General features: G+C 40.2%; 2 protein-coding genes and 1 pseudogene across 3 annotated transcripts; 1 reads left to right on the top strand and 2 right to left on the bottom strand.

The window, feature by feature from the left end:
- Positions 1–16,675: 16,675 nt before the first annotated feature.
- Positions 16,676–17,465, bottom strand: LOC139445797 (uncharacterized; annotated as a pseudogene).
- Positions 17,466–42,275: 24,810 nt separating this feature from the next.
- On the top strand, positions 42,276–104,559 carry LOC139446713 (SRSF protein kinase 1-like). 2 transcript variants are annotated; one of them, XM_071228007.1, is made up of 15 exons: positions 42,276–42,332; positions 42,423–42,501; positions 61,884–61,990; positions 71,499–71,607; positions 83,028–83,115; positions 83,808–83,895; positions 84,659–84,765; positions 85,162–85,324; positions 86,232–86,377; positions 87,509–87,782; positions 89,984–90,394; positions 91,019–91,113; positions 96,056–96,163; positions 96,725–96,887; positions 97,517–104,559. In XM_071228007.1, the coding sequence occupies exons 1-15, from the start codon at positions 42,308–42,310 to the stop codon at positions 97,699–97,701; spliced, it is 2,148 nt and encodes a 715-aa protein (XP_071084108.1). In that variant the 5' UTR covers positions 42,276–42,307; the 3' UTR covers positions 97,702–104,559. The 2 variants fall into 2 exon arrangements, with proteins under 2 accessions (XP_071084108.1, XP_071084109.1); XM_071228008.1 differs by lacking the exons at positions 42,276–42,332; positions 42,423–42,501 and adding an exon at positions 50,847–50,936.
- A 3,834-nt stretch (positions 104,560–108,393) lies between these two features.
- LOC139446024 (glutathione S-transferase 1-like) lies at positions 108,394–115,307 on the bottom strand. The gene is made up of 5 exons (XM_071227288.1): positions 115,075–115,307; positions 113,199–113,291; positions 110,561–110,676; positions 109,975–110,085; positions 108,394–108,984 (listed from the first exon to the last, which is right to left on the bottom strand). Exons 1-5 carry the CDS (start codon positions 115,205–115,207, stop codon positions 108,811–108,813), a joined length of 627 nt encoding a protein of 208 aa, XP_071083389.1. The 5' UTR covers positions 115,208–115,307; the 3' UTR covers positions 108,394–108,810.
- Positions 115,308–134,240: the final 18,933 nt, after the last annotated feature.

Genomic DNA, 134,240 nt, shown 5'->3' with positions numbered 1-134,240 from the left:
AATAAAACAGACGGTTAGTGTTCTGAGTTTGTCATACATAACCCTAAGAAGTGTTAATACAGTGAATGAGATCAATGTTTCATGTTTTGATATGGTCACGCATTAAGTGGATCAAGTGTTAATACAGTAACATAGATACCTATTGGTCTTCTTTTGTCTTTTGCTCACTGTCTAAACTCTAAATACCTTGAATAAGACTGATGATTAGTGTTTTGAGTTGGTCATACATAACCCTATGAAGTATAAATACAGTGAATAAAACAGATGGTTAGTGTTCTGAGTTGGTCATACATAACCCTATGAAGTGTAAATACAGTGAATAAAACAGATGGTTAGCGTCTTGAGTTGGTTACACATAACCCTATGAAGTGTAAATACAGTGAATAAAATAGACGGTAAGTGTTATGAGTTGGTCATACATAACCCTATGATGTGTAAATACAGTGAATAAAACAGATGGTTAGTGTTCTAGGTTGGTCATACATAACCCTATGAAGTGTAAATACATTGAATGAGATCAATGTTTCATGTTTTGATATGGTCATGCATTAACTGGATCAAGTGTTAATACAGTAACATAGATACCTAGTGGTCTTGTTTTGTCTTTTACTAGCTGTCTTAACCCTAAATACGTTGAATAAGAGTGATGATTAGTGTTTTGAGTTGGTTATACATAACCCTATGAAGTGTAAATACAGTGAATAGAGCAGACGGTTAGTGTTCTGAGTTTGTCATACATAACCCTAAGAAGTGTTAATACAGTGAATGAGATCAATGTTTCATGTTTTGATATGGTCATGCATTAACTGGATCAAGTGTTAATACAGTAACATAGATACCTAGTGGTCTTGTTTTGTCTTTTACTAGCTGTCTTAACCCTAAATAGGTTGAATAAGAGTGATGATTAGTGTTTTGAGTTGGTTATACATAATCCTATGAAGTGTAAATACAGTGAATAAAATAGACGGTAAGTGTTTTGAGTTTGTCATACATAACCCTATGAAGTGTAAATACAGTGAATAAAACAGATGGTTAGCGTCTTGAGTTGGTCATACATAACCCTATGAAGTGTAAATACAGTGAATAAGACTGATGATTAGTGTTTTGAGTTGGTTACACATAACCCTATGAAGTGTGAATAAAACATACGGTTAGTGTTCTGAGTTGGTCATACATAACCCTATGAAGTGTAAATACAGTGAATAAGACTGATGATTAGTTTTTTGAGTTGGTTACACATAACCCTATGAAGTGTAAATACAGTGATTAAGACTGATGGTTAGTGTTTTGAGTTGGTCATACATAACCCTATGAAGTGTAAATACAGTGAATAAAACAGATGGTTAGTGTTCTGAGTTGGTCATACATAACCCTATGAAGTGTAAATACAGTGAATAAGACTGATGATCAGTGTTTTGAGTTGGTTACACATAACCCTATGAAGTGTAAATACAGTAAATAAAACAGACGGTTAGTGTTCTGAGTTGGTCATACATAACCCTAAGAAGTGTTAATACAGTGAATGAGATCAATGTTTCATGTTTTGATATGGTCACGCATTAAGTGGATCAAGTGTTAATACAGTAACATAGATACCTATTGGTCTTGTTTTGTCTTTTGCTCACTGTCTAAACTCTAAATACCTTGAATAAGACTGGTGATTAGTGTTTTGAGTTGGTCATACATAACCCTATGAAGTATAAATACAGTGAATAAAACAGATGATTAGTGTTTTGAGTTGGTTACACATAACCCTATGAAGTGTAAATACAGTGAATAAGACTGATGATTAGTGTTATGAGTTGGTCATACATAACCCTATGAAGTGTAAATACAGTGAATAAGACTGATGATCAGTGTTTTGAGTTGGTTACACATAACCCTATGAAGTGTAAATACAGTAAATAAAACAGACGGTTAGTGTTCTGAGTTGGTCATACATAACCCTAAGAAGTGTTAATACAGTGAATGAGATCAATGTTTCATGTTTTGATATGGTCACGCATTAAGTGGATCAAGTGTTAATACAGTAACATAGATACCTAGTGGTCTTGTTTTGTCTTTTGCTCACTGTCTAAACTCTAAATACCTTGAATAAGACTGATGATTAGTGTTTTGAGTTGGTCATACATAACCCTATGAAGTATAAATACAGTGAATAAAACAGATGGTTATTGTTCTGAGTTGGTCATACATAACCCTATGAAGTGTAAATACAGTGAATAAAACAGATGGTTAGCGTCTTGAGTTGGTTACACATAACCCTATGAAGTGTAAATACAGTGAATAAAATAGACGGTAAGTGTTATGAGTTGGTCATACATAACCCTATGAAGTGTAAATACAGTGAATAAGACTGATGATTTGTGTTTTTTAGTTGGTCACACATAACCCTATGAAGTGTGAATAAAACAGATGGTTAGTGTTCTGAGTTGGTCATACATAACCCTATGATGTGTAAATACAGTGAATAAAACAGATGGTTAGTGTTCTAGGTTGGTCATACATAACCCTATGAAGTGTAAATACAGTGAATGAGATCAATGTTTCATGTTTTGATATGGTCATGCATTAACTGGATCAAGTGTTAATACAGTAACATAGATACCTAGTGGTCTTGTTTTGTCTTTTACTAGCTGTCTTAACCCTAAATACGTTGAATAAGAGTGATGATTAGTGTTTTGAGTTGGTTATACATAACCCTATGAAGTGTAAATACAGTGAATAGAGCAGACGGTTAGTGTTCTGAGTTGGTCATACATAACCCTAAGAAGTGTTAATACAGTGAATGAGATCAATGTTTCATGTTTTGATATGGTCATGCATTAACTGGATCAAGTGTTAATACAGTAACATAGATACCTAGTGGTCTTGTTTTGTCTTTTACTAGCTGTCTTAACCCTAAATAGGTTGAATAAGAGTGATGATTAGTGTTTTGAGTTGGTTATACATAATCCTATGAAGTGTAAATACAGTGAATAAAATAGACGGTTAGTGTTTTGAGTTGGTTACACATAACCCTATGAAGTGTAAATACAGTGAATAAAACAGACGGTAAGTGTCTTGAGTTGGTCATACATAACCCTATGAAGTGTAAATACAGTGAATGAGGTCAATGTTTCATGTTTTGATATGGTCAAGCATTGACTGGATCAAGTGTTATACAGTTACATAGATACCTAGTGGTTTTGTACAGTTTTAAAAATACCTTATTTTTAGATCGGACCAGCCAGGTATTTTAACTTATGGATCACCTCAGTGTAAAGTTGCCTAGTTGACTTTTGAAGATTAGCACTTAAATTATAATGTTGGTCGTGTAAGAGGGGTTTCATTTTCAATATGGCTGCAACAGAAAAAAAATGTTGTCACATTGAAAACCCCATTTTGGAGCATTACATAGCATTTCCTCATTTATGTGTGAGGAGTTTGGTGCATAGTGAGTGCAAGTAGGTATTATTTCAGTGATATTTAGAATTTGTGAACAAATATTGCACAGAATCACACATTTATTTCATGATCATATTGTAATCTTGTGTATATTTGAATTTATATCCTTTTCTGTGTTTACTGGTACAGTATGTAAATGGTTACATGAAACCATTTGAACACAATTAACTCTTAGAGACATTGTTTTTATATTAATCACAATAAAGGATGTGATATTATGTTTTAAAAACCCTTAATGTTAAACATAGAATTAAAAGTTGAAACATTTTAGTAATGAGTGTGTAGTCCTCTTCAATTGAATGTTTTGTCATTTTGCCTTGTAATACATAGGTCTTTCCACAAACACCCAACAATTGACTGATGAAGGGTTGAGCTTATCCCTTTCACAAGTTATTTCGCAGTTGAAGTTTGTGTTTCTCCTGCCTGAAAATCAAGTGGGCTTGTGTTGTAGTGTGTTTCCCATTGTCTGTCTGTCAGTCCATCATTTACATTTTTGACATCTCTTCTAAAACAAAGAGGCCTATGGAGCTGAAATTTTGTATGAATTGTCCCATCTATGATGTCTCTGTACAGTACACACACAATTCCCATCCGACTTTAAACATGGTTGCTATTATGTCTTCATAATTCAGAGCTTTGTGGCTTTTTTGTGTATTCCCGAAATTCAGTCTGTTCATGTGGATGACAATCTGCCACAACAAGGACTACAACATGCAATCTCTTTATTACCTCTCTGAATGAAGGGCTTAAGACAGGTGAACCGTGAGTGAACTTTCACCTTCCAATCTAAATTTTGGATGCATAGGTTCTTGAGCTGGTAAAAAGTCAGCTTTCTTACATAATAGGCTTGATTTCTTTTCTGCCTCCAATTGGAAATTTTGATCTTAGGAAAAGAGAGCTGCCACAGTACACAATATGCCATGGCTCCTAGAAACGAGACAATGTATCTCATATCTGAAATAAGAAAATAAGGTGGCTTTCTCTGATGCCATTTAGAATTATCCGTTTAAATTCGTGTTGGAGATATAGAGAATCTCACGCAAGTGTCTTTTGATATCAAATATATCAACACGAGTTGATAAAAGTGGAAAAATTCCGAGGCTTGCCGAGGATTTTTGACACTTTTATCAACGAGTGTTGATATATTTGATATCAAAAGACACGAGGGTGAGATTTTATTTATCATCCAACATCATTCTTTCAACTTTTTCAATTTGTAGACAGTAATTAGCAGTGTCTTCAGTGTAAAAAGTACTGCAAACAGCTTCAGTAGCAGAGCCATTAGTGATGTCATTTGATTGTGACGTCATGGTAACCAGTGACGTCACAATGATTTGCAAATCATTGTGATGTAATTTCATTGCAGCAATATCTACAGTGTAGATATCTCCTGTGGGAGCCAGTTTTGGATTATAAACTGAAATCTGATATGCTTGTCTCATACCAAGAATTTAGATGCCTTGATGCTTGTTGTTCATCTGACGTGATGGTCCATGGAGTTGTCCTTAGTTCTTTATGCTGAGGTTGGTATTACTGTAAAAGATTTGATTTGAATGAGCCATGTGTCATTAATTTAAGTAGACTACATTTGATAGGATTCAATTTGCTATTGTTTTTATCAAATGTACACCATTGTTGCAATATACATACAATGTAATATATTTGTTTGACTCAGATAAGTGGTGAACCAAGTCATGTGTGATACGCGATAAGCATTTTCAAGATTGTTTATCTAATTATGTAATTAATTCTGTGAGATGATTTGATCACAACTTGTAAAAGTTAACATTTTGGATATGATCTAATTGTTTTAAAATCATTTTATAATACCTCCATGTCAGAATGATGAGATCTGATTGGTCCACATGATCTTGATAAAATAGTGCATAACCCGCCTTGGAGGCAAATAAATTACTCAGCGGGGGAAATAAATATCTTATACCCCGCCACAAGCAAGTCAGGTTGCACATGGATTTCTGAGAGGCAGAATAAATCCCTTTTTCCCCTCTCAAAGCAAAAAGCCGCAAGTCAATGAGAGTCATGTGACATAGCGCAAGCTAACGTCAGCTGTGTTCTATCAATTTTGAATTTGTTTGAATTCATGTCGGTAAGATAAATTCTTTGCCTTTAAGAGGTTATTTTTTTTACATGTTATCTCTTGTACATATACATCACATACAAGATGAAGTATGTAAGGATATAGATAATTACATGAGTTTTTGTGTCCTCATTTTACAAACTGACTAATTCCTGTAGCTCATAGGTTGTTTTATACATTACCTTTCTTATCTGAGAGTATGTGGAATGATGGGGATAACCTGATCTCAAGTGGACACATCAGCTCAAATCTTAGAATCTACATATTGGTGATCTTTTATATATTTTTATCTGTTAACAGATTTTCAATATTTTCTCAAGGAGCTAGTTGATAGTTTTAGAAAATGATTGTATGTTGTGTAGCAAATAGTTATTTCTGTATACTCATCACAAAAAGCAGGCAACACAAATTCACTTGAATATCTGTTTAGGAAACGTAAATATGGGTCTCAATTACAGATATATTGATGATGGCCAAGGTCATTCATAACCACAGGATCAGCTTGGATTGGGACTCTGTGAATGCTCATGTGAGAAGCAAGGTCATATTCTAGGATTACAGTAAACAAGAGGAAGACCACTTTGTTCATTGAATGTACAATTAACCTCGACCAAGAAATGTTTCAATGATGCTCCTAGCACTATAAATATTTTTCCTGATCAGTATTTTTTTCTCTGCATCTCTGAGTTTTAACCCACCTTTTATGGATATGGTTATATTCAAATGAGTGAATAATGCTCCTCTAGGAGATTGTTATTTGGGGTGGGGGGTGTATGAAAGTACAATACAAATAATATCATTTAAACAGGTACATGTGCCCACAATTTGGTGACCCCCACCTGTGAAGGCTGCTTTGCATGAACATTTCAGGCCATGTATTTGGTCTTCAACATCCTCTTCTTCTGTGTTTCAGTCCATATGCTAAGGAATTTAAAACTTTTACACAGAGTAATGACAGTCTTAGGTCCAGTAACACTTTGTGGAACATACCCATGCATTACTAAAATTGAACCATTTTTTAATTTATGCCTATGTTGTGAAGAGTATACATATATATGGATATGTTTCTGTATTTTAGTCTTATATAGCCTATATTTGCAATAGATATTCCTAAATAATCTCTTTGTTACATTGATAAAATGGGTCAACCCTTCATATTGTTGCCTCTACATAGGAAATTTCATATTAAAAAACTGAATATGAATATTATTATGTTTTGATTTTTAAACATCTCGGCCAATGTTCAGCTTCCTTACTCATATTTATTTCAGCTTCAGGGGTTAATAAACACACGTCTAGCAATAAATGTTTACAAATATTTCTTCTAAATGTGGTCTTGAAGTTAAATTGCATAGTTTTGAATTCTAAATTATAGCCCAAATTCAAGTACAATCTATAACACTGGTTCATATTTAGCATGTCAGTTATCAACTGCTTGCTTTGCTCAGTCATTTGCATATGGCGGAGATGAGCTGACACTTGATGTGATGAACTTGACTTCAATACAGGAACTAAACTAGATAAAACATTCCTGAAATTTAGAACATGTTTTTTTGTCGCAATTTTAATAATTCAAATATTGCTTCTAGAGGGTCAGATAAGAGGTATAACTGTATGAATCAAGCACAGAAGTTTACATGGTTAGTCACCTTAGGGTAGACTAAAAAAATATAGTCCCAGAAATAAAGTTATTATATTTATAAATATGTCTAAAAATATAAATTCAAATCCAAAAGGAGCACAGAAAAATGCTCATTTTCAGGAGAGACTTGCCAAATCATTGTAGACTTACTTCATTGTTTAATTTATTCTCTAGGGTCTGGGAAACAGACCAGCCTTTGCGTAATTTAGAAGAAAATATATTAGCCAACACATTTTTTATTCTTGACAGCAGAATATACTGAACAACAAAAATTCCTGTGCCAGGGGATGAAATTCATGTTGTTTTGTTGAAGAGAATTCTAAACAAGTCGAGCAATATGAGGCCGGGCGTTGTCATGTTGAAAGGTAATGCCTGGGTGATGACGACGCAACAACGGTAGAACAACGCCTGATGATCTCTTCATGGTGGCACTGTCCATTGAGATTTCCCTCTACCACTATCAAACGGGTCCTCAGTCTTGCTGTAATCCCACCCCATACCATAATGCTGCCGCCCCCTAACCAATCTTCTTCCATGACACAATGGTTGACGTAATGTTCATCTCGATGTCGGTACACTCGAATCAGTCCATCGCTGTGGCTGAGGTGAAACAAGACTGTGCCTGGCCGTCTAGCGTAGTGTGCTGTCTGCACCACTGTAGACCTGCTTGACGGTGGTTTCCTGTCAAAATGGGACCTCTGGCAGGTCTTCTGGCGACAATCACTGCACATCTGTAGCAGCGACGTATGGTTTGTGAAGATATTCGTCGAAGGCCAGGGATGCTTCTTGCAGTCACTGTTGCTGGCTGGAATCGATTTCGTAGGTGTGTTGTTCGAATCCAGTTGTCTTGTCGATTATTGGTTACGAGTGGCCTGCCATTCCAAGGATGGTCTCTGACTGCATTCGTCCGTTGCCAATCTTGCCATAAACACCAAATGGTGTTTCTGTGGACGTTAAATTGTCTTGCAACATCACATTGACTCGATCCTGCATACCAATGGCTCGCAGACGCTCATTTTTGGACAGGCGTGGCATTTTGTAATGTTTCGTAATGTTGAGTGGTTGTTGTCAGCACCATGATAAACAATGCATATGGAATCCCGTTAACGCACATGTTTTATATCCATTCTTGGGTAGTTAAATGCATGGGGTTTGCAGAAAAGTCAACTTTTGCATGGAATGCATGCTTTTCTGTAGCAGTTGCGTTTTTGTGACTTGATTCCATACATGTACTACAATATTGAAAACCAAACTTTACTTGTTTGAAAAATACTGGTGTCACATGAACTTTTGTTGTTCAGTATATATACACATGGAAATAAGTAAAACAACACACGTATATTCTCAGAGCAACTTTAATGAACTGGTGCATGAAAGGTGCAAACAATTACCATACCAAATATATAATTTAGTGAAAAGAAAGGGTTGAGAAGAAACATAGCCAAGATTACCATGAAATAATGTATTTTATTTGAAGATGTTACAGATTTGGTAAACGACTTAATATCATCGAAAACATTACGACTGTCACTGTTGTTGCCCAGACGTAACTGTCTGTACCATACACAGATCTGGTTCATGGAACTGAATTGTCCTGTTAGTCAAAATATATACTTTCCATAAGTATCTTGTGTAACCTCTCTGAACACGAACAAGTGCTTCAAGACGCCTCCCCATTCTTTGGATCAGTCTCTGGATTTGAATTTTGTGGAATTCTGTTCCATTCCTTGTGCAAAGCAGTAGTCAATTCATTGAGAATATGGACAGGCGGGTCTCTTTGTCGAACACGACGTCCTAAAATGTTCCGCAGATGTTCAATGGGATTGAGATCTGGACTCAAGGCTGGTCATGGAATGGTCTCAACCGCATTCTGTTGCAAGAACTGAGTGATAGCGCGTGCTGGCCTGGCATTGTCCTCCATGTAGATGTGTCTTGTGGCTAGAAGATGAGTATCAAAATGGGGGACAACAGCCCTCTCAAGGATCTCCTGTTGATACTGAGGCCCATTGAGGTTACCAAGAATGGTGATGAGGTCCATCTTGCAACCCCATACCATGACTGACCCTCCCACAGAGGGAACCGTATCCTTGATGTCGCGGGGAACCGTCTCCTTAATATTGCGGGGAACTATGGCTGTGTTCCTTTGTCTCCAAAGACGTGTACGATCATCCACCATATGCAATAAGAACCGACTCTAATCTGAAAAGTGAATCCTCTCTTCTTCTTGTCTTACAGGGTCTGAAAGGTCTTGGGCGATCTTTCACATTACTGGTAGCCATATGTTTGTTCAAGAATCTTGAAATGATGGAAGGATTGTGCCCAAGTTGACGTCCTATTTGTCTGAGGGACATTCCTGCATGTCTAATGCCAATAATTTGCCACCTTGTAGCCTATGACAATTTATGACGTACCACGATAAGGGTACTGAATTTGCAATACAAATTGAAAGGAGAGAGTGCGACAGGTTATGATTTCAAAATTGATTTCAACAATACGGCCAGTTTGACATTGCCTGTGCATTACATATCTCCACAAAAAGTCATGCTATACAGCTAGATGCAATATGTCACTATTTTCAATCAGACAAAATGCTGTTTATAGGTCTATGAATTAGGTGTTGCATATTTAATTTCCATGTGTGTACAGTCACTGCACATAACTTGGAAAATATAATATCAGTTTGGATGATATCTCGAATTGCATTGAGTAGCCTTGAAACGGGTAAAATCAGACTCTGCACGGATATTTCATTGAAGTGATAACTCACACATAGATATGATTGTGACAAATAACCGCCATCTTGCACGTTTTGGCATCTGGACCCGTGGCTTTCCTTTCACGTTATAATCTGTCTCTAAAACTAGTATGTCTTGGGGCGGAATCAGACGGGCTGGGAGAACTGATCTTCATGTTTGTTTGTTTGTTTGTTTGTTTGTTTAACGACGCACTCATTAAAATGCCAGCTTCATGACGGCGATCTCCATGTGTTTGTGAGGGGCACGATGACAGGTTTGCGTTACAGGGATGAGATCTTGGATGTGTACGTGAGACCGTATGGTGGTGCAGTTAGTCCTGACTTCATCATCATGGGTGACAATGCACGTCCCATGGTCCCGAGTGGTTGATGCTTACCTTGAGCAAGAGACAATCATCCGTATGGAGTGGCCAGCTCGTTCACCTGACCTCAACCTCAACGTCATACCTTTTGAACATGTTTCAAGTGTCCATTTCACGTCGGAAGTGCTCTCATCCAAGAGTGGAACAATCTTCCCTTGGCATCCATCCAGATGCTTTTTGGAAGCATGAGACGATGGTGCCAGGCTGTCATCGCATCTTGTGGATCACATACCCGCTATAGACAGTTGACTTGTTCTGTGATTTGGAGATTTGTTGGTTGCGGCCATGATCACCTTTTCTTATGGCAGTCTTCGTATTACTACGGATTAGGTGTTACTTTGTCATTTTCTTCCAACACATCCCAAATCATTTCCTTTCAATTAAACATTTATCTGCACTATTTTGTCAATGGTTATTTGTATTTGTCATTGGGAATACGATGGCATGCATCAACCAAGTCAGCAAGCCTGACCACCCGATCCAATTACTCGCCTCTTATGACAAGCACAGGTTACTGAAAACCGGTTCTAACTCGGATCTTCTCGGGGCGCAAAGTGTCGTGAAAGAATACCTCTTAGTTTTAGAGATATAGGGCGGACAAACATACCACCAGGAACGGAGGAAAAAATATGAATTCTAAAAATCCCTAAATAGGTAAAGTTGGTTGGTTGGTTAGTTTTATGTTTTACGCCGCACTCAGCAATATTCCAGCTATATGATGGCGGTCTGTAAATAATCGAGTCTGGACCAGACAATCCAGTGATTAATATCAGGAGTATCGATCCACGCAATTGGGATCGATGACATGCGTCAACGAAGTCAGCGAGTCTGACCACCCGATCCCGTTAGTCGCCTTTTAGAAATAGCAAAAGAGACCAGCTGACAACCTGTCCTTTGTGTGTGCAAAGTGTAATGAACAGAATGCCTTTTAGTTTTGTCCTGACAAACTCACCACTATGAACAGAGTCACACTTGTTGCCGTGGAAACGGAAAAAAACAAAAATGCTAAAAATCCCTAATGAGAGTGCCTGGCAGGTGACTGAAAGGTGTTAAATCTTTCTTCTCACTGACCTCAGTTGTCTAGTCTTTTTCTTTTGCACATAGTCTTTTTCTCGCCCACTGTCATAGTAATTCATTTTATACCGCAACTTCTGTATTGTTGCACAATAAGGTGTTCCTATGTTTTTCTTTCTTTCTGTTTTTTTTCTTGCATTTAGACGGTTCCCCCTCAGTTGTAGTTGAAAATGTAAAACCTTGAACTCGGGGAAAATGGCTTTCCCTCGATTGCGGTTTGACAAAACTGAGGAGTAGTGTTTGACGCAAAAGGAACAGCTCCCAGACGTTAGGAAACCACCACCTTTGTCAGCTGCGGTTAGATTTTAATCATGATATTTTCGAACAACCATCGATCTTGTTCACCTAAAAACAAAGTTTCCTGCTTTTAAGATCATTTCGACCAAACACCCCTTGCATCCCTATGGCGACGACCCTAACAATCAGTCCATGCACCCGAATCTCATGCAGCCTGCTGTACATGATCTGATCACCTGACACCCTCTGCCTCATCATTCTCTTTCTCTAAGTCTCCAATGAAGGGGGCACGGGTGGCCCAGTTATCTAAGGCACAGCCATTCACTGTGCAGAGTTGCTTCCCTTGGGCACGCCAGAAACCTAGATTTGTCAGCAGAAACGTCCGGCCAGCAAGAAGTGTTGTATTTTTTACCAATGGATCCGCAAGGCCCATAGTATAATGCAGATTGGATATTAACCTTTGTCACGTAATGTACATGATTAGATGTTAAATCTTGTTACATATTCCTCAATATAAAGACATGTTTTAAGAATACAGAAACAGCATGGATCATATCAGGATTTTCAGAGTCTTTAAAAATACCTTGCAACATTGGGAAAAATTTATACCTTAAATGTGAATAGGTTTCACATATAAGTAAGACATGGTATTCATCTTCTACTTTTCCGGATGAACAGTTTGTACAAATAGAGCTCACAATATCACCGTCTTTAGACCTGCGACATACATTTACATGAAAATTGTGCAATGAAATTCTAAGTTTACAATAAGCTCCTAAACAAGTTAAATAGCTTTCAGCTTGTGACAATGAATTTACTTTGCTGTAATTGCGAAGATGAGGTGATTCAGAAATACTTTGGTGCCACTGTTGACAAAATATATCCTTTAGTCTTTGCTTAAATGAATATCAAAATTACTGTGGATCTACCACATCTTGGGAAATCCAGACATAGAAAAGCCACAAACAATTAAATGACTTGGAACACATCTAAGAAACCCAAACGTACGACTAAGGCTAGCGTTCATCCAAACAGAAAGTCAGTTGTCAAGAAACCAAAGTCAGACACAATCACATCCGCATGAGTCGAGGAGGAGGCAGTCTAAGACAGCGTTTGCACAGTGAGATTCCCACCATTTCTTCACAACTGACTATCACAAGCAATCCACCGAAACTTAGAAATTCTAGTCAACAAATACGTTGGACAGACGTATGGTTATTGCGATCGGACCAGTCTATCCCTTTTTGTCCAACTGCAGAACTTCATCGTTGTCAATTCATGTCGCAGGACTTCACTAAGTCATTCTCAGGATGGAGCCTCCAAGGGACGCCATTCGAAGGAACATTCTTCTCCAGGTTGCGGTGGCGAGATCGTTCTTCTAAGAGTCGTCATTCAAAGGATTGATAATCCAAGAATCAACATTCGGATTGTTCTCCTCAATATTGATCACCACGGGAGCAGACTTCTACATCGAATCATTCCCCCAAGCAGAAGGGAGATCATTTTGATGAAACTTATTCCGACTCTACGGACCATCATCACTAAATGGATCGAGCGTTATATACACAAAGAAAAATGTTAAGCACACCCGAATGTATTTCATTATTGTATGGCCCCAATATTTGTAACAGTCGTAAAAGATATAATTACGGGAAGAATTATGTTTTCTGGAAATGTTGTAAACAGTCATGCGTGACGAAAGCTCACGGGCCATGCATAGTATGCCCGTGCACTATGATACCCTCGAGTATCTCTAAAAGCAGTATATCCAAACGTTAAAATTGCTTTCTTAAGCTTGGTTTTAAACAGTTATCCCATAACATTGTGTGACCATGGCATGAATGCGATTATCAAACGCCACAAGATGGCAAATAATCGGCATGCATAACGCAGGAATGTCTTGTAATGCCATTGTCGGAATTTGGGGTTTCATCACTCTATCGGAAGCCGTTTAGTCGAGAAAGATGTACAGAACATTTCCCAGATCCGGAAGACCTAGTGTGACGACACCCTCTTCGTCTCATACGCCGAGAACCCTTTTTAACAAGTTCTCATATGAAACAGCTGTGGTTGCCCAATCGTCGTTTCAGCACCAAAACCGCCAGGAACCGACTGAAAGCGGCAGGACTGGGGGCAAGACAAGTCATAAAGCATCCCTTGTTCAGAGATCACCACAAGGCTGCTCGTTCAGCATGGTGTATTGCACGACAGAACTGGAATCTGAAAACTTGGAGACGAGACTTTGGGGGCACCGGAACACGGCCTACACCCCCAGGAACATTACACTGACTGTTGCATACGGCGGGGGATCGGTAATTGTTTGGGGTATATCTCTCATGATTGCAGGTTGGATTTGGTCACCATAAGGGGCAACTTAACAGGGGCTCAGTACATCCGAGACGTTTTGAGGCCAGTCGTTCATCCTCTTGCTACTCGACCTCAGTAAGTGGATGACAATGCCAGGCCTCATCGTTCGCATGCAGTCGTGGATTACATGAGGGCCAATGCAATAACGACTCTACCTTGGCCAGCAATGAGCCCAGATTTGAACCCCCTTGAATATGTTTAGGATATTCTGGGGAGATCCTCCTGTACGTGATTTACGCCATTTGGAAGCAGCATTGCATCAGAAGTGGTTGTCAACAGATCTAACGTCTGACTGTAGGCATGAGACGTAGGGTGGAATGCGTCATCCGGGCACGGTTATACCCACTACTGATCTGTTTCACGTGTCATGTTAAGTAGAGACTTGAAGGAACATTTTCACATGAAACATCCAACGTAACTCGTTTACTTAATCCTGCAGCTCCATACGTTTTTGTAGGTATTGTTTGAGGTAAAAAATAGTACCTGTGTTACCATGATGATTTTGACGTAAATTTCAATACCATGATGTTTTTGTCAGTAAATTTCAATCACAACTCACCAATATCTTCTTTATTTGTTGTCAAATGTTTGTTCTATCCTCTGACATTGGTATCGCCCAGCTCCTTTGGTCAGTTATCCCATGCCATGATTTTTGCCATTTGTCATGGTTCAGAAATAGGGTGTGCTTAACTTTTTTCTTTGTGTATAATAACTCACTCAATCACTCTCTTTAGCATGGCAACTGCTTCCTTGAAAGGACCGTAGCTACCATGTCATCTCATTTTCACGAAGTGCAAGAATGGAATTATTTGTCCGTACTTGGGCCGAAACAATTACAAATTATGATTATTGATTATTTACAGACCGCCGTCATATAACTGGACTATTGCTGAGTGCGGCGTTAAACAACAAACAAACAAACTAATTTTGGTGTCTATTCATGTAATCAATATGTTTCAGTCAACTGTACAAAGAATATAACTGACGCGTGAAGATCCGGATTAGAATTGATCTTTGGCAACCCATGCTTGCTTTAAGAGGCGACTAACGGGATCGGGTGGTTAGGCTGAAAGATGAATTGAAACTACCAAAAGAAACAATTTGACAGCAAGCCTTGCTATCTGAGAACCACTTAACAGTCTGATTAGACAGAACCTCTCTGAAAACGTTCAAAGATAATTCAACAGCTTTCAACTCCCGCCAAGTTGAACTCTTGCCCACTTGATCCTCGTCCCATAAACACTGAAATACCCGGTCAGAATTCTGTATATAAGCAGCGCAGCCCTTGGAACTAGCATCTGAGAAAACGGTCAAAACTGGGACAAAAGTTTCATAAAATCTTCTGCTGTTAAAAGTGTAAACATTATCTCTCCAGAATATAATTTCAAAAACACACAGGGGGTCAACTAGACTTTGCTTTCTGTCCCAACTTGAAGCTCTTTGTATTACTGAATACATGCGTCTAGTCAAAAGTCTGCAAACATCCCTAAAAACTGGTGAAAGAAATAATTTGTCCTGTTAAACTAGCCAGGTTACGTGCTGTGAATTGCGGTAAACCTGCCAAGAATCCTGCACATGTGTTTCTCAATTTCTCTAATCTCCTAGAAGGAATAGATATCACACCTGCATCAAGATTCCAATTCAGCCCGAGTCTTGTGGGTTCCCAAACTGACTTCTGATCGTTACAAACAAAGCCTGCTCTGCACAAAGAAGATTTAACAAAACCAGATCGCTCCTTGCCTAAGCCTTCAGACTAAGCAAACCCAAATCCATCATCTAAGTAAACTACAACATCTACAGAATGTTTTCTCCAGTATCTTACTAATGGCCTAAAACACTTAGTAAATATATAAGGGGCCGAGGTTAGACCAAAATGTAAAACTGTGAAACAATAAAAACGCTGTACACCTTTAACTGACCAAGAAAAGCCTAAAAACGTGTGTTGACTAGGGTGAATATCTATGTGGTGATACCCAGACTTAAGATCAAACTTGTACATGTATCCACAAGGTCTAATGAAATCCAAAGCAATCTTGTAATCCTCAAAGACTATTTTTTCTTTCCAAACATATTTGTTTACTACTCTTAGGTCTAAAATCAACCTTTTCTTACCAGAGCTTTGAATGGAAACTGATAGGGGGTTCACAACCTGAGGTGAGTCTACGACTTCAACAATACAGTTGTTTAACAGGAGATCCTGGATAGCCTCAGAGACAAAGTCGCTATGTTTTACAGCAGAAGCGTTGTTCTTACTACAAGACTAGGGAGGTGACTCCACAAAGGGGATGATGTAACCTTCTGCAATAGTTCTAATGATGAATTCTGGAGCTTCTATATCCTTCCAAAATGAGATGTGCCTTTTAAGATTTTCCTAAATGTTATGCTTACACGCTGACGTGTCAGTTCTGTCAGGATAACTAGGTACAGGTACCAAGTAGTACTAATACCTCTGGTTTCAGGTTTGACTTTGTCTAGGGGTGAAACATCAAGCTGTGACCTATTACTAGGCTGCAGCTGTTTTTATATTGAATGGGAGACCTGTGGCAAATGCATGTTAGTTTTTCTTTTAATACTTCTGCTTGAGGTCTGATTCCCTGAAACATATGTAATACAATCTCAATCAAGGTAGTAACGCATTAGCCACTCAAATATATATGTCATATCTCAAAAGTAGTTTTGATTTACCTGAATAATCACTGCTTTTTGCAGGCCTCTGTAGGCTGAAGTCCTTGTGGTGGGTTGAGATTACTTGACTGTGATGACCTCTGGGCGGCTGCAAGGGGACATGTGGCTCTCCACGAAGGCTCCACGAAGTAGCATTGTTGGTTTGAAAGTGGTGTTTTCCTGGGTTGAAAACGAAAGGGCTGGTTCTGCTGAACCTGAGAGGCCTGTTTAGGTAATTCGCTGTTAGGATTGGGGAAAGTTGCAGAAGGATAAGGACTATAACCTCTACCACGAGAATTGAAGTAGGGCGCTTTCTGCGCTGTGCCTTACTTTCTGCTCTCTCGAAACGTCTCTCTTCATCCGAGTTTGAAGCCAACTCATCCCCTTCCAACTCCGAGACTACTGCCTAACCGGCTTGAGATCTGTCTGCAAGTCTAATGTGCTTGTTTCTTTTACTGATGTTAGAGCTAATTTCTCTCAAGACATGCACACAATCGACTGTGTTATCCCGATTGAGAAATCGAATAGCAGAGTCAACATGATCCAAAATACCAATGTTAAACTTATATTATAACTGATTCCCTTTGAATCTAAACTGTGGAGGGTCAAAGTCTTTTCTAGTACCTTAATAACAGAGAACGACCTCTGCTCAGTTTCATCAATAATTTCACTTTTGAAAGTTTTCAACTTACAGTCCATATATTGCTTAAAAAGTTGAAACGTTTCGTACCCTTCAACATAATCCTGTGCTTTGTTAGGTTGACCAGGCATGTGTAGTTCTTCAACGGAGTCAAGATTTTCCTGCTGTGGTGAATCCATTCCGAACAAAGAAGACAACAGCTCGCCTGTGTGACGCGAAGGCCTCGAGTGGTATTTCATACACCTTGCCCTCTCCTCTGCACCTTAAGCACGTGACGCCACCACTTTCACGTGCACAGCCGTCTTCAAATCACATTCCCCATAGTAAATACATTCTGAGTGGGGTATTCATGTTAAACTGCGGCATGGTATCTCAGTGGGCTAGCACCATAACATCGGTATTAGTCTGGACATGTACAAGGAGCCACACACACACACACATGCATGCACGTCGCTATAATCAACAATCTTAAACGTGTCGTTAAACCCTATTTCACCCCACCATGTGTCTCTGTCTCTGTACAGGCTATTGACATATAACACGATGTGGCTGAAATATTGCCGATGTGACGTTAAATATTAACTTGTTCACTCCAAAGTCACCAGGATGGGGTGTTTATGCCTGACGATTAGAAGGAATATTGCATGCTCACACTCTGCCTTCTGAGGACTCATGTGGTTTTGAATTTAGTCATCAAAAGCTAGTACTCTTTGAATAATATTTACACACTATAATTTTACTATCCACACAGCTCAGCCAAAGCTGTGGGGTTGGAATGCCAAGTTTTAATCATACGAACGACTGTGAAATGTTCTCGATGAAACCTGGACTAGTTTATGTCAACATGCATACTCAATATTTGAAGAGAGTCAGTCAATGTAAGTACGACACTTTGGGTATTTTAATATTGTAATCAGGGGTTGCAATAGGAGGTACTTTAGTGATTGCGGTCGTGTTTACCAATAGTTGTGTCAACTTTGAATTCGTGAACTCGTGCGTATAGTCACACACTTCTTTGAGTACATTAAAAAAATATTAATAATAATAATGGTGAGCAAACCCTGCCCCACCGGTGGCACCCGTCACAAACACATGCAACGGCAAGTCAGTTGTTAAACCTGAAAAAACACGGGAACATACGGTACAAGTCACAATAGGGAATTGCATCGGGCATATGGAGCATGGAGGACAATAACCTAACATACAGGCAAATGTCTCTTCCCTTACAATACAATACCTTTCATGGGGTCATTATCACCTGTGTATACATTTGTCCATTAAAGGATATTAATGTTGCAACACAAATAAATAAAACGCATAAACATATTTTTTTTATTCATGCCTAAGATGTCCATAACAGCATATATTAGACCTTTATACCTATGATCAAGGTTGTAGATGTATTGATGTTTTGTAACATCATATACAAACCATCAGGTTCCTTGTTTGTTTGTTTGTTTGTTGTTTAACGCCGCATGCAGCAATATTCCGGCTACATGACGGCGGTCTGTAAATAATCTGGACAAGACAATCCAGTGATTGATGTCATGAGCAATTGTAATACGATGACATGCATCAACCAAGTCAGCGAGCCTGACCACCCGATCCCGTTAGTCGCCTCTTACAACAAGCATAGTTGCCTTTTATGCAAGCATGGGTTGCTGAAGACCTATTCTACCCCGGATCTCCACGGGTCCTATAACCAGGGTATTTCCTGCTTATACTAACCTTAAAGTCGAGTCGGGGCGGTAAGATAGTCTCGGGGTTAAAGCATTCGATCGTCACGCCGAAGGCCCGGCTTCAATTCCCCATCTAGGTACAATGTGTTCAGCTCATTTCTGGTGTCCCACGCCTTGATATTGCGGGAATATTGCAAAAACATTGCTTAGTCGCCTCTTACGACAAGAATGGGTAGCTGAAGACCTATTCTATCCCGGATCTTCACGGGTCTATTATCATCACTATTCATTCAATCTGCTTGGGGGCGGGCGGGTAGCCTAGTGGTTAAAGCGTTCGCTCGTCACGCCAAAACCCGAGTTCGATTCACGACATGGGTACAATGTGTGAAGCCAATATCTGGTGTTCCCCGCAATACTATTGCGGGAATATTGCCAAAAGCGGCGTAAATGAAATACTACACTCACTCACTCAATCTGCTCGATGAGTGTCTTGAACTGATCTTAGACCTGCTTGTGTTGTCAGTCTAGATCTGAGGAGGTCATGTTAAGACGATGTCCTCTTGGCCGTGTAGACACAGTATACTGACTCCTAGCCGACCAGTCCTTGTTTTACCCTCTTTATGCCGAGCGCCAGACAGGGTAACAACGAGTACCATCTTTTAACGTCTTTTGGTATGACGCTGCCGGGGATCGAACCCCGGACATTCCGCTAACCGGTCGGAAGCTCTACCACTAGACCACGGAGGTGGTCAAGGATTTGAGAATAGGATAAAGTTGAAACGAGAGTTTGCTGAGACTATACCTGAAGATACCAATAGTATCTGCCACTAGTCATCCTTGAAACAATTCCCCCCTTACTGAATTAGTAAAATGGCTCTGGATCAATTTGTAGCAAAGTCATGAGTACCTCCGGCTTTGACAAACAAAGATTACAGTAGTCATACTAATCATAATAACTTCAAAAATACATTGTTCAATAGATATCATAGCCCATTTGCTTCCACGTCACCGTCAGGCACGCCAAGCTTGGTGTAGACAGCATCTGGGGTTCAGAAGACAAGACAGGGACAGTATACTGTTCAAAGATAAGTCCAGGTTTCATCTGCACAGTTCTGATGGTCGTGCAAGGGCCTACAGGGGACCAGTAGAGTGTTTTAGCGACGTATGCATTACTCAACGTCGTCAGTTTGGGTATGGAGTGGCATCACAACTCACGGGACAACACAGCTCATCATTGTTAATTGCAATTTGAATGGCGTACGTTACCGGGAAGACATCGTTCGGGATCATGTTCTATCCTTTGCGCAAATGCAAGAACGTAACGTCACGTCGCAGCACGTGTTACACGTGTTGTAACAGACTTTTTGAGGCGGCATAACGTAAAATGATTGCTGTACTGTCATGGCCGGTGTAGGAGGCTCAAATGACTCCCCCGTCGCAGGCTCAGATAACTCCCCAGGCTCAAATGACTCCCCTTAGGCCCCAACGACTCCCCCGTCGTAGGCTCAGATAACTCCCCTTTGGCCCCAACGACTCCCCCGTCGTAGGCTCAGATAACTCCTCAGATGACTCCCCTTAGGCCCCAACGACTCCCCCGTCGCAGGCTCAGATAACTCCCCAGGCTCAAACGACTCCCCCGTCGCAGTCTCAGATAACTCCCCAGGCTCAGATGACGCCCCTTAGGCCCCAACGACTCCCCCGTCGCAGGCTCAGATAACTCCCCAGGCTCAAACGACTCCCTCGTCGTAGGCACAGATAACTCCCCAGGCTCAGATGACTCCCCTTAAGCCCCAACGACTCCCCCGTCGCAGGCTCAGATAACTCCCCAGGCTCAAACGACTCCCCCGTCGTAGGCTCAGATAACACCCCAGGCTCAGATGACTCCCCTTTAGCCCCAACGACTCCCCCGTCGCAGGCTCAGATAACTCCCCAGGCTCAAACGACTCCCCCGTCGTAGGCTCAGATGACTCCCCAGGCTCAGATGACTCCCCCGTCGTAGGCTCAGGTAACTCCCCAGGCTCAGATGACTCCCCTTAGGCCCCAACGACTCCCCCGTCGCAGGCTCAGATAACTCCCCAGGCTCAAACGACTCCCCCGTCGTAGGCTCAGATAACTCCCCAGGCTCAGATGACTCCCCTTTAGCCCCAACGACTCCCCCGTCGCAGGCTCAGATAACTCCCCAGGCTCAAATGACTCCCCCGTCGTAGGCTCAGATAACTCCCCAGGCTCAGATGACTCCCCTTAGGCCCCAACGACTCCCCCGTCGTAGGCTCAGATAACTCCCCAGGCTCAGATGACTCCCTTTAGGCCCCAACGACTCCCCCGTCGTAGGCTCAGATAACTCCCCTTTGGCCCCAACGACTCCCCCGTCGCAGGCTCAGATAACTCCCCAGGCTCAAATGACTCCCCTTAGGCCCCAACGACTCCCCCGTCGTAGGCTCAGATAACTCCCCTTTGGCCCCAACGACTCCCCCGTCGTAGGCTCAGATAACTCCCCAGGCTCAGATGACTCCCCTTAGGCCCCAACGACTCCCCCGTCGCAGGCTCAGATGACTCCCCAGGCTCAAACGACTCCCCCGTCGTAGGCTCAGATAACTCCCCAGGCTCAGATGACTCCCCTTTCGGCCCCAACGACTCCCCCGTCGTAGGCTGAGATAACTCCCCAGGCTGAGATAACTCCCCAGGCCCAGATGACTCCCCTTAGGCCCCAACGACTCCCCCGTCGTAGGCTCAGATAACTCCCCTTTGGCCCCAACGACTCCCCCGTCGCAGGCTCAGATAACTCCCCAGGCTCAAATGACTCCCCTTTGGCCCCAACGACTCCCCCGTCGTAGGCTGAGATAACTCCCCAGGCTGAGATAACTCCCGAGGCCCAGATGACTCCCCTTAGGCCCCAACGACTCCCCCGTCGTAGGCTCAGATAACTCCCCAGGCTTAGATGACTCCCCCTTTTGTTTTGAAGAATACAAATGTTTTGACACTAATTGGGCAACAGTCTGTGAATGTCGTACACACATAATATGTTTTCGATGATACAGCACATTTTTTTCGATGATTGCATCCCCATTTTTTTTCCGATTGAGAAATTACCAGATTTTTTGGAAATTATCAAGTCATTTCGTTTAGACTTTTTGAATACACATCAGCAACTTTATTTTCTGACATAATGGCTGATGTTGACGCTTTAATTTACTGCAATATTTGTTTAACTCAGAACAGATTTGTATTCATTATTCTGTTTGATTTACTAACTTTGTCTGGACCAGACAATCCAGTGATTGACTTCATGAGCATCGATCTACGCAATTGGGATCGATGACATGCATCAACAAAGTCCGCCAGGCTGACCACCCGATCCCTGTAGTGAGTGAGTGAGTATGGTTTTACGCCTCTTCAAGCAATATTCCAGCAATATCACGGCGGGGACACCAGGGAATCGAACCCGGGTCTTCGGCGTGACGAGCGAACGCTTTAACCACTAGGCTACCCGATCGCCCCCGATCGCGTTAGTCGCCTCTTACGGCAAGCATTGGTTGTTGAAGGCTTATTTTACGCGGTTCTTCAAGGGCGCTTGTCATAGGAGTGAGTGAGTTCAAATTTAACGTCGCATCGGCATTATTTCAGCCATTTTCCGACGAGAATTTTTTTTATGTTTATTTAATTGAGCCAAGAATACAAAATTATATTTAAAAACAAATTTGTCAAATATCTGTAATCATTATTTACAACTGTTTTAAAACACGGGCTATAAGCCATCAGCAACCAAAGCTAGGCCTCCTCGCTAGGAATCATGGGGACTCACGGCGCCTAAGCTGCTATTCACAAGAGGCGACTATAACAGGATTGGCATGTTATCGTATACCAGTGAGTGAGTATGGCTTAACGCCGCGTTTAGCAATATTCCAACCATATTGCGAACGCTTTAACCACTAGGCTACCCCACCGCTCCATCGTATACCTGCTGGGGAACCATGAAGGAAGCAGAGGTACCGTAAGTCTCCCTGGTCCCTGGTATGGTGGCCTTAGCTTTGTTACTGACGATATATAGTCCCATTGTTATATTGTATCACCACCTCATAGTGAGATAATATTAAAGTTACACAACTAGTATTCACAAGTCAATCTGTGATACATTGCTTGTTATTATACTGTCCTTCAGTGACAGTGTTTAAAGAAACATGTATGAGGTGAGGTGAAATGGGGTTTAATGTCGCGTTCAAGATTATTGCACTTATATAGCGACGTGTGTGTGTGTGTGTGTGTGTGTGCGTGCGTGCGTGCGTGCGTGCGTGCGTGCGTGTGAGTGTGTGGCTGCTTGTACACGTCCGGATTAAGCCCACTGAGATACCAAACGCAGTTTAACATGAATACCCCACTCAGACTCAGCCTACTGACTCCAAGCTGACAAGTCCTTGTTTAAGCCCCTTAAGCCCCTGCCGAGCGCCAGACAGGGTAACAACAAGTAATTACTTTAAACGTCTTTTGGTATGACGCCGCCGCTGATCGAACCCACGAGCTTCCGCTCTCTCTATCCACTAAACCACGGAGGCGGTCTTTTTGTAAGTGCTATTTTACGCTACTTCAAAAGATGCATTTAATCCATAAAAGATGGAGCCGAACAATATTATTTTTTTGTAACAACTAAGTCAAAGTTATTTAACTTCAGTTCTTTGCAAATTATTGTATGTTTGGTTCCAGAGAGCCATCCTCACCACTATTCCCCAAAAGAAACCCACACATTTAGAATATCAAATGACAGACCCTGAGGCTGCAGGCCAATCGGGAAAGCCGATAATGATAATATCGTGATTCCAAGGATCATTATAACACTGTTGATGTGAACTAGGGACATGACATGAAGACAATAATAGTACCCGATCTATACTGACGTGTTGTCGTCACTGCTTGTACTGTGTGTTGGTGGTCAGACATCGCAATGTACGTTTTGTCTCGCTGTACACGGAGGGGATCTGGTCGAATTTGGAATCAAATTGTAAGTGAAACAAATCTTGATGGACTTATGTATGAGTGAACCATGGTATATGTTTATCTCACTCATCCCTAATTTTAGACTATTTCTAACAAGACTTTATCAGTCACTTCATTTCCTTATGCCATAGTGTTCATTCGGTGGAGGGGTCACGGGTGGCCCAGTCATCTAAGGCGCCGCGATTGGCTGTGCAGAGTTGTGTCCTTTGGGCACACCAGAAACCTATGATTGTGAGTTTGAATCCTGGTTGGCCCCAATTATGTTTCTAGGTTTGTCAGCACCATACCCGTGCTCGTGGGTTTTATCTAAGTGGTAAACGTCTGAGACCTGCATCACTTCGGGCTTTCCTCCCACATTAAGCTGACACGCCACGATATAACTGGAATAATGTTAAAAGCGGCGTTAGACCCAACTCACTCACTCACCTCACTCATTCAGTGGAAATGTTGAATATATTGTTAATATGTTTTGTGCACATTGATCTTCGTATCCATTATTGTAAAATGAATTGGCGTTGCATTACGATTGGTTGAAATAAGTTGTTTAATTGGTTTGAGTCACCTGTATGTTTTACTGAGTATGAACACAGTTATCTTTTTTTAAATACAAAATAATACAAAACGTCGCAGTCGGCATGCAAAAATGGATAACGCATTTTCATATGTTTCGTTTGATTAATATTTATCAGAACAACGTTTGTTTGTTTGTAATTCCTCTACTTTGTGCTGTGACGTAAAGTTTACACTTAGACACTCCCAGTGGCTTGCCAGATGGGTTCAGTTGTTACAAGACCCGTGAAGATCTGGGGTAGAATAGAGTCTTCAGCAACCTATGCTTCCCGTAACAGGCGACTATGCTTGTCGTAAGGGGCGACTAACGGGATCGGGTGGTCAGGCTCGCTGACTTGGTTGATGCATATCACCGTATCCCAATTGTGTAGATCGATGTTCATGATGTCAATCACTGGCTTCTCTGGTCGAGGCTCGATTATTTGCAGACCGCCGTCATATAGCTGGAATATGGTTGAGTGCGGCGTTAAACAACAAACCAAACCAAACCTTTGTCGACATATATTTCAAGGTTATTAATCTGTTCTCAAAGCTACATGGCTGAAATATTGCTGATGATATGGAAATGTCTTAATCTCTCATTTGTATAAGTCATCCATTGTATCATATAATCCTAACATTCCATGGTGACGTCATATGGGTGTCGCTGTTCACGTGGAAGGCGAGAGTTACTGAGTTTCCGGGTTTTTTAAAAAGTTTCCGATGGCTTCTATTGTGCCTGAAGAAATTGGATTGTCAATCAGAAGTTTAAATCCGATCACAGCGGAATGACATATATACGAAAAAAACCGGGAGCATTTTGTTAAATTTTGATTGGTTTACAGTTTAAAGTACATTGGGGATCTACTCTGTTTTCATTGGATTAGCGATATTTCTCTCGGAATATAATTTGTAAGAAACGCGTCCTATCTTTTAGAATGTTATTGTAAGGCAAGTCGTTTGATCTCGAACTAAATTTCTATAAATGTCATGACCACCGCCAGCCTACTGTGAACTAGTTTCAAATTCTGATATAAATGTATGTTACGAAATGTCATTTGTGACCCATTTTGACATCAGTATTCCTTTGAAATTATCGATGTCGATGCAAATTGAAATTATTGATTGATTGGTTGTTGCACTCGGCAATATTCCAGCTAAAACGGTTGTCATTCAAGTATTGTCATAAGAAATCTTCATCAAAATCTTTCAGCCAGCTTCTATTTATCTATTTTATTGCACAGTTCATATTCATATGCCACAGTCCATTAAAATAATTAAATCGGCATCAGTCCGGACTAGTACAAGCAGCCACACACACACGTGCATGCACGTCGCTATATAAGTGCAATAATCTTGGACATATGCTCACACTGCGCCACATTGTGCCACTCTGTGCCATATAGTTTATAACTGATTGTTCAATTTCGTCAAAATTATCCTTTGTTGCATATTCAGAACCTTCCGGTAGTATGCACATAGTGCCTAAGAAAACATGTTGTTCCTTGTCAAATAGAGTTTTACATAGTTTTATCAGTAGAATGTAATCGCAGCCAACTTCCATTTCTATAGCTACTCCTATTCCCCTTGATCGCCCCAGGGCACCTGTCCTGTGTGAATTCTTCTATTTCTGCATGATCTAAATAACCAGTCTTGTGAAAGCCAACAATGTCTTTCTTATCAGTTAGATCAACAAATTCGTGGTATTCTAATCCTTTTCTTTGGCCACTTATTGAATAATAATACATGGAGGTGACTTGCGTTTGGTTCAATATTACATGTTGCATTATCACCGTTGTCATCATCTTGTTACGAATTCCTTTACAGTTGTATATGAAGCTTTGTAGTCTTTGCTGGTACACTGCCAGATGATGTGATCGTCTATATTACTCTGATATTTGATATATGAAACCCTGTGCGACTAACTATTAACCGCCCCTGGTGGTGGGAAGATGTGACGTCTGTGTGCACATTTGCCATTATGGAATGGTAGAAATCTCAATGCTTCTCCCAGTTTTATAGCAAGTAGATGCCGACCCATCCCCAACCCCGCTTGTTAACCTTATTGTGCATTGACTAGAATAAACAATAAACTTAAGGCATATAATGTTTTCTACTTAATTCACAGAATATTCGAATGGAATGAAGCCGAGTCAGTCAAATTTAACAGAGTGGGAGGAAGCTGGGACAAAACTGAAAAAGTGACATTTATTTCTGATACCATCAGACCGACGTTCGTGAATCCATGAAACTCTACTCCATGGAAGGAGGGCTCTCGTTGTTCCACAGACTTGTGATGACAAAGAGGAAACAGAAAACACAATGTAAACATTAAGCACCAAAGTTCCTGAGTAACCACACTGATTTTTACTGTTACCTATTGGGAATTCCTTGCTTGGACAACACCCGTGCCTGATTCATACCTTCATTCAACTCTTGTACAAATATTATTCAGCATAACATCCAATGTCTTAAAACAAATTAATTGAAAAAACACACTTGTATTGTGAATGCCACAATATTATCATACTATAGGAAAGACAATAAATCAAACGAATTTTTAAAGAAATAGAATTATGAAAACGTATTAATCCAGATGTCAAAGCTATTTATTTTATAACTGTCTATAATCGTACTGCCTAATAATGGATACATCATTTTTAATGCTCTAATACAAGTTTTGATTAAAATTTGTAATAATCGTCGACGTTGCAAACGGGGACGTGTTGTGGATTCTGGTTTTGCATTATTTGTTTATTAGATGTAAAGGATAACGAGAAATTAAAATCCAACTTTTCGAATTTGCAAAACAAAAACATGACAACCTATTACAGTGTGCCGTCCTACAAGTTAGTTGTGTGTTTGGGGTAATATAGCAACCACTACAATGAATTCTACATTGCTTGAACCATCATGGCTAAATCAACCATCAATATATGTATTACTTTTTGTCTCTGTTGGTATTGTCGTGGTAAATTTAATTACACTTGTGGTATTCATGAAATCGCACATAGCTCTCACAATGAAACTTTTGTGTGGCCATCTATCCGCTGTACATGTGATCCAAGGGGTACTGATAATAGTAGCCAGCCTCCCATCTGGATTTCTAACTCATTTCCCTTACGGTGACACCTGGGTTCAAATTTTCGGGCTTTTGCACATTGTCCTGTTTTTCCTTACCACGCACAATGTGATGTTTATCGTAGTTGACCGCTACCTTCTTGTGTGTCATCATGATGAGTACAAAGTGTGGGTAACTCCTGCCAGAGTCATCTCCATCCTCACCTGCAGCTGGCTGCTCTGGGTCACCACAACAGCGCTGATGTTCATATCAACACCCAAGGTGTTTTATTACGAACCTCGACTTCTGACGTGTTTGCCTCTGTTGGAGTCTTCAGCCTTTTCCCTGCATATGCTACTGGGTCCAGTGTTGACAACGTGTGTCGTAGTTTTCTGCTACATAAGGCTCATACAGTCAGTCATGAGATTCAACATCATTGGAACAGAGCAAGACGGAAGAAGTCAGATGAACTGGCGGAATGTAAAGAACTTCAGGCCAGCCACTAGAAAACGGAAATCTGCTGTTTTCGTTTCATTCCTTCTCTTCCTCTATGTTGTTCCCATGGTACCACGTTTCGCTTTTATGCTACTATTTGAGGGGAACACGAATATGTTACAGGAAAGCCAGTGGCTTGTGGTTGTGAAACATGTTTTTGGTATTGTACATGTTTCCTTATGTATGTTAGGATATCAACCATTTAGAAAAGCTTTTAAAAATATATTTTGTAAGAGGTACAGACATAAACATCAAAACAGAAACGGATCGTAAACGTTATTGAAGTACAACCACGTCCCAAAAATTCCGGACGTGCCCCAGACTGAAAACATCCAATATGAATTTACAAAAAAATAAAAGAACTTGAGGTATATTTTTTCTCTGATGTGTTCCGAAATTCTGAAAACCTCTGGAACAATGTTTCAATTTTTGATATATTTGTTTTGCTTAGTTTTGTGGGTGATCTTTTTTTAATGTTATTTGATGCGTTATTTACATAGATACTGCTCCAGTCTAGAAATGCACATGTTCAAAGATTTTGTGAATCTATGTGGCCTGGTCGAGAGCTCGGAAATCCGGTTTTACATGAAAAAAACAAGTAGAAACTTACTTTGTCCACACCTAAAGGTATTTTTAGAATACCATTATCGTTCAGCGTACGATGAGTTCAACATATTCAATCATTGTCTACATGGTCTTTGAAGTTCTCCATATTGCAAAACACTTACTATAGGCTAAGAGCATTAGACAAAAAATAACAATCGGGGAAAAAATAGTAGAAAGCTGATTTTTTTCTGGAGACCTTCAGAAAGTCACACTGATGACACCAGCACAAAGTTCTCCAAGTTCCTTCTGGTGGTATTTTCCAAATAGCCGCCATTAGTTTGGAAATGGCCCGTGTTAGTGGAATAACAGGCATCACAATCGCCACACCAATGTATTCCAATGTCAAGTAAAGCACAACAGGTGGGTTCTGGTTGATAACTGCAATTAATACTGCCCAAACACAGCATTCACCTGTTTGTACATGCAATCACAGGATGGGTTATTGTGTCAGCACCCTACAGTCAAGGGAAGAAGAAGGCTTTTGCATCGTTTGGTTGTGTAAACGATAGTGGCTGTTTGAGTGTCTTCAATCGTAAAAGGCAACTATGCTTGTCGTAAGAGGCGACTAACTGGATTGGGTGGTCAGGTTCGCAGACTGATGCATGTCATCGATCCCAATTGTGTGGATCGATGCTCATGATATTAATCACTGGATTGTCTGGTCCAGACTCGATTATTTACAGACCGCCATCATATAGCTGGGATATTGCTGAGTGCGGCGTTAAACAACAAACCAACCAATTCATCGATCTGATAGATCACAGTAGTTGAGATGTTCCTTCTAAAGCTGTATGGAACTGTGGGATCACCGTCACTGGACAAACTTCGAAACCAGATGTACTTCAAATCAATTCATCGAGCAACCTTATCTTCATCTGGATTCAAGATGGAATCCCTCCTCAAACATCAGTAGCTGCCAAATTCCAAAGTAATGGGGCATACCCTGCTGTACAACAATGGTAGGGGAATGAAGTATCACCCACGGAGTTGGGGTGGCACCACAGAGAGGAACTCCCTGCTTGTTCCCATGCAGACTGGCAGACCTGTTGCTCCTCTGAAAGTCATTAAGATGTTATTTTGTGCCTGCATTTGAGCCTGCAATTTATGCCTGCAATTGTACCATGTCATTAAATATAACTGGTTCAATATATTTATATGTATTGTAAACTGTATTTAGATTTATATGGTAATACCATGTACAAATTCTGCCTACATTAAACACTGTAACTGCGGCATAAATCTGTCATCAATTCACTTTTATTCTTCTTTTCTACTGGTGACAGCGTTGCGTTCACACTATTTTTATAAGTTTTGTGTTTGTTTTGTTTGTTTAACGCCGCACTCCGGAATATTCCAGCTATATGACGGCGGTCAGTGATTGATATCATGATCAATGCTACATGATATTTTATTTGGGTTTTGAATGTTAATCTTCATGTGAATATTCCTTGCCTCTTTTGCCAGAAGGCGGTGGCCAATCTGGTGATGTTGACCTCTGAGTTCTGCATATCATGAGCCGAACCAGTCCAGCATTTTATTTGGTAGACAAATATAGCTATATTCATGCCGTATTTACTGGTGTATATGACCCCTGTATCCACTGTGTTTGCATTCTGGATATCCGCTGCAGTGAAACACTGTCCTAATTGACACTCCATGGTGTGTGGGTAGCGGGGTGCCGAATCAAACTTCCTACATCATGTCGCTTACCAGTTCTGGTTCAATTAGAAATGACAAAAATGGCGTTCAGTGGCTGATCATCTTTCATATCATGAAGATGTTTCATTTTCAAAACAACAAGAGGGGGCACGGGTGGCCCAGTCGTCTAATCCATTTTGAATAACAAATATTAGATAATGTCTTGTTATATGGAATCTTGAACACAGAGGGGCTACGATTTGCTGTGCAGATTTGCGTCCCTTGGGCATGCCAGAAACCTATGATTGTGGGTTCGAATCCTGGTTCGCCCCGATTATGTTTCTAGGTTTGTCAGCACCATACCCGTGCTCGTGGGTTTCACCGAATAGGTAAACGTCTGAGACCTGCATCACTTCGGGCTTTCCTCCCACATTAGGCTGACACGCCGTGATATAACTGGAATACTGTTAAAAGCGGCGCTAAACCCAACTCACTCACTTAATTATTAAAAAAGCTTGAATGGATTGATTTTCTGAAAGAAGAGGACGTAAAATACAACTTCTAGTTTCAAATGGTTTACTTTACCCCCAGGAACATTCCTTCTCGGTTAAAAGGGGTGTTAGAGTTATGGTAACAGCTAAACATTTTCAAATCTCAGACAGAAGCCTTATAGCGAATACAACAAATCGAACGTACCCAGGATAATCTTCCGCCGAGAAAACAGCCTAAGTTGTTGATGTAATATTTCCCCCATGACTGCCCTATTTATTCGGCTCACCTTAACCCTTTAGGACATCTCTTCCAGCTTAGGAATCCATATTGAAACTTGCCACTTGTTCACGTGACTATCACATTAAACAATACAATTATGTTTCTAGGTTTGTCAGCACCATACCCGTGGTCGTGGGTTTCGACGAAGTGGTAAAACGTCTGAGACCTGCATCACTTCTGGCTTTCCTCCCACATTAAGCTGACATGCCGCGATATAACTAGAATACTTTTAAAAGCGGCGTTGAACTCACTCACTCAAAACAACAAGAATCTTGGGCAAGGTTTATACATGTAGTCATTGAATCTACAAAGGGAGTGCACTCAAAATCAATCATTTTGTAATAAAAAGATTATTTAGTCAATCTGTGATGAGGTGAAGAACATTTCAGGTCAATCAGCTTCATTTTGCAAATATGTCACTGTTTCAGTGCACAAAACACTCAACGCTAGTAGAGGCATTGTTAGTGACAGAACCCGCTGCCTGGCGCACATGTCTGAGCAGGGGAACTGAGTTGCTGATCTTCCTGATCAACATGTCACTTCTGCAAAGTGCTTCATTGTCAAGAATCAGAATGGTAGAATTGAACACGGCAACGCCTACCTGTTTACATGTGCGTTGTCTCCTGTGCACAAATCGATAAACGCTGGTTATTTCAATATTGAAATGCATCAGTATAATTCTCACCACTATGTTTCACCTCCAGGTGATAAAGCCCTGGAGGCTCTTCTATTTTGGTCAACGATATCGTCGTCCTTATGTTAAAACACAGGGGTAGGGTGGGTACCTCTTTCGGCAGATATTCAATGTTCCTAATTTTCTGGCGTTGACGTTTTGAATTCGCATTGTCGTGACCACCATAAGAAGCAGATTGCGTTCTGTTGGTCTTCGTCCTCGACGTCCAGCAATTCGTCCTCCACTGACACTAGGTCATTGAGAAGCTCGTTTGCTGTGGTTCATCAATATTGGAATAAGCGTGTGTGGTCGTCAGTTCTGTTCTCATATGAGATCAGATTCAATCTCTCCTTCCAAGATGATTTTTGATGATTTGAAGCTGAAGGTTATAATGTTGTTATGGAATAGTATACAGTTCGAACAACAATCTTATAAAGGTTGCCACTGACGTCCGATTGTATAGTTTAATGTGATAGTCGCGTGAACAAGTGGCAAGTTTCAATATGGATTCCCAAGCTTGAAGAGATGCCCTAAAGGGTTAAGGTGAGCCCAATGAATAGGGCGGTCATGGGGGAAATATTACATCAACAACTTAGGCTGTTTTCTCAGCGGAGGAGTTTCCTGGGTATGTTCGATCTGTTGTATTCGCTATAAGGCTTCTGTCTGAAATCTGAAAATGTTTAGCTGTTACCATAACTCTAACACCCCTTTTAACCGAGAAGGAATGTCCCTGGCGTTAAAGTAAACCATTTAAAACTAGAAGTTGTATTTTACGTCCTCTTCTTTCAGAAAATCAATCCATTCAATCGTTTTTAATAATTAAGTGAGTGAGTGAGTTGGGTTTAGCGCCGCTTTTAACAGTATTCCAGTTATATCGCGGCGTGTCAGCTTAATGTGGGAGGAAAGTCCGAAGTGATACAGGTCTCAGACGTTTACCACTTCGGTGAAACCCACGAGCACGGGTATGGTGCTGACAAACCTAGAAACATAATCGGGGCAAACCGGGATTCGAATCCATAATCACAGGTTTCTGGCATGCCCACGGGAAGCAACTCTGCACAGCGAATCGCTAATAATAATTAAGGGAGCAGTTAAAATTTCGATATAAGACAAGAAATAATTCTCTACTTTGTGGGTTGACAACTAATAAGAAACAGATGGGTAATGGAAATATTTTTGTACGAATGCCCCTGGCCCAAACACGCGTTTAGATTACAATGGGCAGCAAAAAACAAAACGTCAACACCAGAGAAAAACCGGTACCAGTTATCTGCCGGTGAAAATTATATGAATGTATCACGATATATAATTGTATACTAGTACAATGGGCTGACCACTTCGACAACTGACAGTGTGTCTTTTACGCATAAGATGAAGAAATCCTCAGGAAATCGTGTTATTAAAACAGTAGTTACAGTTGGTAATGATCTTTTAAATGTGTTCATTATCATGAGTACAGAAATGCTATGGACGATATTCTTTCTTGTTTTCGTAGTATAAGGACCAAGGAACGCAAAATGATATTCATCATCAATTCCATATTTACAAACTGGGCATAATCTAGGAATAAAGATTGCACTGCAGTACAAGGAAATATCCCACTCTGGTACAAAGAAAGTTTGCACTGTGGTACATTTAAAGATTTTACTCGGTACAAGACAAGATTGCACTATGATACAAGACAAGATTGCACTATGGTTCAAGGAAAGACTGCAGTAAGGTACAAGAAAGGACTTAACTATGGTACAAGGAAAGACTTCACTATGGTTCAAGGAAAGACTTCACTGTGGTACAAGGAAAGAGTTCACTGTGGTACAAGGAAAGACTTCACTGTGGTACAAGGAAAGACTTCACTATGGTACAAGGAAAGACTGCACTATGGTACAAGGAAAGACTTCACTGTGGTACAAGGAAAGACTTCACTATGGTTCAAGGAAAGACTTCACTATGGTACAAGGAAAGACTTCACTATGGTACAAGGAAAGACTTCACTGTGGTACAAGGAAAGACTGCACTATGGTACAAGGAAAGACTTCACTGTGGTACAAGGAAAGACTTCACTGTGGTACAAGGAAAGACTTCACTGTGGTACAAGGCAAGACTTCACTGTGGTACAAGGAAAGACTTCACTATGGTACAAGGAAAGACTTCACTATGGTTCAAGGAAAGACTTCACTATGGTACAAGGAAAGACTTCACTATGGTACAAGGAAAGACTTCACTGTGGTACAAGGAAAGACTGCACTATGGTACAAGGAAAGACTTCACTGTGGTACAAGGAAAGACTTCACTGTGGTACAAGGAAAGACTTCACTGTGGTACAAGGCAAGACTTCACTGTGGTACAAGGAAAGACTTCACTATGGTACAAGGAAAGACTTCACTGTGGTACAAGGAAAGACTGCACTATGGTACAAGGAAAGACTGCAGTAAGGTACAAGGAAAGACTGCAGTAAGGTACAAGAAAGGACTTAACTATGGTACAAGGAAAGACTTCACTATGGTTCAAGGAAAGACTTCACTGTGGTACAAGGAAAGAGTTCACTGTGGTACAAGGAAAGACTTCACTGTGGTACAAGGAAAGACTTCACTATGGTACAAGGAAAGACTGCACTATGGTACTAGGAAAGACTTCACTGTGGTACAAGGAAAGACTTCACTATGGTTCAAGGAAAGACTTCACTATGGTACAAGGAAAGACTTCACTATGGTACAAGGAAAGACTTCACTGTGGTACAAGGAAAGACTGCACTATGGTACAAGGAAAGACTTCACTGTGGTACAAGGAAAGACTTCACTGTGGTACAAGGAAAGACTTCACTGTGGTACAAGGCAAGACTTCACTGTGGTACAAGGAAAGACTTCACTATGGTACAAGGAAAGACTTCACTATGGTTCAAGGAAAGACTTCACTATGGTACAAGGAAAGACTTCACTATGGTACAAGGAAAGACTTCACTGTGGTACAAGGAAAGACTGCACTATGGTACAAGGAAAGACTTCACTGTGGTACAAGGAAAGACTTCACTGTGGTACAAGGAAAGACTTCACTGTGGTACAAGGCAAGACTTCACTGTGGTACAAGGAAAGACTTCACTATGGTACAAGGAAAGACTTCACTGTGGTACAAGGAAAGACTGCACTATGGTACAAGGAAAGACTTCATTATGGTTCAAGGAAAGACTGCAGTAAGGTACAAGAAAGGACTTAACTATGGTTCAAGGAAAGACTTCACTGTGGTACAAGGAAAGACTTCACTGTGTAAGGAAAGACTTCACTGTGGTACAAGGAAAGACTTCACTATGGTACAAGGAAAGACTTCACCATGGTACAAGGAAAGACTTCACCATGGTACAAGGAAAGACTGCACTATGGTACAAGGAAAGACTGCAGTAAGGTACAAGGAAAGACTTCACTATGGTTCAAGGAAAGACTTCACTGTGGTACAAGGAAAGACTTCACTGTGTAAGGAAAGACTTCACTGTGGTACAAGGAAAGACTTCACTATGGTACAAGGAAAGACTTCACCATGGTACAAGGAAAGACTGCACTATGGTACAAGGAAAGACTGCAGTAAGGTACAAGGAAAGACTGCAGTAAGGTACAAGAAAAGACTTTACTGTGGTACAAGAAAAGACTGTGCTATATGGAACTATGCAGAACATTAGTTAGTTTGTTTAACGCCGCAATATTCCAGCTATATGACGGCGGGCTCTAAATAATCGAGTCTGGACAAGACAATCCTGTGATCCTGTATGTAAATAATATCACAATATACTAGCTCCGAGCCGACCCTTCCTTGTTTTAGCCCCTTAATGCCGAGCGCCAGGCAGGGTAAGAACAAGTACCATCTTTTAACGTCTTTTGGAATGACGCGGCCGGGGATCGAACCCATGACCCTTCGTTCTCTGAACAGACGCTCTATCCATTAGACCACGGAGGTGGTCACAAAAATAGTACATAAACCAGTGTTCATTTCTTCTCCAAAGATTGAACAATCAATAACATTAAACGAAGAAGATGCCAAGATGGAGGTCCTGTAGATCCATCGTATTCTTTGATGTGTAGGAAGACATTGTAGCCCTAGTTGCCGAGGCATAAGGTATGGTGACAGGTATGATTGCAGGAAAATAACAAAACTTCATCGTGTTCTTCACATATGGCTGCTATCTGATGGGGCTGACCTGGTGATTGTTCACAGTAACGCCATTTTACCGATGCTTGAAAATTGGCCAGAAATGTGCGGTGGGGGAAGGGAGGTAACTCTTCTGTCCTTGTTGCTGTCTGTTCCCCTCTCTGCGTGTGTGGATGTCGACAAACATTTTATCGATGGTATTTAAGCTATTCGGTATAAGCAAGTAAACGAACAGAAAAGAAAAACACTAATATCATCGTTAATAGCTATATGTCAGTTGCCTGGACACTAATATCGGCAAAATTGACCAATTATTAATATGAATGGGATGCGTCGAAAAGAATAACACATTCACTGTTTGGAGGGTAAGGCAGGCATACAATAACACGTTATGTAATTAAGAGAACAAGCCCGTCTTGAGTAAATGTCAAGCAGCAATCAGGAACTCGAGAAGTCTTCAAATCCTGCTCAGAACTGGTCTTTCTTAGGATTCGCCGAATTTGGAGCCCAGACGTCCACGACAGGCATTTTATAAAACTATACATTTCTTTCTTCACTTTGATTAAACTAACTAAATAAAAAATTCTCACATTTGCTACTCAAACTAGGTGACTTGATGTGAATTTGTGTTTAAAGTCGCGTCCAAGAGTATTGCACTTATATAGCGACGTACATGCACGTGTGTGTGTGGCTGCTTGTACTAGTCCGGACTGATGCCGATTTGTAGTGCTAGCTCACTGAGATACCATGCCGCGGTTTTACATGAATACCCCACTAAGACAGTGTACTGACTCCTAGCCGACAAATCCCCTTTATTGTCGAGCGCCAGACAGGGTGAGAACAAGTACCATCTTTGAACGTCTTTTGGTATGACGCGGCCGGGGATTGAACCACCGACCTTCCGCTCAGCGGGCGGACGTTCTACCACTAAACCACGGAGGCGGTCTACTCTATGAGGGAGGAAAGCCTGAGGGAGGAAAGCCCGAGGTGATGCAGGTCTCAGACGTTTACCACTTCGGTGAAACCCACAGGCACGGGTATGTTGCTGACAAACCTAGAAACATAATCGGGGCGAAGCGGGATTCGAACCCACAATCATAGGTTTCTGGCATGCCCAAGGGACGCAATTCTGCACAGCAAATCGCGGCGCCTTAGACGACTGAGCCACCCGTGCCCCGGTACAAGCATAAACGGGATGGTCAGTTAAATCTGTTTCATCAGTAAACTTTAGCGTTTGGAGCAGCCCACCTTTGTGGAAGGAAGCGTAACACAGTCACTGCACTAAAACAGCACATGCTGAAGCTATTATTCCCTTTTGGCATTTGACACTGTTGGGCGAGCGTTTGTTTGTTGTTTAACGCCGCAATCATCAATATTCCAGCTATATGACGGCGGTCTGTAAATAATCGAGTCCGGACAAGACAATCCTGTGATTGACACCATGAGCATCGATCCACGCAATTGGGATACGATGACAAGCATCAACCAAGTCAGCGAGCCTGACCACCCATCCCGTTAGACGCCTTTTACGACAAGCATAGTCACCTTTTACGGCAAGCATGGGTTGCTGAAGACCCGTACTACCCAGGACCTTCACGGGTCGCATGAGTGAGTGAGGGTGGAGCAGGTGAAGTGGGTTTGAATTGTATTCCACTTATATCATGGTGGTTGGTGAACAATTTGCCAGTTTGCTGGAAGACTTAGTGGTTGTGGTACAATGCTCTGTTGGCTATATATAGTCTGTTTTAACTGAGTAATAATCCCTCAATCCGAGTGTGACAGTCAATCAGCCCGTTGGCGGCTGCAAGATGACAAGTGGACATGACACGAAACGATGAACTACTAAATGTTTATTTCTGTATAAATTACCACCAAAGACAATAAATAGATCTTAATTGTGCACACACCCCCCACCCCCCCCCCCCCCCCCCCCCCCCCACCCCCCGGCTTTTCAAAAAAGCTGTATCCGCCCATGGGCTGCCCAGCAACACTCAACCCCACAACGGCATCGGGGACACGGGTGGATCGTCTAAGGCGCCGCGATTCGCTGTGCAGAGTTGCGTCCCTTGGGCACGCCATAAACCTATGATTGTGGGTTCGAATCCCGCTTCGCCCCGATTATGTTTCTAGGTTTGTCAGTACCAAACCGCTGCTCGTGGGTTTCACCGAAGTGCTAAACGTCTGAGACCTGCATCACTTCGGGCTTTCCTCCCGAATTAAGCTGACACGCCGTGATATAACTGGAATACTGTTAAAAGCGGCGTTACACCCAACTCACTCACTCACCCCCACAACGACATCGTGTAAAAAAACCCTGTAGAGGACCTTACACTATATTTGAATATGGTGATGCCGTCACTCACCTTGTTGGTGATCCACAATGAATATTTGTATTATGTATTATGTAACACGTTTTATGAACAGTGATAAATGTTTATGCTTATATAAATATGTTAATGTATTATGTTTTATGTACAGTGACAAATGCCTAGTGTATCAATTGCATTGCACCATGATTAGCAATAATATGTTTTATACTATTTGCATAAACACATTTTCTGATTATATTTTTAAAAAGTTACCAATCCAAATTCACTTGTAAACAGTGTGATTACTGAACCTGTGATAAAAAAAGTCTGGAACTGACCAAACCTCAATCCCACATTGTTTTAGGGATTATCACGGCTCACTGGCAAAGTGGAAAAACGCATTATGGCTTAAAGTGGGAGGAAAGTCCGAAGTGATGCAGGTCTTAGACGTTTACCACTTTGTTGAAGCCTACGAGCACGGGTATGGTGCTGACAAACCGAGAAATATAATTGGGGCGAACCGGGGTTCGAACACACAATCATAGATTTCTGGCGTGCCCAAGGGACATAACTCTGCATAGCGAATTGCGGCTCTTAAGACGACTAGGTATTAGTAGAGCTAACCTGAAAAACAGGTTTTGGATTCCACTAGGCCAAATCGGTTACGAACATATAACATGACCCGTGGGACTGTGTCAATTTAATAACGTACTGTTCATGAACGCACTTTAGATACCGTTTAATAACCAGTGTACAGCGACACACGCTTGAATTCATCAAGGCATTGCTCGGGAGTTTGATTACAAATTGTATTGCAAAATGAACAAGGTATTTCAATATATTTACTCCATGCCACAGCTGAGCATGACAACCAGATATATGCAGTATACAAACATTGTGGGCTGTTATCCGCGTGAATGTATCTCACACTATTCAGATGAAGGTGCAGAAAGTTTCCGTACGTCATTTTAAGAAAAAATGTCGAATTGAAAATGCATTTATTTTACGTAATGTTAAAAAAGAAACGTGGTGCCAGGATCAATATTGTTCAGATTAGTGGAATTTGAACATGTTTCCGATACATTTCTTCAACGGATTGAAACTGCATATATGATTGCAGCATTAAATTTATCGATGCGATAAAATCATTTAATATAGCTAACTAGCTTTACTATATCACCCTTCATAAAATGATTTTTGAAGTCTCCAAATTAAGGTTGGAATGCACTTTTTACTGAAGTTACTTGTTCAGATCTGGACAAATATGACCTGTTTACAAGTGTCTACATATTTACAAGATAAATCTACTGTATAGGTTGACAATGTTTCAAAAACATTGTATCCAAGTGATGTCCCGCTTCAAATGACCCCTAGTGAGGTGTTTTGAATATCGTAACTGCTTACTGGGCAGTTTAAATGACACGGCCACAGCTTTCTGGGGTGCCCAAGGGACGCAACTCCAGGGACGACCGCTTTATTCTACTTTAAACATTGAACCGCTTTAGTTTCTAAAATGATTGTAATATTCCCCATGCCTGGAGCGAGAATCGGGGGGTTAAAAAGTACCCAGTACCCGATACCCAGAGTGACAATCGGGTGGTTAAAAAGTACCCAGAACCCGATACCTTGACTGACAACCGGGTAGTTACAAAGTACCCAGTATCCAATACCTAGAGCGAGAATCGGGTGGTTACAACGTACCGAGTGCCCAATAAGTGGAGCGACAATCGGTTTGTTTCCAAGTACCCAGTACGGCCATGCCTGGAGCGAGAATTGGGTGGTTACAAAGTACCCAATACCTGGGGCGACAATCTGGAGGTAACAAAGTACCAACTATCCAATACCTGGAGCGAGAATCGGGTGGTTACAAAGTACCCAATACCTGGAGCGAAAATCTGGAGGTAACAAGGTACTAACTATTCAATACCTGGAGTGAGAATTGGGTGGTTACGAAGTACCCAATACCTGGAGCGACAATCGGATTTCAACAAGTACCAGATACCCGGAGATAGAATCAGTGGGTAACATTACCCAATACCTGGAGTGAGAATCGGGTGGTTACAAGGTACCCTGTACCCCATACCCGAAGCGAGTATCGGATATCGATCGGTGCCCATGCTACCAACCACTGGTCACACTGTCCCAGGTCCTGATATAGCTGGAATATTGCTTATTGCGGCGTAAAGCGGCATTATCGCACTCACACGATATGGCCATGCACATTTGTGGTGAAAGGGTTAACGTCTAATTGATCGGTCTCATGTATCGAGTTAGGTCTCTCATATCTAACCTATTCCAGTGTAGAACAAAATCCCATGTATCCCTATCGTAGTAAGGACAGACTTACCTGAGAATCGGGTGGTGATAAATTCTACCTGGCCGTTTGTGTATCTCCGTCGTACCCTTCTTCTACCAACCACTGCTATTTTCTGGCCCTTGTTTCGTTACTTACAATCATGTAACATTGCTGACTGAGAATACTCTTTTAATGGCTTCTTCAAAAAAACAGTTTAACCATTTTTCAGCAAGATTTTCGATTGTGTCGTTACATTGCAGTGTTGTTTTATAACAGATCATTGTCAGGATTAGTAATACTTTCATGCTGATAGCTTTGCAGTGTGTCTCGATATTTGACAGTACATCAAGGCACTGTGTCAGCTATCGATATCGGTTTCTCGTTCTACCGTGTAAGGATGTCGTTCATCATGTACAATGTATGTTCTCTTGAGTATCATCATACCAATGCGTATTGTGGAATCGTATTCCCTAAAGGCCGTACCTTTCTCTGGTAAATAGTAGCCCATAGGTTTATGTTATGTTATATAGCGGTCTATAGCTTTCTGTGATAAAGGATCCCATATAGCTTTCTGTTGTTTAGGATTCCAAGGCTTTCTGTCATATACCATCCCATATGGTTATCTTTTATAGCATCCTATACAGCATTGTTATATGGCTTCCCAAAGATTTGTTGAACAGCATCCCAAATAGCTTGCCGTTACATAGCTTTGTTACATATCATACCATATACCTTTGTTATATAGCATACCATAAGTCTCTGTTATAGAGCATCCCATGAAGCTTTCTGTTACATGTGATCCATAGCATTCTGTTATAAAGCATCCCTCAAACTGTTATGATTACATTAATTAAACAAACCCAAATCTATTTTCTTTCAAAATTAATTGTAGGTGAATACAGAAATCAAAATCCCCTTATTTTCCATTTGTACACGCCATGATTATTTAACTTAATCGGCTGGAGATTAAAAACGTATGCCATTTCAAATTTCATTAACATTTGAAACAAACGTATTTGTTATAAATATCACAGCTGCTTGATACCATATCCTCTTATTATTTCTCGGACATGGCAATACCTGAAGTTTGTATCGATATACGCCATTATAAACAATACTTTTTCTCAAATATGATGTCATGGCACAGTCACGCATACAAACAAAGAAAATGCAATGTTTTTATATATCAATTTATAATTCATATCTAAAGCTTGGCGTAAAAAGGTTCTAAAAGCGTTTTGTCGATAATACGCGAAACTTGTGTCTGGTTATCTTCCAAATAGAACACCCACTCGAGAAAATGACGAATCTGTGACGTCACACTGAATAATAAAATGTAACGTCATAGTTCATAGTTACGTAGAGTAACGGACAGTGCTTGTTTTGTGACGTCATTCGTTTTATCGCGAGACAGGCGAGAGTTATGTCGACCATCACATTAGCCAGTTTAGATTTCCTGGCTTATTCCGCATGTGTTGGTTAACTTGGGAAACGCCAGTGTTCGTGACTTTGGAAAAATTGTTTAGAAACCAGGAGGAATCTTTTGAACCTTCAGCATCTTGGTGTGTTCGCAGTAAGAAAGTCGAAATTACCATATTTCGCTATGTTCAAAGGTACCTGCATCGTTTTACCACTGTGCATGCGGTTGGTTATGTTGTCGTTTCACCTCCATTATTTTGAATTTGGCGCTGCAATGTAATGCGCTACCCCGCTTCAGCACTGTTCATTGCTCGGGCTTGTGTCCGGAAGTCATATCCCACAATGCCACTGTCATATATCACGCATGCGTACCGGGTCTCCAAATGTATCTGAGAGAAGACGATGAGCTCGAAAATTCCTAGAAAAGGTTCGGTATTTTCACCCAACATAAAGTTGTCTTGATGATTTCATGACTTATCAGTTAAGTAGTAACCGCATATTTCATATGTCGTTTCAGCTTTGGCCATTCAGGCGCGGAAGAAGCGCTCAAAAGCTAAACCGCGTTTTAAAAACGACGACAAGTCAAAGAGAGCCTCGTAAGTAAAACATTGGTTTATTCGCTTCTGAATCACTCGGGAAACAATCCTTCTGATTTCCTGTCAGGTTGTGGTTCCGAATATTTCTGATTCGAGTACATGTCTCTGTCTGATTTCGTGACCATTCAGGTCGATTGTTTTTGTTCCATCTTTGCTAGACATGTCGCTAATGATTCATTCTTGAACACGTGTGGATCATGCCTAGTGACAGGTCCACGCTCCATTCACAAGCGAAACGCCGTCGTTAGATTCCATTCACAGCCCCATACTTAATTAGTACACCAGCAACTGTTTAGTTCCCTGGTCGATTCAGCCCCCATTTTGAAATCAGCTTATTATTGCTGGCCACCCATGTCTGGGGATTGTTTTTGTTCTTGGCAACATAACGTGAACATCTTGTTGTCACCGTGAACAGACTGAAGTCTGTGTTTACACATCTGTTTTAATTACCAAATTGTGTGTAACGGTTGGGAAGGCCATGCTATTTCAATCAAAATAGTGGATTTACATTGCGAGATTTAATTCTTAATTGGTATTGATTTTGTGGGTTGGAGCTAAATATGTGAAATGACACCTCACTTACACTGAATACTACTGGAGCCATTCTTCCCACAGGACAAACTCAGGCTTTATTCCATTGTACATGTTGCAGTTGAGTGACTCTTATCACTCATACAGTATGAATTGGGATGTGTTTCCTATGTGGTACTGTTTTGAAAATCTGGCTTAATATCAATGTGCCTGTGGATGTATTTTTTCTAACTGAGTTGGGGAGACAGTCATACATATATTTGACATGGATATTGTACTGTTTTTGTGTATGGTTCGACCACATCAATCAGGTTTTTAGCATGTTTAGTAGTCTGTCATATGTACGCTGAGCCAAATATATCCAATACAGTCCATGCAAGTCTATAATAGTCTCTGGGTTCCTTTATATTATATGTTAGTAAGAGAATTTAACAACTTGTTTTTCCTATAAAATATGCTCATTTCAGATACTAGATGTTAGTCTACATGTTTAGATTAAATAACATTTTTTTATCAGTCAGTACAGAGTCTTCCAAAAGCATTCTTGAACCTGTAACTGAATTATGCATTTATTCTACACAATGTAAATGAGGTTATTCTTGTTATGTTCACAGTATTTAAGACTAAAAGATAACTCATGCTCATGATTCCCTGTTTTCATACCTAAGGTGAAACCATGGATGTCGAAGTTTACTTTGCATGTAGAAGTTTTTGCATATTTAAAAATCACTTTTACAAGTTTTAGCTTTCATTTTTAATCAATATGAGCAGTGTCTAGACTGTCTTTCTTCAGAATGCTAATGTTATTTGTAAGCCGACACAAGGTTCCCTTTCTGATGGGATGGGTGATTATACATGATCATATGATGTACCCTGATGTGTAAGCAAGATATGGGTGTTGTCATTGAGATACTATTTATGTAAGGTTGAATGGAAACAATTAAGGGCATTACTCCTGTTTTTTGTGTGCTAAGTTTAAATTGTTTTCAGAGAACGCTTAGGAAAGCATGAGGGTGTCGTTCCCATATATTTTCTGATCACAGTCATATGCATGCATGAAAGTGATTGTCAGCTGTTATGTTTTTGTCTCTAATTATTTATTTCTAATTTTCGCCTTCATGTGAATGTGGAGAGCTCATTACCTTTGAGGACATGAATATTATTTTGTTATTTTTATCATTTTTATCATTTTGATCTGATAAATTCTTTGTTCAAGCAACCAGGAGCAATGTTTTGTTGAGAAGAAGAGGAAAAGTAGTCTGGTTCATTACATCACATTTGGTGTTACTTTTTGAATTCTTTGAAAGGCATTCTTACGATGCAACCTGCACCCATGTAAAGGCATCCCTTTGGATGTAGAAGTATTTTTGATGATTTACCCATATAACAGGATAGTCCACTAGTCAGAGACTAGTTGTTTTCTCCCCAAATCCAGTTATTTTGCATGAGCCACTAGTCTGAAATGAGCTGCAGACTAGTTGGATGTAACCAATAGGTACACACCTCTGCGTAATGACTTATTGGTGAGTGATTAGAAAAACATCTATGTAGACTTATGTCTTTCCCCATCTTCCTCCAAATATTATAATGATTCAAGCAGTTGTTTCCAAATTTTCATAGGAGTCAAACACAACATTCCAAGCAGCATGTGCAACATCAGCCTCTAGATAATAAACATAAACTAGTTGTTCTGAATGGATAATAACAACCATGCTATATTGTGAATATTTTATGCTATCATTTCTGTTCTGTATTTCAATAAGCATGATAAGTGACATCTTTTTTGGTGGGGGGAGTTTCATCTGCACCAAATATTAGTAATATTGCCAATATTGGGTGATTTGATCTCGACTAAGTATGTTTGTGAATCAGGACTTAAAGCTCTTATTTTATTGAGATTGAAAAAAAGGACAATTTCTTGTGCATACTCAAGTCCTGTTAGTGTTCTAACTTGTTTGGTCCTGTTTTTGTCAGCGCCATACCCATTGGATTCACTAATGTTGACACATTCCCAGGTCTGTCTTTTTTTGCGTCACTCTTCGCTTGACGATTTTAATGATTCGTACATGCTTTCTTGCATCCCATCGGACTTACAACGTAAATATTTGTGTCCATTCTCAATTACCACTAGTTCGTTTCTCAAGTCTAGTAAAATGTCTTTGGGTTTAGTAAACTCTGCTAATAAGAGTCCATATATGCTGTAGTATATACACATAAAGATCTTCAGGGAATGATGATGAAGATTGAAGAAGAATCAAAAGTTTTGGCACGTGCTGCAAAAGTAGGAGAACTAGTGAATATATTTTGTTATATCAAATCGACTGGATACCACAGGGATATATATAGTCTTACCCAGGGACCAATGTACAGCACCAAGTGTGCAGCAAATATCAGTAAAAATTCCCATATTTGAATTAAAACCTTTCCAGTTGATATTGTTGTGTGACTAATGTTATGGCTTTTGGAGGTGACTTGTAAACAACTCTTCTGAATTTTTTTTTTTCAAGGGCACTAAATTTGGAATGCCATAAATATTTGTACCGTGGACAATGATACCATGAAGATCAAGGTTAGAATAGGTCTTCAGCAACCCATTCTTATCGTAGGAAGCAACTAGTGGGATCGGTGGTCAGTCTCATGACATGTCGTCTTGTGCCTATTGTGTTAGTCAATACTTATTATGTCAATCACTGGATTGTTTGGTCCAGACTTGATTATTTACAGATTGTCATCATATAGCTGGAATACTGCTGAGTGCGACATTAAACAAAAAAGAGAAGAAACAAAGACAATGATAACCAAAGTTGTTTATTTCACATTTTGTCAAAGTATTTTACGCAAGGTGATAAGTTGAATCATATGTTATTTGCATGGGTTGATGCTCATGTCAATCACTGGATTGTCTTGTCCAGAATCGATTATTTACAGACCGTCTTCAATTAGCTCCAGGGTGGAACAGGTTTTCAGCAACCCATGCTTGTAAGAAGCGACTAGCGGGACCGGGTGGTCAGACTCACTGTCTTGGTTGATGCATGTCATCATATCCCAATTGCATAGATCGATGCACATGGTGTCAATCACTGGATTGTCTGGTCCGGACTCGATTATTTACAGACCACCGTCATATAGCTGGACTATTACTGAGTGCGGCGTTAAACAATAAACAAACAAAGAAGTTTTCAACATGTTCAAGACTCTGGCTTCGGACAAGTGGTTAAGATCAAGGATGGTGAAAACTATTTTGGTCCTGAAGTTTACCTGCTCAATGAGAGTACATGTGTTTGTTATGGTTTTCTTTGGTAAACAATACCAATTTCAGAAATGATGTTTTTATTGTAGACAACAGATCTTGTGGAAACAGATTTACTGAAGTGATGTTTTGGGGGGATATATTATCATGTTTTGGAATTGTCCCTTTTTGTATTCATCAGACTATTTGTAAAATATTGGATGTTTCATCTTAAGCAGGGGCTGTCAGGTAGTCCAGTGGTTAAAGCGTTCGCCTGTCAGGCCTAAGACCCGGGTTCGATTCCCGACATGGGTACAATGTGTGAAGCCCATTTATGGTGTCCCCCGCTGTGATATTGCTGGAATATTGCTAAAAGTGGCGTAAAACCCAAGTCACTCACTCATCTTAAGCATGCCTACTACATGTATTTGCAAAATGGCTTAATGTTGAGTATGGTTTTTGGTGGTGAGCAGCGGTGTTATTGCCAGGGGATTAATGTGTTAGCTCGCCACGCTGAAGACCCAGGTTCGATTTCCCCAGCCCATTTCTGTTGTCCCCCACAGTGATATTGCTGGAATATTGATAAAAGCACATTAAAGCCATATTCACTCACTGTTGGTGATGATGGGGTAGCCGGGTGGTTTGAAAGCTTCACTAGACACAGGGTTTGAACCCCCTCGTGGGAAGTGTATGGAAACCTTTTTAGGTGTCATTACTATAACACTGCAGGAATATTGACAAGTTGTGTGAAACCTTACTGACCCAACATTAACTGAGACCTCATTTGTAGTTACATTACTAAGACTTTAAACAAAGTATGGACCCCCTGCTCACTTGTTTGTAGTTTGAAGTGATGCTTAGTTTCTTAGATTTGCCCGGTATGATGCCTGTGATGCTAGTATGTGAACCTAACATTGTGTTGATATAAGGAAATTGTACAGAATATTCAAGAGGTTGTCCTGTCAAAAGTAGTTTAAGGAAATGATGCTCTGTTTAGTCTTTGATCATGTTGATAAACAAAATGAACAGCAGTGAAACCAACTACAGCTTTCCAACATTATTTTCTATGTCATTGATGCTAAATCTGACTGTACTTTATTATGAAATATTGGAACAAATGAAGTTGCTCTATTGTATCTTGTTAATTTATTTAATATTTCTTCTGCAAGAGTGTTCCATCTGAATAGGTATTGATTCATATAATGAAAAAGGGTTAGCAGGGATAGAACACATAGACATTATTACTTTCAAGTCTGCTGCAAGGACTTCAGAGATGTTTACTTTAGGTGTGTCCTTTGGAATTTAAGTGTTTGATAATATCCTTATCAATTTCTGAATTATTTTGACATTCATATGGTATTTTCATTTTCCATGTCCAGTTTATTTGTGTGGAACATTTATACTTAGCTTCATCATGTTCATATGATAAACAGTCACAGGTTATTTTGGTTGAAAAGTATCATTTCTAAGTGTGGCTTCATCTCCTTGAGGCACAGGTCCCCATTCCACAAATCGATCATAGCGCTAAGTTGATCCCATACTTTAACATAGACTTATGACAAGGGATCTTATTTTAATGGTGGTTGTAAGATTTCAATCGTAATCATAAAACCCTGGTTGGATTTTCAAAGCACTATTGAAAATTTGACATTTTCTCTTAATTGTTGACTTTTGTAAATTAATCATGACATCAGTATAAGGTAACCAACTTATCACCAGCTATGATTGATCATCAGAACATCACTTCTACTAAGAGGGCAGGTGTGATCTAAGATATCATCATTTGTAGTGTAGTTGTATTACTGAACAATGCATAACCAAGACAGCATTTGTCAGTTTCATTCCCAGATTCACCCTGATTTTCGTTCTTGTTCTGTAAGCACCACATCCATGCCAGTAGGTTTCACAAGTTGGTAGACCCTTTGAAAATCTGGGTTAGTATTGGTCGTCATTGTATCCTAATTGCATGGATCTATGCTCATAAGTCATAATATCAATTACAGGGTTGTCCAGTCCAGACACCATATTGCTGCATCATATAGCTGGAATAATTCATTAAACATTAAACAACAAACACAAGTTGTAAGAGGTTCCAACCTGCATCACTTTATTCTTTCCTGCCACATAAGACAGTGTTCAATTTGACTGCTAACTCAATATCATACAGGTATTCTGTGATTGTGGGTTTGAATCCCAGATTCCCCTGAAGAGGATTCATGGTTCGTCAGCACCTTACTGGTGATCACAGGCATGGAAGTCAACCAAGAACTTCTACTTGCCCGAATATTGATCAGTAACATATAGCAACATCCCCGACAGTTTCGCCAAAGTGATAAATGTCAGATCTTCATCTGCATCACTTCAGGATTTCCTTCCAAAATGAGAAGACATGCCATGATATAAGCGGAACACTGTTCAAAGTGGTCTTAAACCAGCTCGCTCAAACAGCAAAGATAATTTTCTATTAATGGCACATTATGAAATTATGATGAATACAAGCAACTTAAGAAATTGTCTTAAACTTGCAAGACTACTACAGTAATAGTAATAGGGATGGAAATTAAAACTAGTTTGGGCCGGTTTTGTTAAATTTTAATATATCCTAAAGGCTAGTTGATTTTCAAATGTAGTTTTGGCGGTATTTGCTGTATTATCACTATTTTGGCTAGTAGATGTTCTTGGTTAATTTCCACCCCTCCTAGTGATACTATGGAGACAACCTCTACCAAAACTGACTTGGCCAACTAAAACTCAACCAGACTTAACAACTGACTGAATTATCTGAGGAACTGTCAGATGTGATGAAGTAGTTTATGAAAAGTATCTTTATCTGACTTGTCAGATTTGTACAGTGCTCACTTGTATACACCATTACAATCAGAAATTTTGTTTTACCCTTCATAGAAACATCAGTTGCAACATCAGTTGCAGACACCAAGAGTCTGCAATTGATTTCTAAGGGGGAAAAAACCCCTATAACAGTGTTTAATGAGTGAAATGAAAGGTATTTCTGAAAAATAGTGTTGTACATTTCCTGGATGCATTGATTTCCTTGTCAGTATGATATTTAGACATTTACATAAAAAGTAATTTGTAGCTGAACATGAACATAATCATGAATGTCATCCTCAAGGCAGTTGCCTGCATTCGTCTTTCTCCAGGGCATCAGATCAGGTTGGTGTTTCTCAATTATCTCAGTAAGTGATGACTGAAATGGGGTGAGGTTGGCCACAGTCAAATTGCTGCTGAATGTGGATCAAAGTGCTTGGCTGGGTCATTGTCACCGCTAAGTGCCTGTGTGTCACTTGTAAAGAGTAAAGATTGATCTTACTATTGATGCATTGCAATTGTCTATGGCCCAATCGCTGACAAATTGAATATCATAATTGACATCGATGTCATGCTGCACTATCGATAATATTGATAATGTAATACAATGAATATACTGCCAATCCCTTACTTTTCAATTCATTGGGACCCAAAATACTCCTTGCTATGCTGGAACATGTGGGGTGGATCTCAACAACAACAACAACAAACATAATAAAAAGAAAAGTTGGTGTGAATGTGTGATGAAGATGTGGATTTGTTTTAGAGGCCCTGTTACTTCGTGTATATTTAAATCTATTTCTTGTCATGCTTCTGACATTGTCTGAGGAGTCAGGCTGTTTCATACTACATGTACTACACATTGTATATATTCCAGATAGACAGTCATTAGCTTTTGTAAATTAACTTGCTTGTGGTTGATAATTGTGCTGATTATTACAGGTTGTTAGTCAATCGAAATGTCATTTGTTGTAGTAATACTTGGTGATTAGGAAGTATTTACATAATTTCTGGTGATGGTAAAGATGAACTGGTTTTACCTACAATTCTGAAGCTGTATTTTTTCAATTCTTTGATAGCTCTGGAATGATACAGTGTTTTCCACTTCAAATATAAGATGTAAATTTTAAAACATGTTGCCCAATTGTCATGATTATGCATCATGTGCATTTTACACAGAAGTATGTTTTTCTCTGCTATGTACATGACTTCAGTTTAACAGTTATTTTTATGTGCAAGTTTCATTTTCTATCATTGTTATTTTAAGTTTATCAACATTTATGAATATTTTTTCAAAAGTTATGGTTTTGATGGCACACAAAATGCTAAATGGGTGATTTGCAATTTTATCTTCAGTAACAAAATAATTCAGTATTTGATAATGTTGTTAAGAGCATTAGCATAATTTATGGAGTTCCTTCTTAACCATCACAAGAACCTCAAACCATGTGTTTGTAAAAAAATATATCTCCTGTACATATCCATTACTTCTGACTGTCAGCATCGATTGATTGTCTGAATCCACAAAAACAAATCTCCCACAATTCCTTAACCTCATTCGAACTGTCATGGAATATCCCATACTAACTAACAAGTTTACTGTGGTGGCAGTGCCTTTCCCTGATTGCCATTACAAAGGGACAGCACTCTGAGCAGCTTATGTGATTGTGCTATAAATAGTAGGTGAGCGAGGCAGCTCCCATCATGTAATTACCCCCTATCTGCCAGGCCTGGCAGTAAACTGTTAAACAGGCAGCCTGCCTTGAGTTGTTGCCTGCATTGACTACTGTGAAAGAAGATGGGAGGAGTACAAGATGCTTGGACATCCTACTGGTTTCCGGAGAAGGTTAGTTACCCCAGGGTGTCTCCTACCTCCTATTTCATTAGAGTTGAAGTTTGATCCCACTTCTCTTATGCTTGTGTTCCATGCAAACTATTTTATCTTTTGTTTTAATCTGAAAATGAGGGAAGACAACTGATTTCTACCAGCAAAGAAGGCACAAGTTTTCTAATGGATTTTACTTTTCACATTTCCAGAATTCCATGCATTAAGTAGACATGAACTTAATATCGAATTCAGTTTTATGTGCCTTAGTTGTTTGGTATTGTGTATCTTGACTGGTACATATTGATTAGTTCTTGATAGCTTCTTTTCTGTGGATCGGTGTTGTTCATGTAATAGATTGTGTGTAATGTAAGAGACTGTGCTCGGGGTGTTTAATATGATTTGCAAAATAGAGCTTGCCTTTTTAATGTCACCAATTATAATTTAGCTACCAATCAATATTTGTACAGTTAATAATAATGAGACACTTAGTGTTAATCAAAGACAATTTTTGAAGTTTCTTTTTCTAGAGTGTTTGGCTTTCAAATTTCTCCTTATTTTGTAAATAACATTGCACGTTTTATTACTAAGCTGAAAGTCGAGAGGTTGTTTTTCAGCTTAGAGATAAAAGATGTGCCCTCAGGTCAAAATAAGAGAAAGCCCTAAACTGGATCTCTGGGCGGTAGAAATCTCCTTAAATTCCTGCACTGACATGATATAGATAAAGTATATATAATGTTGCAGGCGAATGATAATCATACGTGCATTTTCATGAACTACATTTAATGTTAATTGTGTGATTGAAACTTCATGGCAAAGTTCACAAGGAAGTCAAAACTTGAATGCTAACTTGACCTACTTTATGTCAGTAGGAATAATGTTGCCATTGTCCTTGGTTAATGTATTGGGTGTCATTGTCATTTTGAGTGTTTTAAATAACTTTCTGATTGACATTTTCCTGCAAATATTTCACTTGGTTTATCATTATTATGCAATTGTGTGAATTGTATTTGATATTGAAGTACTTTATGAAAAAAAATTACATTATGGCAGAAATATAAGGGTTCTTTTATTAATTATTTCGTTTACAGTTTTCTTCCTTTTTCTATTTTTTAACATGTTTAATAATCTCTTATTTTGCTGAAGACAAATGGCACCAGGACACTTACATTTTTTTAGTATCTTTTGATTGGACATTCTCTGATGACATGAACAAATATGAAAACAAACAATCATTGTCCCAGAAATAAACAGATCTGAACCCTGTTTTATCTTAGTAAATTATTTCTCTTTTGTGATGGGTGAAATAAGGGAAAATTGAAATAGAAGACTAGTTGGGATTTCTTTTTCAATAAAAAGTCAAATTGTTACGTCATTTCCCATACTGACCTATTTTTGATTGTAATTTCATTATGGGTGGTAAAGAAATTGGTAAACACACATTGAGGGGAGGAGTGAGTTATTGTTTATGGTTTTGGGCCACTTTTTGCAATATTCCAGCAATATCATGGCAGGGGACACCAGAAATTGGCTTCGCACATTTTACCATTTTCATATGTGAAAACAAGCCTGTGTCTTCATGACGAGCAGATGCTTTAACCATTGAACTACTCCACCACCTAAAAAAAGCACTTTTAATGTTTGTTTCCTTTCCACAAACGACATTTGTTGGTTTATAAACAAATTCATAGGCTGATACATAATAAAAGGGCCTTTGAGTAAAATTATAAGTCCCTAGAATATTGAGGAGAATCATGTGCATGTTCAGGACGTTTTTTATTGTGGACATTCAGTTTGAGAATTGTCAGAAGTGAAAAAAATGAAATATGTGAGAAATAGACTTATGATGCAGGTGGTATTAATTTCCAATCTGTAGACATGGTAGAGATTTCTCATTTGAAAGTTGCAGATAAGAGGAAATCATTAGGTATCGGGTAAAGCCAGATGAGATTATCGACTTATACCTTCCTCATGCATGAATTTTTGGTTTTACATATTGTTTTTTCTGACATTCCTGTACTTGCAGATATTTGTGTGTATTCTTGAAATAGTCTGAAATGGCCTTGTGTTAAATTCTCAATACGTCTGGGTCACAAAAGCAAACTCCAGTGATAACATTATCAGCTTTGCAAAGTGCTTGCAACTTGTTTTATAAGATATTTAGGATTATGTGAACCTTTTCATTGGTTCAGCATTTTTTTTAGGGGTGGTGGAGAAAAGATGAATTAACATAAGATTACTCTGCTGTTGCATATATTTTCCTTATTATTATCCTTGGACTATTTATCTTATCTTAACTTTCTGCAACCTTTCTTGTGGGGGGTGGAGGGGGGAAGCAGTCGTGCACCACAACTTGCTGTGCAGACTTTGCACCTCTTGAGCAAGCCAGATACATATGTTGTGGCTTTGGATCCAAGTTCGCCTCGATTTGTTTCTAGGTTTGTTTCCGGACTTTCCTACCACCATAAGCTGACATGCCATGATATACTGGAATACTGTTCAAATCGGCGTTAAAACTAATTCACTCTCTAACTCTTGTGTCAAATTATGAGTAACACCGTTATGAAATTAATGGATGTTGCTGCAAATGACTGTGACTGCAATACTTTGGTTACCAGTGAGCATGGTAAGTATGAGTAGGTTATATTTTGTTTGAAAACAGATGCAAAGGTTTGCAATGAAGTCACTATGGAATACAGCAAAGTCACCTGATAACCTATTGATGACGTCATCTGCACCCAAGATAACCGCTAGCTCAGAGAACATGCTGGAAAATATAGGTTTTTATCATGTTTAGTTGAAATTGAGGATATAATGAATAAAATATTCATGTCCGAATTTTGCAAAATTCATGAATCTCTGAGAATAAACTTTGAAGTTTAGAAAGAACACTGTAGAATGTTAGTTATTGACCTAAGAAATATCTGTGTTCAAGAGTGAGTGAGTGAGTGAGTTAGGTATAACACCGCTTTTAACATTATTCCAGTTATATATAACTTAACGGGGGAGGAAAGCCCGAAATGATGCAGGTCTCAGACGTTTACCAACTTCGGTGAAACCCACGAGCACGGGCATGGTGCCGACAAACCTTGAAATATAAGGGGGCGAACCAGGATTAGAACCCACATTCATAGGTTTCTGGCATGCCAAAGGGACGCAACTCTGTACAGCAAATTATGGCCCCTCTGTGTTCAAGATCTCATATGAAAGACATTATCTAATATTTGTTATTCAAAATGGATTACTAGAGGGCTGTCACAGCTGATACTCATTTTGTACCTGTGACAGTAGAAGCTTTTACGACCTGTGAAGATCCGGGATAGAATAGGTCGTCAGCAACCCATGCTTGCCGTAAAAGGCGACTATGTTTTTCGTAAGAGGCGACTAACTGGGTCGACTTGGTTGATGCATGTCATCGTATACCAATGCTCATGCTATCAATCACTGGATTGTCTGGTCCAGACATGATTATATACAGAGCACTGTTATTTTGCTGGAATATTGCTGAGTGTGGCGTTAAGCAACAAACAGAGAAACAAAACCTCCCTGATTGTTTGACAGCACCATACTAGTGCTTGTGAGTTTCACCAAAGTGATAATTGTATCAAACACTTAAGGCTTTTACGACTAGTATTGGCGGGGGAAAATACTCTAAAAGAAGGAAAGAATGTAAATATTTCTGCAACTAGTTACCTTGGCTCCTATTAGCATGATGAGAGAAATGTTTCTTTAATTATGATTCAGAAGAAAGCTGATGTTTCATCAGCATGCAAGATAAAATTAGTTGAGTGGGAAGCGAGGTTGAAGAAGTGCTTACCTATCAGCTTTCAATTTCATGGAAAATACTTCTGAGCATTTCTCCCAGGCTGATCTCAACAAGTAGAGCACTTGAGCAAGTTTCAAGTATATATTTGAACATTCATTCCTAGTATCTGTTTACTTTCCCATGCAATGTGCATCACAATACCAGCTCAGTCAAGTGACATAGGATATGTGCAAGATATATATAGCACGAATCAATAGTGATGAAGACCACCCAATGTTAAGGGAACAGGTATTGTGTCAGCAATAAGCTACGGTGTGTCATAAAGGTATGGCGCTACTGTTCAACCAGTGTTCTAGCCAGTGTGAGGAACACATTTGATTTTGGTTGAACAGTAAGTCTGGCTGGTCAGTGAAATCCTGGAGGTTAAACAACCCCTGGAATGTTCATTAGGTGGTGAGGATGCCGTAGGCAGCTGCCTCTGCTGATATTACTGCCACATGCCATTCAGCTGAGAGGCAGATCTCTACCAATATTTCATTGCAAATTAATTAATATTTCAGTTTGGAGGGCATACATCACATTTACACCCTTTAGTCATCCAATAAACCAGTTTATGGTAGGAAAAAGTATATGAATTCAGACAAAATTATAAAACCCACATCTCAGATTTTTGTTAAAAAAATTATCAAAGCCATAAAGAGTCAAGAAATAAATTGATGGAAAATGAAAATTGCATGCTGATAAATATCTGTTGGCAGGACAAGAATTCCTCAAACCATGATGACTGCATTAATTTGTAATGTTGCATGTGATTGCCTTAATACGTCGTTATCAATTTTGCTTTGAAGTAAGTGATTCAGTAATGATGTTCCCCACATACTTTGTCATATCGTCATGACATGTATTTTGGAACCTGGCCATTTCTATTCTTATCAAGGGAGGTACATGTACCTATGTGATGCTGTGGAAGAATATTCTATCCTTGGTAAATGCCCACTGGATATAAAGAGTATGGGTTATTGGTAATAATTAAACTTCAGTGAAGCCCTGCAGTACCTGGAGTGTTATCCTAATGGCAGTAAGAATGCGTTCTTGAGGACTGCAAGGTCAGCTTAGGACTGATTTCTCCTTCGAAATAGTTCAAATCAATATGGACTTAACGCAATAGGAAGTAATTGCGGCCTTCTATTTTCGGCATTTGGTAAATAGTTATTTTGACCTTCTTACCACCAGGTATATTAAATTTTGTCTGAAAATTACTTCTGCTGAAATGTGTTAGTAAAGCTTTCCCGAATAGGTGTTGCCTAAGACATTTGCAAATGTTTATCATTGAAAATTTAGTTTCGGGATAAAATGAGTGTTTGGAGTCGAGATCAATTTTGCTGAAGAATAGATTGAGTGTCCATGGGAAGGCTTCCCATGCTTGAGAGAAGACTGAGAGTTCAATGAAGGTTTCTGATTTCAGTGTAACCTATTTTTTGTAACAGACCAGAGGCAAACTAGAACTGACAAGCCTCGGACATTCCAGTTAGCTATATGAATTTGGCTTTATGTTTCTGGTGCCTTGACGGTTTTAGAAACTGTTAACGTGGTTGTTTCTTGAAGAAATATACTTTTTATTATTTTAAAATATGATAACAGATGCTGATCATGGTTAATCTTGATTCCAAGTGTTTATACCAAACACTTTTGAAGAAAATCCAAAGTAATTATCATGATTATCCAACAGAAAAAAATATCCATGATAGCAGTTGTATACACAGACATGAGCTCCAATGTTGTGGTGTACGTGTGTTTCCAAGCATTTCCCATCTGACTACTTGATACCACAGCAGCCGCAGAGGCCCAGTTGATCAGTGATAAATATACAGTAGGTCTACTTTTTGTCCTCACTCAAGGTTGCTGAGAATGCTGGCAGCACCAAACCATGTATGCTGTGTGATGTAAGCAAAAAGGTTTGTAGCACATTGGCGAGAATTTACTGGATATTGGTACTGGGCTAGTTAGCATCTCCCGCTAATGATGCTGATGTCCTCTGCCATCTCCACACCATGGCCACAGGCATTGCTGACATTCTTGTCTGGGTCCTCCTACACAGGATGGCCAGATCTTGTGTCCATAGTCTCAACTCACCCCAGCCTTCACAACAAAGGTAGGGCCTCATGATAAAACCTTGCCTTACCTACCTGTATTTAGTGTGAATTTAGCCTTGCACAGATGCCCTGCAGATGTTTACAGATTTAGTTTTACTTAAATAAACAGTTCAGTTTACCATTAGCTTTGTGTGTTTCAAGGAAGGAATTCTGATTCTCCTTCCTTGCATGTTCCTAGCTTTTGACATTGTATGCGTTTTCAATTATCATGATTATTGTCATTGTCTTCAGGACTTGGGGTGTTGTGTAAGTCACATCATCAACGGTTTTATGGTATCCTTGATTTGAAGCTACATTTAATGATGGAAGAGATACGTATTACACAAAGGCTTTAATTTTGAAACCGACACATGCAGAAGGTATTGTGCAGCTGTCTTGGTTAGAATTCTTTGGCAAGGGAAGCGTTTCTGTGAATGCTGACATATCTGTGAGATCCTTATTCTGGTTGTGCCTTCTTTGAGATCAATGGGTTGAAGATTGACTTCCCTCATAATGATGGGATTTATTTAAAACTGGCATTAGTAAAGCAATTGAGAAAGAATTAATGCAAACAAGTGTCACATTTTTTCTGTGGCTTTGTTGATCAGTTGAGAGTTATTTTCTCCGAGTGATTTCTCAAGTTGGTTTTGTGGAGTTCTGTCATGAGTGATGCATAGTGCTTTTTTCTGTTATGGGTCATGTCCTTCCTAATCTTCTGCAATTAGCCTTGAGTTAACATGCCAGGCGAAAAAAGGGCCATTTCTTTCACACACACATTTTATGTTAGGTTACAGGGTTATGTTTGTTTTGCAGCGTATGGTAAATACCAGCTATTCAAAGCAAAATAAGATTTAAAAAATATAATTAGATGTACAAAATGTAAGCATGTCTCAATATTTGTGTTCTTGATGTATTGATTCAGTTCTTCAGTGATTGGTTCTTTCTATGAAGACTATATTGTTTTTCTTTGTGGATTTATTTTCTGGCTGGATCAGCAACAGCAACTGTTAAATGATATTCTGAGATTGAGATTGTTGTCATGATACCTGTTGTAATGTTGTACCTCCTGAAACTCTCAGAATTTGACACATCCTGGTGCTACAAAAGTGGATCTTTGTCCCCCCACCTTAAATCTATAGGGCTTCTTAGCTACAGTTGAGAAGAGTGTGATTATTATTGGGGAGTATGAGTCAAAGGTCATGATAGTGAGCGAGTTGTCAGTGTAGTAGCTGTAGTGGCCAGCCCACACCTGTCTCTACACTGCAGGCATTAGTGCCTCATTGCAAACACCTGTCTCAACTTGTCAGGGATACTGGAAGGAATATTATGAATTCCTGTCTGGCCACTTTGAGCTGCCCCCTGTGACTGCCTACACAGGCAGGCTCATCAGGTGGGTGAACTTGGGTATAACAGGGTTCAACGTTTATGCGGGCCCAGTAGACATATTCCAGTAATTATTAATCAGGGCTAGTAGTGTGATCAAGGTGGTGATTTTCGCATGTGAAAAAAATGAATTATTGGTGGAATGTTTGTGAAATCAATTTTTGAATTGTATGTGAAGCATTTTTAAATTCTGATTTATTTTTGTCTCACATCTTTTCTATAGGACCAAAAGTGTTTCTGTGTCTTTTTTTCATTTTTTTAAATTATATTCAGAGATGGGGCTGTTGTTCACAAACTTAGCTCAAAAGCAGATAAAATTAAAGACATTTTGATTACTAGGCAATTATACACCATTTCTACACTTAGTTTCTGTAAATAACCTAATGTTAACAAAATACAGAGTGTCAATTTTTTGGTTTTATAAGGGATCGCATTTAAAGGTTACTTACAGATTGGTCTTGATGTAGGTTAGGAGGCGCTTATTGGATCAGTGTTAGATTTTCATCCACATATTTTGATGTGAGGAGGTTTTCAATTTGAAGTATTTTGTGAATTAGGTCTTGTGGGACCCACGTAACATAAACATGATATATGGTGTATATCATGATGTTTAGAACAAAGTGAACAGTGATTTTTTGGTCGGAAGGTAATTGGGAGACAAAACAATGTATGGTGGTGTGTTCAGTGGGCAGACAGACAGGGATGAAAAGCTAATAATTCATTTACTATGGCCTTGCCCATGGTCTGCATCTGGGCAGAGGGTTGTCTGAATCCTCAGTTGCCATTCATCAGTAGTGTGCTGCGAGTGTTTGTCCTCGTGATGGTGTGTTTGCCTCAGCTCCACACACAGAGCAACTGAAACAGGGTGGTGGCATTATGATTCTAGACATGTCTCAGTCAGGTAGACTCATGATGAAGACCGTTGTGGCAAACAGTTCTTTAATTGAATATCATTGTCTTTCATAGACATGATAGACACTCAGCTGTCACCTACAGGTCGCCTTGCCCTTACCGACTGGCTGTATTGTGGTTTGTGTGGTGGTGCATATTATGCATGTGTTGGTTATTGAATATCTGTATGTAGTAACAGTTAATTGATGATCAGAATGTTTTATTAGTATGAAATATCTCAAGATGGAAGATAATGGATTTACACAATTAAGCCCATTTGTATTTTTAGCTGTTTCAATAATAACATTTTGCCATGTTATCTCTTCATCTGTTCATTACCAGATTAAGAATGGAAGACTGGGCAAGATTTAGAGTTATTCCTGGTAAATGAGGACATTTTTTTTGTCCTTAGAACATGTATGATACATCAAAGAAACTCAATATGATTTAGTTGAAGGTTTGGTGAGCGCTTAAACACACAGCTACGTGAAGTAATATGCATGTATATCCACATTGTCAGATCACTGAAAGTTTGCTTGCTAATCGATCTTAGTCCTCTGGCACCCAGTCTCCGAGTCACAACATTGAATTATCTAAAGGTCTTGGTATTTGAGCAACAAGATTACATTTAAAATTTATTTGAAGATACTGTTGTCAGGCAACTGGCCATGGTTGAAGATATCAGCTTGTTTGTGCTGTGAAAGGTTTTATTCAGAATGAAGGTATTGGAGATAATCAGACTGCAGATTTCACATTGAGTTGTGTTTATGATCATGTGTCTGTCAAAGTATTCCACCTCTGTATCATGATGGGAGGTATGAATTCTACTGGACACCTATGCCCTATGCTTGTGTGATGCTACTAATCTTGCCGCTCACAGTATTCATATTTGAAAAATAGGCCCATAAACATGATAAAGCTCAAATTAAGCCCCCAAAATGACTGCTTGCATTTGTATGGTTTGATATGATTAAACCACAAAATTGAATATCAAAGCAATACATAAACGTAGAAAATTGGATGTCTGAACACGGAAGCGGTACTCAAAATCAGAAGTTCCATAATGGCGAGCAACAATCTCAGCAGTGACATCCATTGGTGTCACATTTCATCAGACACATAGTTATGTTATTTAGGGTGGTTGCCCAAAATGGCATCTGAAATACTTTTGCTAAGGAAGGAGCTTGTGCACATCCCTTTGTCGGTAAATAGAGAGTCTCACCCGAGTGTCTTTTGATATCAAATATATCAACATGAGTTGATAAAAGTGGGAAAACTCTGAGGCTTGCCGAGGCTTTTTTTCCACTTTTATCAACTTTAATCATCCAACATCATTCTTCCAATTTTTCAGTTTGTAGAAAGTAATAAGCAGTGTCTTAAGTGTAAAAAGTACTGCTAACAGCTTCAGTAGCAGAGCCATTAGTGATGTCATTTGATTGTGACGTCATGGTAACCAATGACGTCACAATGTTCTGCAAAGCATTGTGATGCAATTTCATTGCAGCAAGGGGGCATGGGTGGCCCAGTCGTCTAAGGCGCCGCCATTCGCTGTGCAGAGTTGCGTCCCTTAGGCACGCCAGAAACCTATGATTGTGGGTTCGAATCCCGGTTCGCCCCGATTATGTTTCTAGGCTTGTCAGCACCATACCGTGCTCGTGGGTTTCACTGAAGTGGTAAATGTCTGAGACCTGCATCACTTTGGGCTTTCCTCCCACATTAAGCTGACACGCCGTGATATAACTGGAATAATGTTAAAAGTGGCGTTAAACCCAACTCACTCACTCATTGCAGCGATATCTACAGTATAGTGCATGTGCATGGTATTTGCGGCTATACTTTGATTGTGTTGAGGTGTCGGCAAGCTTGAATATTACCAACTGTGAAATAAGATAGTCATAATCTTGAGTCAACTAGACTCATGCAAGCAGAATGGAGAAAGTATATCTTGAAACATTATATATTGTGATGCATGGATGACTATCTGGTAGTAATGGGATGATCACCGATTCTTCAGTGGGTCAGGATTTTTTGACATATCAATACAGGTATCAATCCGTTGCACACTATGCGAGAAATATTGATTCTTAGCTTAATTATTTGCTTTAATTGCAGTTACATCAAACACTAATTAGTAGTGAAACATAAATATTTATATCCATTGCACCATGTTTGACACTGCCAACTATAAATCATCAGTGTGCCAAGTATCTGGCCATCTTGTCAATGGAAAAGATGGCTTACTTGCCACAGATGCGAGTATTGTGATACGTATCGGATCGTGAGCAAGGTATCTTGATGTCTATCTGATCACACAGTTGGTGTATCATCCAGACCCTACTATCTGGGGCATTTCCTCAGTTGCTATTGACACAATACACCATTGCATTACTGTTATAACCAATACAATGGTATTGTGATGCATGTGTTCCTGTTCCTTTCCGTACATAATGTCCTTTAATTTCTTGACATTATTCAGTAGAAGTTACTGGGGAATTCAAGGAAGAAATTTCTTATCCAGATGTATGAACATAATTCCGTTAGAAACTGGCATCTGTACCAACAACTTTTATTGTGGATACAACATGTTCAACCAAACAGAAAAAATAATGATTAAAAGAATTATTTGTCTTTCTTTTGCGTCTTTGCATACTATCGATTTTGCTTGGCATTCATCTTTACCATTGTTATTTCAATTCAGTATCTTTATGACCACCGAGTCCTTGACAGTTGGGTTTCATCAATAGTTGGATGAAGCATTACACCCTATCACCCTCTCACTAACTGTTTGTGTTGCAGGTCTGATCCCTCCCAGAAATGTGAGACATATGGGGAGGAAGAAGAAGAGGAGGAGATCCTGGGATCTGATGATGATGAACAGGAAGACCCTCATGACTATGTCAAAGGTAAATGTTTTTGCCATCCGAAACTGACAAAATCATCTAATCAGATGTCCAACCGTGCATTAGTTAGGTAAAAAGGAAACTTTCTGAAAGCGCTTGACTTGCCTGAAGTTGTACTTGAATGTCATGGTGGTGAAAAGTAATCGTGTAGGCTTTACATCTTCATGTATATATATATATATATATATATATATATATATATATATATATATATATATACAAATATTTCTCCCCTACAACACAAATATTGATTCCATGACTACAGTGATATAAGATGACTTTTAACAGACTGTCATTCGACAAGCTTGAGGCGAACTCAAGGCTTAGGAAAATACATGCTTGGTGATTCTGAAGTTAGTATTTTCAACTGGTTGTCAGTCTTTTGTTTCTGGACAAATATTGATTCAGTATTGTTTATGATGTATTCTGCTGCATCATATCACTGACTTGAGATCAGGTTGTTTACAGGGGAAGGGTAATATGTGTCACATGTATTGTGGTCTATACAGAACTCATGCAGCGATAGAAACTAACAGTTTCAGTCCACTAGTCCTATTATAATAATGATAAATAGCAAAACCTTTAAAAATGGCAAATTTCTACTAGTCCTTAGGATACCTTTACTATTGGGCAGTTTGGCAAGGACTATAGGACTAGTGCCAATTTCTAACCCTGTCATGTATTTGAATCTTTTTTAAGTGATGAAGAAGATGGATCGGGTGGTTGAGTCAGTGACTTTGCGGATTGCGTGTCAATGTTGGTTGTTGCTCATGCTTTCAGTCACTGGTTTTCCTGGTCAATACTTGATTATGTTCAGGTTGTTGTGACTGGGCTTGGTTATAGTGGACTGGTGCAGAAAACAAATGTTAATTTGAATCACCAAGTTGCCCCCTGGAAATAACAAATTTTAGAACTGTGATAAACTTTGAAATATTGGTATAAAAATAATGGATATGTTCTAGTGTCTAGCCTGTTCCTTTCTTACATATGCAAGTTTTAACTTCTGACATGATCAAAACCAGAATTCTGTTTAAAATAAGTGAGAAAAGGCCAAAGTATTTGAATTTCAAAAGAAATGTGACTGAACAAGTCTGTTTCCAGGATGATATTTTCCCATCTGTTTGCACTATCTTGTCTACATAGCCACGAAAAATCAGCTTGGGTCAGACTCCTCATGTTCAAATATTAGAAAAACACTTCCTGAAGTCTCTTTGAAACATTTTAGCCTTTGATGTCCATTTAGTGTTATTTTAAGCATGTTCAGACCCAATGTGCAAATGGCAGCTTGAACAATGTCTAATTGTCACAGCTGATAACTTCCTTAATGGTTTCTAAAAGGCTTGATTTGTTTCTTTTGTTTATCAAATTCCGCAAATTATGTGGGACAAAAATGGCCCCTATCAAGTAATAAAAGTTTCAAAACCCTTTCCATATCCTAAAGAAATCTCTGCCAAAAACAGAGTCGATTGTACGATTCCCAACTATATCATGAGCATGTGTTCATGAATCACTATCAAATGTTGATGATACCAGGTGTTTCCGAAGGGTGAGCGTATCCTGCCCAACTAGTGGCACCTGTCACAAACACATGCAAAGGCAAATCCATTGTTCACCTGAAAAAACATGGTGACATATGGTACAAGTTATCATAGGAAATTGCAACTGACATCATTTTTGTCACTGATGCGTCAAATTTGGAAATGTCCCCCACATGTCTAACTTTACTGAGGAATAACTTTGATCTAACAACTTCTGAAGAAGAGTTGTTTGGCACTCTAAATCTTGGTACAAGGTGCATGCTCGATTGTACCATAAAAGTTGTAAAATGTAGACACTACGGGCTGGAGCTGCAGAAATATTGCTCAACATAAAGGGAAAATTGACTATTGGAAAGTTGAAATCATCCCTCTTGTCATACAATCTTGTGGAGAGTGTTTTGTCCCTCTGAATCTTTGTACATAGATCTAAATTTGAAACAGGTGAAGCGGTCTCACGGGTCTCCTTTATTTCTACTTCAGGTGGGTCAATCAGTGAATTTGATGGTTATTGAACGATATCAGATCATCGATATACCTGAAGCTTAAGTTAAACTTCTTGGCAAAATAAACCTTTGTCTTTGCTAGAGGTGTAACGATACGGGAGGGTCGCGATACGATACGTATCGCGATACAGGGGTCGTGATACGATACGTATTAGGGCTGAAACGATATCCCGAGACACCGATGCATCGCGATTCACTCCATACGATACGGTGTGCGATTTGTGAGGTGCTGTATCTCGATTTTTCACGATACGTTTTTGTCAAAGACGTATATATGTACGTCTTTGTTTTTGTACATAAACTTTTATCACAGATACGCTTTAAATGTGTTTAAACTGTTTCAACACCATAGGCATTATTTCCCCAGGCACCGGCCGTAGGCCGGTTAATTGGCCAAGCCTTAGTCACGTCAAAATAGTATATATTTTTATGGACCTACCTGTCATACCATTCATTTATTAAATCTATCACATCTCACAATGTCTGAAATACGAATTCTATTTCAATTTATCATTTTTTATCGATAGATTAAAAAATTATTCACTATTTCCCGCAATGTTAGTGGAAATATAATTGTCGGACGCACACTTCGACAACGGGTGCACATCGAACATGTCAAACAGCAAAACAAAGATGTTTCAAGCAAATCTTTAAATATATTATACAAAGTTATAAATAAAATCTTCAAAATATATCTAAAAGTGGTCAAACTTACAGCTAAGTTATTATTTCCATCTTTTCATGCAATCGCGTGTAATGTTAGTCAAATGACATCTCGGCTTTCGGCACCTGGAATTCTCGGCTCAGACACGATGTTCAATGCCAAAATATATGCATGAACAATCTTTGTCACAGCTTGTAACCTTGTATGATACATCCGAGAAGCTCCATATTTTTGATATAGATCGCGATTTCCTGCTTAAAACGTTCAGAATAACACGATTTAACCAAAATATTTCGTAAAAATCTGAAATTCATCGTACAAGAGGATTTGTAATTTGATTGCCTGCCTCAGGTCACGTGCTCAAATTTGACCAATCATGAACCTTGTAGCAGATTTCGGCAAGAAAGCGTCATTAGGAACCATTTTTTATCCAATGAAATCTTATGTTATACCTACGAAAAGACTCCAGGCAATGATACGAGCGTGTAGATGAAACAACAAGCTTTCTAACGATGTGTCATATATGTCAGTCTTCGACGAACGTGTTATTCATACGAAGCTTTCGAAAACGGAGGTATTTCTTGGTGTTACTTAGCGGACAGCCGCTGTTATCTGGAAATGGGTGAAATCAGAAACTATTCATAATTCTTTTTAAAATAATTTTCCAATTACGTAAATGAAAATAAAAAAGAAATAAGTAGATCTAGATCTTTTGAAATCTTATATTTGCCCCAAATCGTCAAATTTTCGCTTCCTTGGTCCTTAATCTGGACGTTATGAATGTGTTAGCTTACATTTTGTATATTTACAACGAACTTAGTTAAGTTGTCAATGCATTATTTAAATAATGTTATAAACATATTTTCTTGAGTATAATGCGCAAGCCCCTCTAGCGGGTTCAATATTTTGGAAAATGTTTTTTTGGTATATTATGCGCAGAAAAAATTTACACCGTACCCCTTCAGCGAAGTCCGGCCAACGAACGGGTGATGAGAAACTTTGTCAGTACAAATTCAAAATTTGAGATAAAAAATCACCAGACATGTTGATTTACCGTTTAAATTGTATTTTTTGTTCACCAAGGCATTGTTTTATATCCAGGGATTAAGATGACCTTGTGTATTTTCTCGTAAACTAAGCCGGACACAGCAATCAGCTTGTACATGTACACACGTTTTCTTGGAATCTACCGGTGATTTGGTCAAGACACAATGATATAACTTTACAGTATTTTAATGCAAGGATCGGCAAAAGTTGTATCTGAAACTATTATTTTATCAGGAATGATATATTCCAATATATTGTTAATTTAAATGCAGCTTTTACTAAACATATTTAGAATAATAATAACCCTAAGCGAAGCAGCTGATCGCTATTGCCGGGTATTATTTTTTACATGGAACCAGTCTGACCAGTCAACGTCAAGGCTCCCGTGCATGTGATCGCGTGATCGTGAGAATTACGTGTTGACATAGAATCGTCCAACAAAAACAAATCTGACTTTTAACGAATCAAAGTATGGCATTTATGATATATGTATCCATTCTCTGTCAACTAAAGTTCGTTTCAAGGCGTCATTAGCGGTAATCTCACCGTGGTTGCTGTTAATAACGGTGAGTTGTGCGATCTTCCGATCGCTTCACACACGATTTCGCCGATATTAATTAAAACAATATTAAAAGGAATTTTGAATAATATTAATGAAATAAGTTACAAACATGAGTCCAGATATACAAAGAACACTTTTTATAGCCAGACAGTGTTATTACATGAATAATTTGCGAACTTCAGTATGGATTTGTTGACATGGTATTTCCGGTGTTACGTGCTCACGATAATGTCTTTCCATGGGGGAAAACATCAAAACTCATTAATTCGTGTATAATGCGCAACCCCTTCCACACAGCTGTGTTTTTTGGAGAAAAAAAGTGTGCAGTATACTCAAAAAAATACGGTAGGTAAAACTGTGTTATGAATATATTGTATGTATCGCGATACATGCTTTACAAATCGATGCATCGTATCGTGGGCTGTGCAACGGGATACAATACTGTATCGCCGTATCGTTACACCACTAGTCTTTGCCAATCAGAGCAGAAATTCTGATTCATATCCATAAAGAAATATATCAGCAAGAAGGGGAGCACAATAGGTGCCCATGGTGATGCCTGCTTCTTGCCTGAAATGTCTTGCCCCAAAGTTACCCTCAAAACCTCATCTTTTGTTTGGAAAAGATACAAAGGTTCAGAACCTCCTTTATCTATGGGATTTCAGCTTAAATCAGTTCTGTGTTTGAAATATTTCTAGAGAAATATAAAGTTTTGTACCAGTGAACATAGCCCTAAAAAGGGCCTTTGTGCCTGTTGTATGTCTTTCCTGTCATGGTATTTCCTCTTCAATTATAAATATAGTCTGCAACTAGAGCCTTTATAATTTTTTTCGAATTGTTCATGGTATTCATTAAGGTGAAATGATTTATTGTTGCACTGATGCATCACAAAACTGAACAGTATAGTACATGAAATATTGCTTTCATAATCCTTGAAAGAATTTGGTTTGCAGTTAATTAATTGTCAACAAAAAGAATATTGGAACTGTTAGAATCCTTCCTTGGTTGTGCTTTCCAACCTCATGGCAGCAGTGTTGGCAAACTTGTTAAAACAGAGTAATACATTATTTGTTTTAGAAACAACCCAAACATTTTGTTAGTCATTTATAGTTGATCCATTCAAGTTGACAACATGAGTCGCAGTTATTATCATGATTTGTGAAATGCAAGGTGTGTGTAATTACTTTCTTCCTAATCAGATTTAAAATCAAATTTCTTCCGACATGACCTACAGCAGGCTGACTTCAGTTACACATTTCAGGCAAGATAAAAGTGGAATAATCTTTGCATTTAACGTGCTCGTCTGACAATTTGCACCAACAAAGGAAGGCAATTTCAGTTGCCCCTACGTCTATTTTGCAATCTTTCCTTAGGGTAGGTAGACAAATCTAATAATTGTCTACAGCTCCCTGATCAATTTCTGCATCGCATGTAGTGTGTGTATGTTGAAGACAGTGAAGGGTCTCGCATCTATGAAGCTTGTGTGTTCATATTTCTCAATACAGACAAATCACTGCTCACCTTTGCCACTCCCATGCCACTCTCACACCACTGAGACAAAATGTCTGGCTAGAAACTATGATATTCTCAAAGGTAAAAGAAACCATGTTATTTATGATATTGTGATTTTGATATTGTGAAATTGCTTTTAAGTTTTTGTTGGAATTTGCCAACTACACAGAGAATATATCAGATTTTAATTCTTCTATGGATTTTTGTGCAAATGGCCCTGTGTTATCCTATGTGCAAATGCCATGAAAAGGTCAATGGTTGAGGTCAAGATATGCAAAAAAATAACATTTAGAAAAAAATCATGCCTGTAGTTACACTTTTTCAAAAACTATTCATGCCATGTCATTGATCTTGGTATATACTTTCTTTAGGATGGGTTCGTGACATGTCTGGCAATGGCCAATGTCTTCTTTGAGGTAATATGAAATATGGTTGATTCAATCATTGCCAGTCCCTGCATTTTCACTTGTATGATCCTGAGACATGGATAATTGTTGGATCTTAAGAAGTTGACCTGACTTAGGCCAAGGCCTAAAAAGTAATGTTTTTAGACTGAAGTTACATGGCATGATAATATTTGGGGAGCATTGAGGAAATTCCTGTGAAGGGATGCATGCATCTGCTGCATGCCTTGTTCTCCCTGATTGGACCCATGAAGATCCGGGTAGAATAGGTAGGATAGGCAACCCATGCTTGCTATAAAAGTTGACTATGCTTGTCGTAAGAGGCGATTAACTTGATTGGGTGGTCAGGCTCCCTGACTTTGTCGGTAGATGTCATCGTGTCCCAATTGCGTGGATTGATGCTTGTGATATCAATCACTGGATTGTCTGGTCCAGACTCGATTATTTACAGACCGCTGTCATACAGCTGGAAAACAAACAAACTAACAAAACCTCCCTGATTGTTTGACAGTACCATACGGATGCTTGTGGGTTTCACCAAAGTGATAATTGTCTGAAACACTTCAGGCTTTACTCCCACATCAAGCTGAAATTATACCCAACTCACTTATTGATATTTCTCAAGCTGTTGTTTTATGTAACTTAGGAATTTTTTTATTATGAGACGTTTCATCTCCTTGTTGATGGGATTTGCTTATTGTTGATTTTGTTTTGTACTTTTGGAACACTTCTACATTATTGTTAATGTCTTCTGGTTACTCTGTTCAATAGAGCCCACTTAACCACATACCGCGACAGTGCCAACTTATATTTTTCAATTCAACAATGTTCATATTTTCTTCTGTTTCATTTTTGAAGAGTCTAAACATCAAGACAATTTTTCCATTTGCGTAGTTTTCATTTGTGTACATCACATGCTGTCATCGAAGCCATGCGGAGATGTAGCGATAGGTCACTTTGATGTATAAATATATATTGTTATGCACCTCACAGTCGCAATTTTAGTAGCATATGTATGTAATTATCCAAAACAATATGTAAAGTGTCAGTTTGTTCTGATTTCATTGTTTTGTTTTAAAATGAGAGAAATGTCCGGTCACACGATATGCAAATTAGCCTGTGGCAGTGGTGCTATGTAAAAAGTTATGTTACCTCTAAAAACAATGATTAATTAAAAACTGGATGTAATTTTTAGGATACTTGCATATACATGTATGTTCAGAAAATTTTATCAATTACATTCAGGTAGGGAGTTGTAGTATTTTCATTCAAAAGCTGGATATATAAATTGTTGAACCGGTGACCTGTCATGACCAGCACCATAGCTGACATAACGACAAACACGTTTTGATCAAAAATATTCCAAGTTAATTTTACAAATGAGTAGCTAAAACAAAGAAGTGGTAATAAACATTAAATATATCATCATCACAGAAAATAAATTTAAGTGACATCAGATAATATTTGAAAATCACACTTTTATATTTCAACTTTACCTGCTGATTACCGGGACCGGACATAGATATGAAAGTTAATACGTGCATGCATGCACACAGTATTATTTGTAAGATCATTTTCTGCGTTCACCAAACCATGAAATTTACGATCTTTTAATTCTGTGTTTTTTTCACCATAATTCTGTTCTAATAAGCGTCAAATACTGTAGATAGGTAATTGAAAAAAAATTCCAGCAACTCAACCCAACTATTATTATGTAGTTCACCAAATCTCACAAATATCAGATCTTAGCGCTCCCTACCGTTACACCAAAGCTTGTGCAGCTGTAGCGAGCAACAAGGTTGGTTTGTGATGAGATGGATAGTTCACTGGAACAGAATGTTCTTGCAACATAAGTCATGGCATGTCTTCTGTCAGTTACTTCTGGTATTACTGTGATATTGCTAAATGTGGCGTATAACCCTCGTAAAACCATACTCACTCACTCATCCTCGATATATCGGGTGATTTTTAAATACCCAGCATGCATCTGGGGCCCCAAGATGGCTGCGTTTTTATTGACTGAGTAAACATTATGTTGTACCAGCATTTTGTTTTGTTCCATTTCCAACTTCAGTTCATACATTTATGTATCAGATTACTTCTGAATTCAAAATTTAGAATTATGACATATATATCGTGATACGTATCGCAATACAGCCTTGTGCATCACAAAATATTTGGAAACACTTTAAACCTCCAATCCCATCCATAGTATTGCATCGGTTTCTGAAAGAAGCTGTTCATCCCTGCCATGGTGGTATGTCATCAATAAATGCTCACAGAATTCTAATCCGAATAAAGAAATAAAATTCACATTAAATATTATTTACCAAAATAAGGTGACCCGCTGACCCATGTGTCTCTTAATTGAGCCATCCATAGGCGGACCTTTGAGGGGGGTGGGGGACAGACAGACATACACACACACACACGCCAAATGTAGTATGCTGTAGGCTGACAGAGGATTTTGATAGTTGGGACTCCTCCCTTTTAGACATGTTTCATCTGCCCTTGCCATCTATATTTTCTGCTGTATCTTTGGGTAATTAATTTTAGAACTGTCCCATCAATAGGATGGCTGTCCATGTGACAAGTTACAGTTGGTGTTTTTGTGTTCTACACAAAAAAAAAGGTTCCTTCCTTCAGACCCTTCTGCCAACATGGGCATGGGCATGTTATGTAAGTCCCAAGTGTTTTCAGTTTTTGTTCTGCTTGATTTAGTGTTGTTGGCAAGAGTGCCAGAGAGGCATGCAGCGTTCAAGTGCTTTAGTAAGTTCAGCTTTACCATGGAAAGACACAGATACACAGTTCTGAGAAATATTGGTCCCCTGGTGACAGTGGCCCTATAAGTCTGGTCTGCCATTTTCTCAGGTGGCCCAGTCATCTCAGACATAACAACTCACAGCACAGAGTTGTGTCCCTTAGGCATGGCAGAATCCTGTGATCAGGGTTTCAATCACATATTTGCGCTAATTATGATTTTTGGTTTGTCAGAACCAGACTTGTGATTGTGGGCTTCGCCAAACTTGTAAATGTTTCAGACCTGCATCACTTGTGGTTTTCTTCACACGATGAGATGCCAGGCTGTGTGATATGACTGAGATACTGTTTAAAGCGGTGTTAAGCATGTTGAGCCCAACTCACTAACTCAAAGGCAGTATTAACATTTGAAGATCTGCCAGGAAAACTGGGGAAGCCTGGATTTAGGCGACCAAGCACCTCCTTGTCTGTACAGTCTGTATGGAACTGTCTTCATGTTGTGTGTCTTGTATGTGTTGTAGGTGGCTACCACCCTGTCAAGATTGGAGACATGTTCAACAGCCGGTACCATGTTGTCAGGAAACTTGGATGGGGACATTTTTCAACAGTCTGGCTCAGCTGGGATATGCAGTGAGTATATTCTTAAACCTTTCCTTAGATTCCAACTGTATCTGCACAGACACACCCTGTTTGTTTGCAGTATTTAAATTTTAACAAAGGGTATTAGACTGTGTCAATGGCAGAAGGATAATTGTTCTAATTTTTCTATCACATTGCGAGGTAAGTTTTGCATTTCAAACATGTCTCATTGCTACTTGTGTTGAAGACAGCACCATGATTTCATGTAGATGTTTTTCCTTTAGAAATTAGTTGTAAATAGTCTGGTTTGAATAAGGGAATTATATAATAGATTACCTTTGGCTAAGTTTTTAGGTACCTTTCTATGGAAGAGACAAGTCCAAATTGACTCTCCAGGTACCCGACACCACCACCCCCCCCCCCCCCCCCCCCCCCCACCACCCCTCCCCCCCCACCCCATTTCCTGACCCTAACTGGATAACCGCTGAAGGTCCGATTGGGAATTGTTTTACTAGAGTCCTAGCCAAGAGTATTTAGATACATGTATAAAATGATCCGATCATGCATACACTGCAGTTGACTGAAGCTTTGTCTTTATTCAAACCTATAAAAGTCAGAAGAAATGTGAACATTAGCGACTTGTACCATGGAGGTTTTTTTTGTCATTAAGCAATATATCATGTGACTAACAATGCGTTCCGGTAGTCTTGTGACTACCCTGATCCTGTACTCTCTACCCACCCAACCCAAGTTACCCTTTTCAGCCCTAGTACCTTCCCTTGGCCTAATGTAGGGATCTTGGGAAGAAATTAGCCATATATGATCTCTTCCGATATAATCATTAATTATGCATTTGGACAAAAATTACAACTCATCTCTTTATTCCAGTGGAAATTGTGGGTCACTTTGGTGATCTTTCCGCCATGCTGAGATATCTCCCTTGTTATCAGGGTACTAAATGTCACACCATCAGAATAGCTGACGGTCAAGCTAGAACTGACATTTTGGTATACTCAGAAGCTCCAGTTCATGACCTTACTGGGATAGCACTGTTTGTATATTTTGTGCTGATGATTTATTTGTTCTACACTATTTTCAGTTTAGGGCTAGGAAGGAGATCTTGACTGTACCATATTGACTGTAGTAAGCACTATGGGTGCTGGGAAACTTACTTAGGAGGTGCTTATTGAAACCATTAATGAGTTTGTTGATATGCTATTTTTGGTGTCAGCATGCCAATGGTTATGTGTTCACTTTGGGGGGAAAAGTCAAAACTTGATAATCCTGTATGTATAATATGCATCCGTTCTACACAGCCTTGTGTTTTGTTAAAAATGGTCGTACACACAAGAAAATACAGACTTATGAAAATTACTTAAGTCAATTATTCTTCTGAATTGCAGGTCCAGTAAATTGATTGCAATAACTGTTTTGGAAAGGTTTTTCATGTAATAAAGTAGTATCATTTTGTGCATTTGTTGTATTAATTCCATTAATGAATTTTAAGCAATGTTAAAAGAATTAACTGTTGCCGCCATTTATTACTACTTGGCTGTTAATAAGGAAATTAACCAAGGCCAGTCACGACATCTGCATGGGAGAAAGTGTGAAGTCTTGTTCAGCACTAATGAATGTACACTCCTAAAGTGCCTTCCCAAGGCTATTTTCGTGAAAGGCATGATTCAGAAAATGTGGGGTAAGATTTGTGGCTACAAATCTTTCCCGTTCTGGCAAGAAAAGTGACTTTGGATAATCTTGCTTTAAAACATTGTACATCTTCTGTATGATTGATGTAAAGTTTTAAGAACACCAGTTGTATACCTACGCCCATGCATACTTATTTCTCAGGGATTCAAAAGGTGACAACTGTTCGTTTACCTGGTCCAGTGTACACAAAGAGTTACCAGATAAACAAGACACTACTCTGCAGTGAACTAGCTTTCACATGAAATACCGACTTTGAAACAGCCTGCACTAACCCCATGACTTTCTTCTGGGGCAGGATTCAGACATTTTTTGGAGGTGCTTAATTAGCAGATCATCCCTAAAGTCTTAATGCTGGTTGTTTGTTGAAGACCATTGCAAATATTTCTTCCTTCTGTCGGGTTACAACCTGAGGTGCAGTGCAATGTTGCTAAGTTTAAGACCTGGGTGGTGATGGTTCATTTATTACTGTACTCTACTCCCCACAGCACTTCTGCAATGAATACACCTTTACCTCGGTTTCATGTAATTGGGCGTTGACAGTTAGCACTTCATTTTCACTTCAGGAGTAGCCAGTGATTGACAGTTTGTGTTAATTTGGAATGTGGTGAACACGTTTTTATGTCCATTGGAGAGGTGCAGTGCAAAGTTTGATTTCAATATTTGTATTTTCTGAAAAAATACACACCCTTTATTCATTTTTTTTATACTTAAAATATTTTTACTTCAACATTTCCGTGACCTTTTTTGAAAGAACAACTCCATGGATTCTTTTCAGATATAGGGAACAGTTTCCTTACTAACAGAAGATGTGCAGTGCAAAGTTATGTTTTACTTCAACATTTGTGCGACCTACAACTTAAAAACTAGTTCATGGATTTTCCAATAGGGGTTACTGTTTCTATACTAATAGGAGAGGTGCAGTGCAAAGTTTGATTTTGATAAGTTGTTTTTGTGAGAAAATATTGCTTTTTTTCATGTTTTGAACTTAGGAATATGTTGGAGTCAAAGTCACTTTTTGTCTTGTTATCAACAGTTACGGTTTTAAACGACCTTACATTTTGATATAATAAAGGGATGCTTGTGTTTACAATGTAGGTGTGTAAAGTTGTGTTTGTTTCAAGGAGAATATTACTGTCGTGCTGTTTTGATGTTTGCCTTCATTATGACGATTGATTGCATGAACTGCAGGGTCATTTAGTTGATTAAACTGGTTTGGTAGCCCAGTAGTGTTACTCAACATAAAGGACATTGAGGAAAGTTTTATTTTTCAGTTGCAATACATGCAATATAGCTAATACTAATAGTCTTCAACATGTTCTTCGTTAGCGATCGATATCTTTTACCATAACAATATTAATTTAAGCAATTCAGCTATGCAGTTGTTCCCCAAGTTCTTCCATAAACATACGCACATCATAGAGAAAGAAATATCAGCTTGAACCAGTAATTTGAAACAAAGACTCACGCACATACTCAAATTTACAAGCTGGGCTTCACAGCAGTGCATTAATTATGAACAATTTGCACAAGTGTGGCAGCCACTACACACAGCTGGATTAAACACTGGCCGGGTAGAACCAAGCCAGTGATGATGCTGCTGGGTCTTGACGGCTGCTTAGCAGCAGCAGCAGCAGCACCAGCCATCCATCCATCACTACCCCACTCTCCTCCATCTGAATCAGGTCACTTCCTGGTCCATTCCTATCACATGAAGCTGTGCACAAGTTAAGACCCTGAATGGTGAAAAAACATAAACCCAGAATGTCTTTACGTGGCAGTAATTCGAGTTGAAAAAAGAAGAAGAAAAACACACAGACAGAGGCCAATGTTTTATAAGAGGAGAATGTTGTTTGCAGCATCTTTGATGGTGAGCAGATGTTAGATCCTGATTGATCTTGTGCTCAGCCCTGGCATGTGAGGCTTCAGATTTGTGTTTGTGTGGCTGTCCAACATGTAGCCTTTGCTCCCAAGTGCAGAAATTTTGTCATACTATTCCTTAATATAATCATGTTATTCATAGTAGGATTAAATGTCATATTCAGGAAGCTACTTACATTATAATCTGAGGTTTCAAAGTAACGGAATTTGGTCCCAATATCCTTATCATAATATCATAATATTTCTTAACCTGAGAAAAAATCTTATTTTTTTGAGTTGACAAGTCTTTCATGTATAGTTAACTTGAAAAACATGGGTGAGGAAAGTCAAATTGTATTCGCATTTGGTTTCATTTTTAGCTCCACTTGATATGGTCACATTCCCAACCTGAACTCATTGAACATATGATTTTTTAAAGTGTTTACATGAGTGTATAGATAGTGGCATCTCAAATATTTCATTAATTGTAAAAGGTGGCACGTGGTCCTGTGGACAGCACACAGGTCACAAATCAGGTGGAGTTAAGCAACTCCTGACTCCTGATAGTTTCTAGGGCTTCGGTTTTGCCCCACACTGAAGAACAAGTAGCAGGGGGTATGGGTGGCCTAGTCGTCTAAGGCATCGCAATTTGCTGTGCAGAATTGCGTCCCTTGGACACGCCAGAAACCTATGATTGTGGGTTCGAATCCCGGTTCGCCCCGATTATGTTTCTAGGCTTGTCAGCACCATACCCGTGCTCGTGGGTTTCAGCGAAGTGGTAATCGTCTTGAAACCTGCATCACTTCGGGCTTTCCTCCCACAACACTTCAGGCTTTCCTCACACATTAAGCTGACACGCTGCGATATAACTGGAATACTGTTAAAAGCAGCGTTAACCAACCTCACTCACTCACTCACTGACAAATAGCACATGGGTTGTCTCATCAGAGGCAAGTGACTTTGTTCAAAATGTGCATCTGTTCATTCAGCAGAGAATGGGTACCTGGTAGAATGAGAGGACAGTTAACCTTCTAGCACCTCATAAACAGCTTGGGTTGTATACTCCTCAGGGAGATGAGAATGATAAGCGCGTGCTCACTAATCCATTGACTGGGGTAAAATTGTTAAGGCTTTGAGCATACACCTTTTGTATGGAGTCAAGCGAAATATAAGTACTCATTATGATTATTATTATTACTATTATTATAACGTGTCCCTTTGCAAAAGAAGTAGTTGTCACAATACATGGATTGTTTCTGAATATTGCAATACAGGTACTCGTTACAAGGCCTACCAATCTGGTATTTTAAAACTCATGACACCAGTAAAAGAACAGTTTGTCTTCTTCATTACAAAATCTTAATCTTTACTACATGTTTGTCATTTATATATCATGTGTGTGATTACACTAGCACTTCTATGATTATTGTGTATTTAGAATAGAGACGGTTTAACACATTTAAGGTCCTACCTGACTATTAGTGTGTATATAGAGAATCTCAACACGAGTTGATAAAAGTGGAAAAATTCCGAGGCTTGCCAAGGATTTTTGCCACTTTTATCAAAGAGTGTTGATAGATTTGATATCAAAAGACACGAGGGTGAGGTTTTATTTATCATCTAACATCATCCTTCCAACTTCTCCAATTTGTAGACAGTAATTAGCAGTGTCTTCAGTGTAAAAAGTACTGCTAACAGCTTCAGTAGCAGAGCCATTAGTGATGTCATTTGATTGTGACGTCATGGTAACCAGTGACGTCAGAATGTTCTGCAAAGCATTGTGATGTAATTTCATTGCAGTGATATCTACAGTATAGATATTGCTTGATCTCATCCAAGCGATATCTCCTGTGGGAGCCAGTTTTGGATGATAAGAAAGGATTAATTAAACTGATTGTGTAGGCAATACATTAAGCGAAGCCGTATATCACTGAGTATCATTTGCCTTAGCTACTGTGGTCTAGTGGATAGAACGTCTGCTCGGAGAGCCGCATCATACCACGTCATGCCGTGTCACAGACATTAACCCTTAGACTGCGTGTCGCGACAATTCTGCAGGCCAAAGGTTAACAGATGGTACTTGTTGTTTGCCCGCCTGCTGCTCGGCAATAAGGGAATAATACAGACTGGTAGGCTTGGGGTCGGTATGCTGTGTCTGAGTGGGGTATCCATGTTAAACTGTTGCATTGTATCTGGTGGACTAGCACTATCAAAACTAGTCCTGACTGGATGCAAACAGACACACACAAACCCATGAGGTACGTAAGTGCAATAAGCTTGAATGCCATTTTGAACCCCATTTCACCTAACCCCACCTCATGAAGCCACAGGAGGGAGTGAATGTTTAGTCGTGTTGTGACGGTGTATTATGATAAGGCTATGTGTTAATTACAGCAGTAGCACGCTTGAAGGATGAGTCATTCTACATGTGCCAACAACTACTGGTAAATGTCAGCCCGCTCTAATTGTGTTGAAATTTCCCCTTGGTCAGTTGTCAGTTCAGCAAGTTAACTCCCTTACCTTGGGAAGTTTGATCAATATTTATTAGAACTAACAGAATTATTCAGTTGTAACTGTAGTACAATAAGCATCATGTAATGTATGACTGGCAATGAGTGATGTCATTTCTGTCCACAAATGTGAGAGTTACAATGTTGATAAACAGTATGTGTTTTCAGAATTGTGGGGTTTTACTGAGTGCTTGATGAAATCTGACATTCAAAATTTCCAGCTAATGCTGTTGGTTCAATATGAAATTTCATTTGTTTTCTTTTGATTTGCAAGACAGCACATGTTAAGTACATTGTTTATCAAAATACCTTCTGATATACTTGTTGACATGGTTTGCAAAGCCTGTGCTTAGGCGCCTACACCATAGTCCTGATAAACATATTGATAGATTGACAATAACATCTTCTATTTGTTATAGCAAGTAAATTTGTGTTGAGTACATTGTTACTAAAGTACTCATGGAAATGAAAAACCCCACTGTTTTGCTGGATTTAATAATCGACACAGAGCATTTACGTAGATGTAAATACGAAATAACAAAACAACTGGAAAAGTACTAGTCTGGATTTGCAAGTTTTATCTCAGTGCTCAATACAAAATGTACTTTACAGGAGGTAATTTGTAGGCACTTTCAACATTCAAACATAAAACTAAGTCCAAATTGACATAGCAGAAACAGGCTATAGGCATTATGCAAATTAGCCCGGAAAAAAGTTATAAACAATAAAAATAACAGCTATGTTTATGTACATATTAATAATGACATGTAAGTTGTTGTTTGATAAGGGAATATGTTACTATTACGTTCTGATATTTTGACGATGACTCACTTTCCCACAATGCCACTCACAAGTCACTAACCACTGACAAATCACATGCACGTGGGTTTCAAGCACCTGTTTTCACCTGTCGTCAAGGTGTCATGGACATTCACCTTGATCTACTAACACCTGGTTATGCTGTTTCACAATAGTCTGTTTTGTTCATATTTTTACACACTTTTACGTGTAAAAAGACATAAAAACCTTTGATACGCTGTATTTGTGCCAAGGCCCAATTGGTACTAATTGAGTTGTTTGAATATTTATATATAAGCATTTATTTAAAATCTGAGATCGAAAAAACAGGTTTTTTTCATTTCAGTGAGTACTTTAAGAGGTCATGAGTATAAATATTGCACAATCATGCAGCTTCAGTGCATCCCTGTTTATTGGTACCACATGGGAACCAGATAGGTCTCAGCATTCTATTGCTTGCCCCATGGGGGTTCCGGTTTAGAATTGTCCCCCAGCAAACTATGCTGGTTGTAAGAGGACTTATTGCTAAAATGGATAGAATTATCATTAAACCGCCCGCATGTTATCAGAAATGAGCGGGCCACTGTAACTTGATAATGCCCTCATATTGCCTGATGACGGGCCATTATCACGTCCGTTGTTAGGTGACATCATAGGATAGAGATAGGTGACGTCACGTTCAATAGTGACGTTATCTGGTTTGTTCTATGTTTCCGTATTTGTAAAAGTGAGTCAGTGACATTCGTGTTGATTGCAGTAAATGTTTAAAAACCGATATTGTTGTTTCTTTTTATTTGATAATAAATTCCATCCATTTTAGCTATAATATAAGGGTAACACTATTTTTCAGGGCATTATCATTTGCAGAAGCCCTCGGTCTTTTCATCTGCCCTCCTTCGTGGGGCAGTTAATGGAAAACCCCGGACTTCTGCAAATGATTATGCCCTGAAAAATAGTGTTACCCTTATATTAAAGGATCGGATGGTCAGCTTGGTGCCTCAGTTGATGACGTATCATCGTACCTCGATGGCATGGGGCAGTGCTCATGATACCAACCACACAGTTTCATTATTTACTGTCTCGCGTGGTATAGTTGGAATATTGCTGACAGCAGCATTTAAGAACATTCGCTGGCTCACAGTTTATGGTGTGTGTGTAATGTGTCTGCAATAACTGGCTTCTCAAGAGGCTTTGTTGTTGAGTAGGAAAAGTGTTTTCACTATAACTTGATACAGTGGGGAAATGGATGACATTAAAAGGGATCCCTGTCCCATCCCTGATGTTAGAGACTGAATATGTATGTGGTCGATAGGTCAAGATATCCTTGTCCAAAACCTCAATCGGGTGGTCAGGCTCGCTGACTTGGTTCATGCATGTCATCAAACCCAATTGCGTGGATCGATGCTCATGATATCAATCACTGGATTGTCTGGTCCAAACTCTATTATTTACAGACCGTCGTCATATAGCTGGAATATTGCCCGGTGCAGCGTTAAACCAAACCAAAACCTCAATACCCAAGGAAGCTGTAGATCATTACACTAAATTAAGTACACTTGGATATGTTTTCTGGAATAATATTGACATACTGTAAGCAGTCTCTGAAGAATCATTATATATTTCCATCCAGATTCCATCTGAACAATAATTGGGACTTTAGTTTTCCCCCCTGCACACTGAGGGGATCTGCTGACCAGGTATTCATTATCCTACTTATCCAGTTTCTGTCAGTGGCTGGCTGTATACCAGAAATTAACTGATAATCAAGGGCTTCTCTTGACACAATAACCGGCCCCCTCAATCACCATTCTGGACTGGGTTGGTCCACAAACCAAGTACTCCTGGCTTGTTGATTGATATTTTATGTGGCACAAATCAATCTTTTAGATGGTTTGTTGATCACATTATGAAGCCTTAATGCTGTGTATAGCCTGTTGGAGTGTGTGCAGCTTGGCTGAAAACGACTATCAGTCTAGGTATCTTTTGCAATCAAGTGGAAAAGCTGCATGTGAAAAAGGGGCTGAATGCCTTCCTGTGTTGTTGTCCAGGGACTGAGTGTTCATGTCTCCAACACATTACTTTCATAAGGCTTGTCTTCCCAGCAGGACTTGTTCCAGCTTGCACTATGTCATCGTAACACTGTCCGCAACATTGTTTCATTATTAGCAGTGGCTGCTAGTCAGGAAATGCCATGTTGTAAAAAGTAACGCTGTCAGGATTCTTTTCCTTTTCCTTTTTAAGTTTTGGCAAACAAGTACCATGGAGAGGAGGGTTTACAAGTTGGTAGTTAGTAAATTTTGGGGCTTTTAGCATGTTTAGTCAGTAGTCATTATATTTTTCGGCCTAGTGAAAAAGTTGAACAGGTTTTCCACATCATATTTCGTCGGTAAAACATTGCATATTTTATTTTTATCTTTTATGATTTAAATTTGACACATCTCATGTTTACAATGTTTTATAAGTTGTTTATGCAAAACAATAAGCCTCATCAGGACCCTCCGCAATGTTTGAAATAAGCACCTGCCCATAGGTCAATGGCAGGTAGATCTTGTGTCGGGCTCATAGTTTCCAATTTGAATGGGTCCCTATGGTATACAGTAAATTTATGTGTCGATTTATATGTCAAATAAACTGCAGTTTTTTAAATGAGAGCCTGACAAGTTTAGTCAGGGCCTGCTGCTTTTGAAGTCTGTGGGTCCTGATAGCAGCCTGGCTATTTATGTTATTTCAAACACTGACCCTCAGCACAGCTACATTTATTCTTTGGGTTTGGGTTTTAGTTGGAATGGTTTTTCGTCTGTTTGTGTTGACATATGGTTTAATGCACATTTCAGGAAGTCATGGTAAGATTTATATATGGTTCCTCGCCACTTCTTGTACAGTGCAGCTTTCTGTTACACCCCAGTGTCAGTGGGATATCTACAGGGTTAGACACAGCCACAAACCATTAGTTCTGGCACTTGTGAACTTCTCAAAATCAGGGTTACACACCGATTCTAGCCATTAGATATGTGACAAGTGAATGTCTCAATGGCAGGGTTAAACACAGCCACAAGCCTTAGTCCTGTGACTAGTAACTATCTTAAAGAACATTATAATGTCCATTTAAGTACATCTGATGGAACTATAGGTAAAAAAATATTATTGTTATAGAGAAATAATTTCAACGATAACAGGGTTTAAGTCAGAGAAATCACAATATCTTGTAATTATTGAGTTCATATGCCCTGCTTTCCATTTTCAGGTATTTAACTGGACAGTTAGATCTTATGCAGCTATTTTTAATGTATTCTGCCTTCTGTAATCCCAATCAAACCAAGCTTCCAATATTACACTGATGCACGGTGATACACACTAGACATGACACAGAATGCAAGACTCGTGTGTTGAAATACACTGCAGTATTAACAGTTGTGTATGCATAGTTTCAGATTGGATTGTACCGTCAGTCATTGATAGGTATTTTGTTAATATGTCATAAGCAAGGAGAGATGATTTGTTTACAGTTAATTTACAGAATCTGTCACACCTAAGAAATCAAAAGAGGACCCCAAAAAATGTTTATTCTGTTGAATGTAATATTCTTGGAAATGTGTTAAAACAATGTGTGTAATGTCACTGATATGTTTCTAAAGATTGATTTAATCAATAGTTTAATCCATTAGATAGCAGACTATGCCAGTCTATTCCAACAGTTGTTAACAAGCTTGTGATCTTCACACAATTCTTGACACAAACAGTTTCATGGCTGACAAGGTTTATGTTTCAAGTTGATTTTGTATGAAGTTAGGCTCTGATAGAGTTAATGCCTTTGTATCGTGGGAGTCATGATACATCTCTTGTGAATGTTTTACTGTGTCAGCCCTGATATATACCATCACAGAAGTCTGTCATTTGATATTGTGTGCAGCTTAAATGCTATTTAGGATATTCAGATCATGGTATGTGTGTTCTAATGTTCTAGGGCTTGTTTGTGGACAGACATCTTGAACATGTTTCGTTATGCATCCCATAACCTGTGTGATTGTGGGTATACGAGAGGGCTAGCACTATAAAACCTCAATTAGTCAGGACATACAACACATGCATGCCTGTAGCCTTCAAATATAGTTCGATATGTTTTATGTTTCACGTTTCACATTTCTAATGACGATGATGATGGCCATCATGATGATGATGATGTTGATGGTGGTGGTGGTGGTGGTGATGATGAGGATGATGATGATGATGATGATGATGATGGTCATGATTGTGATGATGATGATGGCCATGATGATGATGATGATGGCCAGGATGATGGTCATGATTGTGATGATGCTGCTGATGATGATGATGGCCATGATTGCGGTGGTGATGATGATGATGATGATGGCCATGGTGATGATGATGATGGTGGTGGTGATGATGATGATGATGGCCATGGTGATGATGATGATGATGGTGGTGATGATGGTCATGATTGTGAAGATGATGATGATGATGGCCATGATTGCGGTGATGATGATGATGATGGCCACGGTGATGATGATGATGATGGTGGTGGTGATGGCCATGATTGTGATTGATAATGATTTATAATTATTGTTTTGTTCTTTCCAGACAGAAGAGGTTTGTGGCCCTGAAGGTCGTCAAAAGTGCTCAGCATTATACAGAGACAGCCCTGGATGAAATTAAGTTATTAAAATGTGTAAGTGTGTACAGAAGCTGTTTATACATTTCTACATTGTCTGCTACCGTGAGATTGATGTAATGTTGGTGATTTGCAACTGGAAATTGCTAATTTACAAACCTGAATAGTGATGTCAGTACACCATCTACAAAGCCAGATGTTTTTCCAGGGACACCTTTAAGGTTAACATCAGACAAACTTATTCACATTGGTGGGTAACTGCCAATTTGGACCCTCTGTCACTTTCTAACTTGTTTTATTTATTGTTTCCATGTGGGTATTTGAAGTCAGAGTTAGCCAACAATATTTCATTTCTTTCGCAAGGGGAAAAATGGGGGATTGGTTGGTCAGAATGGCTATAATGCCTGAATTATACTTGGATGAATGACGGGGAACTGACACTTAGCTTTGATCTTGATGATAGTGAATAGTATTGCTGATGATTATGTCTTGCAACTTGCAACTTGCAACTTACAACTTACACTCTTCTCACCCTGGTTCATGCTGGTTCACAGAAGTACATACGTGTATGTTATCCAATCAGTATAAGCAGTTTATAATTATGTGAAATTGTTAAGCTTTATCTTTGAAAATCACCTTTGTTATATTTCTGTACTGGGGTCTTTCCATATTGAGATTCCTGACAAAATAATAATTGTTTTTCATGAAATTGGTTTCTGTTGGTTGATTTGTTGATTTCTTTGCCTCAGGTTCGCAACAGTGACGAGAATGATCCCTACAGAAAGAAGACAGTACAGTTATTGGATGATTTTAAGATAACAGGGGTGAATGGGACACGTATCCTTTGAATGACCAACAACAAACTGCCAATATGGTTCTTCTTTCTGTAGTCATTCCTTTGGACTGTGTGAAGAACATGCATGATAAATGTCACTGGTTAATAACAAACGAAGGGGGCACGGGTGGCCCAGTCGTCTAAGGCGCCGCGATTCGCTGTGCAGAGTTGCGTCCCTTGGGCACGCCAGAAACCAATGATTGTGGGTTCGAATCCCGGTTCGCCCCAATTATGTTTCTAGGTTTGTCAGCACCATACCCGTGCTCGTGGGTTTCACCGAAGTGGTATACTTCTAAGACCTGCATGACTTCAGGCTTTCCTCCCACATTAAGCTGACACGCCGCGATATAACTGGAATAATGTTAAAAGCGGCGTTAAACCCAACTCACTCACTCACTAATAATAAACAATGTTAAAAGATGCTACTCCTTGTTGTCCTGTCTCCGCATTAATGGGACAAAACGAGGACTTTCTCACACATGCGCACATGCACGTGCACACGATGTGTCGCTGTATAAGTGCATTAATCTTGTACGCGATCTTGATGCATAAAGGGATTACATGTAAAAAATGAATTGGGAAAAAATTGGTTATCAAGGCTTAAATTTAAATACAAATATTTGGACAGAAATGTTAGGGATTGGGAGGTTTTTACAAGCTGAATGTATCAATGGAGATTAAATGGTTTTCTTTCTATTTGTGACTTTACGATCAATATGAATGCTTTGACATTTAAGATAAAATTTGATCCTTAACCCATGACAGATGTATGTATGGTGTTTGAGGTGTTGGGCTATAACTTGTTGAAGCTTATCATTCGATCCAGCTATCAGGGGATACCCCTCGCCAATGTCAGATGTATAATAAAACAGGTAAGTAGTGTAGGGGAGACAACTCTAGCATTGGTATCTCTTTTAGAATTGCTTTTATCTGTTAATCAATAATTTGTGACTGATGAAAGTCAATAAATTGTCTTTGATGGGCCCTACTTGGATATAAGTTTCACTTCGGGTTTAGCTGTAGAATCAATTTAGACAAATGGATTTATTTTTTTATAAGTTGGAAAGGAGTTTGAATGCATTTCAATAAATTGTTTTAATCTCTGAACCTGAAACTGGCTTGATAAGTGCCCAATATTCTTTGTCATCATATATCTAAGTTGATATTTAGCCACCAGAGTTCGGACTTTTAAAGTTGTTCAGATAAGGTCATATCATTTTAGTTTTCTTCCCATTCCTCCTCCATATATAACATGGGACTGTTTGCAGGTGCTGCAAGGGCTGCACTACCTTCATGCCAAGTGCAAGATCATCCACACCGATATCAAACCTGAGAACATTCTCATGTGTGTTGATGAAACCCACATCCGGAAGCTAGCAGCTGATGCTTTTGAGTGGCAAAAGCTAGGTCTCAAACTACCAGGCTCTGCAGGTGGGTCACTAATGCAGACTGGCTGCCAGATGTATTTGTAGGAAGGGATTAGCTTTCTGCTTAATGGGAAAAAAGAAAAGTGTCAAATAGCAGAAGGATGTTCGTTTGGATTTCCATTAGTGCTCACATCTGCATTAAGTGCAAATATTTAATGACTCATGCAAATTATGACATTGATAAATAGTTGTCCTGTTGATTTCACTTCTATTTGCTTGGTGAAGCTGTCATTATTGCATGATCTAGAAATAGTCTCTTATATTTTGATCATTGTTGCAGCAGGTATGTGTTCAGTGTCAAAAAGAATAAGGCAGTTTCTTGGAGGGATGTCACTATTCATCACAAATTTACCCTTGACAAAATGACATAATGTCTACCCATGTGTTATGATCCTGTAGGGTTCTGGGTTGGAGTCTCCTGCACCCTATGCCTGTATGAGGTGACTTGATGGACTTGATGGATTGGGTGGTCATACTTGTGATCTGGTTAATAATAAGTCATTCCTTTTTCCTTGTATCCATCCGGAATCAGTATACTGTGTCTGAGTGGGATATTCACACAAACACACACACGTACATGCACGCCGCTATATAAGTGCAATAAACTTGGACGCGACGTTAAACCCCATTTCACCTCACCTCACCTCACCTTGGATCCATCACTAGATTTTCTGGTCCAGACTCCATTATTTTCAAGCCACCCTCATACAGCTGGAATATTGCTTAGTGCGGCATTTCACAACAAACAAACAAGTACTACTATTTGGAATAGTCAATAAGATATAATCTGGAACATCTCAAACCATGCTGACAATGCACAGTTGGTGGAAATACTTGACCTAACTTGGGTTACTTGGTCATTGGAATTGGCACAGTGTTTTCTCTCAAGCACAATGTTCATGTTTTTTTAGTGAGCACAGCCCCAAAAGAAAAGCCCATGGATCCAAGTAAGATGTCAAAGAACAAAAAGAAGAAGCTGAAAAAGAAGATGAAGAAACAACAACAGCTGCTGGAGATGCAGATGCAACAAATACAGGAATTAGAAGCAGCACCGCAGGTAACAGCTTTGCCCCAACCTTACAAAGGGACAGACACAATAGGACTTGTATGACTAACACGTAGGTGGTATTGGATGGCTGATCAGAGCGTTCTTTGACTGACCACTGTTGTAACTCTTCATCAATGACGTATGAGCTGGAACACTTCAGTAGCTTCATAAGGCCCTTGAGGTTTCCATGAACAAAGCAATACTTTGGCTATGCTGTTACTCACATAGCCACCCTTAAAGATCCAGCTTAGAATTGTTTTTCAGCAATCCATGCTTGTAGTATGAAGCAACTATGCTTTTCATAAGAGGCCATTAACGGGTTCGGATGGTGGGACTTGTGGACATGGTTGATATGTCTTCATATCCAAGTTACTGTAGATCGATGCTCAAAATGTCAATCATTTTTCTGATCCAGACTGGAAACCTGTTATTACTTAGACTTTTGAAGGTCAGAGTATATTGTAGAACACTGGCTTTAGCTGATATTGGAGGGACACCTGGTGGTGCAGAGTTGCATCCCTTAGTTGCCAAGATGTATACTGGTGTCTGATTCAGATCCCAGATATACCAATTTTAGTATAGTCTTGGTTGTAGAAGCAAAGGTGGTAGAGTAGTCGGGCTGTTCAAGTGTTTTTGCCTCCACGCTGATAGACCTGGTTTGATTCCCCTCATGTACAATGTGTGAAGCCCTTCTTCAGTTCTTGGTGTACCCTGACAGTTTTATTACTCAAATAATGCTGAAAGTGTCGTGGAGCTTCACTCACTTTTGAAGCTATTAATTCAAAATTAATAGGGATGTGTATTGGCTGTTATGATAATTGTATTTCAATATATTGTCATACAGGTATCTGTATTCAATATATTCAGAGCTACAGTGTTTGACAGTGATTGACATTAATTGGACATGCAGATAACGAAACTTGTTTCATATTTTTACCCAATATACATGTGCACCGAATAAATATTGCAATGTGTATTGTTTGAAAAACGTATTGCAGTATACCAGTACTACTGTGTAGACCTGTGTTCCTTTATCATAATTTGAGCACTTTGATGTAGTAGTCCCTCTTCTTCACAGCTATCTTGTATACCAACGCATCACTTGAAATCAGGTTTTATTTTCCAATGCTGTTATTGCAGACCCCCGAGAACCAGGAAGAAGGGGGTGCACTGACCAACAGTGAGAGTTCCAACAGCCTTCAGCAGCTGGGTGAAATGGGGAATCTGCCCACCCCCAGTGAGAGCACCAGTAGCCTCCAGGAATTAGCAGGAGATGCTGAGAACAGCAGGGACAGCCCACCGCAAGACAACAACGAACCAATCGTAGTAGACAACGCTGATACTGACACCACCACGGACAACAGTGTCAAGACAGAGGAGAACATGGAGGAACAAGAAAATAATAATGCAGCTGGTACGTTCAAGTGACTGGGTTATGATATTATATATGTATAAAGCATTTATGAAGCTGCTTACTATCATCTTGGACAGCTGCTCAGTGCTACACAGTATTATTACCCATGTCAGTGTGCACCCAAAATTTCATTCTTATCTTCCTGGGGAGTATATAATCCGAAGTGTCTCTGGGATGCTAGAAGGTTAACAGCTACACTACCATTTTATCCTTCTGGGTACCCATTCACTGCTGGGTGAACATTCAATTTTTGAAGTCTCTTGTCAAAGGAGACAACACATGTAACGTGTGGGGCAGGACTGAATTCCTAGAAACTGTCACATTATTATTTCATCCTACTTGGTACCCATTCACTGCTTAGTGAACAGGCACATTTCAAGCAGTCACTTGCTTAGGAGACACCACATGTAACATGTGGGGCAGGACTGAAGCCCTAGAAAGTCTCGGGATTCGATCTTGCTGAACACCGCCACATGTCAACCTACCCTCAACTAATGTTTCTTGACTGATTTGTGACCTGTGCACTGTACACTATAAACCCTTGAATCTCAAGACATAAAGCTCTAAATGGCATGAAGTATGATACCTAGGCATTTCAAATACCTATCTGAATGAATTTGTTGATGAGAGGAATACTTGTTTTCAGATTTATGAGTGTTCATGGACTTTTGTTGCCCAGACGTTGTATTTGGACCTGACATGAGATTTCAAATATTGCCATGTTTGTGCATCTAATACTCAAATCTGAAAAAATTTGTACCAATGTTGAAATCATCCCATTATATTGCTAATATATAGAGGTTATCACGCGAGTGTGTTTGGGGATGCTAAATATCCTGCATTAGGAATAAACATTGTATTTAGCGAGCCTTGTCGAGCTAAATACATAGTGTTTATTCCTAATACAGGATATTTACCATCCCCAAACACACAAGCGTGATAACCTCTTTATCATATAATGTCATTCTTTAATTCTGTGCTTTAAAATCGCTTTCCCTCTCTCACAAACGTTACCGAAATATTGCGAGTTTTCCTGGAATGGGCGCATTAATATTTATTACGTCACAGGGTAAGCGATGTGTCAGTCGGACAGTGACAGTAGCCAATATAGTTCCAACTGAAATCTGTTTCTTATACAGTGGCGAAGCAACATATACGTAAAACAACAGTTGTTTTTAATTGCCTTTAGCGGCAATTCATCGGTCTGGCCGGTAGAGTAACTGCCCTTTGTCAAAGGGAAGCTACTCTAACCCTAGTCTATGAGACGCCACGGTCAGACGTTGTTGACAGTTGGTCTGTCCTGTTATAACCTTAAGAAGTGTAGTCAGATGTACACACAGCGACTAAACGAAACCAGGTAACAATTCAAACATATTTCGGCAATATCCAACTACTTTAATTTGTGGAGAAGGTTTTAAGCCGCAGAGGTCTACAAGCACAGATATGGCTACTCATCCCGCTTGGCTAGGCCTCGTGCCCTCGCAAAATTGTTTCGAAATTTATTTCTCCAAAGTTGCCAAAACTTATAAAATGCCTTAGCTACGTCACAGTTAGACACTGATTTTCAGTATATTGGACTGTTCTTTTCATAATGATAGCAATTATCCCTGTAGTTTATCCAGATTCCCGATGGTTAATTCTGACTCGATTGCCGAATGACGAGGGCGACACCATGTTTGTTTATAAACAGTGAAAGTAGTCCTACTTGACCTTTGATATTTGCATCTCTATCCGCATATGACCCCAACGGATATCGTTTTTATCCGTTTGCTTTATCCTGCCGAGAAACCTACCCATTATATGATAAAATAAAGTATCTAATGTTCCAGAGCACCGTCTTTCTAGGTGCACTCAACAGCTGTGATACACTTTCCATGTTTGTAGAAATCATAGAAGTGATGTTTGTTGTATGTTTTGTATTACACTGCTCAACTTTTGCTCAGGACCAAAATAATCATCTTTATTCAAAGCATGGTCTTTAGCAAATATTGAGTAGTACAGTTCTTGAAGGTAACACTATAGTAATGAGTGTTTCACTGACAGTCATCCCTTATTTAGTGTTTCAAATTGAAGTATGAAAGTCAAATGTTCCTTCTATTAAACAATTGTATATTTAGAAGGTCCTTTGAATAGAATACAATCACAGCAGATGTAAAGAACGCTGGAACCTGCTTTGTTTCTAATGATGTGCTATCTTTCAGACATGGACCAGCCAAAGACTACAACAAATTCCACAGATGAAGTTGAGATGAGTTCCGAGTGTCCAGTGATTGAGACTGTGTCACAGAATGATCTCGGCAAAGTTTCGTCCAGTGAGAGCCAGATCACAGCAATTGCCAAGCTGAATGTCACGGATGACGAGACAAAGGAAAATTGTCAACCGATCTGTAACGGCCACGACACTGGAGGAGGAGGAGGCAGCAGTGGAGGAGGGGGGACGCCGGTGGAGATGGACATGAATAAAAATGTGCAGGAGAATTGCGAGGCGGTGACACCCCCTGTTGAGAACGACATGGAACACAGTCAGTCCGAGGGGGGGTCTGCTGAGGATAAACCCCAGGCAGAAGCACCCTCCGAGGAGGGACCAGACAACAATTCAAACGATTTGACCGGTCAGTGGCTGGTCTGTGGTGTAGTGTGTTTTATCATGTGTAGTTGTGCCAGTGCTTTCGCTGCGGATATATGCTTGTGCCACAATGGAGATCATTCATATCGGAGCAGTTTACCTGTGTTGCGGAGGAGTGTTAAGGCTTATTGTTTGGTTAAATTTCATTGATCTATATTGATGACTTCTTTGGTTACTTGATGGTAATTTGGTGGTTTTGCTTGGGTATGGGTGGCCAATTGGGTGCCTCAAGTAACTTGTTGGGTTTGAGAACCTAAACAGTGCAAGGTTGGTTGAGGCATGGAGTGTAAGATTCACTCTGTGGTCCTTGGTCTGTCAGCACCATGCTCATACCACTGGAATTCACCACCGTTGTGTTACTTTGCATGCTTTTGGCTTTTGGCCCACATTTCTGACAATGACTGAAATACTGTTCAAAAATGTTTTGGACCAACTCACCACCCAGCTGACCTATTTTCTATCTTGGAATACTTTTGCTTGTGTTTACATGGGGTTCATGAATGAAAACGCCTTTACAATGTTTATGCAAAAATAATATGTAAATGTGGGATATTCTATATACAAATGTTGTAGACTGCTTTGATTAATTTTTCACTTCCATTAATTTCAGTTGAAAAAGCCAACAGTGTAGACAGACCTGATCCAGTCAGGGAGGTCTGTGATATACCTGTGAAGATAGCTGATTTGGGAAATGCATGCTGGACGGTAAGCGACAGGGTTCTGGGTAGTCACCCTTTACCATACTTATTGTCACAATCCTTGAATGATGACCTGAGGAGATTCGGGGATATAAATCGGCTTCCCAGTAGCCTATGCTTGTTGTGAAAGGTGGCTAAAATGGACCAGGTGTCAAGCTTGGTGACTTGTTAGATTGGGTTTCATCGTACCCTGACAACCACGTATCATGCTCATTTTGTCACGTTTGTCTGGTACAGACCCCGTTAGGTTCTGGGTTAGAACATTTTTAGAAACCTATGCTTGTTGATCATGTACCATCTCTTTGATAACGTGTCCTATACCCCAATGTGGTGAATCGTTCATACCATCAAAATCAATGGATTATCTGGTCCAGACTTGATTATTGCCCAAAGGGTAGAATACTGCTGACTGCAGTGTTAAACATCCACTGAAGATACATTTGCATAGATGGTAGTATGGTATTTTCATCAACTGACAACATGGACAAAGTTTACAATAACGTCACAATACCCGATGACGTAATTTGTGGAATTTTGTTGCCAGATCCATCGGCGAAACAATGCCATGTGACGTCAGCCCAGTAACAAGGTTGCTGGGGTCATCGAGTGTGCATAAGCTCCTCTCAGTGATCTACCAACTCCACCCACAATGTCGTTGAATAAGCCAAGGGATGTTGAGAGCTTTCAATATTTGTTCGTGAAACGTGTTCCGAGAGTACATATACATGTTTTGGTATTACACAATGTGTAATACAGCTGTATGTTTATTAAACGAGTGATCTCTTCACAGGCAAATGATAAACAGGCTTTTTATCCCCCGCCCAATGAAGTTGGCGGGGGATATAGCAACGGGCTCCTTCCGTCCGTACGTCCGTCATGTTTCGTTTCCGGAGCATAACTCATAAACCGTTCATTATTTTTTCATGAAACTTTGCAGGTCTGTCAGGTACATGCTGAACTGGTGCCTTTGATATTTAGAAATTTTAGAAATTTTTATTTTTTCTGTTTCCATGGTAACAAGATGGACTTAGGTTCTGTGAGGGTAGGGTTCATTTCCGGAGCATAACTCATAAACCGTTCAATATGTTTTCATCAAACTTTGCAGGTCTGTCAGGTACATGCCGAACTGGTGCCTTTTGCTATTGAGAATTTTTAGAAATATTTATTTTTTACGTTTCCATGGCAACAAAATGGACTTAGGTTCCAAACTCATCTTTTTTTTACAATTTCCATGACAAGTTCCACCTCGGTTAAAAAGGTTAGAGTTTGTTTAGATTTAGTTATGTCTTAAATTCTGAAACAGGGGCGGGGGATATAGGGAAGTTATTATATCATGGGGGAATTTATTTATACAACTTTATATTGTATACCGTTTATATTGTAACATATGAATGTTTCTCGTCAGAAATATATTTTGCATTTGAACACAATGTAATGACAAATGTTTTCTTTATGTTAATGCAACATGCAACCTTCGTATCTGTAGCCCAGTGACTATACCACAAGGCTTCAGACACGCTGATAAATCACAATGCACAAGGCTACAAAAAATAAATATATTATTGATTCTCAGACACTGCACATCATCACAAAGTCTGCCGTATTTTGGTTTTTATTTCCATTTAAAAATAATATTTAAAACAATCCTTAAATATTCCACGTCTCAAACACACGACCCCAACAGTGAATTGCTACAATACTTAAAAACTATGTGATCCAATATAACGTGCAGTTACTTCCCATTTCATGCGCACTGCTTTCCTGCGCATCTCTTGTGTTAGGCAATAACAGTTTGTGTGCTTGTTTTGCTGTTTGCAAATTTGGTCAATCAAAACATTAGATTTGTGATACAACATCATTAGACATGATGATTTACAAAATCAATGGTATTTGTACGTAAAGCAATATCTGGTGAAGTGGAATTTGTGTTGGTTCTTTAGGATCTGAATGCTCTCCTTCCAAAATCAGTGAGGCACCACAAAGCTGCCACCTCTGTAACCTCCGGCATGCCCTTTCAGGCCTTGATTAATGTTGTCTTGAGGTTGTGGTTGATCCCTTATGATCATGATGATGGGAAGTATCTGGACAGGTGCTCGCTGCTTATTTTAAGCAACCTATGCTTATTATAAGAGGCGGCTTACAGGATCAGGTGGTCAGACTCACGGAGTTGGTTGATGCATGTCATCGTATCCCAATTGCATAAGATTGATACTCATGTCAATCTCTGGCTAGCCTGGTACGGATTTGATTATTTACATTCAGCTGTCATATAGCTGGAATATAGTGCAGTTTATAAAGAACATCCAACACCAAACAAAACAAACATGTGAGGCATTCTTAATCAGACTACAAGTTTGCCTGGTCAAGATGGCAGGATACATCTGCAGTGTTTCTAACAACAGTGGTGTAAAACAACATTCACTTGTGAATTGATGTACCGTATATCGCTGTGTATAAGGCGACCCCCACGTATAAGACGACCCCCCTGTGCACGCCTTAAAAATCAACCCAAAATCCTATACTCCGTGTATAAGACGACCTGGAATGAAACACATCACAAGTCTGACTGATATACCGGTAGAAGATTTAACGTGCTCTTGCCGACTGTAGAGTATTTCGCACACGGACATCACAAATTAGTTAGTTAGTTACTTTGGAGATTTAATGTGTGCTTTCCGACTGATGCGTATTTCACACATCACAAGTGCGCACACAAACCTTATATATGCAATAAAAATATGTTTATCGCCAATTAACTATGTTGTAACTAACTAGGCTAATGTTTGCTTCACATTCAGCGTGTTTATTCCACAATCACTTGTACACACCGTCTCCAACACTTGTTAATACAACTGTAAAAACAGCGGGAATTGATTTCAGCTTCACCGGTTATCACATGTTAGGTCACATGTGCAATATGCAAATGATTACCGGTACTTCCGGCTCTCTACTCACGGATGTTGATTGTTTTACCGTGTCAGCTGGTTTGACAATCTGCATCGAGGAGAGGGTCATTTCAACTTTATTTGCAGAAATTATTAAACTTTATTCAAGGAAAAGAGATACAAATCATGTTTATGTATGGAAATAGTTATTTGAACAGTTATTTAGGACGAAATGCGAAGTTTTATTGTCAAATGCTGGGCTGGCTATCGGACGCCGGTTGACATCGCCAGTGGAAAAAAATGTGAGATCTTCGACTCCGTGTTTAAGACGACCCCCCTTCTTAGCCCCCTCATTTTAGGTACGAAAAACTCGCCTTATACACAGCGATATACGGTAATTACCCCATGGAGATAAGTATACATGGTATAGGTCTCCAGTAATCTGTTTCTCCACCATGTGGGGATTCTGGGTGATTCCGGGTTAGACTAGCTCTCAGCAACCTATGCTTGTCCACCCTGTGAGGATTCTGGGTTAGTATAGGTACGCAGCAATCTGTGCTTGTCCACCCTGTGAGGATTCCGGGTTAGCATAGGTGTCCAGCAATCTGTGCTTGTCCACCCTGTGGGGATTCCGGGTTAGTATAGGTGTCCAGCAATCTGTGCTTGTCCACCCTGTGGGGATTCTGGGTTAGTATAGGTGTCCAGCAATCTGCGCTTGTCAACCCTGTGGGGATTCTGGGTTAGTATAGGTGTCCAGCAATCTGTGCTTGTCCACCCTGTGGGGATTCTGGGTTAGTATAGGTGTCCAGCAATCTGTGCTTGTCCACCCTGTGGGGATTCCGGGTTAGTATAGGTGTCCAGCAATCTGTGCTTGTCCACCCTGTGGGGATTCTGGGTTAGTATAGGTGTCCAGCAATCTGTGCTTGTCCACCCTGTGGGGATTCTGGGTTGGTATAGGTGTCCAGCAATCTGTGCTTGTCCACCCTGTGGGGATTCTGGGTTAGAATAGGTCTCAGCAACTTATGCTTGTCAACCCTCAATCCTGTGAGGATTCTGGGTGAGAAGAGGTACACAGACACCTATGCCTGTCGTAAGATGTGACCAAACAGATGAAGTGGTCAGGCTCAGTGACTCAGATGATAGTGTTTATGTTGATGGCTTTGAAATTGTGACATGGACAAATACAAATGCACACTGAGAATGCAAATTATAGCATCTGTAGTCATGGTAGTCATAAAAAAATACTCATTTTACAATGGAGACGCTCAAGTTTATTTTTGAATTGGCAATTGTGGTGAACCAGTGATCGATTTAGAGATATTTAACAATTGCCCACATTAACATTCTTGATGTATAAAGATTCAGTCTGTGCCAAAAACTTTCAAGTCTACTACCCCGAACATGTCTCTAAGTCTTACCATCATTTTCAGTTGAGCTTAGTGATATCATATGGACTGTTTTGTTAGCTTTGCTTACAAGACTAAACTTTTACTAGACTCGAGACTGAGACTAGTGGCTTAGGTTGCAGACTGTATTCAGCTTAAGTGTTTTACTTGTTTGAGTGTCTGTATGATGTTTGAGTCATACACATGTTCAGGTGACCGCCAGAGTTATGTCCCTTACCCCTGCCTGGATCTGCTGGACGTGGGAAAAAGTCCTGAAGAAACCATGATTGTGATCCTTGATCTGTTTCACCAAAGTGGTGTGTATTATGACCCGAGTTAATTTGAGCTGACCTCTCACATTAGGCTGACATGCCATTATGTTGGTGTTGAAACCAGCAATAAGCCGACATCACATCACCTGTACTTGTCCACCTTGTGGGGATTCCAGGTTAGAATTTCTCCCTAGCAACCTATGCTTGTTGTAAGAGGCAACCAAATGGATTAGGTGGTCAGACTTGGTGACTTGGATGAATGCGTGTCATCGAACCCAGATGGTGTGGTTTGTTCACAATATCAATATCAGAATTGATTATTTAAAGCTGTTATATAGCTGGAAAATTGCTGAGGTGAGTCAAACAACGCACAAACATTAACTTGTTGTACATATCATGTGTTTCAGTATCACCACTTCACTGAGGACATCCAGACCAGGCAGTACCGCTGTCTTGAGGTGTTGGTAGGGGCAGGCTACGGCACACCTGCTGATATATGGAGTACAGCATGTATGGTAAGGATCTTGCCCATGGTAATTCAGGACCACTTTTCTGGAAAACTACTGACTGCTGGTTTGAATTACCTTTGCCAAAAGGAATGGTAGCGCTAATATTATTTTAACTCTGGCTGTTTAACATCGTCTCACAATGGCAAAATACCAGCTCTCGGTCATATCAGTTCATCCACCTACTCACTCATGATGTCAGTCGTATGTTCTTGTGTATATTACAGAAAGTTTACAGAAAGCACTGCGGTTTAGAAGGGGTATTAAAATGCCTAGTAACTATCAACAAAGCAATTTAGTTACATCAATGTTTGAACCAATCTCTGACAAAAAATTTAACTTTTGATAATACTTGGTCGATTTTCTAAGCGCCCTGGCACTGGAAAAATATTATGGTGAGTGCGGTAACTGAAAAACTGTAGTAGGTAGTTGACTCAAACAAACTCACTCAAAATGAGCAAAATTTGATATGTAATGATGTCATTAATTCCACTTTTCCATCAGCTTGATTTTGCTTGGCTTATTAACGTGTTGCATCTGATTTTTCAAATGAATTCATTTTTCCTTCAGGCGTTTGAGCTTGCAACTGGTGATTATTTATTCGAGCCCCACTCTGGAGAAGGATACACCCGAGATGAGGACCACCTGGCCCATGTCATAGAGCTCCTCGGTCCCATTCCCAGGCATATAGCACTGTCAGGAAAATACTCCAGGGAGTATTTCAATAGGAGAGGTGAGTCTGGCATGTACTGAAAGTTAATGTTCATTAAGAGTAGTCAGCAGAGACTGTAGGGCTATTGCTGTCTTAATGTACAGTCAAGTCCCGTTAATCCGAATAAGTCATACAGTCCGTAACAGTAGTTTTGTGTTTAGCTTTAGAGGTTGCATGATTAGAAAACATATTCCACTAACAATATAACATAACAATATGAATATTTCATTTTTATTTTTTTATTACATGTTAGTATCATTATCTATCATGTAGTTGTCCGATTTTCGATCACAAACGTTGATACTGCTTAATTTCGTTAATCCGACATAATCATATGCAACCAACCATGTCGGATTAACGGGACTTGACTGTAGTTGGTCCATGGTAGCCTGAATGGCTGGGGGGGTTTCTATTTGGAACTGAAAATTGTGGAGAAAGAGTTTGTAGTATGTATGAAATATTACATGATCTCTAAGGGAGAAAGTTTGTACTGTTCAGTTAGGACCCCACCAACTCATGCTATCATGAGAGATAGGTTGGCTTTTTCTGTTTTATGATATCCTTGAACAGAACACCATTTATGGATTGTTTTAGTAAAACTTCAGGGAAACAAGATTCTGTTACCATTGTTTTTTTTCCATATGTTCCAGGCGAGCTGAGACATATAACCAAGTTGAAGCCATGGCAGTTGTTTGATGTGTTAACAGAGAAATATGAATGGGACCCACAAGAAGCACATGAATTTGCAGATTTTCTCCTTCCAATGTTAGAATTTGACCCGGACCAACGTGCTACTGCTGAGGATTCTTTAACTCACCCGTGGCTCCACTCCTGACCTGGAGTCCCCCTCCCCTGATCCCCCTCCCTCCCTCCCCCATCAGTAACTGGGTCTTCACCTGACTGCCACATGACCAGGCAAGGAAGCTACGATCTTGTTTAGCTGTGTTTGTGCAGACTATCTAGCATGTAACCATCACTTGCTGTCTCTCACCACGCCAGTGTACTGACTGACGTATGTACAACACCATCACTAGTGATACCGTGCATTGCTGTACTGCGTCATTCACTCCTCGTATAGTGCCTGTTTGTTTGAAACGACTCTGCGAAAGGCTGTTTGGAATTCCTTCCAGAACCCACAAGAAATAAGAGGGCTTTTTCAAAGGGTTATGATGCATATTACTTTTGCATATTGAGATTGCGCTTGGGATATATCACTATTTTCATGGTGCTGCCTAGATGAAGTAACCACAAGCTTGAAGTTCATGTGAACAGAGGTTGACAGAGACAAATATCATTTCTTGGAGGACCCTTTGAAAGAGCTGCCTGTTGGTGTTGTTTCTTGGTTAAACAGTGTGGGTTTCTGACTTGATTTGACTCGTGATCTGTTCAAACAAACAGGCTGTTGGAAATATTATTGTCAATGGAAATCTATTGTTGCAGATAGTGGGCTGTTGTAATCATAATAACCTGTCATCGTCATATGTGTCCACGATGATAGTTGGATGTATCATCAGATCATCAGTAACAGCTTGAACTGCACCCTGCGGGGCCATCCATCACCAGTCCGCCTCATCCTCCTAGTTCTGCCAGCCTCCCCCGTGCTAACCCAGACATAGGACCTTAGAGAAACCGGCTGCCACACTGGTTCCATGTTTGTTACTTGTTCGCTGTCTTCTCATGTCCATAGTGAAGGTTGTGCATTTCAAGTTTACAGAGACCGTTAATTGTTGAATTCATTGGATTTAAGATTGCCTGGAACCCAGATACAGATATGTGTGTGGAAACACTTATCGTGTGTTACGTTAGAGGCCTTTGCGTTGAATGAACTGCATACTCTTCCCAAGACACCGAAGCAGCCCTGATTCATCCATTGTCCATGATGCTCCTGGCAGACATAGGATAGAGTTGCAGCATTACTGATCATGGCCTGTCTGGACTCCTCATTGAACCATATGTATATAGTGCTCATCCTCTACAATGCAACTCCTGGAAGCAAGCATTATGCATCTAGCCACCCAGGCACCACTTGTGTTATGCCCAGTGTCCACCTCAAAGCCAAGCTGCAGTAAGCAGCACCGAGATCTCATCCTGTAGTAATAGACCTGTAAATCAGTGGGATATCCGCCCAATTCACATTTTGTTTTGTGATCAGACAAAAACATCTTTTGTACTTGATAATCCATTTCTGCCTAAAGTGAAATATTTCGCAGTCAAATGGAATTTGGATGTTCAAGTATGAAATATTCCATGCTGTCTCATTTGGTGTCATTGCCTGAATTCCGTTGGTTATTCAGTGAAGCTATTTTTTTTGTTTGGTGAAGACATTCATGGCATATTTCTGTTTGAGGTGGACTAGAGGAAGCATGTAAATGTTGTACACGGTTATAGAGACTTGATACGGAGCACTCTTGTAGTCATCACTATGTTAATATTATGACAAACTGTACATGTATGCAAGTCTACCTGGTGGTTCAAACATACCCATCATTCAGAGATGGTTAGTACCAGTCAGTCATCCCTTGTCAAGCTTGTCTTGCTGTATTTTGTTGACAAATTTATGGAGTAAAACAATCCTGACTTGTGAAATATGCGATACTGTTCACTTGCTACGAATGATGTACCAGTGTTTTTGTTTGTCTTGTTTTAAAGATGTACATTTGTATGCTGTGAAACCGTGCTGGTTCGGACCCTGTTAGTCTTGGCACAATTCCATCTGGAACCTCCTGTATAAAATGTATGAAAAGGATATTTATCCTTTCTGTGACATAAGCCACTAGAAACCCAAAGCAGGGAAAATCTATTTTGGTCAGCTAACAAAAATCATATATTATGCCAGTATGTTAATGAAAAAATCTGCAAAGATAAGTTTGGGCAATGAGACAAAAATGTTCTTGTCACAGTCTGTTACTCTGAACAAGGATTTTTGTTCATCCGTAACTTTTGTTAATGCAGACATAGGGAACTGTAGTGTCTGGATCAACGGTTTCACTGCAGAGCCGAAACAGCTACATTGCACTGTCTTGAAGTTCCTGATAATCCACTTGCCAGAAATATTTACTACTGTCTGGTTCTGTCTTTAGATCTGTTCATTAAGTCTTTGGTTTGCTATTGCTGAAAGGATAGTATCCAGAACATTTGTTCTCAGTTCACAGCCGTGATTCAGGCATGCAATATAATGATTTTCACGTACCGGTAGCAGCGTTGAACTGATTTCTGATATGTAGTCTAGTTTACCCTCAATGAATCTCTGCATACAGCTGATGAGAATTATTTGTCTCTAGCAAGTTGAACATGTTTTATGTATTTCAATGATCAATGTAAGAGTTTAGGTCTTGAACAGAAACAGTTTTTTGTGTACATTTTTGCACCAAGTTACTGTTCATTATAATAAGGTAGTTTAGTAGGGACTGAAATTCATGTCTTCACTTTTGCAGAAAGACTGAATGTCCACATGTCCACATTTGGAAGGCTTTGTCCTAGGGTGTGTAAAAACTCAGGGGATACATGATAAACATTTCACGATATAATATTGGGGTTGGGTTACGACAAATGTCATACATTTCATTATATCATGTAGGGGTTGGTTTACAACACATGATGTTATCCAATGTTTTTTCTTTCCATCAACATGATCAATGAACTGTGTGACTCTCAGCTTAAGACAATATTATTATCCAAACTGACATGTTTTTATGTCAATCTTGAATAGTCCATTTCAGTTTCTTTTCTGAAATGTAATGTGTAAGTATTGTGGACTGATCAGCTATTGAAGGACTCCCTTTAAGCAGTAAAAATATTGTTGGTACTGTGATACTGCCTGTGCAAATAAGATGTCTCATATTGTGAGACGTCGTGATATGAACCTGTTTCACGGTTACACCATTAACTTTAGAAGATACACAGTTGATGCTTTAGGCTAGGGCTTCTTTGCATTGTATAGTTCGACAGAGCTGAAGAGTTATCTGAAAACCAAAGACCGTTTCTTTTTTGAGAAGCCTGTTCAGCATTCGTTTGAAGCTGTGCTATTGATTTTGTGATAAGACAGAAATAATTACAACTATTTTTGAAATACAAATCTACACTTCCAATAATTTACTGCGTCATATAATTGGCTTGCATTCATGGAATTTGATGTTGATTTCAATTTTATGAAATTGTGTATGTATGATTAAGCTAGGCTTTTCCTACTACCGGGTTTTTGTTACATCTTCCCAGATACACCTGAGCTCTAGCTATGTCACAAACATTTCGAATGTGTGAGTTAAACCCCTGAGAATTGGTCCACATTCTGAGAAACAATTCTGTGGCAAGTGCCGTGAACCAATTCTGTGGCGAGTGCCGTGAAACAATTCTGTGGCAAGTACCATATAAACAATAGTGGCGAGTGGCAAGAGCCAGTTCTGTGGTGAGTGCTGTTGAACTTCAGTCCCCTCATGGCTTTTGGGCACAGACTTGTATCAAGAAAAAAGCATATTTTTTCCTATGAACAAACTAATAACCTAAATGTGATATTTATCCGACAACTGTTTTTATACTCTATGTGGCATTCCATCAACTAATATGACATCACTATTCAAGATTAACTTACAAGCATACATATTCACTGGATCATAAGGGACAACAATATCCAGGAGTTAAGTCATTCCATGATTACAGATTTGGAGAGGAGTCTTTTATAAAGCAGTGACCAATTATTTTTTATCTGAAATTGTAGAGGGATGTTTTGGTTGATTATATGAATCCTCTATTCCTAGTCTTTGTTTGGTGGTTTACAGCTGGTTTATTCACAGGGTAGCCTCATGTAGTAGGTAGCCTGATGATTGGTGACCTCGCTCGTCGTCGCAGCAGAACCACTTGATCAGGGTACAATTGTGAAACCTGACATTACAGTTTTTCGTGTCCTCCGCTGATACTGCTAAAATCCTCTTTTGGTTTGTCACAGTTGCTGCCCTTTGACCAGTTGAAATCTGGAAGTACTAGTTGTTACGGAAACCGCCAGCTTGTATTTGAAAGGAGCTGTGAACTACTTATATTAACACAAGGTCTCTGTCCCTGACTCTCATATGTTTTTCCTTTTAAATGTTCATGTTCATATTGTTTCAAAGTCTCATGTTATTGAAATAGATTATATGTGTCTCTGAAAACTAAACAAATTGTAAACATTCTGATTTGACATAATGGTACCTAGCAAATAGGTATTTGGGAACCTGGACGTGCAAGTATTTGGGAAGCAGTTTTTAGTTATATTTGTTCAACTAGGCTGTATGTCTATGTAAATGTCTTTAGACACTCTTTCAAGAATTCAAGTACATCAGATTGTGCCCTTTCTGTTAATTCTGTTTATCAAAGATATGTTTCTCCCTGGTCTAATTAAGTGTTATTTCTTCGTAGATGATCATTCTTAAGCCTTTCGTTCAGTGAGCGATGAGTCTGCTACTGGATTTGATGCTAACATAGTTATGGAAAGTCACTTTGTAGTCCCTCACACTGCTCACTGTACAGCCATTGGCATCTGCTACGTCAAGGTTCTAGTTTGCAATGGTAGATCAGTGCTGCATCTCAAGGACAAAAACACTTAAACTCCAAAGTCCTGTATGGCAAACCATACCTTATTTCTTCCGATCTCACCATGCCTGTGCAGGGCCATGTTCACCCACAATGCACCATTCGGTAGTTAGTAAAACTGAGTTAACTGTACTTAGACTGGTAATGTACACATCTATCGGAGAGAATTATAAGTCAAATAAAATAGACAAATCTGCTTCATTGGGTCTTTATTTATTTAAGATTTTTATATTTGATTACCGGTACACTATTTTATTATGCTAAGGGTTTTTTGTATATTGTTTCATGTAGTATTAGCACACAGTTTTTCAAGCATATGTTTGGAACATTCAGTCTTCAGTGTTGGGGATGCTAACTAAGATGCTCATTGATTAATGTATATGTAGGGTCAGTATGGTGAACAGCCTCAGAGGCAGGTCCAGGATTTTGTGAAAGGGAGGGTGCACACAATACCCAAGTCACAAAATTATTGGGTGTCTGAAAAAAGGGGGCTTACGCACCCCCTCTCTGGATCTGCCAGTGATTTTACAGTTATGTGTGAAAGCTGTCATGTATATTGAACGTTGAAAACCCTAAGGCCCTGAACATGCATGCTTGTTTGTTTCCACAGCTCTTGTAAAGGAAAACATTACATTACAATCGGAAGTTGTTTGGTCTGATCTGAAGTTGTCTGGCCTGATCTGAGTGAAAATGAAACATTTTTAAATTTGTTTGTATATAGAGGATTCAAGAAATAGCGTTTTGATAAATAAGAGTCTAATTATTCATAAGATGGTATTATTTATAGCAAGAGCGGCCTTAAGAAATTAGTGCAGAATTGTCATCAGCATGACAGTTGAGCTGTTTCTGACATGCTTTCATAGACAGTTGCCAGTTTACCAAGAAATACAAGCATCAGAAAAAAGTGTGTGTGCCTAGATATTTCAGTGCTGTCAAAACTTTATTTGGGACAGTCATTAGGAGATCAAAGGAGCACTTTATGATACAGGTTAGTTCTTTATAATGTTCTTTAACAATATCTTAGTACTCAGTTGACAAGAATCACTTCTGGTATAATCCTTAAATGCAATAACTAAAGTATGCAGATTTTACACTTGACAATTTTTAAAGATCAATAAGACTTCTCTGTCATCCTCAGCTGTCCTGAGAATGGAGTTCCTGTGTTGGCACTACTAGACATGCTGAATAGTGCAAGGCTGCATCTGTGTACATAGCTACTGTTTGCCTTGTATAGGATGTCAAGTGGAACACTATTAGGCGGTACTTTTAAGAAAGAATTGGTTTACGGATTCAGATGACTGACAAAAAATTTAAAAATCTGTCCTGGAAAGCACAGTTATTTATTTGGCTGCATACAAGCTTACATAACTTTAGAACAACAAAACAGAAATCTGAAACGTCTTTTTGCCCCACATACCAATCGATATTTTTCAAACAACAATCCGTAAACCAAGAAATTATAAGTCTGGCCTAACTGCTGTCAATTTCTTTATTTATGAAAAAAACTCCTGTTTACCAGCTCTCAATGTGATTTTGAGTAATGACATGACTGCTCAACAGCTTTCCTGATACCCGACTCCCAGGGTATGGTTTCAGGCATTGACACACATCTTGCAGTGTTTGGTGCGTTGGTGAACACAGTTAGTTGATGTTCACTTGTTGACGTGTACATAGCAGGCACAAACGACACTAAATATGGTCCTGAGTCCCGTTTCACAAACCGATCTTAGTGCTAAGATCATCGGAACTCTGCAACTGTAACACTGACTTGCAGTAGCGCAAAGATTGTTTTGTGGAACAGGACCTCTGATCCACACCTGTGCTGGGGATATCGGCCTTATGCAACATTTCATTTTCATTGACATCCATTAGCAAGCTAAATGGACTCGTCCCTTGTATTGTTGTTTCTGTTCAGTTCACACCTAATGGAACTTTTTATGACCAGTTTGAGATGTATATTTCAGGAAAGAATAGCTCGACTGAGCTTGGATGTTAAAAGTGCTTGTTACCATGGTTACAATATCATTTGTGATTTAGTTTGCCTTTGCTGTTTGCATGCTCTATGTATACAATTGTAAAAAGGACTACCACAAGCCCAAACTGTTCAAATAAAAAGGGCTTGCATTTTTTCAAGGTTTTGTTTTTCTTTATCAGCTAAAACTTGGGATCCCAGTGAATTAGAAAAATATTTTATTCTTTTTTATGACATTTTGCACACAAAAGCTATTTGTTGTTTTCAAAGTGAGTGAATGTTGTTTTACGCTGCAGTCATCACAATATCAGACTGCCTGCAGTAATGATCAATCTGGATCAGGCAAACCAATGGTGAAGACATGATCATGTGCATTGATCAGGATGTGGTGTCACAATCAGTTAAGTCACTGTCTGACAACACATCAATATTTGTCAGGAACTCAGGACCAGTAATAGATTGCTGGGGACATGTTCAAAGCTAGGTTCAAAGGGGCTGTGATACTAAGAAACAAGATTATTTTGGCCATCCCTCCACACAGGTTGAGCAAATGAGAGTTGATGACTGCTGAGTACATCTACAGCAAACTGGAATTGATGGATTTTGTTGGTATTGATGGATTATGAATCCGCAGATTCCCTTCAAGCCCCAAGTGTTTTTATGAACGCTTTAAAAGATGGTATCAGCGAACCTTTTCATAAAAGAGAATTTCTTATAAGACGGCAATTAGAGTACGAGTGAGTCAGTTTGGTTTAACGTCATTTTGAACATCATTCAAGCTATATCGCGTCCTGCCAGCTTGTAGTGGGAGGACAGCCCGAAGTAATGAAGGTCTTGGACATTTACCACTTTGGAGAAACCCACCAGTACGGGTATTGTGCTGACAAACCAAGAAACATATTCAGGGCTAACGGAATCCAAACTCACGACCCTAGGTTTCTGGTGCGCCCGGGACGCAACTCTGCAAAGCTGTGTACGGGTCCATTCTTTAACAAACACAATGACCCATGAACAGGTCTTCAGCAACCCATGCTTGCCCCAAAAGGTGGCTATGCCCAACGGGATCGGTTGGTCATGCTCACTGGTAACCCAACTGCGTGGATCGATGCTCATGATATCCATCACTGGATTGTCTGGTCCAGACTTGATTATTTACTCGCCGCCGTCATATAGCTATAACATGGCTGAGTGCCGCTTAAACAACAAACAAAAGCAAGCACAATGTTAATCTTCAATGAAGTGTTGATACACTGTTTCATGCGCCTCATCATACTGCCTGTTAAACTGTCTATTGAAGAATGGGGTCCATTAAACTAATCGTGTCAATCAATCGCGGCGCATGCGTTCTAGACTGCAACTTCTCAACCATTGTCCTCCATGAGCTGCCAGACATTTTTAATGAGATTAAGAAGCGGTCGGAAAATCAACGTTGTTGTCTGTAAACCTGCGTACGGTGAACACGCGCGTATGGGACGGCTGTACCGCAAATAGACTGTAACTTTGTCCTATGGCAGAGTCGAAGAGGCCTTCCTGAAGAATTTTGACATTACGGTTACCCTCCACAAAGACAAGGGGAGTAACTCTCAGCATAAGATACCACATTTTCAGACGCGGCGAAAACTTGGGACCCTTTCTCACGGCCTGTGCTTCAGAAATGGAACATTAGAGGGATTTTCCGTGAAACTGATTTCAGTAGTCAATTCGTGTAGAGTTCTACTAACTGTCTATTTTGATGCCCTGTTCTTCCAATTTGTAGACCCAGGTTGTTTAGCGGATCCCTTCGGATGAGGGGGAACTGAACAACACGTCGTCTGTTAGGGTCGTAAATGGGCCGACGTCCTCGTGCAAGCAGACGCGATGCATCACTGTCTGTGCAGTTTTGAACCGATTTGTGTCGTTATAACGTATTTCCTCCATTAAAGGCCGGACTTTAAATAAACGCCGGGTAGTTTTTATACACGTAATTGTTCCGTTTGTTATCTTTGCGACTACAGGCCGTGGGTAAAGAGTGTCTGCGAGACATTTATGCCCGTGTGTCTAATCGAGGAAATATGGTATTAGAGATGGCATCTTTTGAGGATCTGACACAGGACCAAAAGTTTGATTTTTCACCTCTGAAACAAACACAAATACAGTAGGCACTGCATGGAATGACCGGATTTCCGTATAATTCCCGATATGAACGAACTCTGGGAGTATATTTCATTTGAAGCTACATGAGCACCATTGTCATGCATATAATGACTGGATTTGCAGAAATTCCAAAAGTGACTTCCGAAGTTGATATCCCATGTAAATACTTGCATTTCTTTTGATTGTCATAGGTTCAAACATTTCTAACTATTTTCTAAATTTACAAGGATTTAAAATATTTCCTTGGGCGTGGAAACTTTTCTTAATTTGTATTTTTCTAGCGTTTACATGCCTTAGAAAGGGTATGTATTTGAACAATTTTATTAGAACTTCATTGATGTACCTATCAGACGGGGGGGCACGGGTGGCCCTGTCGTCTAAGGCACCGCGATTCGCTGTGCAGAGTTGCCTCCCTTAGGCACGCCAGCAACCTATGATCGAGGGTTCGAATCCCGGTTCGCCCCGATTATGTTTCTAGGTTTGTCAGCACCATACCCGTGCTCATGGGTTTCCCCGAAGTGGTAAAGGTCTAAGACAAGCCTGCATGACTTCGGTCTTTCCTCCCACATTAAGCTGACACACCGTGAAATAACTGGGAAAATGTTAAAAGTGGCGTTAAACCCAACTCACTTACTTACTCCTATTAGGCGACTTTTCAGACTGTGACTTGCGTGTCATGGTGCCCCAATGCAGTGGATCTCCGCTCACTTTTACATTCACATGTTTGTTGTTTAACGCCGCAGTCAGCCATATCCCAGGTAATTGACGGAGGTCTGTAAACAATCGAGTCTGGACCAGACAATCCAGTGATTGACATCATGAGCATCGATCCACGCAATTGGGATACGGTGACATGCATCAACCAGACCACCTTATCCCGTTAGTCGCCTCTTACGACAAGCATAATCGTCTTTTACGGCAAGCATGGGTTGCTGAAGACCTATTCCTACCCGATCATGTAAAACCCATGAACCGTTACATAGCTGAAATAATGCTGGTTGTGGCGCTAAACAACATTCACTCACTATAAAAGGCGTATTCTTAAACACAGCTTCGTGTATAGTTTGTGATTCTCCTGTGTATTTACGTTCGGCGCGAATAGCTGCAACTTGAACTACTGATGCGGGGTTACAACAATATCCACTCACTCACTCAGTATTTACGTATGTTCTTTCAGTATTTGAGGGGGCACGGAGCCCAGTCGTCTAAGGCGCCGCAATTCGCTGTGTAGAGTTCCGTCCCTTGGACACGCCAGAAACCCATGATTGTGGGTTCCAATCCCGGTTCGCCCCGATTATGTTTCTAGGTTTGTAAGCACCATACCCGTGCTCGTGGGTTTCGCCGAAGCGGTAAACGTCTAAGACTTGCATGACTTCGGGCTTTCCTCCCACATTAAGCTGACACGCCGTGATATAACTGGAATACTGTTAAAAGCGGCGTTAAACCAAAATTACTCACTCACCCACTTCAGTATTTGAAAACAATCACACCCACACTCACCGGAAAGGTTTGTTACAACGTTTTCATGTCAAGTTTCCGTTGCTCTTCCATCAGCCGTAGGGTACCGTACTCCCGCTGAACGATTTGATGAAGTGAACATGTTTATATCCCGCCTTTCGCAATATTCCAGCAATTTGACGGTGTGGTACATATACCACAAACAGACTTCACACTTTGTACTCATGTGGGGAATATATCCTGGTCCTTCCGCCTGACGAGCAAATGTTTTAACCACTGGCTACCCCACCGCTATTGAACGATTCCAAAATGCGAGCGATTTGATATTAATATAACGATTTCCCGTAGTAATATCTGAAATTGAAATAAATCCTGAACAAAACAAATGCAAACACCAGCTTAAGTGGTAAAATGTATTGACCTATGAAAACAGTGAGTTTATGCATCATAAGTACGTATAAAACAAAAATGAGTGTGTTAAATAACAAATGATGTAAATCGTCGATAAAAAGGATTCAAACAATGGATGTCGCCACGAGAAATCTAACAATCAAACAACCTGCTACCGGACTAATTGTAATCAAACTGTAAGAGTAGTGATTACGATTGTCATGTCGCAATGCCGAATGTAATGTTACTACTTGGACTGAAATAACAAGGAATGCCTGGCTTGTCCAGTCGAATAACATGTTTATCTCACCGACCGACCCAGCAACGCTGATTGTTGATGGGTATAACTACGTTGCCAAACGTCAAGCAACTACTGTGGCACACACACCCATACACCTCTGCTCATTGTGATATATAAGTCAAAGTTTAGATAGAGGTTTGTGGCCTTGTTTCCCTGTATTTCTTGACGTTCGCCACACTAGTCACCGTATCGTAGTTCTTCGACAGGTTGGTGTAGGTCTTTGCGAACGTGGCCTTGAAGGCCTCGTCTTGCAGCACGGCGTCCAGAGCGTCCATCACGGCCAGATCAGCAATGGTCAACTGGGGAGGAACATGCATACAGGTCAGGAATGATGTCCATACGTTCAACCGGTGTGAACAATGATAATATTCACCAGCAAAGCCTGTAGCCTAGAGATGAGGTTTATTAAAGTGGTTGCTGAAGACGAGATGAAGATTGGATAGTTCGAAATCAGGTCGGTGAACATAATATAAGCCAAGTGTTTCTTTTTGTTCCCATTCGGGTTTAACAGACGTCACTGACATGGCCGTGATTTGTTGTAACTCATGCATGAAAAAAACAACATTTATCACTGTATATTGCATGGGTGGGGTGTGTGATGGTTTAGGTATGGTTGGGTGGGGTTGTGGGGGATGGAGATGGTGGTGGCGTTTTTTTTGTTCTTTTGTTGTTGTTTTTTTCCCGGAGGGGGGGGGGGGGGGGGGGATGTAACAGTCAAGTTTCCACCCTTGCCGATCTAGGCTGGAATTTCTGGGCTCCATCGTAGAGCCACCAGTGGTTGTTATTACTTATGTCCCTTCTAAGTCCCTCCTATTGACCGATCAGATTCCACATCTCACATCATTTGCATTCGCTTAAAACAAAGTGGCGGCGTTCAGTCAAGACGATCTGATCGATAATCAAGATCTATACTGTAATAAAACGGGTCTTACTCCGCGAAGTACATCAAATCACTTGAGCACTTTGATTAAAAACATGAAAAGATTTGGAAAATATCTGTTGATGCAAGGTTGACGGCACACTTGTTTTGCAAATCCTGCAATCGACCAAAATCTGCACGGCATGCAGTTTACGAACTGAATGTCGATTTCGTTACGCGACTATGCACAGGCTCTTTAGTCCAGCCAAATACTAACTCCACAATTCAAGCCTTGTTCGGCAAGGGTGGAAACTGGACTTACTCAGTTATTCCCCTTGCCTCGCGAAGATGGAAATACTATTCAAAGAGGCGTAACACACTCCCCCACTCCCAAATATGTAAGGATGGACGATGGGCTGACTGTATTTACCTGTTTTCCCACGAGATACCCTCCCCCGGATGTGTTATCCTTGGCAGCCTGTTCCCAGGATGTCAAGTACTTGGGGCGGATTTCCTCCTCGAACTTCTTTTGTCCCTCAGCCTGAAATATGAACAGGTACATAGGTCTTCGGTTCAGGTCTATAAAATACATTACAAGTTGATCACGCTGCAAACAGTATAGGGTCATTATGGCGTATTTTTGACATTGAAAATGATTAACTGGGTTGGCATTAACTAATGAGTATTATTTCTGTCAATTCTGTCTCACATATGTCTAGAGACGTAACGTTTTCTACTTGTAAGCAAAGAAAATCATATTGGGTCCAAGACTTGTTCATGGCTCAAATATTGATTAAGACTTCATGAACACTTCTAAAATCTAAACTTTAATGTTTAGCTTTACATGCGCTTTTAGTTTTGTCATAAGTCACATTTGTCTTTGTCACATTTCTTTTGCAGTGCAAACTGAACACACAATTTCATAAGAAATACCCCAAAAATATTCATGATCCCTAACGCTTTTGCTCAGCATATACGAGTTTTGCTGCCAGACATCTGGCGACCCCAACACTTACCTTGCTGGTGGCGTCGCTCTCAAAGAAGTATTTGTAGATACCCTCCTTCATGGATCTGGTCTGCTCTGTGAGGAAATCCGCCCTCAGTCGCTCCAGGGGGGTCTTCCCAGCCAAGCCTTGATTCAAGCACAGTTTGTCAGTTCGGTTGTAAATATTCCTCACGATCATTTAATAGTGTGTCAAGAAAGATGCATTATTAATATGAAGTCATATGCGTAATTTGTAATGTGAATCAGAAGACATACGCGTACTTGTAATGTGAATCAGAAGTGATACGCGTAATTTGTAATGCGAATCAGAAGTAATACGCGTAATTTGTAATGTGAATCAGAAGAAATACGCGTAATTGTAATGTGAATCAGAAGTAATACGCGTAATTTGTAATGTGAATCAGAAGAAATACTTGTAATTTTAATGTGAATCAGAAGTAATACGCCTACTTGTAATGTGAATCAGAAGAAATACGCGTACTTGTAATGTGAATCAGAAGTAATACGCATTAAGTATTTGCATGATCATTAATCTAATTTGTGAAAGCCAGTATGAAACAAATTTGTTTAAGTGGGAGGTTAGGCACCCTACCACAATTCAGTGGATTTGCCTCCCTTACACCAGTGTGTTGGTAATCGTAAACCGATCACGTGACGCACGTGGTGACTGCATCAAGCCTCTTTCTGCGTACACCAGCAGGCAGCCAAACGCGAATTTAACAGGCATCATATTATTTATCCCTTCCCTCCCAGCCCAATTTTGCTTTCTTTGTCCATGGGTTTACATGTTAATATTGTAATGTAAACATGTTTGTCATCAGGATCAAGTTTGGTAAATCAATACTTCTTGCATCATACTTCTCGCATAATGAGTATGCATATCTGTTCATTAGCAATATAAATCAATGATTCAATGAATGCATAAAGGAGTGTTTTTTGCTCTAATTTTCTTGGTGTTTCAGTGCCTCTCACCAGTATACTCTATAACTTGGTGCAGCAATAGGCGGCGGAGGTCGTGGCAGGCAACTCAATTTTCTCATTAACACTCATTAACTGTAAGTAAGTTCAGCCTCAACATGCTAACTGCACCTCATGTAGTGTACCCAAACCACAGAGGATGACAGTGTATGTAATGACACAGGATGGACTGCAGCTCATGTAGTGTACCCAAACCACAGAGGATGACAGTGTATGTAACGACACAGGATGGCCTGCAGCTCATGCCTCACGTTGTGTTTAGCCACGGAGGATGAACTGAACTGTCATCTCTATTCCGGCCCGTTTGGTCATGTGTATATTCGGGCCCATTTGGTCATGTGTATATTCCGGCCCATTTGGTCACGATGTGTATATTCCGGCCCATTTGGTCATGTGTATGTTCCGGCCCATTTTGTCACGATGTGTATATTCCGGCCCATTTGGTCATGATGTGTATATTCCGGCCCATTTGGTCATGTGTATGTTCCGGCCCATTTGGTCATGTGTATATTCCGGCCCATTTGGTCACGATGTGTATATTCCGGCCCATTTGGTCATGTGTATGTTCCGGCCCATTTTGTCACGATGTGTATATTCCGGCCCATTTGGTCATGATGTGTATATTCCGGCCCATTTGGTCATGTGTATGTTCCGGCCCATTTGGTCATGTGTATATTCCGGCCCATTTGGTCATGATGTGTATATTCCGGCCCATTTGGTCATGATGTGTATATTCCGGCCCATTTGGTCATGTGTATATTCCGGCCCATTTGGTCATGTGTATGTTCCGGCCCATTTGGTCATGATGTGTATATTCCGGCCCATTTGGTCATGATGTGTATATTCCGGCCCATTTGGTCATGATGTGTATATTCCGGCCCATTTGGTCATGTGTATATTCCGGCCCATTTGGTCATGATGTGTATATTCCGGCCCATTTGGTCATGATGTGTATATTCCGGCCCGTTTGGTCATGTGTATATTCCGGCCCATTTGGTCATGATGTGTATATTCCGGCCCATTTGGTCATGATGTGTATATTCCTGCCCATTTGATCATGATGTGTATATTCCGGCCCATTTGGTCATGTGTATGTTCCGGCCTTTTGGTCATGTGTATGTTCCGGCCCATTTGGTCATGATGTGTATATTCCGGCCCATTTGGTCATGTGTATATTCCGGCCCATTTGGTCATGATGTGTATATTCCGGCCCATTTGATCATGATGTGTATATTCCGGCCCATTTGGTCATGTGTATATTCCGGCCCATTTGGTCATGTGTATATTCCGGCCCATTTGGTCATGTGTATATTCCGGCCCATTTGGTCATGATGTGTATATTCCGGCCCATTTGGTCATGATGTGTATGTTCCGGCCCATTTGGTCATGATGTGTATATTCCGACCCATTTGGTCATGGTTTGGTAGTTACTCCATTGCGTCACGATGTGTACCCAGCTTAACCTCGGACGCAAGCAATGTAACTGCATTGCTGCGTACTGTGTAACACTGCTTGTCGCGACTTCCGCCTGTATTGTTATGTAATAAAGCTGCGCCCGTGTTTTGACACTGAAACATCGTGTTATCTTTTGTATTCTTTCATTCACACTTAATATGCACATATATACGCGTACGCTGATAAGATTACATAGACTCCAGGCAATCACCCACCGTGTTCGGCCGCCAGATACCGCGAGATGGCCATACTCTCGGGGAACGGCTTTCCGTTGATCTCTATGTAAGGGAGCTGTCCAAATGGGGTACCTGTAAAAAAGATTTAAATATCATATTTCCAGTTTGAGGGTAGGCATATTATTCAACGTATGAAAATGAGTCAGCAATATTTAAATAATGAGTGTACCCAACCGTGTCTCGCCCAGTGACTGGTATGCTGACCAACCCTCAAACATCGGATCAGCCATTACCATATTGATGTCAGGGTAACAGCCTCCATTGTGTAATGGAGACATCTGTCCAGACAGCGGAACGCCAATCCCATGGCCGTGTCTTACCGACTTCTTAAGACGTTTACATGGTATGCTTGTTGGCATCAAGAAGCGGGAGGCTCGGAGTCTGTATACTGTATCTGGGTGGGTGAGGTGAAATCGCGTCCAAGATTATTGCACTTATATAGCGACGTGCATGTGTTTGTGTGGCTGATTGTACTAGTCCGGACTGATGCCGATTCATAGTGCTTAGCTCACCGAGAGACCATGCCGCACTTTAACATGAATACCCCACTCAAACACAGTATACTGACTCCGAGCCGAACAGTCCTTGTTTTAGCCCCTTAATGCCGAGCGCCAGACAGGGTAACAACAAGTACCATCTTTTAACGTCTTTTGGTCGGGATCGAACCCCGGACCTTCCGCTCTGCGGGCGGACGCTCTGCCACTAGACCACGGAGGCTGTCCGTATCTGGGTGGGGTAACGAGACATGGCATCGCATCGGGATAACACTATAAAATCGTAACTCCAGAGAAGTACAAGCAGCCACGCACAGACGTGCATGCACGTCAGTATAAAAGTGCAATGACCTTGAACGTGACGTTAAACCCCATTTACCTCACTTCACCCATCTCATGGTCGCTTGGCAAGCAAAGGGTTAATTTTCCCCAAGGCAGACACTCGAAGTCTCACTCAATCAACGAAGCATGACGCCCCATCGCTTACTGCTAAACCTGCTGAGTACGGCGTTTAACAAAGAAAGAAACAAACAAACGACCACACTCTATAGGTTCTTTCAATTTTTAATTTCCTTTTGGGAAATATATTTGAGTACACATGTATCGGGGCAGTCATGTCAGGCTAATCTATAATTTATGTGGTGTAGATTTTCCAAACCCGTTCTGCCTATTGTGGATGATTCATGTCAAGAACATGTCAAGCTGAAGTAAACTTGTGTATTCTGATTTATGTTGGGGTACATTTCAGTCAGCTGAAAGGTATTTAACAATATGTAGTACTTTGCACAACAGCAGGCCTTCAGTGATGCTGGTGACCTATTCTGCTCCGGAATACCACGGAGCCCTTGAACTAAAATGTTACAAAATATGCCACAACCACAAGCGCGTACAAAAATGGAAATACTTTTATCATAAATCCATACTTATAACAAGCACGAATAAAGCCGTTTGGAAAAGGCGTTTGTTTTGTTTTACAATAGAATAGCTAATCACCTATTAATATATGATTTCGGTATGAGTGAGTGAGTGAGTTGGGTTTAGCGCCGCTTTTAACAATATTCCAGTTATATCGCGGCGTGTCAGCTTAATGTGGGAGGAAAGCCCGAGGTGATGCAGGTCTAAGACGTTTACCACTTCGGTGAAACCCACGAGCACGGGTATGGTGCTGACAAACCTAGAAACATAATCGGGGTGAACCCACAATCATAGGTTTCTGGCGTGCCCAAGGGACGCATCTCTGCACAGCGAATCGCGGACCCTTAGACGAATGGGCCACCCGTGCCCCGATTTCGGTATGAGGACAGTCTCTCTCTCTCTCTCTCTCTCTCTCTCTCTCTAATGAATATCAGTATTATACTTACTTGGTTTAAGCGCGCCCCACTCGCTGAACTCGACCCTCCTGTCTTCGAAAGTGACACCGGCAGCATTGAGAACCAGGCGCGGGATCTCGCCCCGAGCACGAAGATTGAAATACGTGAACTTGTAGGTCGACATGTTTAACACCTTTAATCAACAAGCAGCACACCTGAGCGTTAGCGAGACTGACGGCGATGGACAGTTGCTGCGTTTTATACTACACGTCACGTGACACGGATGTAAACGACAAAGCCGGTATAATGACTCGACAAACGACCAGGAAGTAGCGTGTCGTGGACTGTGTGTATTACATACAGCAGTACGTATACCAAACGAGTTTAACCCTAGATGGGTGTGCATTTCGTAGTAGACCGGATACTAGCGATAGTAGACACCCACGTGACATGGCCGGACAAGGACATAGGAACATTCCGGACTGTTAAGGGGAATCTGAGCTTATAATGCTGTGTCATTGGAATGACAAAGAGTTGACGCGTACAGCTCTTGTAGCTAAAACGGTACCGCGTAATATCCGTACCGAACTAATATGGAACCAAATTGATAGCCTCTCTCACAGGAGGGTGCCATTTCTCCAAACCTAATAAAAAGGGCGGATAAAGTTTTTCTTGGAGCGGGGTTGCAGATTTTCATAACATTTCAAATAAAGAATTTTTTTATTGTTATCTATTTTTTTTCCTCGCTATTGCTTCTCCATCACAATCTGTTAGCATTAACAACCACGCTTTCACGCTTCAGGGACGGATATATTTTTCAGATAGATTCAGGGATGAAGATGCATTTTTCCTTTCATCATTGAATGTCATCTTTTCAGCGTCACTCATGAAAGCACAGGGGTTAACGCATGCTGAACGCACAGGAACTAGTTATTAGTCAGTAGGAGTAGAATAGGTCTTCAGCAACCCATGCTTGCCGAAAATGGTGACTATGCTTGTCGTAAAAGGCGACTAACGGGATCGGGTGGTCAGGCTCGCTGACTTGGTTGATGCACGTCATCGATCCCAATTGCGTGGATCGATGCTCATGATATAAATCACTGGATTGTCTGGTCCAGACTCGATTATTTACAGACCGCCGTCATATAGCTGGAATATTGCTGAGTGCGGCGTTAAACAACAAACAAACAAACAAATGTTATATTTTTGTGGCTCATAAAAGGGTGCGATCTGAAATTGAATAATATATATATATATTAAAATATATGATTAAAATGTTGAATCTGTGTACCAAATACGACTGTACTCTGAGTCCTGCATACCCTCTTGAAAGAACCCCGAATTCCGTGTACCAAAAGAGGTTTGGCAGCCACTTATTGGGCACAATGCAGGTTTTGATACGATCATCGCTATTTCATTCTCATCCCGCTTCTCAGCTCTGTCAGCCTATACTCAACTAGCAGCCTACACTCAGCTCCAACAGGCTATACTCAGCTCTAGCAGCCGATACTCAGCTCTAGCAGCCGATACTCGACTCTAGCAGCCGATACTCAGCTCTAGCAGCCGATACTCAGCTCTAGCACCTTATACTCAGCTCTAGCAGACGATACTCAGCTCTAGCACCTTATACTCAGCTCTAGCAGCCGATACTCAGCTCTAGCAGCCCATGTTCAGATCTAGCACAGCCAATACTCAGCTCTAACAGCCTATGCTCAGCTCTAGCAGCCTATACTCAGCTCTAACAACCGATACTCAGCTCTAGCAGCCTATACTCAACTCTAGCAGCCTATCCTCAGCTCTAGCAGCCCATGTTCAGCTCTAGCAGTCTATGCTCAGCTCTAGCAGTCTATGCTCAGCTCTAGCACCCTATGCTCAGCTCTAGCAGCCTATATCCAGCTCTAACAACCGATACTCAGCTCTAGCAGCCTATACTCAACTCTAGCAGCCTATGTTCAGCTCTAGCAGCCCATGTTCAGCTCTAGCAGTCTATGCTCAGCTTTAGCAGCCTATGCTCAGCTCTAGCAGCCTATGCTCAGCTCTAGCAGCCTATACTCAACTCTAGCAGCCTATGATCAGCTCTAGCAGCCTATACTCAGCTCTAGCAGCCTATACTCTCCCCCTTTTAATAGGCTTGGGGTTACTTTACTTCAGTCAGTGGGGACTCCGGGTAAGAATATTGATCCCCTGCAAGCCAGGCTTATTGTTAGAGGCGACTGAATCGGGTGGTCCGGCTCGCTGACTTGGTTGATAGCGTGCCAGCACATCCTTATTGCGTGGAGCGATGCTCATGATCTCAATCACTGAACTGTCTTATCCAGACTCGATTTTCGGCAGACCGTCGTCATATAGCTGGCATAGCTGTGACTCGAATGAATGAAAGAATGAAGGAATGAAGTGAGAATGTGCATATAGAAAGGAAGAACCGTTGTTAACATTGATGATGTGTTTTCATAAAATAAATATATTCCATAGTCATGGTGCAGGACTACCATCACTCATTCCTGCAACATGTTGTAAAAAATAATCTGTGGCTGGGTGATTTTGTGTAATTATAAATTGGTTCTGGGGTAAGAAATGAATTTGCAACCAAATGACCACTTCCATGTTTGAAATGGAAATTTGTGCCGGAAAGGCATATTGATTCATTTTCAAAGATAAGGTGTCTAAGATACTCATAAGCGATTGTGTGTTTTGCGAATTGTTCTAAAACATGATTGATAGTTTTGAATCAAATAATGTTGAAAAAAACCAATAGAAGTATGCTTTGAGTGCTGACTTTGACTTTGAGGTGAGGTGAAAAGGGGTTTAACCCCCGGGATGACACAGGTCCCTCCTCTACAACCCTCACTTTGAGGAATAAATCCAAAATACATCACCAACACAAATACACTTCACAGTTTTGAAAAAGGTGGGAAATTCCCTGTTCTGTGATATCATCCACTGGCATTTTAGGCCACGCAAAAGTACTGAAAACGACCTCTGAAAATTATGTACATCGTACATGCCGCCATTATTTACACATTACTTAATCACCACTCACGGCGTTATTTACAACATGTTTTGAAATCTAAATTTCGGATATTTACTCGGAGAAATGAATTTTAAAAATATTGTGATCACGGGTATCTGTCTTTTATCAAATCACCAATGATTCAAGATTATTGCACTTATATAGTGACGTGCATGGACGTGTTTGTGTTAGTGTTAGTGTGTGTGCGTGTTAGTGTTAGTGTTAGTGTTAGTGTTAGTGTTAGTGTGTGTGTGTGTGTGTGTGTGTGTGTGTGTGTGTGTGTACATGGCCTACTTCAGTCATTCTTCACGGTCCATTGCCATCAAAATAGATAGACACGGTGACAGTGTTATTTTCATTTCTATGAAGCAAGAAGATAATTCCGATCTGACATTATGTTCACAACAGCCAGGTGATTTGCTGGTTGAAATGAGCTTTCTCGCACAGCCCGATCAGTTATTCTTCAATATATTGGATTCAGAAGCTGAATCAAGCATTCTTTAGTGGAGAATACAACACGAGATAACACAAAATCAAAAACATTATCGGTTAAACAAATCTTTCATGCAGGTTTTAACAGAGGGAAACGCGTTCTTTATTATCATGTGAAACATCCTTTGTCGTATCGAATCACTGGTATCGATTTCAAATATACCACCAACAGTATTTGACAAGGTTGCAAGCATAACCTTTGTTAACGAAATAATGCTTATGGCAGAAAATAAATGAAACAGTCCCCACAGTGTGAAGCAAAATAACAGGGCTGAGGTAATATGTACGAAATGAGGGATGATATAGATTTTCCACGTGTGATTTTCCCCGTTATTCGAGCAATATACCATCCGCTCCAGCTTAAGGCGTTTACATTTCTCAATTAATGGGTTCTTTAGAATATATACATTTTATTAAATTGTGGAAAGACACAGTGTGCTTACAGCTTCATCACACGACTGGTAAAGTCATTTAAGAAAATGTATGGTAGACATTTAGGGGAATTTGCAAATGACACAGTTTTTTTATTCGCTTTACGGACTTTTTAACAGAAAAATACCTGTCGGCAGGCAGGAGTTAAAAAGTTCAGTTTTTGTTTTGTTTTCTCCTTCACTACGGGTAGGCTGGTATAAAATACTAAAAGTGGTTCAAAGTTGGAGGAGAGCCTTCAAGACACTGCTGCTTTTAGCGATGCAAACCTGACGTCTCAAGCGGGAATACCGCTGTGCCACTATGCATCCTTTTGAATTCTTTTACAGTGCCACATTAAAACATGTCGGTAAGATAAATTCGTTGTAGCAATATCACGAGGGGTACATGTAGTACAAAGTCATCAGACTAAAACAAACAAAGTATGTAGGGCCTGATATGATGCTAAATGAAATGAGCAAAATAGCCTCGCATATTCGGATTGAGAACTACCTCAAACTGTTCAATAATACACAAGAAAAGGGACACAAATGGCGTTCGCAACAATAGAGGTATAGCCTGTCTGGGAATCCGGTCTTCTTATCCATCAATTCCAGGTTAATTGCCCATATGGACAAAAACAACGCTTTCGGCTGGTGAAGATCCGGGGTAGAATAGGTCTTCAGCAACCCATGCTTGCCCTAAAAGGCGACTATGCTTTATCGTTAGAGGCGACTAACGGGATCGGGAACTTTCGACCCAGGTCAAACAGGTTTTCGAGCCGATCACCAAACTAATGATCCAATTTTTCATTTTAAGAATTCTAATCCATTAATTTAAATCCCCAAAGAAGAAATTGCATACTTGCTTCGTAGATTTTGTCTTCGTTACAACCGTGTCAACAAAACATTACTGGCGAAATATTCCAGATCATAAGCATTGTGTATACATATCCCCCATATCTCTCGCACACCGAAACGTCCTGAATTTGTACATTGTTTGTGTCACGAGAAATTATGGCTAGAATTATGGAGTTATATACTGGCTGGACTAACGAGTCAATGCATAGTCCAATCAAAATCGCGTAACGAAATTGACATCCGGTTCGTAAACTGCAGTGCAGATTTCGGTGGATTCCAGCATTTGCAAAGCATGTGTAGTGTCAACTGGACGTCGACAGGTACTTTCCAAATCTTACCATGTTTTTAATCAAGGTGTTCGCGTGATTTGATACACCTAGCGAAGTAAGACCCGTTTTATTACAATATAGACCTTGATTATCGATCAGATTGTCTTCATTGGGCGACGCCATTTTGTATATATGTTTCCACCCCGATTCATGAGAAAACAACGACATCCTCTTCTCCTGGTTACCTTTCCCCTCATATAATAATGTATACAATAGTTCATCATCTGACCCCGGTGGATGTCCGGGCGCGAAGAGACTAAGTAATGTTAATACCGGATCGCTGGTTTACATAATCCTTGCAAACACATTGAGCTTCATTTATGGAAACTTATTAATAGTGGGTCCTTGTTTAGAAAATGTTTTTTGGTACAATATGCTATTAAATTATTAGTATAAAGATAAGAGCAAATTGAGATCTTTTCATTTTACCAAGATTTACAGTCGACGGATCCGTAAAGCATGTAAACAAAGTGTGTCTCTCGTTCACATGATGCACGATATCATCTAATGCTAATTCTAAATTGGGTTTTCACTCCTTACACATTGGCCATTACTTTTCATTATGAATAACACCGTATTACCCTCTATTGCATGATGTTCCTGACCTTCTCGGATATGCCTAGTAACCAGCTCATATTCCAAACCCAGGTTTTGAAGCGGTTCTCTTCAAAACCTAGGTTTTGAAATGGGTCACTTCTAAACCTGCTTTGAGTTTTAACATTTCAATTGTAAGAACTAGGTTTTACAATTGACGTTTTATAACCTTGTCCCTTGATATGAACGCAATTTCTTTACATGAAAATTCCATGACGTGAATCGAACCTGCAACCTCATAAATCGTGTTAAGTTTTGTAACCCGATGTTTTACTACTGAGCTACCGAGGCAGGTGATGAGATGTTGTTCAATTTATCATGCCATGACTCCAGCTGGTCCATGTTCCACGTGTCTTTTCCTCTCGCAGGTTTTAAGCGAATTACTTTGGTCCGAGATACACTGTATAATTTTAATATAAGGTATGTCGATGTTTTCTTTTTTGTTCTGGTATTTCTTGCATCGCCCTCGCTAAAGGTTTTATATTTTCAACCAAAACCTTGGAGACGGGTATTATCCTTTACATGAAACGTGTAAGTGGTGGATGCTGTCGGTAGACACTTACCCCCTCCGCGAATACCGCGAATACCTGGTGTCATGGTGTCATATATGGCTTGCAGTAATCCATTCATTCAAGTTGCATCACTATTATTGCCTTTAATGCTCTATGACATCTGTTTTGACAGATATTCAAGACTGCTAGTAGAACATGGACTAGCTGGAGTCATGGCATGATAAATTGAACAACTTCTCATCACCTGTCTCGGTCTGAGGTTAGAATTCCCTTCACCCCAACCCTAATCATATCAAGTGGCTACATGAATACTTGAGTGATGGCACCCGCTTTCGATACCCTGCATGGGTGAACCATCCTCGATTATCAAGTGTCATTCGAATCGAGACTCCCAAGCTATAATGAAAAGAAAATGGCTATACACTAGATGGTCGAAGGTGGGGTACAAGCCTTTGCAGACCAATTAAGGTTCTTCGTTTGACTGGAATATACGAGGCACAATGTTGAAGGGAACCCTGTTATACCATCTTTGTTGCAAACTAAAGTACTGTTTGAAACGCTAGAAATATGCTTTTTCTGGCTTCATCTCATATAAATACGAACCTGAGGGCTATGAAAATAGCATATATCAAAATAACACAAATATTCCTAATCCAGCCTATCCTAACTGACACTTCTTAGCCTTAAAAGGTACTTGTACATGTAAAATGATGATAAACTTAAAATTTATTCGTGTGTTGTCATACCTTACACCTGACCCTGATTTGTATCACGTCTAAAATGTATTTATGAACAGGATAGGCATTCAGCAATTTTCGGAAGCTCTAAAATGTATCATTATTCATTATTTAGAATGTCATTTTGTGTTGAACCATATATATCTGCTGTTACTATTGGTAAATTTAGATCGGCAATAGCTCGTTTTCGTTGCAGTTCGCATTCCTTATATATTGAAACGGGAAGATATAACAACGTACCTGGAAACTTGAGGATTTGTAAATTATGTAGTATTGGTTATGTGGAAAATGAATACCTCTTTTTGTTAATTTGTAAAGCCTATGATAATTTAAGACAACAATATTTCCATGAAAGGTTTTATGTCCATCCTACCCTGGATAAATGTAATATGTTAATGTCTGACTGTAACCAAACTACAATTCGAAATAATGTATTTGTATTATGCCTTTATCTACCGTGAGTCAATAATTAATACTGTGGACCAATATATGTACCATGGGCCGTTGGCCTAAACATGTAAATAAAGAAACTTGAATATTACACCTGACCCGAGGTGATAACCACACACCGACCCGTGTATTCTCACAGGTTCAAATGCAAACCCGAGTTGGGGGTCGTCACAAAATATTGTTGCTATTGTACTTTATTGAGATATGCTTTGACGGGGTAGCAATTTAAGATATGTACTGCATTATATTTGCTTTGAAACATGATGAAATAGATAAAAGCTATGGCGCTTGGTGAGTATTGGAAGGTTGGGCTTTTTGAATTAAGAAGTACTTGTTGGTCTACAGATGATTCTTTAACCAGCATTTGACACAGCAGATGACGTATCTGGATATGTTCTATCACCCAAATGTTTGATAACTGGTGCAGCAAGGCTGATGTATGCACCGTCACGTTGGCGGTTCTGACGTTCCATTTCAAGAACACGATCTTCAGCCTTTTGCCATGCCTCTGGCGTGATCAACCCGTAAACATGTGTGACTTTGAATTTTGTGTTATGTCTTGCCACAAACACTTTACAGCCAACCCAGATAAGCTCAATAGGGATGAGCTCACGATGACTGACTGGCGTACGTAATACAATCTGACCATGTTGTGCCGCAAGGACATCTGTCAGTGGAATGAGTCTTATTCACCCAGGTTTCATCAAGGTAAATGATCTGGAAGCCCTGACTGCGACAGTCGGTTATCGCCACGTGCAATGTTTCGAAATCCCATCTCGTGGAGAGCAATAATTAATTTAGTCAGGGAAACATTAAATGTCTTGAATTTCTTCCCGAATTCGACTACAAGGGGTTACCTTCCGATCATAAAGCACGTGCACTGTACGCCTTCTCACCCATGTATCAAAGCTGTCTAATATCCTTTTACATCCCGTTTCTTTTTTGAGGGAGGTGAGTGAGTATGTTTTTACGCCGCTTTTTAGCAATAGTCCAGCAATATCATGGCGGGGGACACCAGACATGGGCTTCACACATTGTACCCATGTCGGGACTCGAACCCGGGTCGTCGGCGTGACGAGTGAACGCTTTAACCATGAGGCTACCCGACCGCCCCTTGTTTTTGCGACAACCAGTGGTGGGAAAGAGCATTTCATTTATTACTTAAATGTCTCCATAATGATTTGGCAGAATTTTGCAAGTTTCCTAAGAACGTTTATACATATACTTCATTTTATGGACAGAAGGAATTGGGTAAAGTTGAGATGAAAGTATAATTTCCGATTTAACTGAAGTAATCATATGTAAACAAGTAATGATATTCGCCGCCTAAAGCAGAATTGTTACATTTTCTCTCAGAAACAGGTAATTTGTTCTATCTTCTAGTTTATATGGCTTCTAAAATCTAAGGGACATAAATATAGTTTGGGAGGTAGAAGTACAAGATTTTTTAATGTAAGAGACATTAATATAGTTTGGGAGGTAGAAGTACAAGATATGTTAATGTAAGAGACATCAATATAGTTTGGGAGGTAGAAGTACAAGATATTTCAATGTAAGAGACATTAATATAGTTTGGGAGGTAGAAGTACAAGATATGTTAATGTAAGAGACATAAATATAGTTAGGGAGGTAGAAGTACAAGATATGTTAATGTAAGAGACATAAATGGTAATTGGATATTTTAGTTTGTGCAACAACAACAGTACTTACGCGTTCATATTTAATATACCTATTACAGGTCAATCACCTCATTACGTTTATATTCAACACGATTTCTGAACTCTGTCGTCCGAACGTGTTGTTTATGCCGTCTGGATCATGTTACAGTAATTACATCCCACAATGCACTTCTAAACAGTCTGCGCATGCCCAGTAAGACGGACATGACGTCACAGTGTTTACCTTTATTAACCCTGCAGCCCCGCACGAGGCTACTTTCTACATTGTCGTAAGCCACTCAACTGCGTTAATCTCATCTGCTTCGGTGCTAAATCACGAGTCCAGTCAAGCCATCCGATCTCAGGTTTTGCGATACGCAGCGAACCAAGATTAATAATGGCGGAGCGGAGACATAGACGAGCCAGAAGTCAGCGCAATCGGGTTAATGTTCTCGACTCCGCACAGCCTGAAGAAAATCCGGATAGCCTCGAACCCCGCGCCATTGCTGCCAGTGCCAGCCGTACTACAGGGACAATCAGCAGTCAACCGTATCTGACCGTGGCCCAGCTACGCAAACAACTGGCAGAGCGAGGCGTGAGGGTTCCAAATAATTGGCCTAGGAAAAGCTTGTTGCAGCTGTTCCAAGAAAACCAACAACAACGGCCAGCAGCAGCGACGGTGACCTCGTCGGACAGCTACGACCCGAGTGCCATTTTGTCTCCGGCGGCCACACGGCCGGGGGTGGTCGAAGCCAGCATACAGCACAGGAACCCAGATGCCCTCGTTAGCGGGACCACGCTACCTTACAGCGTTGTTTCGGACTTCAGGGACGATGTTACCAATTCCGTGTCACCTGTTAGTGTTGCCAGTCTACAACGCGAACTTGCAGAGCTGAAACACATGATAGCCAACATGACCAGCCATAACGCAGTGACCACCGAGTACGCAGCTACAAGCCTACCGGATCAACTCAGCCATGATGTGCCGTCAGACTCGTTGCCCCACATCCACACAGTCGCGCCGGCGCTCAAGAAGAAGATTAAAGACGGCAAGTACTGTAACCTGGCCTTGCTATTGATACCTAATCAAGACACGCTAGACGCTAGAATGGCCGAGTACGATGGCAATGTGTATCATTTAAAGGAGGATGCTAGGCTAAATCGCACTCTTACACTAGCAGAATTTATACAGGCCTTTGGCATTTACAAGGACATTCTGTGTGACATCAATAACGCCAAACGGAAACAATTGGATGGACACGAGCAAACTGTCATCGAACTGGCTACGTTGTATGGGGGCTCTGCGCACTACGACTACCACAAGTTATTTGCTGCCAGAGTGGCGTCCTACGCAGAACAAGGTTGCAGCATTCGCTGGGATATGAGGGACACACGTCTGTACGGGCTGTGTTCTTCGGGGCGCCGTTCCAGATCGTGTGCAATTTGCCACAGCATCACCCATGGTACAGACTTGTGTCCTGAGCGACGTACTGATACAGTTAGGCCTACCCCGTTCTCGGACCGAAGTGGCAGCTCCGACAGGATGGGGGCGACGGACAAAAACGACACCAGGGGACGACCTAGAGTTAGGTCAAACGGAAGGGAGGTCTGCAATAATTTCAATCACCAGGGCTGTGTGAGAGTGAACTGTGCATACCTTCATGTATGTCTCAATTGTCATGCCCCAAACCACGGACAGGCAACTTGCGCCAAGGCTCCCAAATCGAGACGGGACAACCAAGTTTGACTAACTTTCCCGGATATAACCGGAGAAGAGGACGCAGGCACCTTAACAGTACAACTCACTCCCATCAACATTCAGGCTATACAGGCAGAACTCGCCTCTCATCCCCATCCTCCATTTGCTACATATCTCGTCAACGGCTTGCAACATGGATTCGACCCCTTAATGTCGGAGGTTCCACAGTCAACAACGGAATGTAACAACAATCGTAGTGCTACATTGGATCCCATAGTTGTGACTAAGGCAGTGCAAACAGAAGTTGTTAAAGGATACGTTATCGGACCTTTCCAGCGGGCTCCATACCCTGTGTACAGAATTAACCCCTTAGGAGTTGCCACGGGCAAGTACTCGGGCAAGAAGAGGCTAATCCTTGATCTGTCAGCCCCTCATAACTTGGAACACACCGCAAGTATCAATGATCTCATTAGTAAAGAATCTGCTTCACTCTCGTATGTGACCATAGACTATGCTATTTCAGTTATTAAGCAACTGGGACATGGTGCACAAATGTGTAAGGTGGACATTACCGACGCATTCAAACAGATTCCGCTGCACCCCAGGTACTGGCCGTTCTTTGGTTTCCGATGGGACGATAGGTACTACTTCTACACTAGATTGGCGTTCGGGTGCAGATCCAGTCCAAAGATTTTCGATACCCTATCACAAGCAGTTTGCTGGATATTGCAATACAACTACGGCGTTAAAAACATTCTGCATCTGTTAGATGATTTCCTGACTATTGATCCTCCCGGTTATGAAGCTAGCACAACGATGGATGCCATCTTAACCTTGTTCGACAAACTACAAATTCCACTCGCTGTTCACAAGACTGAAGGACCGGTAACTTGTTTAGAATACCTGGGCATTATCTTGGACTCAGTCTCGATGACGGCGCGGTTGCCAGAGAACAAGTTGACAAGGATAGCGGATATGTTAACATCATTTTCTACTCGGACGAAGTGTACGAAGAGAGATTTGCTGTCTTTGTTAGGGCATTTAAACTATGCTTGTCGAGTGGTGGTACCAGGCAGATCATTCCTATCTTACCTGATTCGACTGTCGACCACTGTGGTCAAGTTGCATCATCATATCAGAATATCTAAGCAATGTCGGATAGAGATGCACATGTGGAGAAAATTTCTGAACCAGTGGAATGGCATCTCGTTTTTCCATGACGACCATATCACATCAGCTCCGGATCTCAATCTGTATACGGATGCAGCGGGAAGTGTAGGACACGGGGGATATTTTGATGGGGCATGGTTCGCCCAGGCGTGGCCTAAGGACGTTATAAACAGCCAAGACTCAGCACAATCAATTGCTTGGTTGGAACTTTATCCTATTGTGGTGTCGGCCATTCTCTGGGGACGACATTGGACACGGAAGAGAGTACTGTTTCATTGTGACAATATAGCTACTGTGGGTATTATCAAAAAGGGTAGATCAAAATGTATGGACATTATGGCTCTGATGCGGACCCTTACATGGCAAGCAGCTGTAAATAACTTTATTGTGTTAGCTGAACATGTTCCAGGCGTACAAAATAACATTGCTGATGCACTTTCCCGTTTGCAGTTCAGGAAATTCCGAGCCCTGGCGCCCCACGCAGACCTCCATCCAACGCCTTGCCCACCCAGCTCACAAGTGATGTGGACCTGAATCGTCACCTGGACACCCTGTGGTCAGCTGCGATCAGTCGACAAACAAGAACAGCATATTCTACAGGATTTCAGTGCTACCTAAAGTTCATGTTAAAGTTCAGTTTGTTCACCACACTGGGTGCCAGCAGCGGCCTGCCACCAGTTAACGACGCCTACCTGCAGTACTTTCTTGCACATTGTTTCGGCTTCCTCAAACTCTCACATGACACCGTGAAGACCTATCTGGCGGGAATCAGATTTACGTACCTACAAGCGGGCATCAGGACACTGTTTGACGATGTCTCCACCGGCGCCCTAAATCGGATTCAAACTCTACTCAGAGGATACAAACGGGCCCACACACCAGAGCGGAGGAAGAGACTCCCCATAAATATAGTTTGGGAGGTAGAAGTACAAGATTTTTTAATGTAAGAGACATTAATATAGTTTGGGAGGTAGAAGTACAAGATATGTTAATGTAAGAGACATCAATATAGTTTGGGAGGTAGAAGTACAAGATATTTCAATGTAAGAGACATTAATATAGTTTGGGAGGTAGAAGTACAGGATATGTTAATGTAAGAGACATAAATATAGTTAGGGAGGTAGAAGTACAAGATATGTTAATGTAAGAGACATAAATATAGTTTGGGAGGCAGAAGTACAAGATATGTTAATGTAAGAGACATAAATATAGTTTGGGAGGTAGAAGTACAAGATATGTTAATGTAAGAGACATAAATATAGTTTGGGACGTAGAAGTAAAAGATATGTTAATGTAAGGGACATAAATATAGTTTGGGAGGTAGAAGTACAAGATATTTCAATGTAAGAGACATAAATATAGTTTGGGAGGCAGAAGTACAAGATATGTTAATGTAAGAGACATTAATATAGTTTGGGAGGTAGAAGTGCAAGATAATTTAATGTTAGAGACATAAATATACTTTGGGAGGTAGAAGAACGAGATATTTTAATGTAAGAGACATAAATATAGTTTGGGAGGTAGAAGTACAAGATATTTTAATGTGAGGGACATAAATGTAAGAGACATTAATACAGTTTGGGAGGCAGAAGTACAAGATATTTCAAAGTAAGAGATATAAATATAGTTTGGGAGGTAGAAGTACAAGATATTTTAATGTAAGAGACATTAATATAGTTTGGGAGGCAGAAGTACAGATATGTTTCTATTTCGAACTTTTGTTGACGATTCAATTCCAACTGTACAAACTGATCAATTAGACAATTGGTGACATGTTGTTTTAACAAACATGTTGTTTGAGTGAACAGATTGGTGAGTCAATATGTACATATTTCCGGGTTGAGAAAAACTACTTTTAATGTGCACAATCCATACTGATAACTAATGGTATGATGGTTCTGTAGTAACATTTGGTATTAAAACAGACAACTTGGTACATTTACTTTCAATGAGTCGTGCCCAGAAAGACACAGCTCTTGACTTAACAACAACAGATAATGACTTTCTCCCGGAATCTCCATGCAACATATCAATCGTTTCGCCCTCGGATGGTAGCTCATGGTGTTGACGGAAGACAAAACCCAGGGGTGAAGTTTAAGACGACATCATATACGCTTAATGTTTGCTGTATACTAGTACATTAAACAAAGGGGGTAGAATTTCAGTGCACTTTGGCAAGGTATTGAAACAAAGAGGATATTTAGCTAAATGGTCTGGATAGAACACAATGCATTGTTTTGTTGGCCTTTTCACATAACGACTTTTTCGATTCAGCAGATGTGAGCTTTCTACTGAAGATAACACCTAGATATTTATACGTATTTTCCAATGGGGTATTATTATTAAGTAACAGCACATGCTGGTAGTCTCGCTTTGTTCAACCAAATATAAGGGTTTAAGTTGTTTCCACATTTATGTTGAGTTTCCATTCTGCATAATATTACCCGAAGACGTTAATGAGGCTTGAAGATTTTTGTTGTTGCTTGTTCATTGTACAGTGTCGTCGGCATATAGAAGTACAAGTAGGTGTATGGATGGAGGTATCAATAATTGTTGAAGCGATTTGTCATTGAACTGCAGGGAAGTACAACCATGCTTCTGTAGAAATTGCGCGAGGTCGTTAAGGTATAGTGCAAATAAAACGGGGGATAAGTTTTCACCTTGACGTATACCCGTACAACAGTGGAAGTATTGAGTAGTAATTATGTTATTTGAGACACATGATTTTATAAATTTCTACATATTTTGTATGATATTTAGGGACTCATTTTCTTCCAAAGTCTAATTCTCCAGACATCATCGAAAGCTTTAAACCAATGAAAGCAAAAAATAATATTATTTTCCCCGTTTTTCTTTAGTTCTATGAGATGATGTAAGTTGAAATCGTGATCTAATGTTGAGTATCCACTTCTAAATCCAGCTTGTGCTTCTGATAGCAAATTAGACAAATCCAGAAATGTTGTCAGTCGGTTATTCAAAACAGTGGCAAAATGTTTTCCAAGACAGCTTTGTAATGTGATTGGTCTATAGTTTTCAGGATGTTCTTTGTTCTGGTAAATTAGCCTTATGGAACCTGTGAGACAGCTTTCCGGAAATATTCCACTGTCAAATATTATATTAAATAGGAGTGTAAGTGAGTGAGTGAGTTGGGTTTAACGCCGCTTTTAACAGTATTCCATTTATATCGCGGCGTGTCAGCTTAATGTGGGAGGAAAGCCCGAAGTGATGCAGGTCTAAGACGTTTACCACTTCAGGGAAACCCACGAGCACGGGTATCGTGCTGACAAACCAAGAAACATAATCGGGGCGAACTGGGATTCGAACCTACAATCATAGATTCCTGGCGTACCCAAAGGGACGTTACTCTGCACAGCGAATCGCGGCGCCTTGGACGACTGGGCCACCCGTGCCCCCAAATAGGAGTGTAAACAGAGTCAGCATTAAGAGGATAATATTTTTATTATTATGTTATTCTTCACATTCCTAATAATTTTTAATAACTTCTTCCGTTGTGATGCTTTCGTTAAGCGGAGTGTCATTAGGTATAATTTTCATGTCTGATTCTTTAAAGTCGAATAAAGGGTCTTCGTCATTATTGTCTTCCTAGTTTAGTTGTTCTGAAGTAATCATAGAAGGTTTCTAGTAATGGTAACGTTTAATCTCGATCGTGTGTTTTTAAGCAGTTTCCAGAATGATCTGCTGTATGTTGTATAGGTTTATGTTTTTTCTTGTAGATTAGTCCTATATTCATGTTTATGTATGATGAGCGTTGTCTTGTAAGTTCTGCTTACATTTTGTAGACGCATTTTATTTTCAGTCATTCAAGGCCAAATCGTGCAGCATGTCTAAAGCCATGCAAATGCAACTTGTATCATGGGATCAGAGTTGACGAAACAAATACAGCGTCATGTTGTTATTATATAAGGTGCACATCTAGAACCTTCTCCAAATGACTCGTTTTGGGGGGGGGGGGGGATCTGATGTTTTGTGAATATTTCTATAGTCCGTTTCAGACTTACCTCACCGGACGTATAAATAAATAATAAATCTGAAGTTAAGTGCGGCGAAGTCTTTGGAAGAAGGCTTGAGGAATCCTGTCCCATTCCCGCACCTAAAAGGCTTCTAGATCCATGCTCAATTGGCGCCATGTCGAGTGACAAAGACGGCCAGGGCCTGACAGTCCATAGTGACTAGTGACCCGTGCTGTGTGGGGACGAGCGTTGTCCTGCTGAAAGACCTGGAGTTGAGGTTGACCCAATAGGCGAGGTCTGACGTGATCATAAAGAACATCACCCCTGTAAATGACAGAAGTCATACGCTGGCGGAACACGTGTAGATGGGTCCTGTGATGATAACTGAGGCCACCCCACACCATGGTGCTACCTCCTCCCTACCGGTCGGCCTGCAAGACACTGCAGTTAGCGTAACACTCCACACGTCGTCTCCACACTCTGATGCGGCCATCGGCGTGAGAAAGGTTGAACCTTGATTCGTCTGAGAAGACAACTTGTTGCCACTGTTGACGTCGCCAACGCAGGTGATGTTGGGCCCACTGCAGACGTTGTTGGCGGTGACGTTGAGTCAATAAGGACGATGACATCTGATTCCCGCCGATCTCAGACGACGACGAATCGTGTCAGCTGACGTGGACCTTGAATGGTTGCAACAGTCTGCGTTGCTCGTCGCTGTAGGTCACCCAGATGCGTCATCTGGATGTGACGGTCCTGCACTGGAGTAGTTACCCTCGACCGGCCTTGGACTCTGCATGTATGTTGATGCCTTGCGACCAATCCGGTGATGGTAGACACATGACATCCAAAGTACCTCGCCACTTCAGTTGACGTTGATCCTCTCTTGAGTTCAGTTAATCGAAGCATCTTTCCTGTCCTTTCTATAAGTCGAGTGTGAAATGCTTGGTGTGTTTTTGTTAAATAGTGGCTCATAAAGGATGGAAAAAGGGGAAAATGCACGCATATTTGGATGTGATTTGCTCTGCACGCACAAAAAACGTCAAACTAGACGACACGACGTGCTCAAAACGAATGATGTAAATAGTGAACAGTGTTTCTTCAGTGCCAAACCAAAACAAATGACTTGCGTTTCTTTAGCGGCTGAGTATAATATAAATCCTAGCAATGAGCGGCGGTCCTTACTCGTCAACAACAAAAATAACGAGACATTCAACACTATCTATTTATTGAAATACATCTTGTTGCCAAATAACGACGGAAAAACATGCAACATAACAACAGCCGTTCCAACTTCGGCAAAGGGATCAATTAAAATGCGCAACGAGACAACGCCTGTTAACAGGAATCTTTTAAAGGGACACGAAGTTCAACAATCTGCTGTCCACTTTAAAATGTAGGTATAATGCCAAACAACCCTAAAATAAGAAATCGGAGGGGTTGGGGATAATTGGGGAAAACGAAAGAACCAAACTCAATGGAACATTGGACTGCGGTTGTGTGACGCTGTGCACGTACAGTTCCTGTTCACGTGTATTCCACAATGCGCGTCGTCGACACCACGCATGCACAGTAGCTGTTCACTCAATCGACTTCCCCAGCAAAACCAGCCCTCCTGTTGTTATCGACTGCACGGTTTATACATATACACGGAATTGTTGTTATTCACGGAATTGTCAAGTTTAGCAACAAGTTTTATTTTCCGAGCCGACTGGAAAAGGGATCAATCAAAATTCGCAACGAGGTTGCAGAGCCAGTTATTATAAATCTCTGAAAAGGAGGCTAGGCATCCGTCTCTTGCCCATTTTCAGCGTAGGTGCGTGGAATGGAGGCAATCATGACAGTACTCATTTAATACCATTCTGCTTTAAATGATAAAAATGATTGGTGTTTGGAGGATTTGAATTGGCCCGCGAGTACGCCGAGCCCAGTGTTCCTTCAAGTAACTGATACTCCAAGGAACACCGTCGTGTCATCATCTAGATCTTGTTATCTGGTCGGGTGTCCCTGTACTTCTTAACGCCGGGAATAGATTTAACGGCCTCGTAGTTTCGGGACAGATTTGGGAATCTGCTGGCGAATGTTGCCCTGAAGGCTTCGTTTTGCAGGACAAAGTCCACAGCGTCCATCACGGCCAGGTCAGCAATGGTCACCTGTTGAGAGGTATAGAAGCGGCTTAATGTGGTTGTACAGGGTATTATCGAGTAGATGAGGTTTTAAAGTCCCCGAGTGATTTGTTTGTTGTTTAACGTCGCACTCAGCAATACTCGAGCTATACGACGGCAGCTATATAATCGAGTTTGGACCAAACAATCCAGTGATTGACAGATTTTCTTTGTCTTCTACGTGTCCGTTGAACGTGTAAATCAACTGGTGACAACTTAATCCACTGGTATCGACATTTGTTTGTTTGTTGTTTAACGCCGCACTCAGCAATATTCCAACTATATGACGGCGGTCTGTAAATAATCGAGACTGGACCAGACAATCCAGTGATTGACATCATGAGCCTCGATCCACCCAAATGGGATGACACAATTAGCAAGCATGGTCGTATAAATCAACATATCAACATAATATTTACGTAATCAATTAGTATCAACGTAATCAACTAGTATCAACCTAATCAACTAGCATCAACGTAATAAGCTATTATCAACGTAATCAGATAGGGGGGGGGGGGGGGGGATCTGATGTTTTGTGAATATTTCTATAGTCCGTTTCAGACTTACCTCACCGGACGTATAAATAAATAATAAATCTGAAGTTAAGTGCGGCGAAGTCTTTGGAAGAAGGCTTGAGGAATCCTGTCCCATTCCCGCACCTAAAAGGCTTCTAGATCCATGCTCAATTGGCGCCATGTCGAGTGACAAAGACGGCCAGGGCCTGACAGTCCATAGTGACTAGTGACCCGTGCTGTGTGGGGACGAGCGTTGTCCTGCTGAAAGACCTGGAGTTGAGGTTGACCCAATAGGCGAGGTCTGACGTGATCATAAAGAACATCACCCCTGTAAATGACAGAAGTCATACGCTGGCGGAACACGTGTAGATGGGTCCTGTGATGATAACTGAGGCCACCCCACACCATGGTGCTACCTCCTCCCTACCGGTCGGCCTGCAAGACACTGCAGTTAGCGTAACACTCCACACGTCGTCTCCACACTCTGATGCGGCCATCGGCGTGAGAAAGGTTGAACCTTGATTCGTCTGAGAAGACAACTTGTTGCCACTGTTGACGTCGCCAACGCAGGTGATGTTGGGCCCACTGCAGACGTTGTTGGCGGTGACGTTGAGTCAATAAGGACGATGACATCTGATTCCCGCCGATCT

Source organism: Haliotis cracherodii, unplaced genomic scaffold (genome assembly GCF_022045235.1).
Source record: "Haliotis cracherodii isolate W230 unplaced genomic scaffold, xgHalCrac1.p SCAF_6, whole genome shotgun sequence".
In the NCBI taxonomy this organism is placed as follows: Eukaryota; Metazoa; Mollusca; class Gastropoda; order Lepetellida; family Haliotidae; genus Haliotis; species Haliotis cracherodii.
The sequence above is the reverse complement of the archived record's forward strand: the minus strand, read 5'-3'. Positions and strand labels throughout refer to the sequence as shown.

Excerpts from the sequence above, each read along its gene's own strand:
- LOC139446024 (XM_071227288.1), bottom strand. The coding sequence starts at position 115,207 with ATGTCGACCTACAAGTTCACGTATTTCAATCTTCGTGCTCGGGGCGAG. Across the intron at positions 110,677-113,198 it reads GTATCTGGCGGCCGAACACG|GCTTGGCTGGGAAGACCCCC; the intron begins GTGGGTGATTGC and ends GCTTGAATCAAG. Across the intron at positions 110,086-110,560 it reads AGAGCGACGCCACCAGCAAG|GCTGAGGGACAAAAGAAGTT; the intron begins GTAAGTGTTGGG and ends TTCATATTTCAG.
- LOC139446713 (XM_071228007.1), top strand. The coding sequence starts at position 42,308 with ATGAGCTCGAAAATTCCTAGAAAAG. Across the intron at positions 86,378-87,508 it reads AATTAGAAGCAGCACCGCAG|ACCCCCGAGAACCAGGAAGA; the intron begins GTAACAGCTTTG and ends CTGTTATTGCAG. Across the intron at positions 96,888-97,516 it reads GGAGTATTTCAATAGGAGAG|GCGAGCTGAGACATATAACC; the intron begins GTGAGTCTGGCA and ends CATATGTTCCAG.